Source organism: Tinamus guttatus, unplaced genomic scaffold (assembly GCF_059628265.1).
Source record: "Tinamus guttatus ecotype Peru unplaced genomic scaffold, ASM5962826v1 Tinamus_guttatus_pri_ptg000433l, whole genome shotgun sequence".
Classification (NCBI taxonomy): domain Eukaryota; kingdom Metazoa; phylum Chordata; class Aves; order Tinamiformes; family Tinamidae; genus Tinamus; species Tinamus guttatus.
Window position 1 is genome coordinate 29,123 of NW_028288967.1, and position 140,603 is coordinate 169,725.

The following is a 140,603-nucleotide window of genomic DNA, read 5'->3' on the forward strand; positions in this document are numbered from 1 at the left end:
ATAACAGGTTGACAACAAACTTTACAAACTGAAGAGATGGGCCCATTTTATGATTTTGCTCGTGCAAAAAGGGCAGATGTACTGCATTTTAGAAGTGAGAATTTGGCCTTAAAGACCCAGGAAAGAGTGTTTCAGGCCATGAGAGCATTTGGATGGAAGAATATAGTGAGTTTTGGGTGCTACATTTAAACGACTAGATGTATTAATTGAAGGGACGATAGAAACCATGAGCTCCATGGAGAGGTTGAAGGATCCACAAGTTCTCAGCCTAGGAGAAGCCATAGGGAGGCATCCGGAGCAATCCCAAAACCTGCTGCAGAAGAAGCTGTTCTCCAGGATCCTAGCGGAGGAGATAAGAAGGGATACAGACATAAGATCAGAAGAACCTTCTGATGATAAGAACAGGGGAGATTAGATTAAAATGCATGGCCGGGGAAGTGTCCACGCGCCAGCAAAGCAGCTCTTTAAGCTGAGGAAACGTGTCAAGAGCGATGCAACTGCTCCTGGATAATTCTATCTCACCAATGGACATTTAGGTAGATGCTTTTGAGGGCAATGTAGTTCTAATTACCACAAAATTCCAAATTGCTTGGGTTTTTTTCCCCCCTCTCCCTGCACTGAAACTTTGCACAAACAGTCGAGGTTTTTCCATGAAACACAACAGTCCAAAGTGTCTTTCCACTTCGAGACTGTAGAGACAAGCAGGAACTAAACTACAGCTTGAAACGTGAAGCTGACAGCAACTTTAACTAGGTAAGAATAGTAAAAATATAGAGCAAAGCATAGTTTTCAATCCAAACAAAAAATAATGGAGATGGGGGATAAAAATATACGGCCTCCTCTAGAAATGGAAAACAAGATGTATCACTCCCTCACTCCTGACTTCTTCTCCATTAGCTTTCAAGAAAGCAAGCAACAAAAGTGAATTGTGCTATATATATATTATAAAACAATTTGTTTATATACGTATGTGCATAAACTGCAATTCCCAGAGTTTCCTGTTTGCTACTTTATTAAGTGGAGCCGAAGGGGATCGTTTCTTGCCCAAGCACCTAACCCTACAGCTCTGTAGTCCCACGTTAGCTGCCCAGGACCAGGCAAACCAGCAAATCAGATGCAAAAACACAGAAAAAACCTTTCCTAAACTTTTATCTTGCCTTTATCTATCCTGCTCTGGATTCCAAGAGATATCTGCATTCCTCTGGTCCTAGTGAACATTCATTTATTTGTCAGAAAGGAAAACATCTGCATCCCACAGCCAAGGCCTTCCCGTACCCCATCTCAGATCCGCTTGCTCTTTCCTCATTTCTTTGCTTTCTCAGCTTCAGATACTCAATAAATCCCAGGGAAATGGGGGCAAAAGGGGACATGACTAAGCTGAGGAGCTTGGTTCCTTGAGGAGATCCCATCTCATGGCTGTAGGATGAAGTCCTGCTATGCCATGTTTCCAAACCAGCAGCTGGAATTTCAAGAGATAGGATGGCTGTATAAACACATAACCGTGTTGCTGGGATAAAAGTGGGAGAGGATGAGACCATGGATGTCCAATCAGTGTCCTCTAGGATATTATGGAATGGTGTTAACCTCTGCAAGGGAAGCAAGTGTCTGTCACAGGTCTGTGATGGGATAGTCCATCACAGAGGAGAAACCTAGGACATCCCAGTCCATATTTTGAGCTGAGGGTGCACGTGCACTTCATCCTTCACCTGCCCACCAACAGCACCTCTAGGACACCTTGCTTTTGCTTTATATACATATTTTACACAACTTATATATCCAGGACATAACTCAGCCAAGAAAGTCACATATTGAAAACTGTCATGCAGCCAGTGGCAAAAAACCCAAGGCTGTTTATGACATATGAGTGTCATTTGAGCAAGTACCATCTCAAGAGTTGTCTTAGCAGGCTCCAAATACAGGTTGTATTAGACAAAAGAGAAACTTGTGGTAGGTCATGTTGGCTGTAGGACCTTGCAGACTAGAAGAGACTAGAGAACTCCATAAAAGCAGCGTAGACCCCGGCTCTATTCCTGTTGCCTGTCCTTGGCCGAAGGTTTCTTCAGGCTAATGTGTCACCATCCAGTAAAGTTGGGATCATTCTTTCCTTGGGGACATTGTTTTTGGTTCAAAATACCCAAAGCACCGAGAAACTGCTCTCCAGAGCGGTTCTTTTACCCTGAGCATGCCATAAGGTGATGCAAAAACACTTGAAAATACAGGACTCTCCTCTTCAAAAGAAGTAGGTTCTTGAGCATGCACATGGACCTAACTCAGTCTTTGTGACCATATTTCATCCAACAGGGTTTTATCTGACAACTCATTTTCAGAATCCTGGTCCCTGGGTTACCTGCTGTGCTCAAGTCCCTCCAAACCCTCTCCTTAAACAGTTAATTCCTTAAATCTTTTGCCCTAGAGCTTTTGAGTGATTCTTGTGGCACTCGGATGATCTTTGGCCTTGCAATCGCTGACTGCATGGAATGAGCCCCGCTGATTACTTTGACAGACCGCGTTGCCGAGGAGCCGTCTCACAACACCCGAACCTGCCGATTGTGAAACCCTCCGCCTGTGCAGACAGGAGGCGTTTCAGGCGGAACCGGGACGCATCAACCGAGCGGAGTTTCCTTTGAGCAACCGATAAGCAGATTCTAACGATAGGGAGGCCCCGTTCGAGCAGACTTTGTGCTTCCAGCTCTCAGAACAGGCTCCAGGGCCGGAGAGGAAGGAAGTATTTAATATTGTGAACAGAGGACATATAGAGAAAAACAACACTTAAAAACGCATCGCCCTTAAAGTCCTCTGCTCTGCAATGTTAACCCACTGCTGTCAGCGTGAGGACTCCCAAAATGCGACCAAATTAACACCCGACATAGACACGAGGCTAAAGTTTGCTCAGCCTGTGTATTTTTGCTAGGAATTCCTCAGAAATGAGCAACGAGTTGACTCATTGGGCAGGAAAAGTTTAACAGCCGTGGAGAAAGCCGTGTGCTTTGAAAAAACAAGTTTTTTTTCTCGGTGAACACAAGTTGCTTTCAAAAAAATCAATTTCAGAAAATCAATTCAGAAAATTTGGATTTTGGAATATAAATTCCTGCAGAAAATAACACCAATCACTTCACTAAATGCCAAAAAGCGGATCTTCCTTGGATCATGAAGCCTGGCAAGACACATGCAAGACCTCAGTTCACTTCAAAATCGTCACTCTTTTCAGCATCAGGAGATTTGAAAAATATGGTACTCTCCACTTTCAGAGAGGGAGCAGAAACCACCAAAAAGACCATGCGGAATAATAAAAACGTGCTCAAAAACAACCGAAGATATAGCTAGATTCTTAAGCAGACTTAAGAACATCCTAGAGAACATGATAAATCAAGTGTGATATTAAGCTAAATATTTCTATGGAAGAATCAGAAGAATTTTCTGGACTTGGATAGACCCAGCTAGACTGTGTTGGCAAGCAAATAATGAAGAGCAGAAATATATGGAGGAAGTTGGTTACATATGGTATAAATATATAGGTAAGAATCAGCAAGAAAAGGGTGTTCAAGAGACTCTTCTGTGGTTTCAAGGTAGACTGAGTATGGAAGAAACTCATCTCATGGCCACCTGCCAGATCAGTTTATGATATGGCAAAATATCCATTAAGAGGGACTTTGTCCAAGGGTAAGCAGCTCTGGAGAGGAAAATAGGGATAATGAACCAGCATTCAGAGAGCTTGCATTGACAGGCCATGCTGTATCCTGGTGTTTATTGGTGGGATATGGGATATTTGGCCAAGCTGGATGCAGCTGTGGGCTGGAAGCTGCACAATTCCTTCTATATCACCCCAAGCAGAGCTCGTTGAGGGGCACTGACCTCTTCTATAGAGGTAAGTGATGCCCATAGGATGGAGAAGCTGCCTCAAGGTGGTGCTCCAGCCAGGTTTGTGCTCTTTGCATGCTTGCAGATGGCTTCTCTGGGCAGGTTTTTGCTTAAAAGTCATAATTAGCCAGCTCAATCCTTGCAAAGGACCGTCCGTTTCCTCTGCCAAGCCGTTCCTCTCCTTCCAGACTGGAAACCCTGGAAAAGCTGCCGGGAATGAGTCACAAACATGCTCCCATAGGAAGGGGGAACTATAGATTCTTAACCTTGACCATTCTGTGTAGGAAAAGTTTATTTGTCCATCTTGATTTATAAATAAAGCAGAAAGCAGCAACCTTGTTGTCACTATCTCATATTGGAAGCACTGGGACATTGCATGGCTGGCCAAGGAGTTTCAGCAGGCCACGTCCAAAGCAACCCCAGGCCGACAGAGCGATCCATGGGCAAATTGGATTTAATGACTCACAAAATCAGCTCAGATACAGGCTGAACACAACCACAAGGTCTTGGGTAGAGATTTGGATGATTTGTGACCAGCCCTGTGCATTCCCAGACCTTAGATGCATGGTTCCTGCCTCCTTGCTTAGAAGGAGATGACATGAGCATGTTTGCAAGATTTCCTATAGCTCTTATGGAGCTGTGTACTCCAAAGGAAGGGACGAGTTAACTTTAGGAGGCCCCAGGAGCTTGGAGAGACCCAGCTTAAGTATGATGTAGACAGCCAGAGCATATTCTCTATCCATGTGCATTTTGTAGTACTATATAGAGAAATAAAAACAACCTCTGCATGAGATACTTGGCATTGCCATGTCAGCTGCTGAATGAGAAAGACTTAAAAGATACTGAAACAATTTTATGGAGAAATGAAAGATTTGGAGTCCAAAAGCAAAAGGAACATATGGAGTCAGGGTGTGACCTCACAGGTAACCCCATAGAGAATTTAAAGCCTTGAGAGAAAAATTAACCCTATGCAGGAAAGATACCAGTTGTCTGACCACTGGGACAGCATCATTTTCTGATGCAGGAGGAAGTAGTGACATCGAATTGCAAAGGTGCCCTGTGTTATTTGCTTATTTATGGATTAAAGAGGTGTCTGACTTCCCTAAGGAACCAATGGACAGAGCTGGGCAGCAATGCCAAGGCAAAGGAGCAGCCAGGCTCCTGATAACCTTCCATGGGGACTATTCCCTGTTGGCCCCATTCCCAGCTCTGGGAGCATGAGGATCCCTTGATCCTGCTCCTCTCCGACTCCTGAAGTCTCCAGGCAGCTCCCTCCCAAACACACAGTGAGATCCTGGCAAAGAGCAGCACTAATGAAGCCTTTCCTTAATTATCTTTCCCATCTATCCCACTGTCAGCAAGCCACCAGCCCTCCTGTAATGTCACCAGGCCACCAAAAGGTGCCATCTAACAGCAGCCTCAGCCAGGCTCAGCTAACTTTGAGGTTTACTTCATTGGTAACAGTGAATATTCTCCTTTCCTGCCTCCAAAATTGGCTCTTTTAGGGAGAACTCACCACCCACAGCTGGATTAGGCAATGGGTGAAAACAGCCAGTCTAGCACTGAAGCTTAAATCTAATTCAAGAGTAATAGAGACATTCCAAAATTACATTTCAGCTTTCACAAGAAAATGTATTTCTGAAAGCAATACAGCTTCATCCTATTAGAGACAAATGTTCTTGCAAGGTCCAGGTGAAAATACACAAATTATACATACCAGAAACACCCTCTGTTCAGCAATGTTTAAATGCTTCCCCCATTGAGGGCACTTCTTTGCTGGGCAGCTTCGCCTCCCTTAAGCTTTATTTGCAGAATACGAGGGAATTAAGCAAATCTTTAAAACTAGATACTTCCCTTACCCAACCCACTCTTCCTTCAGCCCTTATCTGCCCTTACCTGTCTCCACTAGGTCGCTTTAAAAGTTCCAGACATTTCCTTCCTTTGTTTGTCTTGGCCAGAAAGGGAAATGTCTTGTGTGTCAAGAGTTTAGTTCAGATTCCTGTCCAAGTTCTTTAGCACCTCTGGCCTCAGTAAATCTGACTTCTCCCTCCGACCAGGGCTTTGTGCAATCGGTCGGATGTTCTCCTTGTTCTCCTTCACGTGGGATCTAAATTGAAGCCACAAAAATACGAGTTGTTCCTACGGTCTCACAGAAACGAGGCGAAAGAGGGTTTGGGTTTCATCCTCTTTCCACATTTACACAGAGCCAGAGTCTATCGGAGTCTGTGCTGCTCTCCCTGGTCTCAAAGGGCCTGGGTGAGATGGCCAAAGAACTGGCAAAAATACGTGCCTTGAAAAAGAGGTTGTTGATGGGGAAAATTGAGCTATTTATGGTCAGATTTTGATTTGACAGTGTGCAAAATCAGGCTTGTTGGAGCCCAAGATGTCCTGATCGTCCAGGAGAATTGCAGTGGCCATAAGCTATATTATATGGGCAAATATAAATAAAATTAGCTATAGCTATAGATACAGCTATACATATGGGCAAATATATAATAAATAAAATTAGCTATAGCTATAGATACAGCTATACATATGGGCAAATATATAATAAATATAATTGCACTGGCACCACCTGTGCTTATAGGGGAGGTGGGAAGAGTTTGTTTGCTTGAATTTTGCTCGATGGGGCCCTCAGCGCTGGAGCGAAGCAGCTGCAGAAGCAGGAGGGCGAGCGGGGCACGGAGCCCTCCGAGCTCGCTAGCCACAGGGCTACCGCACAGGCAGCGCTTCGGTTGGGAGCTCCTTCCTTTGCAGATGAAGGCCTTGATGTCGGCATCCTCCTCCTCATCGAGCAGCCCTGTGCGGTCTCCTAAGAGCCGCGCACCTGAGCGAGGGGGCCCGGGGCCACCAGCTGCGGCAACCGCAGCGCGAGGAGGGCGGCCGGCCCCGGCGTCACCCGTGAGAGCTGCAGGGGATGAAAGCAAAAGCCAGGGGTGAGACTGGTGAACAGGAAGCTTGTGAGCATCGGGGAAGAGCAACCAGCTCGATAACACTGGGGGGATACCCAGGAGCAGCTCAAATGAGCTGCATTGGGCAGCATTACCCACGGGGAAGCGAAGGAAACGTTTTTTCCAGAAAAAACACACGTGTCTGGCCTTACCCAGCCAACTGACACGCTAACTTCACCCAAAACAGGGTCACATTTAGCATTTGCATTCACCTCTGTGAGCTTGGGTTCAGATGAAGCATTTCAGGGCCCTGGAACATCTGCCCTGTGAGGAGAGGCTGAGGGAGCTGGGCCTGTTCAGCTGGAGAAGAGAAGGCTGAGAGGGGACCTGAGCAGTGTCTAGAAGTACCTCAAGGGAGGCCGTGAGGAGGATGGGGCGGCCTCTTTGCACTGGTGGCACTGACAGAACTAGAGGAAACAGCCAGAAACTGAAGCACCAAAAGTTCCACAGGAACTTAAGGAAGCATTTCTTAACAGTGAGGGTGCCAGAGCACTGGAACAGGCTGCCCAGAGAGGTTGTGGAGTCTCCTTCTCTGGAGATCTTCAAACCCGCTTGGACGCAGCCCTGTGCCACGTGCTCTAGGTGACCCTGCATGTGCAGGGGTTGGACTAGGTGACCTCGAGAGGTCCCTTCCAACCTTCACCATTCCGTGATTCCATGTTCCTATGATTCTATGATGCCCCATGTGCCAGAGCAGGGGCACATCAGGTGTGAGCAGCAGTTGTCAGCACTGCTGTTGCAGCACTAGGAGGAAAACAAATGATGAAGAGTCAAGAGATTAGTGTTGAGCAAAGAGCTTCCTCCATGTCAGGAGTAAATTAACTGGTACCAGCTCCCTGGGGTAGGAATCAGTCATCCCCTGCAGAGAGAAGACCCTTCCTCATAATTTCATTGAACTTCTCCAGGAGGGTAGAGTTAAAACATGAAGAGGTTGGAGGCAGGAACAAATCCAGACCATAGTCTTCCTCCTGGGTCCATCCTGGCAGAGGTTCTGCTGCAGAACCCCAGGGCTATTACGAGACAGGGGTGGGATGAGGTGCTAGAAAAGGGACTGAAATTACCTGCAAGTTTGGAAGTCAGTCCTCTCCATTGGATATCTCATCCCTCCTCTTCACAGCTGCTTCTCATTTCTCAGTCATAGCCTTCCTGTTATTCTGAATATTAATATATATAATTTTTTTATATATATATAGAAGAGAATATGGGAGCTGCACATAACAGCTGCACACAATTCACTCTCCCCAGTCAGGTCTGGCCCATCACTATATATAGCCCCAGACAGACAAAACAAATGGAGAACGTTTGGGGTTAATAATCACAAAATGGAGTTCAGCTGTCCCCAAACTGTGATTGACTGGGATCAAGGCCAGGCAGGATCCTCCTCACACCCTTGCAGCAGAGTCATCCGCAAGGGACCGGCCTTTTCAGAAGGAGGAAAATTATTTGAAATTCCTTTTCACTAAAGCTCTATAATCCATGAAACGATTCCAGTGGGTTTGCCCTTGGCCAGGCTGTCCAGGGAGATGCTGAGGGACATCCCCTGTGCGAACTTGTCACTTCCCTGCTCCTAAAAGCCTGGAATTAGGTAAACAGAGAAGTCGCCTCTTCCCCAGGGTGATTCCCCTGTGGACACTCACGTCTTTACTCTCCACGTAAGAGCAATATTGACATGAGGAGCCTTCAGAGCTCTTCAGGGTGGTCCAATCGCTCTGTGTCCTGATTATTCATGAAAAGGCCAAGCCAGGCTGCTAAAACAAGGTCCCAAATGTGTGGTCAGGGTTCAGAAAGCACCCAGGGTTTGCACAGCTCTTGGACACCTCCGTCCTGCCCCTTGGGTGTGAAGAAAAGGGGCTTTTCTACCTCCCATGTCCCTTCCAGACCTGCTCTCCAGGGCATCTGTGTAGACCAGAGTGTCACGTATCTGGCATTGCCCCCTTCCCTGGGGCTCTTAGGACCTCCAGGACCCTGTGATCCTTCCATTCCTTGTGTATCCCAAGCAAACTCCCTCTCACAGCCCGGTCCTCGGCAGCAAGGGGTATTTTTAGCCATGGTGACTTGAAGACATAACTCTTCCCTCCCCGAAGAAACAAACCTGCTCCTTCCCTGCCTTCTATGGCCAGGCGCTGCTCCAGGCTCTGCTCCCGCTGCCTTGCACTGCTGCTGCTCCAGCTTTGGAGCTGCTCAGGGTCTGCTTAGTGTCCAAGGGCCATCCTGGCAGTGCCCTCCTTAACCCTCCAGACAAGGAGGTAGATCTCAGATGTTGCAAGAGCAGGCTGGAAGCAAGCCAAGCTCTGTGTACCTTCTTCCCATTAATCGCACTAGGAATTTGCTACCCACCGGCTTTTGGAAACCTACCTGCACCTTTATATCCCTAAACATTGTCCCAGACTCAGTTACAGCAATAACAGTACAGTTTTCCAGCAAAGGAAGGGAATGTTGTTCTTCCTTCGAGTAGCTGCAGCCAACAAGGCCATTGGAACACGCGGCCGTGTCCATGCGGGTTGAAGAACCCCTCTCCCCTCCTCTTCCTCAGCTCTCTCAACCCCAAGTGAATGGATTATCCACACGGATGTGACTCTGCAACCCTCTAGGGTTGTCAGCAGACCCCGTGGTTGTGATATCTGCTCTGTGTCCCCTCTCGTTGACAAACCTGTCCCTGGAGCTGCTCCTGCATGCAACAGAACAAGGCAACGTGTCAGGGCTTCCTGACATGCCTTCGAATCCCCCATTTATGGGTCTTCTCTACTGGGTTGTTGAACCCACATCAGGGCATCTGGAGGCTAAAGCAGATCTCACTTGGTGAACAACTTCACAGGTTATTCCGTGCTCAAACACCGTGTCTGGTTGTGCTGGGCCACACAAGCCTGGGGAAGAGAAATTTTAGGTCATAGGATGACTGTGACCGTCATCTTTCCATCACCAGCAGAAAAGCGGTGCTTGATTTGGGAGTGATTTATAGGGAAACTTGTAGCCTTCTATGTGCTTTGGAGGAGAGACCATAACCTACCCGAGTGCTTTAAGTGAGAGATGGGAGATTTAGCGCTCTGATACGATGGGAGCAGCTTGCAAATGTTTAGGGATGATGCCTCCTGAGAGCACAGAGCCTTATGGAATATTCCACCCAAAAGAGAACCCGAATCTGCCTGCCTTCCTCTGCCTCAAAGTCAAATCTGCTTGGATGAGACAGCAACACTGCTGTCCGGACGGCCAGTGCACCTGGGCATATTAGGGAGCAAATATATTCATCAAATATATTCCATCACAAATATATTCATCACAGCAAGTTCTCCCTATACGTCTTTACATTCCCCTTTACTATTTGGAAATTCACCTTAAATTTCCTGAAATGTTGAAATTCCTCTGCTCCATGCACATCCTTACGTCCAACGGGGTCTGACCACGGGGAATCTGTAGGAACAGATGGCAAATAAGTGTTTACAGCCTATGTGAAGATAACCCTTTCGGAGCGCTTGTGCTTAGCCGGGGATTTCAGGAGCCTATTGGAATGTGTAGAGGATTGCTGTTTTAATGATAAAGCCTCAAAGAAGGGCTCTTGGAAAACGCCAACGCGGATTAGAGCAGTAGGGTTTAGCATTTGCACAACGGAGAAGTTCAAAGCAGCTCGACACATGCTTTCCTTCACAGGAGGAGTCACAACAGGCGTCCTGGAGGGCTGTTCGCCGCTTGTTTGCTCTCTGGATCTCTCCGTTCCCATCTCCAAACTCCACCGGGTGCCGCTTTCTAAATACTTTTTGTTGCACGAGCCCCCGCATTGTGTGCCTGTATGTGCCCATGCTCTCCCTCTTCCTCATGTGCATGTGGTTGCTCTATCCCAAAGGCTCTCCGTGACCGTCTGGAGTTCCCGTTTGCTTCTTGCAGGTCACAACTGGCCTTTCCAGGGGACAACAAGCGCTCTGTGCCCTGCACCTCAATCCTCCATCCTTGTGTGCACAGGGGTTCGTGCGACCCATGCAACCCATGCAACCCGTGCAACCCATGCAACCTGTGCAACCCGTGCAACCCATGCAACCTGTGCAACTCGTGCAACCCATGCAACCCATGCAACCTGTGCAATCCGTGCAACCCATGCAACCCATGCAACTCGTGCAACTCGTGCAACCCATGCAACCCATGCAACCTGTGCAATCCGTGCAACCCATGCAACTCGTGCAACTCGTGCAACCCATGCAACTCGTGCAACCCATGCAACCTGTGCAACCCGTGCAACACATGCAACTCATGCAACCCGTGCAACTCATGCAACCCATGCAACCTGTGCAACTCATGTAACCTGTGCAACCCGTGCAACCCATGCAATCCATGCAACCCGTGCAACCTATGCAACCCATGCAATCCATGCAACCCGTGCAACCCATGCAACCCATGCAATCCATGCAACCCGTGCAACCCATGCAATCCATGCAACCCATGCAATCCATGCAACCCGTGCAACCCCTAGAGCTGCTCCCTGTGACTGCAGGAGGGCAGAAATGCCCCAAATCCTCCACCACAAGCCCAAGAGCCTTCCTCATCCCTCCCTGTCACCGATAGCCACCCAGTGTCCCTGTCACCGCCGCTAAAGCACTTGCTGCTGAGACTGGATCCCGTTGTGACACCTCTCCTGCACAATGAGGCACTACTGAGAAATACCCTCACCCAAAATCATTCTCTTTCTTCTTCCTAGGAGACTTTTTGGTCAGTCTTAATTAGTCAGGTTTGCCTCACTTCCTCAGCTATGTAAATGTCTATTTATTAAACAAAGCAGCATCCCTTATCCCTGCCTGCTCTTTAAACTGCTTTTGGCAATTTTGTTCCTCTCACTCCTTACACCCAACAATACAAACCATGATGATCCAAGTAGGTAAAAGTTTGCAATTCACTGTTAGCCCTTGGCTGAGAACAAGTGCAGGAATGACCCTGTTTGGGGGCACTGATTTCTGTGGGGCTCTTTGCCAAACTGTCTTCTAAGCATATTTCTGCCACAGACATTTCCTTTCCCCTCAAATCTTTCCCCATGATCATTATTTTTATTTTTCCTTTTTCCTCTTGCAGGATATCAGGTTCTATTTGAACTGAGAATTGAGTCGGGCAGAATAATAGAAGAAGGAACAGGTTTTTAACCTGGAAAAAAAGAGGAAAACCTGGAAGTTTTACGCTTGTTGCATGGTGAAACTCTCCATGGGAATAGGCATCCCAAAGGGGATCCGCCTGGATGCTGCTTGCTCAGCTGTATTCCAGCAAGGACAGGGTCCTTGCACAGTTCTCCGGGTGGAATAATTGGAGCTAGGAATTCTCTGGCTTCTTTGGGACAGTGACAACCCCTGTTTGGGACAGTGACAAGCCCTGTTTGGGACAGTGACAAGCCCTGTTTGGGACAGTGACAACCCCTGTTTCCAGGGCATGCAGCTCTGGGGCAGCCTCCCTGCAGGTTGATCCGATGTTTCCAACCCCTTGATTTTAACGGGGCTGCAGCTGAGCTGTGTAGGAACAGAAAGCCCAAACTCGTGCATATTTGCAGCTGCGAATCAGGGGGCTCAAGGGCCTGCTCAGGATCTGGGGGCTCACACAGAGGCTGAGGAAATCGTTTCCCTTTTATTTGGAGCTGGAATGAGCCTGATTTTCTGCTTGTTGGATCCAGTTGAGCCCAGGAACACCGCGGTTTGGACCCAGGTGTGCAGCCTCCACACTGGGAACACCTGAGGCCACATCAGCACCTCCTCCTGCCCCATCACAGGGGGGATTTGCCACAGCAGAGAGATGCTGCCGGGTTTCGGTTATTGCCATATGGTGTTTCTTGATAAAGGTGGCTTAAACCGATGCTTCATTAGCTAAAACTTGTTTTTTTCTGAGTCCCCACCACAGTTGTTTGCATGTGCAGCTGAAGCCTTGACCAGGAATATGTGAATTGCAATTTGTGAATTGCAATTAATTGCAATTACTTGCAATAAATATGGGGTCTCACATTTTTGGGCCATCAGAACTGTTGTCTTTTTGCCTGCCAACACCAACCTTTTCTTGGGCTATGGCTTGTCCTTGCAGTCCTCAGTGCCCACAGCATGAGCCGGGGATGCTAAAGCTCCTTTCCTGCAAACAGAAGGGGTGAAATGCAGACTTCAAACTGCTGCAATGGAAGAATTTCCATCCAACCCAGTTTTCCAGGCTCCTACAAAGTCCTTAGAGATGTAGGCAGCATATTCACCATCCTATATGTGACCCTTCTCATGTATATGTTTACCTTGAAGAGAAATGATTTATCCCCCTCTAATGCAGCAGGAACCTATGGAGCTGGCCCAAGCCACGCTGACATAAATCTAATCCCAGATGCTAATAGGAATAAAAGCAGGTGAAACAATTTCCATCAAGGTGATGTTGAGGAGGGAACACCATTTTTCATGAAGAATCCCTGGACACAAACAGGTACAGCGGGGACAGCTGTGGTTTATAGCCCAGGAAGCCACCAGATGAACTAAATGGCTGTTAAATTTAATTAAATGAGGGTAGAAGAGTATATAAATAATCTCTTTGATAGAAAGTGGACATGGCCTTGCCTGTGGGTTCATAGGACCTGCTCTGTATTAAATACTCTTGCTGTCTGAGGGGTTTTTCCCAAATATTTCAGGATCTAGGGAAAGCCACATCAGTTTTAAAACTTGGGGCTCCAGCGTGGCTGTTTTGGGCAAAAAAAACCCTTTATACATTAAGAGAGCCCATTAGATTGCAGGGAGAAAAGGGCTCAGCCTTCAGTATTCCAGGATATCCGCACACCTCTCCGGTCCTCAGTTTCCCACCTGCTCTCTCAGATTTGCTGTTTCTCCTCCTTTCTGCCCTAATTCTGTGATTTCCAGCCTCGATGCACCCAGGAGCACGGGGTAAATGTCACCGTCCTCTAATGCCACCTCTGCAATGAGGCTCCAGATGGGGACAGAAAACAGAAGGAAGAGGAACCGACCTCGCCGCGCGGTGACAACTTTCTCCCAGGCTCCAAACAGCAGTTTTATTAGTCCAAGCCTCTCGGATGCTGCATTCCAGATTGGTAACATTTCGGGAACACATTGCAAACGTTTGACTCATAGGAACTTGGAAGGCTGGAGCCGGGGGAGGGGGAAAGAGCGTCACATTCCCATTCCCGGGCAGGGTTGAGTTGTTGGGGATTTTTTTTCTTTTTTTTTTTTAAAAGAACTGAAACTTCTCTCAGTTTAAGAAAATATATATATATGTATATATATATAAAATCAAGCCTTTGAGCGGGGCGCATTGTGTTTTCCACTAAAGGGGCTGGGGGAGGAGGGTTTGTGCAGCCAAGGGAGGAACCCGGGGCAGCTGAACTCGCTTTTCTTCGGCAAGGTTTGGGGTTTTGCTTCTTGTTTTCCCCCTCGGCGTTCCCAGGACAGGGTTGGCTTTCTAGGTTTGATAAAGCATTTCCTTCCATTGTCATTCTATACGGCCTCTGGGCCCTTCGCTCAGTCCCTCCCCTTTCGCCTTCCCCTCTCTTTCTCTCCCTTCTCTTCCTGGACTTTAGTGAATCTTGAGATATAAAGAAAGCAGCGGCCTCCCTTAAGCGACACCTTGGACAATGAGAGCTCCTCTCCAAGGGTTTTAATTCCTCTGGATGCAAGGACAAAGCCAGGGTGAGTAGGCTGCTAGTGCCGGGCACCGGGGCTGCAAGCGCGCCGGTTTTCCGCGTGGGATCCGAGCGCTCCGGTGGGTGTTTGCTCCGGTTCCTGGGGTCCTCCCTCGCCGCAGAGGTGTCGGATAGCAGGAAAGAGGCTGGAAAGAGCAGATGCTGCAAGTGTTAAAGCCCCAGAGCCCAAGCAGGGCTGCCCGGGGACACGTTAGTGCTGTCCCCGTTGGCCACCACGCGCTGGGCTCCGTTTGTCACCCGCCTGCGTCCCCTGGGCTCGTCCACCCACCCGTGAACACGGAGAAAGGGGTTTCCACCCAGGCGGGAGCAATCCGGGTCCCAAAAGCAAAAGAAAGGGAAGCAAAAATGATGCAATCGAGTGTGACCGAGCTGGGCTCCAAGGGAAAACCTTCCCCCTGGCTTGGACACACGGTGCTCCAGGGAAAACTCTTGGAATGAGCAGCTTGGAAAGGCGCACGGCGGGACGGTGCTGACGTGCTTATCTCCCTAGTCCGGTGGCCCTTGATTTTGGAGGTGAGGACTGTGCAGATGCTGCAGACTTTCCTGGCAGTGCCAGTGTCACTTCTGCTCCCTGATTTTTGCAGTTTTCCAGGCTGTTTTCAATGGTTTGAGCGCAGGGAACTTCTGCTTCCTGCAGCAGATGAGCAGCTCGCAGCCTCTGTGTCCTGGCCAGGGAATATTCCTCGCTGCGCTCCGGATTGTGGAAGTTGTCGGGAGCAGGGAGCGCTGCAGAGTGTCCTGCAGCTGCAAACACTGCTATTCGGAGTCGGATTTTGCCTGGTTTTCCTGAGTAATCGGCTTAGATAGTGTTGTGGGTAAGAGAAGAAGACATAAATTACCTGAGAAAGAGGCTGTCATGACCCGTGGGCCCATTGCCTAGCACAGAACATTTCAGAAGTAACGTAATTTACATTAATTAAGGGAATTCAGGACAAGTGATGAAGCTATGGTCTGACTTAGAATCATGTGGAAAAGCCACATGAGGAGACTTGGCATAATGCAGAAAAATATTGGAGTCCTTTACACCAAAAAAGCCTAGGGGGGAAATCAGAGCGATGCAACAGTGGTGGTTTGAGCTGGTGGGCTCAAGTGGCCTCGATGGGAAGTTCTTAGGGCCCTGCTGTCAACGACACGATAAAGTGGAAGGACTTGCAGGTTTAGAAGTCCACAGAGTGCAACTAAATCCATTCCAGACGCTGTTATCTTATGACCTCCATGTCTTTATATCCCTTCCTTCAGTTTCTCCTTTTCATCCTCATCTGGTATCATCCCATGGTCTCCAATACCTACTGTCTTTGCTGGAATCTGATCCATAGGGAATAGTATCTTAGGCTAGGAAATAGCATAGGGAATCCAAGCAACTTGGGACAGGTGATGGGAAAGATCTAGACCTTAAAGTGCATATTAAATGCCCATAATATTATAAGTGAGCTTCAGATCAGAGAAATCTCTTAAAAGCTTTTTAACAGGTGGGTTACCCCAAATTCCTGTCTTCTGCCTTGGGATAGGGAAGAAAGTCTGGGATCAATATGATCCAACAGCTTTACTGGCCTCTTTTGAAACACATATAGACTTCATCCAAAGAAACATGGATAAGTTCTGGATGTTTCCCAGAAAACCTGCAGTCGTGTTTGGACCAGTTTCTATGTTGCAGAATGCAGGACCACCTTCAGGTTGCCCATGGCATAAAATGACCCAGTGTTTCAATAGACACCTGACCTGGTTGCAAAATCCTGCCTAGTTTTAGTAACGCTCTGCTGAGTAATAACAGTTTTATACTTTGTTTGATAGTTCACTGTTTATAAGGGCAAAGATCAGGCTTATTCTTTCAACCGCCGTGTTATACGGGAAATGGTGCCAGTACGTTTCTTCTTTCAAGGATACTGCACTGCAAGTCATTAATATGTGTATTCTTCAACAAGTTCAGCTACAATGAGTTTCAAATACACCAAAGGAGAGACCTTAGGGAATTCTGTGTCATTGAACAGGCTTTTGGCCATCACTTTGCTCCAATCCCTGAAGAACAGAACGACAGAATTACTGAAGAGGGACTAGGGGTTGTAGGGTTGGCATTGAGAATGGACACTAGGTTGGATGGACATAAGCTTATTCCAGGGAGGATTCAAGTCAACATAAAGGAAACTGTCCCATTTCCTTTAAATCCCATTGACTAACGTGAAGGATTTAGATACAATTGAAATTTGGAGCAGCAGAATGAGGGAGATAAAACCAGCATCAATAGCCTTGATATTGAAGAGGCCTCAGGACTGCAGCAGGAGGAACCCTCCACAACTGTCGTGCTGCAGCCTGGGACAGAGTTAATATAAATGCAGATGAAACCTTCAGATTTAATGAAGCTCTTCAGAGGCTTAATTACATTCCCTGCATTTTCACGAGGAGATGAGAACTTTACTGCCATTTCTGCCATTAAAAGTCATCGCCAGCTTTATGCCCATAGCCTTCTCCATAGCAGCCTTCAGGAGTTCATCTGTGTTCTTGGCACTTCCACAATGAGGAAATCGGCCAGCTTTTCCATATTAGCAAGCCACTTTCCAGGGATGTTGCATGGATTTTCCAGTAATGGATGGAACAGCATCAGCAGCCCGTTGATGACTGCAGGTCTGTGTTAGGAGGGACCAGGTGCTCTTAGTAGACTCAATTGAGGCATCAGAACATGAACGTTCAGAGCGGCCTCTCCTGCAGCTCTGAATCCAGATCATGTCCTGGCACTTGGCCCCCTTGGATGTGGGACAGTGGGACAGCAGTTCCTCTTCATGCAGCATCTTCATGGCCAACCTTGTCCATGGCCAGCTCCACTCAGCGCTCCGGAGTGCATCCTGCCTGGTCCATGGACACACACGTGATGTGTGGCCTCTAAAATGATCTTCCTTCCTAATGCTTCCCCACACCAGCTTCGTATTGCTCTTCCAAAAACATAGATGCCAGGAGGTGTCTGCAACATGGCTTCTTTTTACATTAAATATATGCTTGTGACTCATAGCGTGCCGTATTATCCATCATGGTCACTAATCCCAACCTCTCTGCACTACCTGTAGAGCAGGTCACATTGGGACCTTTCTTGTTCCACATTTCCAGTCAGCCCAGATATGACCCATACTTATGTCCTAATAGTTATTGTTTTGTTGGGATTTTTTAGTTCAAAATTCAGGTCAAAGCGACCTAATAATGAACTCATGGCACCATCTGACAGAGTAGGGTTAAATACTGTGATGCCAAGGGAAGTGATATATGTTTGAGTGTGACATGGGTGTTGCGGGTGGGTGGAAGGAGCCAAGTCTTCTCGGATGGGGTTGGAAATCTGTCTTGGCTGGCAGGAATCAGGTTCTGCACGTTCATGTCCACATGGAGCTTCTGGAGCGGGGCCAGAAATGAACCCTCCTCCTGATACATCTCCCTCCTGGGGACCAACTTGCACCGAAAATGAATGTGGGGCATTAACACAAATGCAGCGAGGATGATCAGGGAGGCTTGAAACAAGCCCAAAACATCCTGTAGATGCCTGAGTACTTCTTAGAGATTTATGTAAAGGCAATCGCTGACTTGAGCAGTCCCTGGAGGAGATGGAGCCCCTGTGTAAGGTCGTGAGGTCCATCAGACCCTGCTGCAAGCCCGGGTTTCCAGTCCATTTCTGCTGCTCGGGGTCGCTCCACGAGATAGGTAACACATTGCAGCGCATCCTGCTTGCTCTTTTATTCCTGCTGTCCTGCTCCTCCCTGCCGTCCTTTGTTCTTGCCCTGTATTTATTATCGTGTCGGCAACCGCCCTCGGAGAGACGCAGGAAAGTGTTTCCTTTTAAATCCAAAGTCCCTGGCCAGGCCTGGGACAACCCTGGCCTTTTCATTTCTTTTTCTGTGCTCGGTTTCGTGCTGGGGTTGTTAGCAAAGGCCCAGGGAATGGCACAGGATGAGGAATGCCAGCGCTCCGGGCTCCAAACGGGATGATCTGGATGGACTGGGTGGATGGATGATCCCCAGGATGGAGAACCTGAGAGCAGCCAGATGTTCCCATAACGGCGAGGAGGAAGGGGCTGGTTTTAGGAATTGGGGGAGAGCACAAAATGGAGCATGGTTTAAACAGGATACAGACTTTCCAGAGATGGATTTCTGAGATCGAGTCATCCTCCAGCTTTGTGTTTGAAGCGATTTCTTCCATCTCTTTCTGCCCATGCTTTAAACCCCATAAACAGCATGCGTGTCTAGTGCTGGTCATGGACCCAGACCCTACAACTCCTCAATAAATACTCCAGCAAACGCTGTACAGTTACAATTGCTGCCTTTAGTACACTGCACACAGCGATGGGGAGGACCTGGCCATGGAATCCTGCTGACTTTTCAGCTCCATCTCCTCTTGGTTAATTTGTTGAGACAAAAGGTCTTCAACGAGGTGGAAAAACACTGTGAGATTTGGGGTATTTCACAGCCTTTGGCACATTCTGGGTCCTTTATTGGAGGCTGAACTCCCTTATTCAGGTACAGCTGCACTGTCCAGCCACTTCCCAAATGGAGAGTAGAAACTTCAAAGACTTCTGCTGTCTTGCACGTTATTGACATTGCTCCAGTTCCTACGCTGTGCTGTTAGCAGGAGTCTGACCCCGAGACATCTTTTAAAAACACTTCATGTCTTCACCACAGTGATAGGGCACTCTTTACAGACTGCGGTGATGGTATTTGTCCAGGGCAGCCAAGATCTCAAGTTTGATCTGGTTGTCCAGGCTCCCTTTTCAGTAAACAGAGATGAATCCTCCCTTCAGAAGGGCAGGCAGGTTCTCTAGAAGGAGGTACCCAAGTGTCACCTCTGGTTGTCTGTCTCCTTTGATTGCAAAAGGAGGCTAAAGCCAAATTCCAAGATGACTTTGATCTGAGAGTCTGTTCCAAGCAGCGTCAGGGCCTTTAGCATTCCCAAACAGGAGATTCCTGTTAAAAGGATCAGTGCAGTTCCCTCCAGCGCAGTTAACCCAACATGTTGAGCAATCGGTGTGAACACCACGTGCAGAGTTCAGAGGCGTTTGGACACTGAGCATCAGTGTAGCACCAGGGGAGCAAGATGGTACCCCCAGCTGATGCTGAGTATGGGCCTCAGGTTGTATTCCACACCAAAACACTCCATGATCCATGAACTAAGTCCATACTCCAATGAACTAAGCTCTGGTCATACCAAGAGAGGAAGGTGAGATAGATACTTGCAACAGAGACCCTAGGAGATGTGTATCTACTGCACAGCTGGGTTGGGAATACGAGTTGTCACTGTATATCTCTTGTGGCTATGCGATCCATCTGAGGGATTTCTGCTGTGTGATGGCATCTGGAGGTGGTCAAGTTCCCTTTAAATAGTGGATGCTCTGTGTTGTCCTAGCCCAAGCCTTTGGTTGCCTGCTGGCAACAGAAAGGTTGCCTGGAGCTGGATATGGGAGTGTATCTGCCTCAGGCTTTCATGTTCATAGTATTAGGAGAGTAAACATGGGCTGAAGAGCAATGAGCTGAAGATCCTTCTCTTATCCAGTATCCATCCCGCAGACACTGCCCCATCAAACGGCCTGGAGCTGCAGATGTTGCTTCAGGCCGCCCTTGTACAAGAGCCTTAAGGCCAGAGCAGAATTTTTTGGTTAATGAGGCTGTTTCCTCTGCAGCACTAAGTGCTGTGGATGCACAAGCCTGGGATCAGTCTTGTGGTTGTGAGCAGTGTTTGATCCCCAAGCCCAAGTGAAGATCCCCAAGTTTGATCCCCAAGTGAAGAAGGCCACTGGAGCCAGTTCTTCTGCTCCTGGGGAGCAGCTTGGTGGGTTTTCCCGGCTGCATCCGAACACCCACCTAGGAAGACGCCAAGGAAAGTCCCTCCTGCTTTCTGCACACGCAGCACAAGCAACATCAATGCGAGGGGAAAAGGATGAGGGCCTTTTTCAAGGTTGCAAGCCTCTTATTTTTGGCCTCATTTCCCTAACCCTGGAGCTGACCCAGGCTGTGAGCTGTTGAAGTTTTAGGCCCTTTGTTTGTTTAATTGAAGTGATGTTTGTTTTTGATCACAGGCATTAGATAGGCACTTCCTTTGCAGGCAGGAAGCACTGATTTCCTGTTAATTTGCTGGCCAACTCTCACTGCGCAGGAAACCTCGCTCTGCTGAGTGATCACTTTTCATGCAGCATTTTTTGGAAGATCTTTCGTGTTGTTGTTTTGTTTTCTCTTTTTTTTTTTCCCCTTGCAAGTGGTACCGGTGTTGTTGGGTCTCCGTAGGAAGGAGACGGCGCTGAGTCAACACGCACGGGACTCAGCAGACTCCATGGGGTGAAATACTGCTGTTCGCTGGAGAAGTTTCCATTTCATGTAAACACTTTTCGTGAGGTTTTATATTGCCAAAAGGCAAGAAAGACAGAGGCATTTTGCTGCCTTCATACTATAGCCAAACACTTTGCTAAACATATTTGATTTTGACATTAATTGAGGATAACTATGCGTTATTACAGTGTAAGTCTCACTCATGCTTGTGTGAATCCCACTCAGTGCAAATCCACGTCTATAAGCACCAGGTATCTGCAAAGTCTTGACAGTCTCTAATTGCTATTTTGTTCGCACGTGCCTTATAATTAAACTGCCTCTCTAGAACAGTATTTCATTCACTGTCAAAGCAGGTGTATTTGCAACCGGTTATTTGATTGACTTGCCCATGATCACAGAAGGGCTCCACATATGAGCGATGAGTTTAAACACGCGCCTGGATCAAATCAAGCAGCCTCGGTTGGATTTGGGGTCCTAGATAGACTGTAGGCACTCGGTTTTCATCCCTACAACACCTTGCTGGCCTTGTTCCCTTCTTGGCTACATCTGGATGTTCAAGTCAGCCCAATAGGGATTCAGGATGGTGTCAGATCTGATACTTCACACGTGAATACACCTTGTTTCTGAGGTGGAAAACAAATGCTTGCGCATCTCCATCCATCCTGGTGGAGCAGGAGCTCCTTGGCAGCTCCATGCACACAAGGTGTAGCTGTTTTTCCTCGGTGTGTTTATCCCGGTAGCATCCAAGCGGTGCAATGTGGTGCAATGCTCGGGCCGGAAGCAGCGGAACATCCCGCATCTCCAGCCTCGGGAAGCCCTGACGCCACCACAACTGCCCCCCAGTGACATTCAGCGCTCCCCCGTTCCTTCACGCTGGAGTTTTTAATCATTTTACCTTAGTAAAGGGGCTCCCCTGCAAGAGAGGGTATTTGTGACAGAAAGAGCACCTGGAGAAACAAAATTGGCATGGGAAATGGCAGGGGGGAGCTCAGACTCCTGGAGGGGAAAGGAGGGAGAGAGATTAGTCCTACAAATGCACGAGAGATGGATGTTTTAGCCGATGTTGTACAAAATGGGAGCCCCTGGATCAAGGCCGCGGAGCGGGTGAAGCGGGGAGAGGCCGCACGCGGAGACCCAGCCCATGGCGCGGGCTCCCTCCTCCTCCTCCTCCCGGCTCCGGCTCCAAGGAAAACATTCCCGGCCGCTCTCGCAGCCCGGCCGTGGCCGTCCCGCCTCGTTCCTGAAGAGCTTTCCATTCCCCAGGCCCCTTCCGATCATGGCGCAGCGGTGACATCAGCGCCGGTCGCCATGGAGAAGCCAGGTTGTCCAAAACACGACCCCTTGGCCTCATCCCATGTGTGTCAGGAAATGAAGGTTTTACAGCACAGCTTCGCGATGGAGCAGAAACAGCCAGAGCAGCAACCGGCGCCCGGGGACGCACAAACAACTCGGCCGCCATCGCAGGCCTCGCCGAAGCCTCCCGGCCTGCGATCCCTCCGTGGCCTCCCTCATGGGGACTTATTTATTGGGGTAGCAGGACAGATTTACATTTCTGGAGTTATTTCTGGGCTGTCCATCTGTACTTTGCTCGGAAAAGCCCAGGCAGCGAGGCCTGGAGGAGCGGGTTGTTAGGGAGCAGGCAGAAAGCCTGCGAGGGGATATAAATCAATATAAAACTAGACGCTTTCCACCACCGTGGACCCGGGAGCAAGTTCACAGCGATGGAAAGAGAGGAGAACTCCCTGGTGTTGGACGTGCATAAAATGCACCCTCGAAGCAGCGTGGAGTTCAAAGCGAGTGACAAGGTGACACTGTGACGGTGTCAGTGACAGTGGGGTCCCGCTGGCCCTGCGGGCCTGCGATGGCTCCCATCATGAAGGGAGATGAGCCGAGAGGATGAGGACCTCCAAAAGCCGCTCCGCGATTGTCTAAAGGCAGGGAAAGCTCTGGAAAAGGAAACTGTTCCCGAATGAGTGTTTACCCAAGACCTTGTAGGCAGTGTGGGGGCTTTCGGGAGGAAATGTCGGGTGTCCTTGTGCAGCGGGGAGGGGACAGTGCTGCTCAAGGCAGCCTTTGTGTAGGCCGAGCGTTGCAAACAGACTCTCCCTTCTCTCCGGCAATGTTTGGTAGTGGAGGTGTTTCCCCGAGGGAAGGCTGGAAGCTTCACCCTTGGATCATCCCAACCCGGGCCAGAGAAAGCACGAGGTGGCCTCGGAGGAGCTGGCCTGCCCCGACCGCAGCGTCAGGCTGGGTCTGCTCCGTCCTTTCGGCGTTGTGTAGCTCCCAGCACACGGAGCTCCGTCCACCCGGAGCGCTCACTGCCGGCTACGGCTCGAGCTTCTCCGGATTCACAGGGCCAAATTTTGAACCGTCACCCCCACTTTCATGGAATGCTGAAGGTTGGAAGGGACCTCTAGGGATCATCTAGTCCAACCCCTGCACACGCAGGGTCACCTAGAGCACGTGGCACAGGGCTGCGTCCAAGCGGGTTTGAAGATCTCCAGAGAAGGAGACACCACAACCTCTCTGGGCAGCCTGTTCCAGGGCTCTGGCACCCTCACTGGGAAGAAATTCTTCCTTAAGATCCTGTGGAACTTTTGGTGCTTCAGTTTGTGGCCGTTTCCTCTAGTTCTGTCGGTGCCACCAGTGCAAAGAGGCCGCCCCATCCTCCTCACTGCCTCCCTTGAGGTACTTCTAGACACTGCTCAGGTCCCCTCTCAGCCTTCTCTTCTCCAGCTGAACAGGCCCAGCTCCCTCAGCCTCTCCTTACAGGGCAGATGTTCCAGGCCCCTCATCATCCTCGTAGCCCTGCGCTGGCCTCTCTCCAGCAGCTCCACATCCCTCTTGTCCTGTGGAGCCCAGAACTGGACACAATACTCCAGATGTGGCCTCAGCAGGGCTGAGCAGAGGGGCAGGATCCCCTCGACCTGCTGGAGACTCTTCCTAACGCCCCCAGGATCCCATTGGCCTTCTTGGCCAGGAGGGCACCTGCTGCCTCATGGTCACCTTGTCACCCACCATGACACCCAGGTCCCTCTCTGCAGAGCTGCCCTCCAGAAGGTCAGTCCCCAGCCTGTCCTGGTGTCTGGGGTTATTCCTTCTCTTTGAAGTACATCATCTCCAACGTGACATCTCTGAAGCAGCTCAGGGTCCAGCACCTTTTGTCCTGTCCCTGCCCTTGATGCTCTCAGTTCGGCTGGGAAATGGAAACGCTGTTTCCAGACCCGCTGTCTGAGCATCTCCTGACAGATGAGCTGAAACATGAGAGTTCGAGACCCGCAGGGCCTCCAGGTCTCATGTTGCTGCATCTCCCAGCTGTGCTGGGCAGGGAGCCATAAGGTGCACACGGGCATGCGTGTGTCTGCACATCTGTGCACATCTGCGCACACTTGCACTGCAACACGCTTGGTGTGCAACTGCATGGGCATGTGTATGATCAGCAACACGTGTGTCCGGATAGCGGGGCGGCAGATAACCAAACACAGGAACCACGAGCTCCATGGAAAGTGAACAAGAAGGGGAAATGACCCTCAGACACTGCCATGTCTTAGATCCAGTTTCCATTCTGTAGTGCAAGCTTCTCTCTAACTTGGTGCCCCTTTCCAGCTCCTTTGCCCCTGTCCCATATTGTCACTTCGAGCGAGTCCATCAGAAAACGGAAGCAATGAGCAGGTCAAAAAGCATAATCAGTTTCGGGATGTACTGGAAAATAAAAAGTGGGAGCCTTTTTGTTTTGCATACCCCATCCGGGGGCATGGTGCAGGCCCTGAGATGGAAAGTGCCCGCGTGAGATATCAACAGCCTTGTTTTGGTCTCACTTTGCTTGATATCTTGCCAACGCCACCGTCAAATTACCCCGATAAACAGCAGCACGAGCCAGCTCAGACTCAGAAACTAGGACTCGCAGTGACACATTCCCAAGATAGCAGTGCTGAGGCCGGCCCGCCGCGCTCCCCACCTCGCAGTGGGTGTTTGAGGGTTAAAAATAGACTCCAGATTTCGGTTAGTGAATGCGGAGGCAGGGAGGAGAGAGCTGTTTATCAATGCCAGGGTTTCCCCTGAGACATTGAAATGAGTCAGATAAGGGACCAGCAACAACTGTGCACATGCTCCACTTCATTTGTGCTTGCGGTGCTGTTCCAAGCACGAGTCATTCTGGGTAACTTTTTCTATTTGCCAAGGTGTCTTAGAGGCCAGAGTCCCCATGGATTTTCGGTATGACTCAGATTCCTACCAGATTTAGTTGCTTTAGAGCATCCTACCCTCAGACCCTTTTGAAAACATTGCCCCCTGTTATTAATATGTGGCCTGGGGAGGTAATTTCTGCAGAGACAAAAATGAGGAGGTAATTGAGGAGGTTTGACTGCCTGCATCCCACCAGGGACCCTATGAAGGGATGAAGACGAGGGATGCCCGAGTGCAATTGGACCTCCTATATCAGGGCAGGCAGCACCTGCGTTTTTGTGCCACATACAAAGATTCCTGAGACGTAAATCCAGTAACTTAAGCTCCCTCATTCAAAGATGTGAGAAAAGGATGGATGAGACGAGCACTGTCCCCTGTTACTAAAGGGAGAAGCGGGCTGGGAGCACGCAGGAGCCTGTAGGTACCATGCAGACAAGCTCCATGGTCTAGAAACGGAAAAAGTCCCGTTTTTTATTAGGTGAATGAGCACCGGTAGGATGCAGTTATATGAAGCAAAGAATTACTACTGCAGGATTCGCTTGGATTCCCAGATCGGTGGTGGACAACGGGGTTTGACTGCTAATGGGATACACAGAGCTCCTGCAACTGCTCCTGAGACCTTCATAGGAGCCGTGAAGTGAGGAGAGCGGCTCCATCCCGCGGGAGCAGCACAGGAACGTGGAGCTGCTGGAGAGAGGCCAGCGCAGGGCTACGAGGATGATCAGGGGCCTGGAACATCTGCCCTGTGAGGAGAGGCTGAGGGAGCTGGGCCTGTTCAGCTGGAGAAGAGAAGGCTGAGAGGGGACCTGAGCAGTGTCTAGAAGTACCTCAAGGGAGGCCGTGAGGAGGATGGGGCGGCCTCTTTGCACTGGTGGCACCGACAGAACTAGAGGAAACGGCCACAAACTGAAGCACCAAAAGTTCCACAGGAACTTAAGGAAGAATTCCTTAGCAGTGAGGGTGCCAGAGCCCTGGAACAGGCTGCCCAGAGAGGTTGTGGAGTCTCCTTCTCTGGAGATCTTCAAACCCGCTTGGACGCAGCCCTGTGCCACGTGCTCTAGGTGACCCTGCGTGTGCAGGGGTTGGACTAGGTGACCTCTAGAGGTCCCTTCCAACCTTCAGCATTCCATGATTCTATGATTCTATGACAGCTATCGCTGTTTGCAGAGAGGACAACCAAGGTTAAGGTTCTTAGATCCAAATCTGGGCGCCCAGGGGCCACCGAGACAGGATGGGTTGACCAGTGGGAACGGAAATGGCAGCTTCTGAGTCCAACCCCAAATCAGGGCATGCATCTAGGTGCCTTCCTGTCTTGCACATGGTGGTAACCGTGGTGGTGGTGGCAAGTCCCTTCCTGTCAAAGTGGACGTGGTCCAGACAACGTCTGGTAGGAGCTGGTCACATAGGAGCTGCAGGGGCAACGTGACCTGCAATGGTTTGAGCAGGGAAACAGGTTCTAGGCAGCATCCAGGGATGCGTTTGGAAAAGGAGGAAGAGCAGGAAGAACCCAGAGGAGGATGGAGGGGAGTTGGGCCTTCCTCGAGCAGAGCTGGCCGTGGCTCTGCGTTTTTGTATATTGTATATATATTGTACAACAATACAACGGGCATGAGGAGGTTCCTGCTTTCCAGCACGTCCAGGTTCAGACACGGAGCCTTATTTGAGTTTGTCCAGAGCTTGGTGAACACGGGTGCCTGCGAGATCGTTGCATGGATCTGATCACTGCGTTCCCACTGGATTCGGGTGTCCGGGTGATGCCCTGGCACTGCCCTGCCATTCCCATTCCCGGGAATGATGGCCCAGGCTGCTTTGGTGCCCTGCAAGCAGGTCACTCCACGATTTCCACAAGCTTTCCTGCTTCCTTCAGACCTAGCAGTGCTTCAGGAATGATCGGAACGGATCACTCCAGCCTACCAAATGCACACATGAAGTGCAGCAGAAATAAACGTGCCCAGAGGCCCTCCCAGGCCTTGTGCTTGGGAAGCGGAAGGCTCCTGAGCTTTTCCAGATGGTGCCGATCCTCACACAGACCCTCCAGGCAGAGGCAGCTCCATGTGCACGATCCAAGGATGCCTTAATGTAAAGACCAGGCAGTGCTGGCAGCAGCGACCAGGACACTGGGTGTTACTGTGGGGTCACAGGGCCCCGCTGTCACACGGACCCTGTGTCACCATGTGCCTCCTAAGAGCATCAAAGCGGGGACGCAGACCTAGCTGAAGTCCTGCCTCTGTCCTGGGGATGACACCCATGACACGTGTTTGAGCCACCCGTGACACTCGTTTGAGCCACCCGTGACACTTGAGACACCCGTGACACTCGTTTGAGCCACCCGTGACACTCGTTTGAGTCACCTGTGACACTCGTTTGAGTCACCCCTGCTGAGCACGGACAAAAGGAGCCGCGTGGAGCTTCTTTTAGCCCAAGACCAGGTCAACCCTTTGCAGGGCTTCAAGGGTCACCTTGACAGAGCTCCTGTCCCAGCCCCTCGGGAAAGGAGACGGGACTGAAGTTGTCCCCCCATTCCCAGTGTTTCCCCTGCTCCCTGGATGTCCCCACACCCCGTGGGTCCCTCTCCGGGTACCCCGGGAGCGTCCAGGTCTGGGTGCCAGCCCCGGGCTGGGAATATTCACATGGCAAAACCGCCCCTGGCAGCACCTCGAGGCTTTTGTGCCCCTGAGCACGGGCACGCCGGAGCTTTCTGATACTCAGCAGCTCTTTTCCCACAGCGGCAGCCTATTCAAAACTCTCATTTGAGGCCCCAAAGTGACTCAACCCTCCTCTTTCACAGGGGGTGGCTTTCAGGGCCTTGCAGACACAATCGAGACTCCGAATCAACCTAAATGCGGAGAAAGAGCCGGCACGGAGCCAAATCCCGCTGCAAGCAGCACCCAGGGTGCCCATATCTCACCCCAGGCCGTGGTATCCGTGCAGTGAAGCAGTTTGCTCGGGGTGGGAATCGAGGGCACGTTTTTGTCACCAACACGGCTTCCTGTTTGACTCACACCTGAATAAGTCGGGGCCCCTCGCGCTGCGAGCGACTGAATGGGGCTGTTTACAATTAGAGAACACGGGATTCCCAGAAAGAGGCTCCGACCGGACATCCTGAAGCGAAATACCCCGAGCGTCACCGGCTAAAAATAACTGTAGCAGAACAGGCGGCAAACAACAGCGCGCCGCACCACCGCATCCCACGGCGTGGGGGACAGGCGGGCGCGGGGCACTGGAAAGACCAACCTCTCCCTCCTCATTCCCGAGGGATTTTTCCTTGGCATTGCAAACCCCGCTGGTTGTGGCACGCTGTGATTTTGCTTTGTCTCCGTTCCTGGGGGAGAAAAGAGGGGTAAAATATAAATAAAACGGGTTTTAGGCAGAAACGGTTGGTGGAAATCAGTTCAGTCTGTTGAACTGGAGGAAGCCGTCAAGGATGGGAAGGGGGATGAGCAAGAACAGTCTCTTAAGGATAGTTTTCCTGCCAATCTCCGAAGCTCAAGGGCTTTCAGTGACTGGGTGGGCATGTGTCGCTGCAGACAGCTCCAAGAGCTACTGGGAACAGCGGGAGCCGCTGCTTTTCGGAAGTCTGTCCTGGAAATGCAGCTCTTCCCAATGGGATCTGCCAGTTGGGATCCCGCAGGATTTTGGAGGAAACGCTCGCGATGGACACGCGCATGGAACATCCCCATGGAAGCAGGGAGCTCTCCCTGGCCTCGGGATGGCCTCCCGTCCGTTCACGGCTTTCCAGGCAGGCTGTGGTTTCGTGCTTGGATATTCGGGATAACCAGGGGCCCAACCTGGGACTCTTGCCCGGGTTTTCGCCCTTTCCCAAGAGCTGGATTGGACCTTGGGAAGGGGAAAGTGCTGATGTGCCTGGGAAAAGGGAGCACAACTAAGGGAAAAGGGAGCAAAACTAAGGGAAAAGGGAGCACAACTAAGGGAAAAGGGAGCACAACTAAGGAAAAGGGAGCACAACTAAGGGAAAAGGGAGCGCAACCAAGGGAAAAGGGAGCACAACCAAGGGAAAAGGGAGCACAACTAAGGAAAAGGGAGCAAAACTAAGGGAAAAGGGAGCACAACTAAGGGAAAAGGGAGCACAACTAAGGAAAAAGGGAGCACAACTAAGGAAAAAGGGAGCACAACTAAGGAAAAGGGAGCAAAACTAAGGGAAAGGGAGCAAAACTAAGGGAAAAGGGAGCACAACTAAGGAAAAAGGGAGCACAACTAAGGAAAAAGGGAGCACAACCAAGGGAAAAGGGAGCAAAACCAAGGGAAAAGGGAGCGCAACCAAGGGAAAAGGGAGCACAACTAAGGGAAAAGGGAGCAAAACTAAGGAAAAAGGGAGCACAACCAATGGAAAAGGGAGCACAACTAAGGAAAAAGGGAGCACAACTAAGGAAAAGGGAGCACAACTAAGGGAAAAGGGAGCAAAACTGAGGGAAAAGGGAGCGCAACTAAGGGAAAAGGGAGCACAACTAAGGGAAAAGGGAGCACAACCAATGGAAAAGGGAGCAAAACTAAGGGAAAAGGGAGCACAACTAAGGAAAAGGGAGCAAAACTAAGGGAAAAGGGAGCAAAACTAAGGGAAAAGGGAGCACAACTAAGGGAAAAGGGAGCACAACTAAGGAAAAGGGAGCAAAACTAAGGGAAAAGGGAGCACAACTAAGGAAAAAGGGAGCAAAACCAAGGGAAAAGGGAGCAAAACTAAGGGAAAAGGGAGCACAACTAAGGGAAAAGGGAGCACAACTAAGGGAAAAGGGACATCCTAGGAGCATCCTCATCATAAGACACGCAGACGGGCCCATGAAGCCTCAGAATAACAGCTGTCTCTGCACTTACCCTCTCCCTACCAGTAATTTCAGAAGCCTCCGTTAAAAGGCACTTATGCAATAGTTTGCTCTTAGAGGAAGTTTCTCTTTAACACCAGGCAGTTAGCGGTTGATTTATGTCCTACAGCTTTAGATTGTATAAGATGCAGGGGAGTTGCATAAGAAGATAATTTGACCCTGTATTTCTTATAAACCTTTTCTGTGGGCTAACATCTTCTCTCTTATCCACCTCTTTCAAATCAGTAATAATTTTAAGAGGCAAAGAGAAGGAAAAATGGGCCATTATACGGTTCAGATTATCTTACTGTCCAAACAGAAATATGGAGTAATTTTACTTTTGCCTCCATAATATCTTGTTGGAAGGAATTCCATAGGTTAATGGTGTTCTGTGAAATTGCTCTAAGCCAAAGGCAGCAAAGGGTTTGGGAAGTCAGGATGCAGCATTCCCAGTAGTACCAGCTGTTCAAGGCTCATAAACATAGCAGAAGGATGAAAGGAGAGGGTCTTCGTGCAAATCAAGGACTAGGAATTACTTAATAAAATGTCTATATGGCTCCTGTAGCCAGCAGAACCTTTCCAAGGTGCAATTGCTCCAAGTAGAGTGATGGATCCCAAACCTCGTAGCTTTAAGGGGAATGAAACCCCAGTGGGAGGCAGTTGGGAAGGTGCAGACTGGGGTAAAACATAAATAAAGTGACATGAAGACGCTTTTCCTGGTGTTGGTATCACGGATCAACAGCGATCTCGTTCTACATATGCAAAAATAGGCAGGCAGATGTGGTGTGTGATACCCCGAGATGCAGGTGCCATTAGTTTAATTAGGAAAGGAGTTATCTGAGCATCACTGATTGAGTGGTGTAATATAGGGTATGATAGGCATGAGTCTGTGCAAGAGCTGGGCACGTGGGGAGCCCCAAGAAAGAGGCATAATCAGAAAAAAAGGCCTAATCTTAGGTCCGTGTTTAAATGGCCACGCATGCATTAATGGAGCCGTGTTCCTGGATCTGGAATGTGGATGCGGTCTTATCAACGGGAGCAGATAGGAACGCGGAGCTTGTTCTCCCTGGGGAATGACGCCCTCCTCACTGATGCTTTTTACTTCTTTGATCTCGGATGAGAGTGAATCCCAGAGCTGGAGATTCCTGCTTTTCGGGGGGATGATGGATCTGGCTCTTCAGAGCGTTATCTCGAGGGCTGCTCCACAGCTCACACGTACCAGGTTGGACAGCAGAGCTAGATTATCAGAGCTGCTTCTTTTTACTGTCTCCAATAGCCAGAAAGGAAGTCTTCCCTTTCATCTATAACCTGTTTTTGAGTTATTCTTGCCTTTCTTTCAGGCATCTCAATTAGTCACGAGCAGAGAGATGTGGCAGGGTGCAATGTTAGAGCATCTCCCCACCTCTGCGAGATGTCTCTTATTCATCAGAGGTAAATCAGATGCTACCTATGGTGTCTGCAGGGAATTTCCCTCCCTGGGGCTGCTGGTGGCTCTTGGGGTTTTTCTTCCTTGCTTTACAGGATGCAGAATGGTCCATCCTTGGCCAACGGGCATTTCCCTGCTTGCAGCGGGCACAAGGGGTGCTGGGTTTGCCCTCAATTTCTCCTATTCTTTTCATGTACGAAGTTAGAGGCAGTGTCTTTTGTTCCTAAGGAGTTAATACAAAAATGGGGCTGTCGGGAGGGGATTTTTTAGACATTTTGGGGCTACTTAGTTCATGTAGACCTGGATTCTGGACTTAATACCCTTAATGCTCCCAGTCCTGTGGTCCCTTCTATGTCACAGCAGCCACTTAGTGGGAGTTAATATTTTTCATGTCAGAGCAGCCAGACAGAAGACTTTTGTCTTATGGAAACTTCCCTTGGCTCTCTCTTCATTTGCCTTTTTTCCTTTCGCCTAAAATCCGAGTTGCTTAGACTGAAAGCACACATTAGCTCTTTGCAAACAGAAGGACAATTACGGGGAGAAAACTCATTTCCAGCAGCAGAGTGGGAGGAAGACACTGCCACATTGTCCTCCCAGCAGAATAACCCGTCCAGGTTCTCTGCCTTGAGCTATTTCCAATGAGGACGGTTTGTGAAGCCTCTTTCTTGTCCTTGGCCTCCTTTTTGGAGTCCCAGCGCTGGCTCCTGGTGATCCCTTGGAAAAAGCCTCATTTGCTGGGTGAAGATTTGGGGCAATTCCTGCTTTTTTAGCAGCCTCCCTGAGTCTCCTCGAGGATGTTGCTTGGGCATCCGCTCGCCCTGCTTGCAAAATAGCAGGGGGGACCGTGTTTCCTCTGCCTCTCTAATGGGGCTCGGGCCTTCATTTGTGTCTGCTGCCGTTTGGAAATCTCAGCTCTAGGTTATAAATCCTCCAAGGGAGGGATTTTTCCTGAGTGGATTCGGGTGGCTCCAGGGGCTGCTCCAATTTTAGTCCCTCCGTCCCACCCGGCGGATACAAAACGGGGCATTTGCTGCGTCTGCTCCCGGGATGTTCATTGTCCGGGAATTCCCTGGCTCCAGCAGGAGCCCTCAGGGAAACCGCTTGCTGTGAGGAGCCAGAACATGCGCAAAAACTTTGGCAGAGCCCCCAGAGCCGCTTTATTTTATTTTGCACCGCGTTGGTCCCCAGCTGGGCGCGAGGGTTAATGAAAGGATGCGAGATAAACCCACTCGTGCGAGAGCGGGAGCCGGCGCGTCGGAAGGTGTCATTCTGAAACCGATCATGGAAACTGCACCCAGAACAGAGCTCGAGAGCAGGGCCGACCACACGAGAGCTGCTCTGCCCGGGGACTGTCACATGCACTAGGGCAAGACGGGGACCTGGCCGCGCGGATGAGCACTGACAACCAAGGTACACTCGTTGCATCCGCGTTATCGCTCTTGCTCTGTGCTTACACCTGGGCTTTGTGTTGTGCTCTTTCCTGAAGCTCCTCTGTTCTCCTCTGCGGTGTGTTCGTGTAGGCACCGTCACTGCGTTGCCGTATCTTGATATGATCTGTTAGGAAGGAGAATCTGGAGGCAGAGGAGAATAAATGGAGATGCGTGAAGACGAGTGCCCACTCGTTGTTTGCATCGTCTTTGCCATCGAGTAAGGTGGCAACGTGTTGAAGAACCTGCTTAACATTTATCAGGAGATGCAGCTGTGTGTGTCTGTGCCCCAGGCCTCCTCTTGGAGCCCTCTTAGGAACACACAGAGCTGTAGAGATTTTTACTTGATCCATTTTTGCACGGTGTTTGTGGTGTCATTCCGGACTGCTCTTGCTCAGGAAGACATTAGACATCTCCATGTCAGCCCCTTGGTTCCTCACCTGCTGCAGCATCTCCTGTTTTCAGCAGCTAACAAGAGATGCAGGAGGGAACAGCATCCGTGTAAGGCAACAAGGGCAGATATTGCTTTAGTTTTGCCTTCTCCCCTTGCCCTGCATGCCCTGGAGCGCAGGGTAACCCCGGATCCTGCAGGACCTCAGAGCTCTCCAGTTTCCAGGACAGATGCTCGTTGCTCCCCGTTTTCACCCTGGATGTTCTGGTTGCCGTTTCTCAAGACCCTTTCGCGTGGGTTGCGGTGTGACCCATGGTACAGTTGGCTTTGCTGGATGTATATAACACAGGTACAGATTAACCTTAATTCCGCGGTGCTAAGCAACTAGGACACATAATAGATGCAGTATTTCCCTATATTACACCAGCACCTTTTTCTCAGTGCAGCAGTATTCACCTTGCAGCCTTGGCCTGTGCCAAGACTAGAACCAAGACCTGGAGAACACTTCTCTGCTTTCTTTATCCCAATCCAGGTATTCCAGCTTTTCTCTCTCTTCTCTCTCCCCATCCCTTGGTAGTTCTTTGCTCTCTTCATGTGAAGGGCAGGAAACGGGTGCTGGAAGGACTGCTTGATTCTTGTCTTACCTCCAAAGTGCTGAATCAGAACTAAGGCTCCCACTGCCCAGTTTGGGAATTTCCAACTTTAGGTCAAAAGCAGCTTTTCGATCTGGCTTTGCAGAGAAGCCTGAGCACGTGCTCAGAGTGCCCTGGATGTTTCAGAAACCAGAATGAAAAAGGAAGAGTTGTCCCTTGTAAAGCACAGGGACCCTTCAGGCTAAATCCCATGGATCTGACATGACTTTGGGACCACTGACCTTGCTGGCACAGGAACAGGGTTTCACTTAACCCGGTTCAGCCCGTTCTTGGAGCAGGGAGGCAGAACAGGCTCCCCCCATCTGGTACAACATGACTTCCAATCACTTAGCTGCTTCTCCATGGAGCATTCCTGTCCTCTGGAGCTCCAATTCCAGAGAAATAATGACTACCTGGCAGCCCGGGCACGTGAGGAGGATGGAGCTGCTGGAGGGAATAGAGAGGCTTCAGAGTTGAAAGAGAAAGGACTTCAGGATGTCTATGAAAAGACCGAGCTCATCTGAATTTGGTGGCAGGGGTATGGGGATGCCTTGGAGGTCCATCACGTCTCTGTTTTGGGAAAATTTGGCAGATTTGCTTAGCAGAGAGATGCACCCAAACCATTACATGGCCCCGAGTGCTGCTCTGCCTCTGTGCACAGCAGGACCCTCCGTTAGCCCTGGCCCTTCTAGAGACCACGTGTCCTCCAAGGTTCATGAGATGTCTGTGGTGGAACCCGCCGATGGAGTTGATATGTGTCCCACACAGCTCCAATGGTATCAGTGACGGCTTCTGGGATTTGCTGTCTTTTCCCTTCTGGGGCATGGAAGATGGGCAGGGAACCCACCCGCTTTGTGAGGGACAGGGTAGAAGGGAGAGAAAAGGGACAATAAGGAAAACTGAAGGCAATGGGAGATGATGAGGAAAGGGAGAAGAAAGTGGAGGAACTTAATGGATATCATTGAGGAGTGGTCTCAAGTCTGGGGTTCCAACATCTGCTTTCAGGCCAAGAAACCAGCCCCAGGCCCATGCTCTACAGCCTGGAGACGGCACCTCCGGCTGCAAACGACAGTTTGTGCAAATTAAAACCAGCTGGCAAGAATCCAGCAAGAGAAAAGCACCAAACCCTCTCCCCTCTTACACACTCTTTCCTCTGCTGCTTTGCTCTGGTTATATTAAAGCTTCGTGAGCGATGAGCTCCATTTTAGGGTTGTCTCCGCACGCCGCCCACGACAGCGGTGAGGTCCAGGTGCTTCTTCAGGAACCCGGTGAGAAAATGGAAGCACAGCTAGAGATGCCCAAAAGCAGATGCTCACCAGAAGCACATGAAGCTGCCAAGGAAGAGCAAAAATATTGCAGAACTTAAGGAAAGCTGTAGGGGAAAAACAGGCAGAAGATATCTGCTTAAAAAGACTTTAGTGTCGGAGATTGTAGGTTTATTTAACAGCCTGTGCGTGAGTTAGCAGCTGCTACTGAAAACACTTGAAGAACATTGCAGTCCTAGAAGGACTGAAACTTTTGAAGCATATTGGTTTCAAGCAAGAGCTCTAAAAAAGAGACTCTTCTGTGGCATTTATAACAGTTTTGATTGTGCTGAGTCAGATGTGTAAATCCGGAGGGCTTGTGGAATCCGTAGTTCGTGATAGGGCTGTTATGGGGATCAGAGACAACAGCTTGTGTGAACAAACCTTGCAGGAGGTCTTGATTTGCAATTAGGAAAGGAGTAAGAATTTAAATGGGGACAGGTGAGAAGCAGCTGGAGCTCAAGTGTTGGTGGGAAAAGGAGGCAGTGGGGAGCAGGTAGCAAATGAGAGCCCCAGAGCAGAGGAAAAGCAAAAACTCCAGGAAGAGAAGTGTGGAAATGCAAATAGGGGATGGAGAAGAAGGGGCTGGAAGGCTGCAGGCCATGGAGCGAGCACAGATGGACACGGTGTTGGTTGCTGGGTAGAGCTGCCATAAGCGCAGAGAACGACAAACGCTTTCCATAATAGCTGAAAATAACCCAAAGAAGCAGCTTCTGCACCCTGAAGAGGATTAATTGACACAAGCCACAACTATGCACAGTGGTGAGGCTATTACCCTTAATGTTATCAAAGCCATCTCCCTTGCAAAAAGTAAAGGGAGGAAGCACAGAGATAAAGCTTGCACCGCGCAGATGGGGTTGGGGAGCCTTAATGAGCTCTATAAAGGTCATTCAAAAAATTGAACAAATCTCACTGTTAGGCTAAAAAGGATTAGCAAAGCGTCCTTTTCTGTCCTGAATGGCCAATATCCCCATGTACTAGGGGAAATGTGTGGTAGGGCTGTGCAAAGGCCTAGAAACATTAGGCAAATAAGATGAAGAAAGCGTGAAAAGATCCCAGCTTAACAAATACAAGCTCTCTGATGGCAATCTAAGAACTTCCTATACATAGCTCATGTTTGCCTTGTCTTTGTGTTTCATGGGAAAGGGTGATGTGAGGATTTGGGATGAATTGTTCCCACTGTTTGGAAAAGCCATCGCTGTCAGCAGCCTTCGAGGTGCAATCGAAGTACCAAACCAGTGTAGCAATGGCAGAGGATGAGCAACACCTCATTATTAGGAGCTTAGGTTGCTTTTTTTCTACCAGAGCAGTAAGTTTTTCACCAGATTGCTGAATCTGAAGCATGAGTAATCGGTTATGGGAATGCTGATGTTACAATAATTAAAAGGGTGCCTCAAAAAACCCAAGGGTCATATTCAAAGCTCTCTAGGCAGCACCCATGTAACAGGGACCACAACACGCTGAAGAGTTACTCAATGAAACCTCAAGTCTGCTTTATTATATAAGCCTTGGTTTTAAAAATAGCCCAGTTATAAATGTTTATACCCATCGTGGACAATTGCTGTAGAAAAGGGGCTCGGATGAAGATCTTGAGAGATGAAGCACAGTGTGGTTACAAGCTTGGGCATGTTTTGGAAATGAGCATTGTGTAAGGGCAAGATTTTGGGGTGAATTCGCTCCTTGCTTTTGGGGTAGAAATGTAGGAGAGGTAAAAGGCACCTTCGGGCCTTGGGTAGGTAGGAAATGAGTCCAAAGCGAAGAGGCCCCCAAGGTATCAGGCTCAGAAATAAAGCGCTGGGAAGGGGGAGCAGGCCGTAAACCCAGGAGCTGCCCCAAAGGTGAAGGGCTGAGGCCTCCTGGTGTGTGTCATCCCCCTGGTTGTGTCCCCTGAGAGAAAATGGCCCTCCAAGAGGCCTGTGTGAACGGGGAGAACCTTCCAGCTGATGTTTGTCCCAAGGGAAAACTGGAGGAGTCTCCGCAATGGCTCTCCCTTGCGTCGCGGCCTTCCTTCCTACCTCCATGCGTGTCTTAGCGTAATAAGGAATGAACTGGTTATCAGCTGTGTCTCAAAGAGGATGGGAACTGCCATCCAAGCCGCAGTTTAGGCAGCAAAGCGTTAAAATCCATCCTGGAAACCCTCTGCGAGGGGAAGGGAGCCGGCCTTGGGCCCGCGCCAGCAGCGGAGCGGCCTCCAGCATCTCCTGCCAGGCCATGGTAGCCAGGGGACACGCGCGTCTCGCCGGGCCCACTCGCTCTCCCGGCATTTCCATGACCCGCATGGTGAGCAAGGCCGGGTTTCCCTTGTGGATTTCATAGAATCATAGAATCACAGAATGCTGGAGGTTGGAAGGGACCTCTCGAGGTCACCTAGTCCAACCCCTGCACACGCAGGGTCACCTAGAGCACGTGGCACAGGGCTGCGTCCAAGCGGGTTTGAAGATCTCCAGAGAAGGAGACTCCACAACCTCTCTGGGCAGCCTGTTCCAGGGCTCTGGCACCCTCACTATGAAGGAATTTTTCCTTAAGTTCCTGTGGAATTTTTGGTGCTTCAGTTTGTGGCCATTTCCTCTAGTCCTATCTGTGGCCACCACTGAAAAGAGGCCGGCCCCATCCTCCTCACTCCCTCCCCTGAGGTACTTATATACACTTATATACTTATATCCTGGCATCGCCCTCCGGCTTTGCTGCGGCCTCCGCCGTCACGGATGGGTGACAACACCGGGCCGGTGTTGAGGCCTGTAGGTAGTCGGAGGGGACTTGCCATAGCCCATGTCAGCACCTGGAAGGTTGTAATATGGCAAGGAGATTTTCAGGAGCGATTCGTGTATGACACCAGGAGGGCTGGGGATGGAAGAGGAGGGGGCAATGCCGTGGATTCCCATGCCGCGCTTGGCGTGGAGCTGGCGATGCCGTTTCCTAGGACATGGCAGGGAGCTTTTCCCTCTCCTCCTCAAAACTCGGAGGCCGCCCTGCTCCAGAGCTCCAAAGGCTGCTCCATCCCGGTGGACCCGGCCCGCGGTTGGCACGCGTGGGTTGTTGGCACATCCAGCAGCAAACCCAGGCCCCGAGGGCTGCCTTAACGCTAAAAGCTTTTGCCTTGGCGTCCGCTTTGGGAACCGCTTTGAGCAATGTGACAGCGCAGAGCTGCATCTGAATGTCCCCTGCGGGCTGGCAGTGACGTGGACCTGTCCCTGGAGAGCAGCAGAATGAGCCATGCCCTGATTTCCATGCTCCAACCCTGGAGCTAAGGAGCAGAGAGGAGCAAAGAGACTGTCCCGGCTTGGCGAGTGCCGCAGACACCGGCCCTGCGGCTGCCGTGTAATGGAGCGGGATGAGAAACGAGGCTGGGAAGTCCCTTCCAGGCCTCCCTCGTCCTCCCTGGCATCCACAGCCCCTGCGCAGGGACTTCCAGCAGCGCTTCCAAGCACGAAATGGAAAAATGACCTCAGGCAGGGAGCAAAACTCCCCTCCCACTGCGGGCCGGCTACTCGTGCAGCGAGACGGCCACGGGGCTGCACAACCCGGTCCCGGTGCCCTGGCCGTATCCCTGGGCCGGGAGCTGCACGCAGGGGCGCTCCCGATGCCAGAACTTGCTGGAAGTGCCACGTTAGCCTGGCTACGGCCGCAGGAATGTCCCACGAGCTGGATTCGGATGCTGGGAAGGCCTCCCCGGCATGAGGAAGGCAGCCTGCGCTCCGCACATCCGTAATGCCGTCCCAGGCACGCGGCTTCCCGGGAGCCAGGTGACAATTGCCCTGGCATTGCCCATGGGAGAAGCAGCGCAGGGAGTCCCCGGCTCCTGCGGATCAGAGGAACACACAGGATCCAAGCTTGGGACATCCAGGTGTGTGACGGGTCCCCAGGGCTGCTCCGGGATGGGGTGGAGGCAGGTCACTTCTATCTCCCATCTCCTATCTTCTTCCATGGGGAATCTCCTATCTTCTTCCATGGGGAATCTCCTATCTTCTTCCATGGGGAATCTCCTATCTGTCTTCTTCCATGGGGAATCTCCTGTTTTCTTCCACGGGGAATCTCCTGTTTTCTTCCATGGGGAATCTCCTATCTTCTTCCATGGGGAAAGCTCCTGGGAGAAGCACCACCATCCCGAGCTGTTCTTCTCTGCCCATCTCACGGGGACATTGGAGTGAGTTAAAAGCAGAAGCTGCCAGGACTGGCCTCTTCCTGAAGACGTTCTGGTTGTGGTGGGACGTGGCTGCTCCGCAGCCTTTGGGCTCATCCTTGCTCAGATGTTTTAGACAACTTTCCTCCCCTCATACTTTTTATTTGCCTCTTTGGTCCTTCTCTTTAGTTCTCTGACTATTTTCAGGCCTGCCGTTGTGTGAGGCCGGTTTGGGCCCCTCTGTGGCTCTCAGAGATGCTCCTATTCTGGGAGCAGGGTGTTCCTGGACTGTGTGAAAACACAAGACATCAATCCCCACGTTTGGAAAAGCTGGCAAATTTGACAGCTTGTTGATTGCTCTCAAAGGGTTGCCTTCGGGAAGGGCTAAATTACAGGAGCAGAGTGGAAATAATTCATAGACAAAAACAGAGCAAGCGAGAGGCAGAGAGAGCTGCAAACCTTCCTCAGCGGCTCCGAAGAGGGGCCGTTGTTACCACCGCAGCGATGGAGCTTCGGAGCAGGTTGTGTCTGTACGTGCATCCGTGTCCACCTGGTGGCACTGTGTCTGTCCAGGTGACCCGCTTCCCGGCAGCAGATCCCTGGATGAGGCGGCGTTCCGGGGCCGCCAACGCGGACGGGCCTTGAACAGCTCCCTGCGGAGCCGCTCCGGATACCCGGCTCGCACGGCCGCTCCGTAGCCTCGGCCTGGGGATCTGCACTGGGGCCAGGTTCTTCACAGGGTCATAGAGCAGCAGCGGCACAAAATGAAAAGAGAGAGAGATTCTTACTGGAAACAAGGGGGGATTTCTTCTTTGAAGCACCAAAAGTTCCACAGGAACTTAAGGAAAAATTTCTTAACATGAGGGTGACGGAGCACTGGAACAGGCTGCCCAGAGAGGTTGTGGAGTCTCCTTCTCTGGAGATCTTCAAACCCGCTTGGACGCAGTCCTGTGCCACGTGCTCTAGGTGACCCTGCGTGTGCAGGGGTTGGACTAGGTGACCTCAAGAGGTCCCTTCCAACCTTCAGCATTCCGTGATTCCATGATTCTGTGATTCATAAGGATGGTCAAGTGTTGGAATGAGGCCTAGAGAGGCTGCCCAACCTGCACACTTGGCGATTTTCAAGACCAGATTTGCTAAAGCTCTGAGGAACCTGCTCTGGGTGCAGAGCTGACCATGTTTTGAGCAGAAAGTTGAAGTAGAGACCTCCAGAGGCCCCTTCCAAACTGAATTGTCCTACTGTCCATAGTAGGAGCTTTGCTCCTTATATTCTCACATCTTGAAGCATTTGCTAGCAGCAGCTCCCACATCCTCTTCCCATCCAGGTCCCTGACCATCATAAATAATTCCTCCTCATGGAATGTCATCCCAGAAGGATGCAGAAGTGGGCTTTGGCCATGACCTGTAGGAAACCATTATGCTCATCAGAGCACAATTCAGCACAAAATGAGCAGATGTCTCCCGAGGGTCCTGTGTGGGAGACCTCCTCTCCATCCTCTTCCTCATGCATCCTCCCCATAGCATATCAGAGCCAAGCCACATTCTCCTTCTCCCTGACCCGGGAAACCGTTTGGGAATGCACTGGGATGTCCAGCTCCTTGCTTTCTTGGTGTATCCCTCTCGGCAAGCTCTGGGAATGACCTAATCCGTTCCACATCACCCATCTGTGCTGCTGACGTGTTCGCGAGTCCATGTGCACCAAGGAGCCGTTGCACAAAGGCCTCCAGCTCCTGCAGATGGGCTGGGAAGTGAGATCATAGCTCACTGGGTGGAAAGATTTACTAGCACGTTCATTCCTGATGTGTTTTCTGAGCCTTTCCGAAAGGAAAAGAAAATCCATCTTTCCTTACAGGCCGCCTGGTCTGGTGCAGCAGCCGCTTTGCCGATCGCAGCCCCAGCGCTCCGTGGCTCCAGGTGGATATTCCCAAGGGAGAAGGACAGTGCAGGAAGCTCAGAGACAGCTCGGTCTGCGCTTTGCAGAGAAAACCTGAATATATGTGTACAAAACACATAGAATAGGTGCAATCTGTTGTATTAGGTCATGCCCGAATATCTCCGAACAGCACGGCTGCATTTTCCTGTCTTTGATGGCTTTCACATGGACCTGTTAAATTCAGGTGTCCGAGGAACCTCATAGTATTCCCCAAATGAAGTTTTGGACACTTTGGTGAGCTTAAGCACTATTATTCATCAAAAACCAGGTATTGCTTCGAGCTGTTGATATAATGGAGAAAACATCGTGTCCCCAGACAAATTATAGAACCCCTTAAATGCTCCTTCTTTCTCACTGGGATTTGTTTACCTTAGTTTGGATCTTGTTCTGCTTTTGGGCAATAGAGGTCCTCCTGAAGCGAGAAATTCCATCCCTGTGGACATATCCCAGGCCACAACTCATTCATTTCTGACTTTCTCCTGCTCTTCCGCCTCTTTCCAGGAGATTTGCAGACATTGGATCTTTATTTAACCCCTCTGCTGTCTGTTTTCCAAGGGCAGGTGCCGCAGCCGCGTTGCAGAGCCAGAGCAGGTTCAATATCCACTAAGGATCACAGAAATGTTCCAGGCTGAAATAAGATCCGTGACCTACTCTTCTTATCTGCCCACGGATTGCATTCGCTCTCCTAAGCACATTGCCAAGCTAGGAGATCATGTTCATCCCATCGTTCCTTATTTAACTTGATCCGCACTCCCGGAGCCCTGAATTCTTGTGGATATCCATTTTAGTGCAGTCTCAACAGGATTTGAACACAGATCCCCATTAACAGCTACAACCGCTTATGTCAGAAAGTTAAAACCTGTGGGTAGATGGTTACGTTCTTGGTCCACCATCCACAAGAGCAGCTTGGGACCCTGCTTTGCTTATAGCAGTCTAAGATTCCTAAGGTCTGTACTCGTGCCCTCCGGGTTTGGAGCTCATGGATTTGGCACTAGGACTTTCTGGAGGCCCAAGTTCATCTCACTTCACATTCCTTCACCTGGGCATCCTTTAAAGTCAACAAAAACAGCTTTTCTAGGGCATAAACCACCTGGATTATTTAGAGATGGACCATATGCATCTGCCCAGGATTTCATGTGTGCTTTTGGATTTCTGTAACTGATACAGTACCCCCATGAACTTGCATTCCTTGATTATTTCATGTTTTCCTAGCGGCTAAGCAATGGCAATACACTACTTCAAATCAATACATTGCTATATTTCAGGATCAATATATTGCAAATCTATTGCTGTATTTGATGAGCAAACGTTGAGCAAATTGTAAGTGTGTGGGTCAATGTGAATTAAGGGACCAAGTGACCCAGAAGGGAGGGTTTCACCAGACCTGGCAGCAGAGCCGGTGCCCAAAATGTGCCAGGCGCTTTTGTCCCTTCTGCTGGTGTGCAGGAAAACACCGTTTTGCCGACTATTATTTCTTTATCTGGATACAGGGTGTTTTAAGGGGAAATAAACAGTTTCCAGGCACTCAGGTGGTGCCATTTGCAAACTCTGCTGTAATAATGCACATGAAACCGCTTGTTCGGAGCTTCTGGGGGACACGCTCTCCTCTTAGAGCTGCTTTTAGGCCCACTTGGAAAACAAGAAAGCCAGCGCTCCATAGAAAATCCCATTGGAACGGATGCAGTGTGTTTCCAGGGAATCTGCAGGAACGCACGGGGTTGGATCCGTTTATCCCATCAGTCCTGCAGGCTGTGAGGAGGAGGAAGCTCCAGCACGGATAGCAAGAGTTAGCACCTAGCTGCAAGGGATCCAGCAAAGACATCATCATCATTATTATTTATTATTATTGCATTTATTATTTATTATTGCATTTATTTTATTATTATTATTGCATTTATTCGTGGCGTCGGGAGAGGGCGTGCGGCGCTGGCCCCCGTTTGCCACAGCAACATTTCCCCAACTCGAAGGCTGTTTCGAAAGCCAAACTCAGCCCCGCTCCGGGTCCTTCCCCGGCCCATTGTTGTGGTTTTACCATCACATTTTCCTGTTTTTCAAGCAAATGTTTTTCTCCCCCCCCGCAGGGCGCCGCACGAAAGCCCCACAAAAGCGCGAGGGGAAGCGGAGCAGGGGCCGCCCCGGGGCTGCAAACCTGGAGTAAACAGCAGCCCTCTCCTCCCATCGCGCTCGCTTTGCGCAACGCGGCGCCAGCAACAACAGGAGGCCGAAGCGGGCGGGCAGAAGTGTGAGTTTTTTGAAGCAGAAGGTTCCTCTTTGCTCTCGCTGCGGTTTCACGCTCGGCAGCAGGACGGCCGGAGGTATTTTTGTAGCTCTTATTCAAGGAGTGGCTATTTAAAACAAACTGCTGCGCTGCCAAATGCCATTGTTCGGATAGGAGAACACGCGGAAGAAAGGGAAACGGGAACGATCCCAGCCCTCTCCTGCTTCGGTTCCTTAACAAGTGCTTTAAGGAGGGTCCTCAAAGTGCCCCTGTCCCCATAGGAGGGTTGTCCCCCTGCTCTGTGCTGAGAGACGGGGTAAAAAACGCTCTTATATGAGTATCTAGTTCCTGTATGCAGAGCGTGTGCACGCTGCCAGCACTTTACATTTCAATATGAATGGTTTGACATTTACTGAATGAAAGCAGTTTAAATACGGAACGGCATCCTTAAGCTGAGCTTTAGTTAGAGCTTTATAGCTTTTAGTTATAGCTTTTTTTATAGAAAACCGTGCGTTTTCGGACGGCTCCGTCTGTGCCGGTGCCTCCTGCTGACTCCGGCGCTGACACATGGCCATGTCCTGGCTTGCTCTGCTGGCACCGCTCGCTTCGCTCTTGTCACCTCCCAGACGAGGGAGAATTAACTAAGCAGGATCTAATGCTGCGTGGCACGGAGCTCTCCGGGGAAAGCCTTCCCCTTCCATGCAGGATCCGTGTGTGGATCCGTTGGATCCATGCAGCTTCGAGCTGCACGGGTGCCATTCCCGGTGCTCTGCCGCATTCCCGCAGCTTTGCAACCAGGAATGCAACCAGGAGGGACCGCTTCGGATGCAGCCTCCCTCTGCCCAGCCTCTCCCCTGGCCCTGCTTCCTTCGCTCCTCCATCCGTGGCCCTCCAGCTTGCGCATCCCGGGGGGAATATCAAGCGGGAAGACCCGAGCAGATCCCTGGAACCCAGGACCCGGCCCGAGGACCCGATAAACCACCTTGGCAGCCTGTTTATTCCCCAAGCTGCTCTAAAAACCCTCTGCGAGCCTCTTTCCCAGCCCAGACGGGTGTTATTACCCAACGCAGGGCGTGAGTTGCTGCTCTCGTCCCCGACATCAGCAAATAAAAAGGCATCAAGCGCTCTTGTGCCCGCGTCAGCAACTCGGCAGGTTCAATGGGTTGGCCTCAAACAGCCCTGAGCATCCCAAATCCCATCCCAGGCTAAAGAGCAGTGCAGGAAAAAAAAAAGGGGAATGTCTATGATTGCAAGGTAGGGGCTACAGTGAGTTGCAAGCCCTATTTGTGCACGGAGAGGCAGGTTCCTCGTGTGCCTGCAGCTGCTTTGGGAAAGCCAGGAATGCCCGGGAATGCCTCTCCAAAGACACAAGGCTGGAGTTGAGGCCACGGGGAGGCAGAAACGCAGGTAGGATTGAGGAAACACAGCAGCTTTTCCTTTTAATCACCCCTCCAAATGTAGCAGCGTGGAGCCCGCTTCGGCCCCGCTCTTTTGCAACGGGTCCCGGATGGATGCAAGGAGCAGAGGCACCTTTTATCTTCCCCCCACACCCTCTTTGAGCACATCATGTCCCTGCCTTGGGCTGTGCGTGGAAGCCGTGAAACAGCTCGGTGCAAAAACGACAGTGGCGTTAGCAGGGAGCCTGTCGTTGTGCTGAGCAGGACAAACAGTGATTTTCAACACCTTATAATGTACCTGAGCTCTGCTTTTGCCAGACTACGAGTTCCTCCTGCACCCCAGGGAGGTCCAAGGATATTCCAAGCTAGGGCAGCACCATTCCGCACTGCAGAGCAGGAGAAACCTTCGTTTTGTGTTTGCTGAGGCCCAGAGGTGACTGTGGGGTTCTGGACCATGCCCAGACATGGGGCCTAATGACCGTGTAGATTCGTGGTTCCGGGACAGAGGGGTGAAAGGAGCCGGGTTTTGGGGGCTCTGAGCCGGGTTTTGGGGCTCTGAGCTGGGTTTTGGGGCTCCAAGCTGGGTTTTGGGGGCTCTGAGCTGGGTTTTGGGGCTCTGAGCCGGGTTTTGGGGCTCCAAGCTGGGTTTTGGGGGCTCTGAGCTGGGTTTTGGGGCTCTGAGCTGGATTTTGGGGGCTCTGAGCCGGGTTTTGGGGCTCTGAGCTGGGTTTTGGGGGCTCTGAGCTGGGTTTTGGGGCTCCAAGCCGGGTTTTGGGGCTCTGAGCCGGGTTTTGGGGGCTCTGAGCTGGGTTTTGGGGCTCTGAGCTGGGTTTTGGGGGCTCTGAGCCGGGTTTTGGGGCTCTGAGCTGGGTTTTGGGGCTCTGAGCCGGGTTTTGGGGGCTCTGAGCTGGGTTTTGGGGGCTCTGAGCCGGGTTTTGGGGCTCTGAGCCGGGTTTTGGGGGCTCTGAGCCGGGTTTTGGGGGCTCTGAGCTGGGTTTTGGGGCTCTGAGCCGGGTTTTGGGGGCTCTGAGCTGGGTTTTGGGGGCTCTGAGCCGGGTTTTGGGGCTCTGAGCTGGGTTTTGGGGCTCTGAGCCGGGTTTTGGGGCTCTGAGCTGGGACAGGGGAGGCCACAGTGTCCCCAAGGCCGGAGGGTCTGGCTGCAGCCGCTCCATGTGCTCCCCTTCACATTCCCTCATCTTTCTCCGGGGATTAGGAGTTCCAGGGATTAGGTTCTTCCCCGGGCTCCGCAGGAACTCCGTGCTCACCCGGTTACCCGTCCGCACCGCCGCGGAGCTCCCGGGGAGCTTCCCGTTCCCAGGGCTCCGATGAAGCCGGACCGGTGCCAGCGGAAAGCTGGCAGAGGCCCAGATTCCCAGACACTTCCATGCATCCCAAGCCAAGCGCGGCGCTATAAAACGGGGTGGGCCTGGGAGCCGGGCACGTCGCAAGCGGCTCTGCTCCCAGCGCATGGAAATTGCCCTCCTGCTTCCCAATGGGAAAAGAGGGATCCGGGCTCTCGGTGGCTGCGGGATCTGGTGGCTCTCGCAGGTCCTCCCTGTGCATTGCCTGGCTCTTTGGTGGCACGAGCCACCTCTTTGGGCCACCTGCGTGTCCCCAGGCTCCTCCAGTGCCTGCAGAGCGGGAAAGGCCACGCGTGTCCTTGCAGGACATCCCAGCTTTCCCGCTGGGAATGGCTGCAGGGTGCTGGGAATGGCTGCAGGGTGCTGGGAATGAGTGCAGGGTGCTGCTGTCCCACCCCGGGGCTCACATCCTGCCAGCCCCTGCGCCGAGTGACACCGGTGACACCGCAGAACCAGGCCTAGGAGCATCCGCAGCCTTTTCCTTATATTTTCCGAGCATCTCCGGCTCAGTGTGCAACTCGAGCAGGGTGCGATGGTGGGATCTGGAAGAGCATCCGCTTAGTGAAAGCTTTGGTGGAAAACCCCAAGCCTGTCCTGATTCCCCCTGTCCCATGTAAACCGAGACCTCGTTGTCCCCCAGGTCCCCCAAGCACATGGAATCATAGGAACATGGAATGCTGAAGGTTGGAAGGGACCTCTCGAGGTCACCTAGTCCAACCCCTGCACACGCAGGGTCACCTAGAGCACGTGGCACAGGGCTGTGTCCAAGCGGGTTTGAAGATCTCCAGAGAAGGAGACTCCACAACCTCTCTGGGCAGCCTGTTCCAGGGCTCTGGCACCCTCACTGTTAAGAAATTCTTCCTTAAGTTCCTGTGGAACTTTTGGTGCTTCAGTTTGTGGCCGTTTCCTCTAGTTGTGTCAGTTGCCACCAGTGCAAAGAGGCCGCCCCATCCTCCTCGCTGCCTCCCTTGAGGTACTTCTAGACACTGCTCAGGTCCCCTCTCAGCCTTCTCTTCTCCAGCTGAACAGGCCCAGCTCCCTCAGCCTCTCCTCACAGGGCAGATGTTCCAGGCCCCTGATCATCCTCGTAGCCCTGCGCTGGCCTCTCTCCAGCAGCTCCACATCCCTCTTGTCCTGTGGAGCCCAGAACTGGACACAATCCTGCAGATGTGGCCTCACCAGGGCTGAGCAGAGGGGCAGGATCCCCTCGACCTGCTGGAGCCTCTTCCAGGATCCCATCAGCCTTCCCTTCTCCAGGCCGAGCTTCCAGGGAAGCTGCGGGAAGGTCCCTGCTTGCTCCGGAGCGGGGCAGCGAAGGCAGGTGGAGGTTCCGGACGGGCCCGGGCAGCTTCCTCGGCTCCGCTTCCCGTGTCCCGGGTTGCACAACGCGCGGGGGTGAAGCCCGTTCATCTGCTCCCATCAAAATAGCACATTTTCTTTCACAACCGCCAACGGGTTCTGCCTACGGCCCCCTGCTCGGCCTCAGCAAAGCAGATGCCGGGCCCTTCTGCCAATGGTCTCTAAGGGAGGAGGGAATCAAGACAGAAAGGGAAGTGGCGCCTCTCCGATTTCCAGGCTAAAATTACCGCCTGAACTTCCAAAATAATCTTGTTTGAACAATCTTGATTGACTCCATCCTCCGGGCCTGCCAGTGGGTTTGATCCTCCAGGAACTTCAATCTCATCTTGGGTTTTATCCTCTATCTGGGTGGAGGAAGTTCTCTGAGTTTAGTTAGGGAGAGGATTTGCCTATTTATGCACAGGTCATTTCTGAGCATTGCATGGAGCAAAGGAAAATTCCCGCTGCTCCTCGCTGCCATCCTGCAGCTTTGGAATCAGGAGAGCAGGAGACGGGAGAACAAACTCCCCGAGTGCTCATTTTGCTGAGAAATCCCAACTTGAGGCCATTATTAGCTATATTCAAAAATGTGAATGCGAAAAAAACCAACAAAACTCAGAAATTTCAGAGCCACATTGAAAGCCTTTGAAAGCTGTCAAAGATTTTCCAACCAGCCCCAAATTTGACCTTTCCCTCTGAAGCATTAGTTTGTGTGAGGAAAACACACCGGCTTCCTCCGAGATGCCCTTGGGTGGCTTTGTGGAACTGGGACAGCCTCTGCTGGCTTGGGGACATCCTCAACGGGCCAAGAAGGACGGTGACAAGAAGGACAGTCCCTGGGACACGCTCTGCTCCCCAAGGTCTCCATGGCTTGGAATAGGGGATCCCAAATGCCGGGATCCCAGCGGGAATGGGTGATGCTCCTTGTGTCACCGCTGAGCGTGGGGACGATGCAGGGGTCTCCATGTACCCACCACGTCCCTGTCGTGGACCCCTCCTGCAGCGCCCAAGCGCCGCCTGTACCTACAACCGCACGGGGTGTTGAAACCTCCAGGAACCTCCACCCAGGCACCGACTTCGTCGTGTTCGGCCACAGCTTTTGCAGATGAAGAAATCCAGGACACAACCGTAGCTTCCCCTGACACTTCCCTTGAGCTTTTCCTATTCCAGCATCTCCCAGGGCTTTCGTTCAGCTTTACCTTCAACCAAAATGAATAGCACTTCTGGTCTGGTGTTATTGCCCAAATTAGAGAAGCATTAAGCATAACCGTGGTAATCATGGGTGAGTAGGGACTATCTTTGCCCCCTCCCTCCGTCTTTGCTCCTGACTGTTGCTCTCGGCTGCTGCATCAGGTGCTCTGAGGTTCCTACATCTTGTCCGAGGAGCTTCCGCCAGGGATTTCCGGGAAGAAACTGGATAAATTAGATCTTGAGAGCTGTAGGGAGGGAAAGGCTGATCCAAATGGGCATCAATGAAAGGGAAAGAGAAAGCCCCAAATGTTAGATTGAGTGTGAGTGGTTGCAGCTTGGGCCTCCCAGCTTGCTGAAAATAGCTGCAGGGTGGCTGGGGTTTGCAGTGAGTGCCAGCCCGTGTGCATGCATGCATGGCTTGTGGTGACTTCCTATATTGTGCTCAAAAACAGCCAGGACGAGCAAAACAGCTCGGCCAAAACACGGCCCAACAGGGCCAGGGCCGGCCGTGCCGTGGGATTCATCCCCCGGGATCTGCATCCGGGTTGGGATGCAGGAGCGAGGGCAGCGCAATGGGGATGAGGGCTCATCCGGGTCTCCGTGCTCGGCGCCGAGGCCGCCTCTTTGCTCCGCATCCTCCGTGATTTCTTCTTTGGAAAGGAGAAGTGCAATTCGGTGGTCAGAGGATCTCCCCTCTTTGGATTTCCTGGAAATGCAGCTGTCCTGCGGCGGAGCGGAGCCTCTGCGGATAGCGGATAAGCTGCACCCTTGGGTGCTGCTGCAGCACCTTGAATCGGGTCTGATGCTCCCATGCAGCAGCCCCGTACGTCGGCTCAATTAGCTCCTTTCAATTAGCTCCTTTCTAATTAGCTCCTTTCTAATTAGCTCATTCCTAATTAGCTCATTTCTAATCAGCTCATTTCTTCATCGGGGATGTCAGAGCCCCCCTCGCGCCGAGTGCGGATGCTCCCCCATCTCCTCCCCGCTCCGTTCCCTTCTCACCCCGTTGCGCCCGGAGCTCGGAGCCCCAGGACCTTCCCATCCCGCTTCCCCGCGCAGGAATCCCGCGAGCCGAGCCCCAACCTGGCCGCAATTCCAGGAGGATCCGCGGGATGAGCTCCCGCGGCCCCAAACCACTGGGAAACGCCGAGGAGAAAGGTGTGTCTTAAGCCTGCAATTTTCTGCAATTTAGGAGTTTTACTCGGGGCTATGCGGAAGCGCCGATGTCCAATTAGCCGTATGGAGCGCTGCTCGGGTCAGGGCCTCCTGCCAGCTCCTTTGCTCTCCATTTTCCCAGCTCGGTGGCTTGGACATCCATCCGGGATGGAGGCACCTCCGGGTGAACCTCAGCTTTTCCGGATTTAAACCTGCATTCCCACCCTGGGGTCATTCCAAGCAGCAGGGATTGCTGGGACAAGCGTGGTCCCTCCTGTTAAAGCAGCTCAACTCTATGTAAAATAATAATAATAGATTTGATTTACTGCAGGGACCATGTATGTTCCCACTCTTGGGAATGATGGTGCACCCGGATGGGTCAAAAATCTGAATTTTGGGGCTAGCTGGAGAGGTTGCTGCAATTTTATAATATATTTACCAAAATGGTCAGGGTGAAAAGCCCACAAGAAGGGAGCTGCTACGGTGGTTATTCAACCACTGCAGCTGATACAAAATCTGATAGCCCAGGTTAGAACCATCAGCTGGAACTGATGGAATTCCTAAGAAAAGGAATTCCTAAGAAAAATCAAATAGATGGAGAGAAGTTCCGACAGGTCCCCTTTCTCCAGCCCATAATTGCAGCCTCCCTTGACTAATGACTTGAGCAATGCCCCGCGGTCCAACCCGGAGCCACACGCCAGCACCGCGCGCGTGTTTGGAAAACAACCTCAATATTCCTGTGGATTCGGGAGCACCTGAAAACACCGCTCCGCAAAGAAGAGCTTGGCTCCACTTCAAATAAAAAGCTGCTAAACTTCTTAAGGTTACGGCAGGCTGTGATCCCGATAATATCCTGAATTAACATGATTTCATTTTCAAAAATAATACACTTAAGACGGTAACATAACCAGTAATAGAAAAGGCTGGCAAGCTTCGCAGCTCTTTCCTGCTTGCATATCCCGTATCTTTCTGGAGCCGCCCGTATTTTTACAAGCCGGATGCCTCAAATCTAAGTGATACGACCACTTGAAAGGAAGTGTCACCAGTGACCAAATCCCGGGGGAAACACGGGGGAAACGGGGCCAATCTGCGTGTTTGGAGCCTCTCTCCAGCTTTGCGTGCGCTGGCACCACCGCACAGCCCTAATTGCAGCGTTTGCTGGATTTCAGATTGTGAAAGTCAATCCGTGGTGCAAGAGTTTTCTCCAAAACCTAATTAAGTGAGTAAGTGTGGGCTCAGGATCCAGCTGCAAGAGATTTGAGATGTGCACTTCTTGTATTTTTTGTTTTTTCTTTTTTAAATACATCTGTGAGTTGTACGGGCATCTCTAGCGGATGGAGCCCGTTCTGCTCAAGCAGGGAGGATTGGGAAGCAGGATAAAAAGCAGCAGGAACAGCAGCACTGAGAGCTCCTGAGCTCCATAAGCTCCTGCACGGAACCACCCTGACCCTTCCGTTTTATTTTGGGATTTACAAGCTGGAATAACTGACGCTGCGAGGTGTTAACACCTGGATGAGGTTGTAGGGGTGGCATTGGGGGCTGAGCACCCACAGAGCCCCGATCCTCCTTGCACAAGGAGGTTTGGGCCACCGGTTTGGGCCAGGCTGCAGCAGCCCGGTTCCGTGCATGGTTGCACGGGTTCCAGGCCCGTTCCAGGCTGCAGCAGTCCCGGTTTGGGCCAGGCTGCAGCAGCCCGGTTCCGTGCATGGTTTCACGGGTTCCAGGTCCGTTCCAGGCTGCAGCAGTCCCGGTTTGGGCCAGGCTGCAGCAGCCCGGTTCGGTGCCAGGCTGTGTGAGCCCTGGTTTGGTCCCAGTTTATGCAGACCCCAGCCCAGGCCCAGGCTGCAGCAGCCCCGCTCCGGTCCCGGTTCGGACCTCGGTTCGGACCCAGGCTGCAGCAGCCCCGCTCCGGTCCTGGTTCGGACCCTGGTTCGGTCACAGGCTGTAGCAGACCCGCTCCGGTCCTGGTTCAGACCCAGGCTGCAGCAGCCCCAGTCCAGTCCCGGTTCGGACCCAGGCTGCAGCAGCCCCGCTCCGGTCCCGGTTCGGACCTTGGTTTAGACCCAGGCTGTAGCAGACCCGCTCCGGTCCCGGTCCAGACCTCAGTTTAGACCCAGGCTGCAGCAGACCCGCTCTGGTCCCGGTCCAGACCTCGGTTTAGACCCAGGCTGTAGCAGCCCCGCTCCGGTCCCGGTTCGGACCCAGGCTGTAGCAGCCCCAGTCCGGTTCCGGTTCGGACCTCGGTTCGGGCTGCCCGAACCCCCAGCTCAGCCCCAGGCCGCAGCGCGAGGCCAGTGCCCGGCGCCGCACGCGGGCGCACCCGGGCCGAGCCGAGCCGGGCCGAGCCGAGCCGGGCCGGGCGGAGCCGAGCCGAGCCGGGCCGAGCCAGGCCGGGCGGAGCCGAGCCGGGCCGGGTCGTGCCGTGCCGTGCCGAGCCGAGCCGAGCCGAGCCGAGCCGAGCCGGGCGGAGCGGGGCGGGCGCGGCCCGGTCCGGCGGCGGCGGCGCCATTGGCTGCGGCGCGGGCAGGGGGGCGGCGCCGCCCCAGACAATGCGGCGTTGGCCGGGCCGTGCCGGGCCGTGCCGTGCCGCCCTCCGCTCCCCTCCCCTCCCCTCCCTTCCCGGCCCGTTCCGTCCCTTCCCGTCCCGTCCCGGCCGGGCCGCGCGCGGTTCCGGGCCCGCGGCGCAGGTGGAGCGGCCGCTCAGCCCCATGGAGCCCATGGAGGCCGCGGTCGCCGCCGCCGCCTGAGCCCGATGCCCGCGTTGCCCCGGGGGCTGCGGCCCGCGGACGCTTCGGCCTCGGATGGCGCCGGCCCGAGCCCGGGCCCGGCGGGGAGCGGCGCCCCCGGCCCAGGTAGGAGGAGGAGGAAGGAGCCGCGGTGACAGCGAAGGCTCCCGGGGGTGGCCCGCGCTGTCACCTCAGTGAGGGGGGGGGTCTGCTGGGGTCCCCCGGGTCCTCGGTGGGTGGTGGCGGCCCCAAAAGCAGCCCCATGATGCGGAGTTGTCCAGCGGGGCGGCTCGGGATGCGCCTTCCGGAGCCGGGAATGCCCGCGGAAACGGGAATGCCCGCGGGGAGCCCAGGAGGGACATGGGGGGGACCGGAGCCGCGTCGGGGCGGTAGCAGCGTCCCCAAATTGGGGACCCGGGGAAGCGCTCGGGGCTCGCGGGCACCTGCCTTGGGGTCCAGCGAGGCCCGCGGCCCTCCCGTGCGTGCAGCAAGCTCGGAGCTGATATTTCCTTGAATATTTCCACGGGGATCCCATCTCCTTCCGTGCTGGAGGTCTCCAGGAGTTGGGAAGGAGGGCATGGAGCGCCCTGCGGCGCTTCCCTGGATCCGTCGGGAATGCCCGGTCCCCGCGTCATGTGGGATTTGCCCTGTGCTGGCATTCCTCGTGCTCCGAAAAATCCGCGCTTCCCACGGCGTTTTCCATGGGGAAGGTGTTATCCAGTCCGGGGCTGGCCTATGGACAGAGCATTGGGAGTGCTCCCGCGTGCGCCTTTTCCTGCAGGTTGGTGCGTCTTGCTTGGACTCATGGAAAACTTTCCAGGGCAGGGATAACCTCGTTTTGTGTGCGTGTCTTTGGATGCCGCGCGCTCCAAGCGGAGCGTTTCGCCGCTCCCCGGCGTCCTATCCGCCTAGCAAAGCAGGAAACCTTCTGTCCTCGCAAGATGATGGGTCTGGATTTGCGTTTTGCCTCCGGCGGAGATGGGGAATTCAGATCCGCTGCGGTTGGGGCTCTGCGTTTGCGCTTCGTTGGCACGGCGGGTTGGATTAAAGAGCGAGGTTATATGTGGTGTTAGGAACTCGGTATTAAACAAGGAGCTGGAAGCCTGAAGCACTTTGGGGCAGCTTTCCCTAGGGATGCGAGTGGCAGTGCCAATAACTCTGCAATAAGAGCCACAAATCCCCTTATCCCATCACAGGGCAGAGAGGCACGAGCAGCGCTGGGAAACCCGGAGCGCTTCCAAGTCATTAAGGTGAGGGTTTAAAATGCCCTTATCGAGGAAGGTTTGTGGAGCTTTCCAGGGCTTTTTTCCTGCTCTGCTGGCCGGCGTGCGTGTGTTTTTCTACCAGGGGAGATGCCGTAATCATGGATTTAACAGCTGGGACCGCAGGGAGGGAATCAAAACAAGTGAGCGCGTTGGCACCGCGCTGAAAACGGCCGCTCCTCCCGCGTCGGTGCCCGGCGCTCGCGGGGGGACCCGGCCGCTCCGCTGGGAATCTCCCCGTTCCTCTCCGGGACTCGATTCCGAGCCGGACTTTGGGAATTGGAGCGTCGGGACCGTCGTTTTCCTGATCTGGTTTCTTACCCTGCGTCTTTTCCTGCAGCCGCTTCCCACCCCCGGTTTTGTCCCACGTGCGCTGCCGTTCCGGGTTCTTCCCGCCGTGTTTCCCTGTTTTCCTCTGCTCCTCGCAGGCCCAAGGCAGGAACGCAGCTTTTCCCGGACCCACACGTTGCTGCCTTCCCATTCCCGGTTTCCCTGCAGATTCCTTGCACAGGGAATGAGTGTGGATGGGTTTGAAGGCCAAGGAAGCGGGTCCTGGTCTCAGTTGCAGATGGGTGTCAGGCTTGGGCAGCCCCCTGTGACCGACGCTTTGAGAGCCCCTCTCCATCTCTCTCCTGCTCTGCTACCCCAAAAACGCTGCAGAGAAGCCTCAAATTCCAATCGGACGCTCCGGTGGATCCACCGTGTTGTTTTTCCTCCTTTTTTAGCACTTTTAGTGTGTGCAGTTTGGTCCTGAACCTCCCCTGTGCAAGGCTCGGCTTGCGGCACCACACGGGTAAATTTGTCACCAAAGAAAGGCCCGAATTGGGACATTTGCATAAATGTGACGGTGTCGCAAGGGCCTTGGAGACCTGCTGGGCGCGTCGGTCGTGGTTGACTCCTCATTTTTGCTGCTAAAAGCTAAGTCATCTCCTTATATTGCACTGCAGAGGTTTAGCCAAGGGTGTATTTAGCGCTATCAGCTCCTTAAATACCTTTCCAGCCTGAACAGCCCCAAAAAACAAGGGAAAAGCGTAAGCGTAAACCCTCCTGTTTTAGCTCTAGTCCATCTGTGCTTCCCTATGGATAACTGTGTTATAACCTCATCCCACGGGGGTATCCGTGTCCAGCAAGAGGATGAGCTCCGGATTGCGCAGCTGGATCAAAACATCGGTGCAAAACGGACCCCGGGCTGGGACACGGCCACGCGCAACCTGCGGCTCCTGGGCGACCAGCTGGCCATGGAATTTGGGGTCAGAAAAGCTCGATTGGGTTATTATAGCTCTCCTAAAGTCAAAAACAAGGTTCAACCATCTGCTGCTTTGAGAAATGATTCGGAACTGGTGTTTTAAGGGTGGAATTAGCAGGTAGGGCTGCATCCCAGTGCGTTGGGGCTTCCCGACAAGGCTGTTTTCTCCTGGATCGATTAATCCTGGTGATTCTCCCTGTTAGGATTGTTGTGCTTTTTATTTTTTTATTATTTCTGGCCTCCCGCTTTCCTATCTCTTCACTGTCTAATGTTAATGATGCTAAAGGCTCCAAGTGCATTTACTCGATTCCCCTATTTCAATCCGTTCAGCTTCGGAGATGCAGCGCTCATTCCAAGTGTGCGGAATTAGGTCAATCCTCCGAGAATCGCGGCAGCGCTCCCGTTAAATTCCCATCAAGCTAAATGTGTTTTCCTCACCACGGGAAGGGCTGTGGGATGGTTGGGATTTTGCTCCTGATGGAATGGATGCGGTGACCAAAGGATGTGACAAGCAGGGGACTCGGTGCGTTGGGTCCTGCGCTCCAGATGTGTCCACATCCAAAGAGGATACAGCAATAGGCTCCCACCTTTAAAATATCCACAGTCTCCTTTGCTTCTGGAATGATTCCGGTCCTTTCCCAGCTTTCTGCTCCGTATGGATGGATTTGGGAAGCCCAGGAGCTCCCTGTTAGTCTCTGCCTGGTCACCCCTCTGCAAAAGGACACAAGGACATGGAATGAGGCGGGAAGGGGCTCCGGATAACGCGGGACGGGTGCTGTGAGGAGCCGCTCCGAGGATATTCCGGAGCCTTCCCTTGCAGAAGGGAGATTCTCCTTCCGTGAAGGGAAAAATAGCCCCGGTGCCGAGGAGGCTGCTTTGGCAAGAGCTCCCGTTGCGTAAGAGCGGAGCCTCGGGCAGCGCGGAAAACGGGGAAGCGTCACTTCCTGCGGATCATCCGCCACAAAACAGGGGCTTCTTTCTGAATTTCTTTCTGAATTTCTTCCTCTGTGCTTATTCTCAGCTCCAAGGCTCATGCAAATTCTCCTGGTTCACTCCTGGTTTAATGCACTTATGTTGCAGAGGGTTTTCCTGCACAGCCTGGGGGTGCAATTCCTTAGTGAAAATAGTCTCTTTTGTTCCTACCGGAGACTCCTCCTTTAGCTCCCTCTGCCTTAAGCGATGCTCCGGAGGCTGATGGAAACGCCGGTTTTCCCGTGTTTCCTTGCAGTGGCCATGGGAGGCTGGCTAAGGGACAGATCCGAGGCGATGCAGGTGACAAGATCTTGGTGTTTTTAGTGCCACCTGGCCTCGGTGTCCGTGTCCCACGGCGGTGCCTGCTGCACGGATGCTCCTTGGCCATCCGGGGATATCCAGGGTGGAGAACTCGCTGCATTTCCATGGACACTGCAAGGGATTCTCAGGAGCTTCTGCTTCTTGTGGGGTTCCGCTCATACCTGTCCCTTCCTCTTCCCTGAATTAAAAAAGCTTGGGAATTGCTTCCGTAGAGCCCAAGCCCGAGGGCTGGCACAGTTAATCCTGGTGGATTTGGAGCGCGTCGAAGCCTGATGAAACCACCGGGCCGGCGCCTGCGGCAATGGGGAGCGCATCCCGTTCCTGGGGATCCGCATCCCGACAAGCCCCTCTGCTTCCATGCAGGCCATGGACAGGGGCTGGAAGGAGCACATGGTGGGACCCAAGGCACGGCGTTCCCTCCATCGAGTGACCCCAGGGCTTGAAGGGATGAGGTTCTTTGGCGCTGTGGGCTCTGGATCCCTGCTTATGACTTATTCCTGTTCCAATGGGATCCTGGGGGCGTTAGGAAGAGTCTCCAGCAGGTCGAGGGGATCCTGCCCCTCTGCTCAGCCCTGGTGAGGCCACATCTGGAGTATTGTGTCCAGTTCTGGGCTCCACAGGACAAGAGGGATGTGGAGCTGCTGGAGAGAGGCCAGCGCAGGGCTACGAGGATGATCAGGGGCCTGGAACATCTGCCCTGTGAGGAGAGGCTGAGGGAGCTGGGCCTGTTCAGCTGGAGAAGAGAAGGCTGAGAGGGGACCTGAGCAGTGTCTAGAAGTACCTCAAGGGAGGCAGTGAGGAGGATGGGGCGGCCTCTTTGCACTGGTGGCACCGACAGAACTAGAGGAAACGGCCACAAACTGAAGCACCAAAAGTTCCACAGGAACTTAAGGAAGAATTCCTTAGCAGTGAGGGTGCCAGAGCCCTGGAACAGGCTGCCCAGAGAGGTTGTGGAGTCTCCTTCTCTGGAGATCTTCAAACCCGCTTGGACGCAGTCCTGTGCCACGTGCTCTAGGTGACCCTGCGTGTGCAGGGGTTGGACTGGATGATCCCTAGAGGTCCCTTCCAACCTCCGGCATTCCGTGATTCCATGATCCTATGAAGAGTAGGAGCACGGTTGTGTCTCGAGCGGAATGCTGCAGTTGGGAGCCTGCACGTGCTGAGGGTTGGACGCACCGAGAGCCGCCGCGGACGCTGGTTCCAGGTGGTGACTTTGACTTCCAGAAACCACAGCTTGTTTTCCCGGTGTTAAATATGCATCAAGTGTTGCCATTTACATTTTCCTGTGTTGACATTAATGCCAGGTGCAAACGGAGACCGTGTTTTTCCTAAATGCATCTGGCAGCTGGGCGAGACCAAGACCCTCTTTTCTTAGTGTCCTCTGCACTGCAGAGTTGCAAGGGCCAATTTGAGGTGAGAAAGTGAGGTTTTGGGTGCCCTGTTGGGTAGTTTTGGCTGTATTGCTTCACTTTGAGATGCAGCTTCAGTGACCATGAGTGGTTTGGTCCTGCCCCATGGATGTGCCCGGGTGGATTGAACGTGTGTCCATGTGTGCAGATCGCTCCATGGGATGCTCCGGGTTCCCAGGGGGAATACGACTCGCTGGGATTTGCTTCCCACATGATGGACACATGGAATTGCTGCCCGCTGGAGTCCCCCCGTGGTGGCCCCGCTGTCGTGGTGCCACCGCGGCGCTCGGGGACAGCACTTGGTGTCACCCGGCCACAAAGCCAAGCGGGGACCCCGTTTGGGAACAAGGAGCTGGCCCTGGGGACCCGTCGCAGCGTTTGGAGCCCGCGCGGCGGCTCTGCCCCCCGTCCCCAAGCTCTTTCTTGGGGAGGTGAGAGTTGTTGTGCGCAGTTTCCTCTTTCTATCCTCTTATGTCACGCCGCCCCGGCGGCCCCGCGCGCCCGAAATAGCTGCCAATCCCGGGAGGTTTCACTTCAAGGTCTCTATTCTTGGCTCGCCGCTTCGCCGAGCGCGCCGCGTTACTCAGTAGTCATGAGTTCAAGGACCGGAGGGTAAAGAATAGCCAACTTAAGCCATGCAAAAGCTTTGTTTGCATTTCGTGGTGGCTCGGAAGGAAGGGCTTGGGCACAGCCCTGCCCAGCAGCTCCGGGCTCGCACGCGTTCGCCTTGCTGTGCCCGGGAGCCGCAATTCCGCAGGGACGAGGCCGGAGCCGCCGCGGGCTCCGGAGGAGGCCGAAGGCTCGGGAGGACTCGGTGCAACGTGCAAACCTGTTAAATATCCCATTCCGTGTGTCCCATGGACACGGAGGCTTCTCGGATGCCCCTCGCTGCACCCATGACCAGATACAGGCAGGGCAGCCGCGAAGCAGAAGTGGATGTGGGATGCGGAGCGCGTTCCCGGGAGCGGAACTAGCTGGATGTTCTCACCATAGCTCGGGTTTGCATCCGGCGCGCCGGGAATGTTCAGCCTGTCCAGTAAGTATCCTTCTCACCGGGCAATCCGGGGAATGTTTCCTGGATGGGGTGGGCGCGAATCCGCACTGTTCCCGGGAAGCCTCCTTCCATGCATCCCAATGGAGATGGAGAAAGGCTTGGGAATGGGCCAGGATTGAAACCTGAATCCCCCTGGGGATCTGTGTAGGCCTGTGCTGTTCCAGAGCCGCTGCTGGAGCGAGTCCGGTGCTTTTGGTTCGGATGAGCATCCCAGCTCGGAAGTGCCGGGAATTTCGCCGCAGGAGAGGAGCGCGCGACGGGCTCTGCTGGGATCTGCTCCAGCTCTGCAAATTCCCGCTCTGCGGAGGTGTCTCCTACAAGCTGTGCAGGTTTAGGAGGATTTGCACACCAGCGCTCCGGGAAATGCTCCGAGTTTTCCCCGTGCTGAGGGATGGAGGCCCTGGCCATGGTTGGTGCGAGCAGGGATTTAGCGCACGGGGAACCCCGGCCTTGTCCAGCCTCTCGTGCCGTCTAAACCTTGCGAAAGACCCAAAATGCCCCCGCGGGGTGGAGGATCCCTTTGTGTTTTGGGGCTTTTCGCTGCCGTTGGCCTCCGCGGAGGCCCAGGTGCAGGCGCCGCGGAGCACGAGCTGCTCTCGGGATCTTTGCCCCAGTGACTCCCTCCTTGCGCCTCCTTCCCCGCTCGCGGGGAGCCGGTGGCCGCCGTTTGTGGCAGCGGGACTAGGGAATGGGTGGGAGCCTGGGAGACTCCTGAGGCTGAGGAGGCCCTGGGAGAGACCCCCGAGGCCGAGGAGACCTCAGGAGATCCCCAAGGCCAAGGAAGCCCCGGGAGAGACCCCCAAGGACAAGGAGGCCCTGGGAGAGACCCCCGAGGCTGAGGAGACCTCAGGAGACCCCCAAGGCCGAGGAAGCCCCGGGAGAGACCCCCAAGGACAAGGAGGCCCCGGGAGAGACCCCCGAGGCTGAGGAGACCTCAGGAGACCCCCAAGGCTGAGGAAGCCCCGGGAGAGACCCCCAAGGACAAGGAGACCTCAGGAGACTCCAGAGGCCTGGGAGGCTCCAGGAGAGACCCCAGAGGCCGAGGAAACCTCAGGAGATCCCCAAGACCGAGGAAGCCCCGGGAGAGACCCCCAAGGACAAGGAAACCTCAGGAGACTTCAGAGGCCTGGGAGGTCCTGGGAGAGACCCCAGGCCTTGGAGGCCCCAGGAGAGATCCCAAGGCCGAGGAGACCTCGGGAGACCCCTGAGGCCTGGGAGACCTTGAGAGACCCCCAAGGCCAAGGAGGCCCCAGGAGAGACTCCTGAGGCCGAGGAGACCTCAGGAGACTCCCGAGGCCTGGGAGGCCCTGGGAGAGACCCTCAAGGCGGAGGAGACCTCAGGATACTCTCGAGACCAAGGAGGCCCTGGGAGAGATTCCCGAGGCCTCGGAGGCTCTGGGAGAGATTCCAAGGCCAAGGAGACCTCAGGAGACCCCTGAGGCCTAGGAGGCCTTGGGAGAGATTCCTGAGGCCAAGGAGGCTCCGGGAGAGACCCCCAAGGCCAAGGAGGTCCCAGGAGAGACCCCCAAGGCTGAGGAGACCTCAGGAGACTCCAGAGGCCTGGGGGGCTCCAGGAGAGACCCCCAAGAACGAGGAAGCACCAGGAGAGACCCCCAAGGCTGAGGAGGCCTGGGAGAGACCCCCAAGGCCAAGGAGACCTCAGGAGACTTTCGAGGCCAAGGAGGCCCCGGGAAAGACCCCAGGCCTCGGAGGCTCCGGGAGAGACCCCCAAGGACAAGGAGGCCCCAGGAGAGACCCCAAGGCCGAGGAGACCTCAGGAGACCCTTGAGGCTTGGGAAGCCCCGGGAGAGACCCCCAAGGCCGAGGAGACCTCGGGATACTCCCGAGACCAAGGAGGCCCCGGGAGAGACCTCAAGGCCGAGGAGACTTCAGGAGACTCCTGAGGCCTGGGAGGCCCTAGGAGAAACCTCAAGGCCAAGGAGGCCCCAGGAGAGACCCCCGAGGCTGAGGAGGCCCTAGGAGAGATCCCAAGGCCTCAGAGGCCCCAGGAGAGACCCACAAGGCCAAGGCGACCTCAGGAGACCCCTGAGGCCTCGGAGGCTCCGGGAGCGATTCCCGAGGCCTCGGAAGCTCCGGGAGAGCCCCCAGGCCTGGCAGGAGCGAACCCGTCGCCGCCGGCTCCGGGCACTCCGGGCTCTCCGGGCACTCCGGGCCCTCCGCGTCCCGCTCCGCTGCCGTCACGTGCGCCCGGGCCCTCGTCCTGCGCCCGGCTGCTTTTTTTAACGTTTATTTTTAGGTGCTCTCTGGCTTCCTCTTCCTCCCGCGCTGCGCTCCTTCTTCAACGCCCTCTTCCAGGGTTGGTTTTGGAGCATTCGGTTCCTCCCGGAGCCTGCGCGGTATTTTTTTTGTTTTTGCAGGGCTTTGTCTGCACTTGGGAGCTGTCCCAATTTAGCATTAGCAGCTGCTGGCTCCTCCTGGGTAAGCAAGAACAAATAAAGGTTTGCCCCGAGTGAATCATTGGAGCCTTATCTGCCGCTCCAATTTGGAACAGCTGCGGAACTGCCACTTGGAGCCTGCCCGGAGGGCACGGAGCCTCCTCCGTGGAAGGATTTTCCTGCCAAAAGCCGGTGCTCCGTGCACGTGCGCTGCCTTGCAAACCCCCCCGCGTGGCTTCCGAGCTCCCTTTGGAGCCGCGCTCTCCAAAACTCCCTTTCCTTGGAGTTTTGCTCCGCTGGGGGCTCCTCTGGAAAACGGGAAGCTTTTGGGACGCTTGGAGCAATCCGAATGACGCCGCGTTGGAGCCGGTCGCGATCCGTGACGGCAGCGACGCGGGGCAGGGGCGCCGCGGGCCGGCCGGGTGTAGCCGGCATCGCCCGCTCCGCTGGGAAGCGCCGGGAATTCCTGCGGACTCCGCGCGTCAGCTCGGAGAGGCGGGATCCGGAGATCGGCAGCGTCGGCTGTTTACGGATGGAAACGTGGGAGCAGGCAGGGAAGGAGGCTCTTCCTCTCCTCCTTCTCCTCGCAGAACCAGGGAATCTTTCCCGGTGTGGAATTGGGAGTAGCTGGACCCAGCGGGTCGGTTCGGTTCCGGAGGCGTTGGAAAAGGATGGGGCTCCGCGGAGGGGATTGCAACACGGTTCCTGTTTAAAACTGAATTTCTCGCCCTTTCTGAAACCCTCCGATGCCGCCGGGCTAATTCCGGAGCTCGTGCTGCAAGCCCGGGGCGGCTGGACCAAACTCTCCGGGTTTGCCCCCAAATCGGAGCCTCCGGAGCGGCAGCAGTGCCCTGTGCAAACCGGGCTCCTCCAGCCCTTAAAAACTGGGCCTGGAATCTGCTTTTCCCATTGGATAGAGCCACATGGATGCTCTGCCCCCTTGCAGCAAAGGGACTTGCTGTGGGTTTGGCTTTTTGGCCCAAAACTGGTATTTTAGTATTTTAGCCCTCGGGTAGGCTCCCCATTCCCTCGCCAAGGGGATGCTCCGTAGAGCTGCAGCAATTTCCCTGGATCAAGCTGTTTTTCCGGCCTGGGAAGGTAACGTGGTGCCGCCAAGGTCCGGCGTCCTCCAGTGCCTAAATCCCATTGGGAAAAGTCCAAATGTTTGTTGGAAATGTCAGGTTTTGGTTTTGGCTTCGCCTCGGGGCTTGCTGGGGCTTTGCCGGTTGAATCTGCCCTCACTTCCTAGGGAATAGATGGATACGGAGAAGGAATCCAATGTCCGATGTGTTTAGGGTGCTTGTTTGGGAAGGGGGAGCTTGGAGCATCCTGGTGCTCGCGGCTCTCGGTGCATCCTGCTGTGTCGTGTCCGGCACATCCCTGGGACATCCCTGGTCATCCCTGCTCATCCTTGGGAATGCGGTGGGACGGTGGGAAGCATCGGATGCGTCCCGGGCGTGGGGAGCATGGAATGGGAAATCCGTGCCGCATTCCGAATGCGTCGCTGCGGTGCAACGAGCGGTGCAAAAGCGGACGCGCATCCGTGTTCTCCCGTGCTCCCGGTGGGAGATGCACCGCGGGATGGACCGTGTGCTCTGGAGGCCTCTGCGCTGTGGATGGAGATAAGACTTGGATTTAAGGCAAAAAACGAGCGGATTTGGTGCTGCGAGGGGTGGAATCCGCACGAGCTTCAACAGCGTCGCCGGGCCCGGCTTGGCCATGGAGACTGACCCAATTCCCGGCCAGCCGGTTCTGCCGCCCCGGCCGTGCGGATTCCCGCTTCCCGGCTCCATCCCGCCGTGGGATGAGGCCGGGCGCGGGAGGCCCCGCGGTGAGACGCTGGAATGCGCCGTGTAAACTCAATCCCAAAGTTTAGATTACAGCCCTGCGGAAAGCAGCAGCTCCCCTAAATGGAGCCCAGATGGCGGCGGAAGCCGCGCGGAGTATCCGAGCGGAGAGGGAAGGAGCGGCGGGAATCCGGTGAGCCCGGGGCCGCGGGGGAGGATCCGGATGGGATCGCAGCTCCGGAGGCCGCGGGCCCGTTCGGCTAATCCGCCTCTTCCCCTTCGGAACAGCTTGGAATGGGCAACGTCTCCCGAATTGCAGCGCTCGGAAAGCTGCGTTCCCAACGGCGGGCACGGGAGGCCGGGACTCCGGACACGCTCCATCCATCCGGGATGTCCCGGGAGGGCCGGGCCGCATCCCTGGCTCTGGATGAGCCTTTGGAGAGCGGAAGGTTCCGTTGGGAGCTAGGGAACAGGGTGAAATGGCCTCACGTGCGCAGAAATCGGAGCTGTTCCTGGGATTATCCAGCAAATCTGGGGAGGGAAGATGCCAAATGCTTCTATGTAGGATCATCCATTTCCTACTAGGGGGTGTTGAGCCACGGAGAGGGCAGCGGAAGGGCTCGGGAAGCGCAGATTCCCGCGGGCACAACCTATGGACACGGCGCGCGGCATTCCGCACGGAAAAGGGCCCGAGATAACCGTATCTCCAAGGAAAACACAGCCCTCCCATCGGAGATAAGACACAGCCCGAAGGTAAACGCGCAGGAAGGCCAACGTCCAAGCGGGATGCGGGCACGGAGCCCGTGGAGCCGCTCTCCGCTCCCTTCCCTGCGTGGCATTCCCGCCTTCGGAGCGGGCAGGATGGGCACGGTTTGGCCTGGCATCATTGGAATTCCCCCTAGGCTTGTGCTTGCGTCCCAAAATCGGGAAATTTGTTGTCCTCTGAAAGTGGCAACCAACGATCTCCATCCACGGAGGTGCCCAGGGCACCTTAGGTCCCAAAGGGCTCTGTCCCCAGCGTGGGACACCTGGTGGCACCTGATTCCTGCTGCTGCGTTTTGGGATTGGGGCCTGTTGCAAACCGAAGGCCTCTGGAATTCCGGACCTTGGGAATGTGCTTTGGGCTCGTGCGCTAAAGCACATGGATAGGGAGATGCCGCCGTGTTCGGCACGCGCCCCGCGGGGTTGTCCCGGGTTCTGGCACGTCTGGATGATCCCTGGGTCGTGGATTCGGTTTTCCAATAACCGGTCACGTCGTTTCTGCAGCGCCTAGAAGCCTGGAATGCTGTTAAATTCCCGGTTTCTCGGCGGAGCAGGGAAACGGGCCCGTTTGCAACGTGTTTTATGGGCTCCCTTATCTCATCCGCGTGGGTTGGGACAGGGAGCTGGATGTTCCGGGCATAGATTGCAGCAAAGTGGATCCGCGGAGCCGATGGAGCTGGAGCTCCAGCTCCCGAAATTCCAGGTGTTTGCAGGGATGGCATTCCCGTGTGGGCCCGGAGCGCCTGGCGCCGTGTCCCGGTGTTCCAGGATATCCACGGATTTCCTACGGGTGTCTCAGGAGCCGCCTCCGACATCTGCACTGAAATGTCGGCTTTGGCGGATGAATCACAGCTGTAACTGGGGAACTTGGAATCTTATCCTGAAATCGGCCCGGAGTTTTGTTTTTCACGGCTGGGAAGCAGTCAGGATGCTGTCACGTATATCCCAAATCGAGGGGCACTAGGGAATTCTGGTGACGGTCCCTGTGCCATAAGCACCGCGTGCGGGTTCTACAGACACCCCTGGCTCAACTTTCATCAAGAAACACTTGGAAAAACTCTGGGAAAAGGGAGAGGGACCGGGGTGTCGCGGTGGGTGACAAGGTGACCATGAGGCAGCAGGTGCCCTCGTGGCCAAGGAGGCCAATGGGATCCTGGGGGGTGTTAGGAAGAGTCTCCAGCAGGTCGAGGGGATCCTGCCCCTCTGCTCAGCCCTGGTGAGGCCACATCTGGAGCGTTGTGTCCAGTTCTGGGCTCCACGGGACAAGAGGGATGTGGAGCTGCTGGAGAGAGGCCAGCGCAGGGCTACGAGGATGATCAGGGGCCTGGAACATCTGCCCTGTGAGGAGAGGCTGAGGGAGCTGGGCCTGTTCAGCTGGAGAAGAGAAGGCTGAGAGGGGACCTGAGCAGTGTCTAGAAGTACCTCAAGGGAGGCAGTGAGGAGGATGGGGCGGCCTCTTTGCACTGGTGGCACCGACAGAACTAGAGGAAACGGCCACAAACTGGAGCACCAAAAGTTCCACAGGAACTTAAGGAAAAATTCCTTCACAGTGAGGGTGCCAGAGCCCTGGAACAGGCTGCCCAGAGAGGTTGTGGAGTCTCCTTCTCTGGAGATCTTCAAACCCGCTTGGACGCAGCCCTGTGCCACGTGCTCTAGGTGACCCTGCGTGTGCAGGGGTTGGACTAGGTGACCTCGAGAGGTCCCTTCCAACCTTGCACATTCCGTGATTCCATGATTCTATGATTTGTAAGAATGGTCAAGTGTTGGGATGAGGCCTAGAGAGGCTGCCCAACCTGCACACTTGGGGATTTTCAAGACCAGATTTGCTAAAGCTCTGAGGAACCTGCTCTGAGTGCAGAGCTGACCATGTTTTGAGCAGAAGGTTGAAGCAGAGACCTCCAGAGGCCCCTTCCCTTGGTAAAAACATCCACGTGTTGATGCTTCTTGGCCAGGTACGTGACATAGAGCATGGAGGGGACGCGGATGTGTCTCTGATGGGGATTCCTGCTCCATCCTTCGGCTGATGCTCCGAAGCCATCGCGGAGCTGGATGTTGGGATTTGTGTGTTTGCTCCGTCCATCCCAAGGGAAGATCCCGGCGATGCCGCATCCCTTCTCCTCTCCCATCAAATCATTCCCCGTGAAACCGGCGTCTTGTTCCGTCTCCATGCGGAATTCCACCATTCCCATTGCCGATCTCGCCTGTTCTTTGGCTGCCTGTCTTTTGGTTGTGTTTTGAGGTGTGGATTTGTGAGGACAAACCCTTGGAAAACCTCTGAGGATCAGGGAACTGGAAGCGTTGGGATTTTTCCTCCGTTTCCTTCCTTCCTTGCGGGATCTCGCTGTCGGCGCCGGTTTGGAAGTGCTTCCCAGTTCTTTTGCTCCTGGATGCCTTTCCTACGCGCTGAGCATTGCCATAGGGATGGATCCTGCACTCAGAAACACAGGATTGCCCCAAAGACGGATCTCGGGACGAGCAAAGCTCTCAGCTGGGTCTCATTACAACAGCCGGTGGTTTTATTTTGCCAAAATATCCAAAATAATAGTGGGAAGGCTGCAACTCACCTGGATTTGCAGCAAGGTTTGGTCATGGGGGAAGAGTTTCCTGCAAAACTGAGGGTTGGGAAGGCGTTTGGCATGTAAAACTGCCTGGGATGGAAGCAGGACACGGAATGGGAATTCTGAGCGGTGCAGCCGGGTGTGCACTCTGGAGCAGAGTGACGTCGGGGTGGGAAGCGGCATTTGCAGCTGCGCTGCCTCTAGTCCTAATTAAGAAAGAATCCCAGGGAATTTACGGCAGGGAATAAAATCCAGACCCGGCGTTGCCTTTAAAAGAAGGAAAAAGCTCCGCAAGACCAAAGGGAAGCAGGATGGAGAGAGAAGGAAGGGAGATGGGTTCCGAACAGGGCACGGTGGGAAATGCCCCTGGAACGGGGTGTTTTGCCATGGATTTGGGGCCAGGCTCCGCAGCGTTTCCCTCCTCCACGGGGAACTGGGAAAACGCCGCCTTCCTGACGCATCCCGGGATCTGGCAGGAGCAGGATCTCCAGCTGGATCGCAGCGGATGGAAGCGGCGATGGGCCCATTCCCAGAGCAGGAATCGACCCGGGAATTGCTCCGTGTCCCTGCACGGATCAGCGGGAGCAGCCCCGTCCCCCCCGTTCGGGCGCTTGCTAAAGGCATGAGCGGGATCCCAGCAATCCCGCTGCTCCCGGCGCCTGTTCCCAGCCTCTCCGGATTATTCCCTCTAGCAGCATCCACAGGCCCTTTCCAGAGGCCTTTCCCGGATTGAGCAAAGAAAGGGCAAAACGGTGTTGAAAATCCCAAATCCGGGGACCGTGTCCTCGCCCCGGGGTGGCAGAGCCTCCGCGTTGGCCTCGGCATTCCCGGGCGGCATTCCCGAGGCGGGAAGAGCGCGCGGATGCTGGAGGGAACGGGAGCTCGTGCAGTGGGAATGCGCTGGGAAGGGGCCGCCCTGCACGGAGGGAGCATCCCCTTTGATGCCATGGAGCGGGATTTGGGCAGTGGCTTTTTGGGAAGGATATGGAGAACCTCGGGATTTGCTCGGAGCTGCAGGAAAGGCTCGGGAAGAGCTGGACACTGGGTCCATTCACCCCGTGGCACGAGGCCTCCCTCGCTCCCATCCCATCCTCTCCTGTTTTCCAGCCCCTCCAAGGGCCGCGGGGAGGGATTTTCCCAGCAATTTCCGCTCTTGGAAGCGCCCTTCTCCGCAGAACCCGCTCCCGATATCCCCAGCAAGGGACAGCGGTGGCCGCTGGCTCCGTAATCCTGGAATTCCCGGATGGCACCGCGATGCCGCAGACCCGCTCCAAGGCATTCCGAGAGCCCAAAGCGCCATCCCGGCTTTCCAAACCCAGCTCCGTAGCCTGCGGATCGCTGCCGGGAAGGGCCGAGAAGCGGCACGAGGGATCCCGGCGCTCCGGAGGGGCTGAGCTAGCGCGCCAGGAATGCGCCGTTCCGCGCGGGGAGCTGCTCCCATTTGGAGATGAAAACATTTGTTCCTGCAGTTTGGAGCCGTTCCTGGGATTGCAACACCCGGGCTGTGTTTCCAATTAATCCGCTGCCGTCGTCATGCGTTTTCCGAGCGCCTTGGCCCGGAGAGCGCCTGGAAATGCCAGCCGGGATGCGCACGGGATGAGGCCGGGGGAAAACGGCCCCCCGGCACCGCGGGGACCAAGGGGGCACCGAGCGGCCCCGGCGGATCCGGGATCGCATCCGGAGCGGGGAAGAGGAGCCTCCCGCGACCATAAAGGCTTGAAATGGTGGTAGAATGACAGAATTGCAGCTTTTTGTTGTTTTTCCCTGCAGTTTTCCCTCTGTTTCTGGGTGTGTTTTTGTTTTGGGGAGAAGGGGGGCCCGGCGTGACGTGGGTCGTGCTCCGTCTATTCGCCGCATCCGCGGGAGGGGATTGACGGGGATTGGGATCGGGAAGAGCTTTCCCGCTGCGGCCTCCTCGCTGCGGGTGTCCTCGGCCTCCTCCCTGGCCTCCTTGCCGGGATGTTCCCGCTCCTGGAGAGGTAGGAGAAGGGGGAAGCTGGAGGGGGATTCCCTTGGGGGCCTTTTCCATGCCAAGGGGTGGATTTGCCAGGTCTTTCCCTCTAAAAGTGGGTTTTGGGGGGATACTGCATCCCGGCGCCGTTGCGGAGGGAATATCTTGGAGCGGGTGCCACCCTTGGAAGCGGGATGAGCGCGGTGGGACGGATGGATCCAGCTGGTCCATCCCCATCCCGGCCACCTCCCCGGGGAGCTCCTGGAAGCAGATCCGGCCCCGTGCCGACGGCTCTGCCTCTCCCGGCTTCCAGCGCGGAGCATTCCCGGCGCATTCCTGTCGTCTCCCGTGTGATTTTTGGGGAAATGAAATGGGATCTGACGCCCGGTCCCGGCTGGGTGGGAGCAGCAACGCTCCTGGAAGGGCCGGGCGCGCGTGGAAACCTTCCCTTTCCATGGAGACCTTCCCTTTCCGTGGAATCCTTCCCTTTCCATGGAGACCTTCCCTTTCCCTGGAATCCTTCCCTTTCCAAGAACCGGCTTCAGCCCGAGGCGCCCCCCTCCCTGCTGACTCCGCAGGGATCACGGAGGGACCGGGAAGGGGACACGGAGGGACCGGGAAGGGGATGGGGAGACCCGGACTCGCTCCGGGTCCCGCTGCTGCGGTCGCCGGGGGCTCCTGCTTTTCCCTTTGGGAAACGGGAAGCGGGAACGCGGTCCCGGCGCCTCCCGCTCCCTTTGCCGGTGCCACCGGGCGCGCGATTCCCGCTTCCCTCCGGCTCCCTGCGGGAGCTGCGGGGAGGATGCAGGAGGATCCCGCTCCCGAGCTGGATCCCGCCGGCTTTTCCCGCAGCGCGTTCCGGTGCGGGAGCGTCGTGCGATCCCAGATGTGCAAAGAGCCCGAAACCACCCGGAGGCAAATTCCATGGCGTTGGATGCCCCACGCGCCAGGATAACGGGTATCCTTAAGGCTGTTGCACTCATTCCTGGAGTTATTCCCCTAGAAATCCCTCCGTGTGTTTATTCCCACGTGGGAACCGTTGGGAAGCCGCACGAGCGGCTCCGTGCGCGGCCCGTGTTTTAAATGTGGCTTTTTTTGCTTTTTTTGAGGTGAATTGAGGTTAATGTGGCCTGGCCCTGTCCGCGGAGCCCCTTTCGCTCCTCCCGCTCCGCAGGATCCTGCGGAGCTCCGGGAGGAATTTGGGATCGTCGCTGTCCCTGCTCCTTCCCGATGGGATCGTCCTTGGGAGCCGCAGGGTTTGCGGTCGGATCCGTGTCGGATCCGTCGGGAGGCCTCTCCCGAAATCCCTGCTCAGGAGTTTGGCTTCCAAAAGAATTGAAGCCTTTTCCTTATAAAACGCAATTAAAAAGTGCATTTTTAGCACTGTCTTAGTTGTAAAAGAAGGGCTGGAAGTCCTAACCTCTGGAATCCGCAGGAGTAGAAGGTGGATAAGAAAACTGGCTTAAGAGACTCATAGTTTGGGACCTGATTCATAACCCTTGTCCTGGCCTGGGCACGTCCTTTTGCCACTTCCATCCCCTGGAATTCCCTGGGTTTCCAGCCGGATCAGCCGCCGCTGGGACAGGGATTTCGGGATGGCCTTGGTGTTCCGTGGGCCCAGCCGTGGAAGTGGCCGTGACCGTGAGGATCCCGGATGCAGGGACAGGCGGGTTTGCTCCGACGAGAATATCCCAAAGCGCCCACGGATGCTCCGGAAGGGACAAGCGCCCATGGAGGGGATTTGCTCCGACGGGAATATCCCAAAGTGCCCACGGATGCTCCAGAAGGGACAAGCGCCCATGGAGGGGATTTGCTCCGATGGGAATATCCCAAAGCGCCCACGGATGCTCCGGAAGGGACAAGCGCCCGTGGAGGGGATTTGCTCCGACGGGAATATCCCAAAGCACCCACGGATGCTCCGGAAGGGACAAGCGCCCGTGGAGGGGATTTGCTCCGATGGGAATATCCCAAAGCGCCCACGGATGCTCCGGAAGGGACAAGCGCCCATGGAGGGGATTTGCTCCGATGGGAATATCCCAAAGCGCCCACGGATGCTCCGGAAGGGACAAGCGCCCATGGAGGGGATTTGCTCCGACGGGAATATCCCAAAGCGCCCACGGATGCTCCGGAAGGGACAAGCGCCCGTGGAGGGGCCGCCACAATGGCAGGAAGCGGCCGGGAGCTCCGAGCGGCTCCCGCATTCCCGCCTGTTTCCATGGCATTGTCCGGAGCGGAGGAAGGATGTTTCCAGCCTGCTTCCCCTCGGCCTCCGAGGGCCGCGGGGAGGGATTTTCCCAGCAATTGGCGCTCTTGGAAGCGCCCTGCTCCGCAGGACCCGCTCCCGACGTCCCCAGCGAGGGACGCTGATCCGTAGTCCCGGCATTCCCGGATGGCGCCGCTGCCGTCGCGATGGGACCGTCGCGATGCTGCCAGACCCATTCCAAGGCATTCCGAGAGGCCAAAGCACGATCCTGGCTTTCCAAACCCACGGAGCATCGTGGCACGGTAGGAAGTGCCCGTGGAGGTGCCACGGGGGTCCATGGTCCCCACCGAAACCCTTCCAGGAAGGATGCACCGAGGACACGGGCACGGCGTCCTCCTTCGGATGGAGAAACCCGGCCTCAAAATGGGGCTGTTTCAGGTTTGTTAGGGTTTGTTTCACAAAACGGGCTCTGCCGCTTCATCCCGCGCGCGCAAAACGCTCGTGGTTGCAGGAAAACCCTCCGAATCCCAAGTCCAATCCGAATCCAAGCCAAGGCTCCCGCTGCGCCGGGAGCGGCTCCGTTCCCACACGCTGGGAAGTGAAAGCAGCCTTAATTACGATGGGAAACGATCCCTGTTTGCTCTGGCTAAGTCCCTTTAACACCAGCAAACCCCAAACACTGGAAGGGAAGATCTTTGTCAACGCGTCCCGCACCTCTCCCTTCGCTCGGAGGTTGGGAAATCTCCCGTGACGCATTTCCAAGGGCCGGAATCATGGGAGAGCTCGACCAGTTCTGCCGGAGCAGCCGCCGCTTCCCGGGCCTGGAAGGCGGCCAGATCCCGCCGGAGCAGCCGGGATCACCTGGGATCGCGCGGGACGGCGGCGGGATCCGCATTCCGACCTGCCAAAGCCCATCCCGGGCCAGGGGAAGAAGGGCTGAACGCGGCTCTGACCCTTTCCCTGCGGGAGCGGGAAGCCCTGACGATCCCCTTTTTATTTTAGTTTATTTTATTTATTTATTTTATTTTATTTTATTTATTTATTTTAGTTTATTTTATTTCATTTCTGGTCTTTGGGGAGGACCCGGCGCTGCCGCCGTGAGCGCTGCCCATTCCGTGCCCCTTTGCGAGCGTCTCCGACGAAACCCCTGCAACCTAACAGAGGAATTTCCAGCTTTTTTCCAGGAGTTTCCAGCTTTTCCTGCTGACAGGAGGTGCGCGGCGGTGCCAGGGCAATGGAGCAATCCCTTGGCACCCGTCAGGGCCAGCAAAAACATCGGAGCGATCTCCAACCTTCTGCAAAGGCTGCCAGGTGGTCTGGGTACGACCCTCCCATGTGTCCTTAATAATTTAAGCCTTATTTACTGTTTTTTGGCCACACAATCCCCTCGTGCTGGGCATTCCTGCAGCGGGATGGCCAAGGAAAGGTTGCATGGAAGGAGCGGGAGATGCAGGTTGTCTCCTTCCTTGTGCAGAGGCTCCGGCCATGGAGCCTGCACCAGCGTGGCAATTTTGAAGCTGCTTCCAAGGAAAACGATGCTGGAAAAGCTCATGCACCAAAACGGCGCTTTAAGCTACAGCAGCAACTTTTAACCCTTTGCAGAATGCGAGCAGGACGGAGCCGAAGGGTCATTGCACGGAGCGCGATTCCCTTTTCCAGGTGCGGATGTTGCCGGCTCCGGCTTCTCCTGCTTGGAGCCGGCGTCTCCATGAGGAGGGATTTGGTTTTTCCACCTGCCGCGGATGGGGCTCCGGTGCCAGCACCTGCCTGCGCCCACGCGCCGCTGCCCTGTTTGTTTTGTCTCCCAGCAGGATCCCTAAAAGCGGAGCCGGGGAATTCCCGCCGTGCGGAATTGCGTCTCCCGAGCCCCACGGCTGCCAGCGGATCCGAGGGGCTTTTTGCCAAGCTCGGGAATCGCCCGTGGGAATTGCAAGGGCGGGGAGCGCTCGGCGGCGGCGCAATCGCTGCGGGATCCCAGCAGGATCCGCACGCGCTCCCGCCGGGAGCGGCTCTTCCCGCTCGGAGCCGCCGGCGCCTCCGGGGAGCCTGGGACGCGGATCCCGGTTTGGGATCCCCAGGGGGATCCGAAAGGGATTTCGGGAAGGTCAGCCCGGAGAAGAGAAGGATAGAGGGATCTATCAACGTGTCCAAGGACCGGAGGGGAGGATGTAAAGGAGATGGGACCAGGATCTTCTTGGAGGTGGCAGTGACAGGACAAGGGGTATAAATTGAACCCCAGCTCCATGTCCACGTGAGGAAGAACTTCTTAATGTGACGGTGCCGGAGCCTTGGAATGGGCTGCCCGGAGAGGCTGTGGAGGCTCCGGAGATCTCCCAATCCCACCTGGATGATCCCTGTGCCCCTGCTCCGGGTGTCCCTGCTGGAGCAGGGCTTGGACTAGGTGACCATGGAGCTTCCACAGTGACATCCCCAGGGCGAAGCACAAGGGCCTGTTGCATCCAGGCACCTTCCAACCTCCTTCGGAATTCCCTGCCTGCACCTTGCTCAGCTCCACGGATACAAAGAACCCGATGTCCCGGCTCCGTGTTTAGGGCCCGGATCGAGGAGCCGCTGCTAGACAGCCCCGCGGCAGAGGATGCCAGAAATGTGTTCGTACAGGAAACCGAAAATGTTGCGGCTTCCTTCCTGCGCCGTAAATAGCTCTAGCCCTAAAACCCGAGTCTCTGCTCGTGGCCTTGGTAATCGGCGCTACGGGTTGGGAGGACGTTGCGAGGGGGTTTGCAAGGCTCCTGCCTTTGGGATGAGGAGGAACGGGTCTGGAAAGGGGGAGAGGACGAGGATTTCCTTCCCTGCGGAAAGGCTCGCTGCTCCGAGCGGGTGTTGTGAGATCCCAGGGCTTCGGTCCCGGGAATTCCAGGTCTGAGCCGCCGCTTCCGAGCCCCGGGCAATTCCCCGGGGGCCGTGACTCAAGCTGGGCGCTCTGTATTGCACAGAACAGCTCAAAAAAGGCCAAGAAAAGAGGCCGAGCTGCCGCGTCCCATCGTGAAGGTCCCAGCTTGGAGGTCTAAGTGCCCAGATCCAGGGGCAAAGCCTCCGTGGGACAACGTGGGACGATGTGGGGAGATCCCACATCGGATCCCACTGCGGAGGCTCCGGCCCGGGCTGCTCCATCCTGCCGGAGCCCAAAGGAGCCGGGAAAGAGGCAGCTGGAGGACCCCGGGCTGCCCGGGTTCAGGTGACACGGGGACTTGTTTGCATGGAGCATCCACCTTGCCCCTGGAATTGGGCGATATTTAGGGTGTTGGGAAGGCCCGGGAGGAGCGATTGCTCCAGCAGAATTGCTGGAATTGCTCCAGGAGGAGGCACTTGTGCACATCCTGGTTGTGGGTTCACGGATGGTTGGATTTGGCAGGGGATCCGATGCCCGGGATGCCGGTGGCAGGAGGTGCTGGCGACGGAGAATCCATTGCGCTCAGGCTGGTGCCGTGCCCGAATTCCACAACCGGGATACAGGGAACCAGGAAGGAATCCAACCGGGAGCTCGAGGATGGAGGTTCTGCGTTCTGTGAGGCCAAGGGCTTTTCCTTGGAGGTTTCCATTAGGGAATCCGGGGAATGCCGGATGCCACATCCTCAACAAAGCGCTTTGCTCCCGAATTTCCCGGGGCTGCGCTTGCAGGACACGGGCTCCTCCATCGCCGGCTGGCACGATTCATTCCAGCCCTCTCCGCATCCCCATAACCAAGGTTATCCTTACAGGATATCCTGGTGAGGGTATCCCCAGGTTCATCCTCCCGGCTTTTCCATGCAGTTTTCCCATGCAGTTTTGTTTGGAGCCGCTCTGCCTCTGCAGATACTTGGGATGCGCTGAGAACTTGCAGCGCTCATTGCTGGGATGGGGCAGCATCCAGGGAGCTGCGCGCTGGCACCTCCGGATCCCCTGGGAAGCCCTTCCTTAATGTCAGGGAAGTTGCTTGGCAGTTTAAGCGGCAGTTTAAGTGGTAAATCCTCCTCCGATCCGAAGGTTTTGGCTGCTGTTACCTTGGGATCCGCTCGACCCGCTTTGGCCCCCGGGCAAAACACTGATGTGGATTTGGGAGCGCTTGGAAAAGCCGGCACCAAAACACACCTGGAGCGTCGGCAGCCTCCAGCATCCGTGTTCCCCGGCACATGCAGCTCTCCCATGGATGAGCGTGTTGGTCCTGGGAATGCACGGGCTTTTGCTGGGGAATCTCTGGATGCTCCCGTTACGCTTAGAGCGATCCCGTTAAGCGAGTTGAGCCTAAGATGCAGGTTAAGTCGGTCGGGTCTTGTGCGTTGGCGGTGCGGAAAGGGCGTCTTGGATCCAGGAATTTGTGGCGTGGATTTCTGCAGATGCCCCATCCCTGTGTCCATAGGGAATGAGATCCAATGTCCCTGCTCGGGCCCTGATGGAGTTAGCGAAAGCTCTTGGCAAGGTCTCTAAATCCCATCTTTTCCTCAAGAGGGAGGTTTTATATCCGCCTCCTTGTACACACGGACGTCTGCATCCCTCCAGCGTCTCCACATCGCTCCGGGAATCTGCTGGGATCCCCGCCGTGGAATTCGCGTTTGGCGAAGGAGCCCACGGGAATGTCATGGAATGGCCCATCCAGGTGCTGCACCGAGAGCCTTTGGGTCCCGGAGTGTTTCCGAATGGGAAATACGTGCATTTGTGGGGAGAAAATTCCAGGGAGGGCTATTAAATATCCGACTCCAAGGTCATGAGCGGCAAATATCCCACAGGAATAATGAGGGGAAGTGTCTCTGTGGATTACCCTGCTCTGCTCTGTTTCCTAGGCCTCATGTGCCGCTTATTTACCAACTTTTGCAGAGTTTCTGCTGGTCTGAGATGCCCCAAAAACCTAAATCATCGTCCACGGGTGAACACATCCAGGGCCTGCTTCATCCCTCGGTTTGAAGAAAGAATTTTACTATCCACACTTTGGGAATCTTTAATCATTTGGCGCCTTAAATTGAATTTTCTGGAAGCTGCCTGAAAAAAATATATGTTTTTTCAGGAACTAAGTTAAAAAGAAGGTTTTAGCCATGCGGAAAAACCTCTTTGGGGCATTTCCTTCTCGTTTTGTAGCAGGAATTGGATGTCTGTTGGGGAGGAGTGAGATCTCCCCCCATCTGGCCAATTCCCAAAGCCAAATCCCAAGGAGTTCCCAGCTCCTGGCCACCACCCGCTTCCAAACATGACATCTTCCCTGCGCATCATCCGTTCCCGTACGGCTCCCGCGGGATGCGGCGGCCGGCGCTCCTGCCGGGCTTTCCCTCCGGCTGCTTTTTTCCCGGGAATGGGAAGGCGGAGGCTCCTCCGCGCTCCCCCTCCGCCAGTTGCAAGGAGAAAATTCCCGGGATGCTGCGTTTTCCAGGGCTCCTCGAGGACGCGGGACGCGCGGAGGTAGGTGCAGCGCATCCGGGCATGCCGACGCGGGGATTCAAATCCCTATGGAAGCGCCCGGGCATCCCGGCTCCTGCGGCAGCCGCTTGCAGATAACGGAGCATCGTCTGCCGGTTTCCCCATATTCCAAGCAGGAATTCCGAGCAGGGCACTCGCTGCCGGAATTAAATCAAGCCTTTCCATGCATGTGCCCGAGGGGCCAAAATGAGGTTACATGAGGGCTCCCGACTCCGGGATTTCCTATTTCCCCAATCCCAACTTTGTGATCTTTGTGTTGTTTCAACACAGCCCTTTTCGTGTGGTTTCTCTTAAGTGTTTTTCCTCCGGCTAAATGTTGTTCCTTGTGCTCGGCTCCGAGGACGACCTTTTTCCCTGCAGTGCAGGGAATGGTTTGAACCACCCGACCCAACTCTGAGCCTTTTCGGCCGAAGATGGGAAATAATTTTCCCGGATAGTTTTCCCAATAGTTTCCTGGGATCTTCTTTGTCGTGTTTTCATGCCGCCAAGCCCTGAGCATTTGGGCCGACACCGGGTTTTTCCCATGCGGTTTCCATACTTTTGGCATTGCAAGGATTTGCCGGGAGCGCACGGACGGTGTCTCCGCTGTTTTCCCTGCGCCGAGGAGCCTCCCGGAGCCTGAGCAATTCCAGGGAATGTTTGCGTCCCTTCCCGCTGCCCATCCAGGGCAATCGGCTCCGCGGCGCTTGGGAAACCTCCTTCCTGCGGGAACAGAGGATTCCCGCAGCGTTTTCCCCACGCCGGGCACGGGGCGATCCGGAAAAACCCCCTCTGCAGCTCCGTGCGCTGCATCCCGTTTGCTCCCGGCTCGCTGCCGGAGCACGCGGCGGGAACAGGGAATGAGGCACCTGGGAAGCTGCTCCGCTCATCCAGGCCCAGCTCTGCAGATCCCGGTTTATTCCGCTTGGGAAGCAAGTGGAAACCTTTGAGCATCCTGCGTTTCGCAGGGCCCTCCTCTGCGCCCTCCCGTTCCAGCTCATCCCACGCGGCTCCGGCTTCTCCCTGTTGTCCCGGGGGCTGCTGCCGCCCTCTGAACTACAAATAATCCGCAGGAATGCTGGCAGCCTACAGGGAAGCGGATCCTGCCCCGGAAACCCGCACAACCCTTCCCGGGATGGATATTCCCAGTCCCGCGCCCCGCTCCGGCTCTCCTTCCCGCCTCGTGCCGGGATGCGGGGCCGGAGCGGCTTGCGGGGATCCGGCTGGGAAGCGCCCGGATCTCGCCGGGATTGGGGAGAGGCACCCGGAGCCGTCGCGAGGCTCCGGTTTTGGCACGGGGGGAAGAGGAGGAGCGCGAGCACCGGGGCCGGCGGGGAGCCGTTTGCTGCAGCTCCCGGCGCCGATTCCAGCGTGAAACCCCAATGGATCCAAGCGGGATGGATCCGCGGGAGGACCCGGAGCCGCAGCGGGAGGGACGGGATGTGTGGCACCCCGGGCACCGCAGATGCATTCCCAGCGGATGCATTCCCAGCGGATGCGTTCCCTGTGGATGCATTCCCAGGGGATGCGTTCCCAGTGGATGCATTCCCAGCGGATGCGTTCCCAGCGGATGCATTCCAGTGGATGCGTTCCCAGCGGATGCGTTCCCAGCGGATGCGTTCCCGGCGGATGCATTCCCGGTGGATGCATTCCCAGGGGATGCGTTCCCGGCGGATGCATTCCCAGCGGATGTGTTCCCAGCGGATGCGTTCCCTGCGGATGCGTTCCCTGCGGATGCATTCCCAGGGGATGCGTTCCCAGCGGATGCGTTCCCAGCGGATGCGTTCCCAGCGGATGCGTTCCCAGGGGATGCGTTCCCAGCGGATGCATTCCCAGCGGATGCGTTCCCTGCGGATGCGTTCCCTGCGGATGCATTCCCAGGGGATGCGTTCCCAGCGGATGCGTTCCCAGCGGATGCGTTCCCAGCGGATGCATTCCCGGTGGATGCATTCCCGGTGGATGCATTCCCAGCGGATGTATTCCCTGCGGATGCATTCCTGGCGGATGCGTTCCCAGCGGATGCGTTCCCTGTGGATGCATTCCCGGTGGATGCGTTCCCGGCGGATGTATTCCCGGCGGATGCGTTCCCAGCGGATGCGTTCCCAGCGGATGCATTCCCAGCGGATGCATTCCCAGCGGATGCGTTCCCTGCGGATGCGTTCCCAGGGGATGCGTTCCCAGGGGATGCGTTCCCAGCGGATGCGTTCCCAGCGGATGCATTCCCGGTGGATGCATTCCCGGTGGATGCATTCCCAGCGGATGCGTTCCCGGCGGATGCATTCCCGGTGGATGCGTTCCCAGCGGATGCGTTCCCAGCGGATGCGTTCCCTGTGGATGCATTCCCGGTGGATGCGTTCCCAGCGGATGTATTCCCGGCGGATGCATTCCCAGCGGATGCGTTCCCAGCGGATGCATTCCCAGCGGATGCGTTCCCTGTGGATGTATTCCCAGCGGATGCATTCCCAGCGGATGCGTTCCCAGCGGATGCGTTCCCAGCGGATGCATTCCCAGCGGATGCATTCCCTGCGGATGCATTCCCAGCGGATGCATTCCCTGCGGATGCGTTCCCTGCGGATGCATTCCCGGCGGATGCCTTCCCATTCTCCTCGGAGCAGCGTCCGTGCGGTCCCTCCCTGCGCGCGGCGCCTCTTGGCCGCGGAGCCGCTCCATGGCGTTTTTCCTGGCGCGGGGCGCGCGGCGGGAGTCGTTTTCCAGGCCGCCCCCCTTCCCTCCCGCTTCCCTTCCGTCGCCTCCGGGTTTGTTTCCAAGGGCCTCCCGTGAACGCGGTGCAGGCGCTGGCAGCGCTCGTGTCACTGTCCCCTCTGGTCCCCGCGACACCCCGGCCTTGTTGAGCTCCTCCTGGATGCGCTTGGCTCCCTCGGGACCCCCTTGGTCCTTCTGTGCCCCGGGCTGGTCCCTTCCTCCATGGGCCTCCTCTGAGTAACTCTTCTCCTTACAAACAGCTCTTCCCACCTCCTCAATGTTGCGATATTCCCAACAGGAAGCGATGGAAAGGCCTAAAGTTTGATCCTGACGCTCCTAGTCCTCTCTATTCCCCAGCTCCCGTCCCTTCCCGGTGCACGGCAGGACAGTGATTCCTGCCTGCTGGAGCCTGGGAAAGTTCCTTTAGATGTTTAGATGCTTCAGGATGTCCCCGTAGATGGTGACGGAGCAGAGATTGGGCTCATGGGGGACCTGGCACGTGGAGCTCCGCGTTGGTGGCACCGCGCGAGCCCGGAGCGCGGTGCCCTCCCAGGGATGCATCCCGCATCCCAGGCGCATCCGAGGCCCCTTCCAGGAGCCAAAGCGCCCGTGGCCGGAGCTGGAGCGCGGGAAAAGGCCGAGGGCTCCTCGCTCTGCTCCCGGCGCCGCTCCGGGCTTCCCATGGGACAGGCCGGTGCCCCTGGCCGCGATGCTCCGATCTGGCCTCTTGCATCCGTGCTTGGAGCTCCCAAACACCCTCCGGCCGCTTCCAGGCTCCGGAGTCATCTCCCTGCACCTCAACATCGCCCTGGCTGCGTGGAGTAATTAGAGCCAATTAGCTGAGAAACCAATGAAATCCCGGGCGTTATGGGGGAGATAGAAGTGAACGGGGTGAACGGGGCTCCCTGGGAACCTCGGGTCCTTCTTCCACGTGGGCTGAAGCTGGGGATGTTTTTTGCAGCCTTTCTCTCGCTTTGGGTTGCTTTTGCAGAGCTTTGGGGCTTTTTTGTACAGCGAATTGCCTTGAACCCGCTCCCGAGAGCTGCAGGGGGTGGAAGGGGCACGTTAAATGCCACGGCACAGGGGATTTCCCTTGTTACGTGGCTTGGGGACATGGCGGGACCGTCCTCGATGTCCTCGTCGGTGGCAGGTATTGCAGCTTGCAGGCTGCGCTCGCTGCAGGCTCTGCCAGATGCCGGTCTCCTCTCCAGGTTTTCCCTATCTAATCTGCAATTAGCGGTTTATAACGAGGACGAGGGCAGCTCCTCGGCTCCCCGGGACCGTTCCTGTGGTGCTGTGAAGAAGCACCGGGCTGCAAAGGTGGCTCCGGGCATCCTCATGGCACCGTTTGGATTCCCCAGCGGGTGTTTTCGGGCCTTTTCTCTGCAATTGCACCAATTACAGCCTTTCTTAGCAAACCAAGAGCCCGGGCACCGGTGTGGCCATTGGGGACGGCTTCGCCCTGCTCCATGCACAGAAGTTAAGCGGGGATTTAGGAGCTAAGACGGTGGAAGCCTCCGGCTGAAGGTGCTTTGGGCACCCCCATGATAAGGGGGTGCAGGCTGCACATTTGGGCTGGGGGTAGCCAAGGGGAGCAGCCGGGTGCCGCTTCCCGGGTCGTGGCCGCGCTCTTCCCAGCAGCAAGAGGGGACACGGGGGACGTTCTTGGTGCGGGAGGCCCCTCCGCACGCTGATCTCTCCCTGCCTTGTGTCTTGCAGCTGCAGTGAAGCCCTGCGCGGCCCCGCAGGTGCCGCAGGCCGCCCCCATGGACCTGCGCATCGGGCAGCGCCTCGTCAAGCCCGGCTCTGACACGGCCTTCCTGGCGCTCAAGCACACGCAGCAGCTGCAGCACCAGCTCTTCCTGGCCAGCCTGCACCAGCAGCAAGTGGAGCAGCTGGCCCAGCAGCACGCGCGGGTAGGGACGCGCCGGCCGGGGTCACGTCCTGCGTTTGAGGCCCTCGTGCCGGGTGTCAGAATCGTAGAATCACGGAATGCTGAAGGTTGGAAGGGACCTCTAGGGATCCTCTAGTCCAACCCCTGCACATGCAGGGTCACCTAGAGCACGTGGCACAGGGCTGCGTCCAGGCGGGTTTGAAGATCTCCAGAGAAGGAGACTCCACAACCTCTCTGGGCAGCCTGTTCCAGTACTCCGTCACCTTCACTGTCAAAAATTTTTTCCTTAAGTTCCTATGGAACTTTTGGTGCTTCAGTTTGTGGCCGTTTCCTCTAGTTCTGTCGGTGCCACCAGTGCAAAGAGGCCGCCCCATCCTCCTCACTGCCTCCCTTGAGGTACTTCTAGACACTGCTCAGGTCCCCTCTCAGCCTTCTCTTCTCCAGCTGAACAGGCCCAGCTCCCTCAGCCTCTCCTCACAGGGCAGATGTTCCAGGCCCCTGATCATCCTCGTAGCCCTGCGCTGGCCTCTCTCCAGCAGCTCCACATCTCTCTTGTCCTGTGGAGCCCAGAACTGGACACAAAACTCCAGATGTGGCCTCACCAGGGCTGAGCAGAGGGGCAGGATCCCCTCGACCTGCTGGAGACTCTTCCTGATGCCCCCCAGGATCCCATTGGCCTCCTTGGCCATGAGGACACACTGCTGCCTCATGGTCAATGGGACGTGGTCTGCTGTGTTGGGTGTCTCCACGTGCTGCAGCCACCACCGTGTCCCTGTCCCCCCATTCCCAGCGTGGCAGCCTGTAGTCATCCTCATCCATCCTGGAGAGCCCTCTGGCACGAGCAGCCTGGTGAGGTGGCCAAGTCGTGACTTTTCCATGTGTTATTTTCAACCCTGGCTCCTGCTCTGCCAAGGGCAGCAGGAAAGCAGGGGCCTCCAGGGATGTGCGAAGCAGAGAAGTGTTTTCGGCCACGCTCCCCACATCGGATTAGGAGCCAGAGCGACTGCACAGGATGCCTGGTAGCCTTGAGCCGCCCCTCCTCTCCTCCTCTACCACTTCTCTGCCCTAAAGACATTTTAGTTACTCACTTCACAGGCCAGGTTGCTTTCTGGGAAGCCCTAGCTGCAATTTTCTAGTGTTGCCCAGAATAGCACCCAGATGGTCTGCAGCCAAGCATCACAAAATCACAGCATGCCTGGGCTTGGATGCCTCATTCCAGCCCTGCTCGGAGCATCGCCCGCTTCCAAGGCGGACCAGGCTGCTGGGACGGGTGTGCAGGAGGGTTGTGACCATCTCCAAGCATAGAGATCCGCCCCTGCCACCCATTCCCTGTCACAATGCTCGTGGGGAGGAATTCATTCCCTGTATCCGTTTGGAATTTCTCCTACGCGTGTTTGAAAGTTGCCCCTTTGCTGCGCTCCTCGGAGGAGCCCGGCTGCATCCTCTGCGTAGCCCTTTTTGGGCAATGGGAGATGCCCCTTTTCCTGCATTGTGCGTTGGACCCAGTCCTGGGAAAAGGATTTATCCCATTGGATTGAGCTCGCTGGCCCTGTGGGAGAGCCCCTAGGGCTAGCAGAGAGTCTTTGCTGTGGCCCAGGCCTGGATTTGGTGCTGTCATCACGTTTGCTAAGGAACTGGGTCCGCAGTGCCCATCTCCCTCTAACCCCAGAATCCCAACCCAGCGTATCCCACCTTTGGGAGGAGAAATCCAGCTTGGGATCTCCCAGCCCGGTGTTTCCAGCAATCCTGGCTGGAAGGGGAAGCCCTGGAGATGCTCCGAGGCTGCCTGTGAGAGGCTGAGCAGCAGCTTGGTCTGCACAAGGAGAGCTGGAGAAGCCCAAGGGACGATGCCATGAACACTGGGTGCTTGCACACACGTGTGCACATGTGAATCCTTTTGACCTTCCCGTGAGATAGGAGTGTTTCCAAAAAGTGTCAGCACCGAAAAACACCGAATTTTTAATAGTACGTTTATCTTTTCTTTCCCCTTTATTAGTCAGCCATGATTTTTTTTCTTTATATTACAATGTTTTGTATATGTCAAAATACCATGAAAAGCAGCGAGCTGAAATAGACTGTTTTAAAATGTCCCTGGGGAGAGTGTCTGTGTAGGCAGAGACACGTCTGCTTTGCTGGGATGAAGCAGCTCAACGCGTTTCCGTCAGGGCTGCCCATGGGGTTTCCAAAACCAGCATAACGGACCGGTTCCGTTCCGGTGCATCCGATCCTGGGTGTCAAAATGGGCCTTAAGGGTGCTGATATTGGCCTTTTCCTCCCGCAGGTGACCATGGAGTCCCCGCACCGCGACGCAGAGCCTGGGCAGCAGGAGCAGGAGCTGCGGCAGATCCTCAACAAGGACAAGAGCAAACGAAGTAAGAGCTGCTGCGGGTCCCCCTGGATCCGGGGACCGTGAGATCGGAGCGGCTTTGGGGAGGGATCCTGCGCTCCAAACAGCTCTGCCCTCGTGCAGGACTGGCCGTGCCCTCTCTTGGGCTGGCAGCGTGATGGGGACTGAGCACCCCTGGGTGCTGGGTGTGAAACTGAGCCTCGTGCTGAGCTCGTCTGCGCCCAAGGGAGCCGCTTAGCGTGACTGGGGCAGGGAGGTCCCTCGTGTGTGCAGCAAAGAGCTGCAGCCAGAGGATGACAGTGGCTTTTGGGCAATCGTAGAATCACAGAATGCTGAAGGTTGGAAGGGACCTCTAGGGATCATCTAGTCCAACCCCTGCACACGCAGGGTCACCTAGAGCACGTGGCACAGGGCTGCGTCCAAGTGGGTTTGAAGATCTCCAGAGAAGGAGACTCCACAACCTCTCTGGGCAGCCTGTTCCAGGGCTCTGGCACCCTCACTGGGAAGGAATTTTTCCTTAAGTTCCTGTGGAACTTTTGGTGCTTCAGTTTGTGGCCATTTCCTCTAGTTCTGTTGGTGCCACCAGTGCAAAGAGGCCGCCCCATCCTCCTCACTGCCTCCCTTGAGGTACTTCTAGACACTGCTCAGGTCCCCTCTCAGCCTTCTCTTCTCCAGCTGAACAGGCCCAGCTCCCTCAGCCTCTCCTCACAGGGCAGATGTTCCAGGCCCCTGATCATCCTCGTAGCCCTGCGCTGGCCTCTCTCCAGCAGCTCCACATCCCTCTTGTCCTGTGGAGCCCAGAACTGGACACAATACTCCAGATGTGGCCTCACCAGGGCCTTCAGGTCTGTCTTGGTGGTATCAGCCAGGTAGTTGTGGTAGATATTCGTGCTAGTGCTGGACCGTGCCCTTCGGCCAACCCGCAAGCCTTGAGCTGATGGCACTTGGCACTGCCCTGTGCGCTGGGGTGGCCCTGAATTTGTCCCTTGGCCTCGCAAGCCCCAAACCGTTGTGCCTGTGCAGGGAGGGGAGGTTAGTGGGTCCCTCCTGTGCTGGGCATCAGCTCTGCCGCGCGGAGGAGCCTTCCAACCCCACGAGATGCATCCGACCACGGTCGTCCTGCGCCATCTAGTGCCCCTGTTTGCTCCCGGGAGCTGCTCCGAAATTCCCAACGTGAGGAGCCCTCCGGAAGACCCGGGGATACGGGTGCAGCCTGCAGCGTTTGCTCTGCACGGTTGCCCCACTGCCCATGGACTCCGCTTTTGCTGCACCGTTAACTCAGTGCCCCCAGCGTGGTCCAGGTCTCCAACCCCAGCTCTTGGCGTGGTTCCTTCACCACAACCTAATGCCCAATCTGGATGTTCTCCCGCTCAGCAGTGAGGGTGCCAGCTGCACCATGCGGATGCTGATGCTTTTTCCATGCCATCCCTATGTGTCTGCTGTTTTTCCAAACTTTTGAGGCTTGGCGAGGCTGTTTGCAGCCCCAAAAACGCAGTTCCTGCCCTTTCCATGCTATAGCTGAGCACGTGCAGCCCCTTCAGATGTGGGCAGCTAAGCAGAGCTGAGCAGGACTGCCCACACATGACCTCCTTATGCAAACTAGGTGTTAATCTTGCCAATTAACTGCAATAATTGCTTCTGAATGGGAGGAAGGAAAAGGGTGGAACATCTCCAGAGCTTTCCACTCTCACTGGAGCAGGCAGCGTAGGATATGGATCTGTCTTGAGGAGGAGCTTGGGAATGGGCCTTGGTCCAGGATGGAGCTGTAGGATATGGATCTGTCTTGAGAGGGAGCTTGGGAATGGGCCTTGGTCCAGGATGGAGCAGTAGGATACGGATCTGTCTTGAGGGGAAGCTTGGGAATGGGCCTTGGTCCAGGATGGAGCAGTAGGATATGGATCTGTCTTGAGAGGGAGCTTGGGAATGGGCCTTGCTCCAGGATGGAGCAGTAGGATACGGATCTGTCTTGAGAGGGAGCTTGGGAATGGGCCTTGCTCCAGGATGGAGCAGGGAGGCTCCCGGCAGCCGGGGGTGGCGATTGCAGCATTCGGAGCCACCCAGGTGCTCAACGTGGGTCGCTGCTTTTGTCCCCTTGCCAGCGGGTTGTGGCAGGAGGTGGCACGTGCAGGTGCTATTCTGGAAGGGGGCAGCTCCCTCGAGAAATCCAGGGGCCTCAGGGCTGTTCACTGAAGGGTTTGGGCTGCTTTTTTCCTTCTCGCCGCCTCTCATCCAAGCTGTCCCCATCTGGCCACGTCCCAACATCCCTTGTCCGTCCAAGGGAAGCCACAGGACACGTCTCCAAGGTCCCTTTTGTGGTGTCCACGTGCAGTCCCGTGTGGTCACCGCTGCTTTTCCTGCAGGTGCCGTGGCCAGCACGGTGGTGAAGCAGAAACTGGCCGAGGTCATCCTGAAGAAGCAGCAGGCAGCTCTGGAGAGGACCAGCAACCCCAACCCTTCGGCCCTGCCTTACAGGTGAAACAAGGGGACCCTCTTGGGGTTGTTGTCCACCCAGTCTTATGCTCAGGACCCTGGGAAGACATTTCTTGATGACAGTTTATCTCCGTTGGAGGCTGGATTCAGTGCTAAGTGGTAGATGTGTCTCCTGTGTTTTCTTCCCTGGCCTCGCTGGAGTTGCTGGGTTCGTTGAGGACAAGCAAGGGCTCCACATTCACTGGGGATACAAAGGGGGAAACCGTATTCCCAGCCCTTGGCAGCCCAATCCCTTGTGTAGGAGCTTGCAGGAGTGCATGGAGCAAGGCTCTGAATGCTGGCAGACACCCAGGAGAGGCAATGCCCCACGTGCCACCCATGCAAGGGCAGAGCGCCGTTGGGATCGGGGTGTCTGGAGGCAGCATCCCGGGAGCTCAGACCTGTGCAGATCCCCGGGAGAAACATCCAGGAGGCAGATCCTGGAGCTTCGGCGTTCCAAAGACTCGTGGAGATGGCCGCGTTGGCCAAGTCTAGAGGGTTGGCTAAGTCCAGGCAGTGCCAGCTCTTGGTCCCAGCAGTGAAAGGTCTCTAACCAGGTGTCTTCTCCTCCACAGGCCTCTGGAGCCTCTGGATGCTGAGGGCCCTTCCCCTCCTGTGCTCAGCACCTTCCTTCCCCCGGTCCCCAGCACTTCTCTTGACCCCCCGGAGCATTTTCCACTGCGGAAAACGGGTAAGGCCGAGGGCTGACACCATCTCCCTCCCCTTCTGGTGCCATCTGAGCCTGCACACGGGGACCGCAGGGGACAGATGGAGCAGGAGACGGGAGCGGGCCAATCCAGCTGCGCTCCCATCCCTGTGGGCAAGGACTAACTTCCCTGTGTGTTTGCAGCATCCGAGCCCAACCTGAAGGTGCGTTGCAAGCCCAGGAAGTGCCTCGACCGGCGCAAGAACCCCCTGACCCGCAAGGAGAGCGCTCCTCCTTCGCTGAAGAGACGGCCACCGGAGGCCATCGGTGAGGCTTGGCCCGGGCTGCTCTAACTTGGCACTTGGCAGAGTCCGAGGCCAAGTTGGGGCCGCCGTGGTCCATCCAGGATCATAGAATCACAGAATGCTCAAGGTTGGAAGGGACCTCTCGGGGTCACCTAGTCCAACCCCCCGCACGCAGGGTCACCTAGAGCACGTGGCACAGGGCTGCGTCCAAGCGGGTTTGAAGATCTCCAGGATCTTGCAATCTGGGGGATTGGAGGGGGCAAGTCGTGTCTTGGAGGCTCCGTGCGGTATCGGCGCCCTCCTTGGGGCGCTGCCCATGGAGCAGCTTCGTGCCCTGGTGATGCAGGGACCGCTAAACGAGGAGAGGATGCTCCTGCAGCTACACCAAGCTGCTCTGGGGGCCCGTGGTGGGCATAGAAGGCAGGATGGGTCCCTGCACAAACGCAACTGTCCGAGTTTTCTCACTGTGGTGCCATGCAAGTTGGCAGAGACAACCAGCCAAGCCTGGGCTGAAGTTTTGCCCTAGAAAGGCCGTGCCAAACTCTTGGAGGCAGGGCCGGATTTCAGGCCCTGAGGTGCTGCCCTTCTGCGGGTGCCGATGCCCGTGTCCCTCGCGTGTCTCCCGCGCAGACTCGTCCCCGAGCAGCAGCAGCACCCCCGTCTCCGGCTGCAGCTCTCCCAACGACAGCCTCCCCGCGGAGCACGGAGCCCTCCCGGCCGCGCCGGGCATCGCCCACGAGGTGAGCGCCCTCGGGACCGGCTTGGAGTCCTCATGTCCTGCCCGACCCGCATCCTAGGCTCAGGATAAGCTAGCGTCCCCTTGGGAACCCCTATGAACCCTGCTGCCTGGGATGGCCTCCATCCCAAATCCCGCTCTCCCTGCATGGGGAATCCTTTGCCAAGCTCCCCTATGCGCTGCCCTGCTTAGCAGCGGAGCATGTGCTACCCCCCAAAGCCCCGGCTGTTCCCCCAGGTGTTTCCACAGACTAATGGAATGTGTTTGGTGCAGACGCCCCTGGCCCAGCGCCTGATGCTGCAGGAGAGCTCCCTGGCCCAGTTTGCGCTGCAGAGCGCAGCCTCCCTTCCCGCCATCACGCTGGGATTGCCGGCTACCACTAGCGCCAGGGTAGGTAGCCAGGTTGTAGGTACCCCTAGAACTGCACAGGGGGTTCCCAGCCTCTCTCTTGAGCGTTCCCGGGCTAGTGCCATTGTTTGTTGCCTCCCAGTATTCCAAGATCCTGCCCGCAGGCATGGCGTGCGCCGTCCCCTCTCCGTCCTTGTCCCAGGCTCTGCTGTCCTGGCACGTTGCTAATGCAGTTCTCCTTTGCAGGGAGAGGGAGATCGCAGGCCCCTCTCCGGCCTGGCACACCGGGTCCCTGTGCTCAACGGGCCCGTCCTCGCAGGGACGCATTCGCCCATGTTCTTACCCGCTGGCCTGGAGCAGCACGAGGCCGGGAGCCCTTTATCCCCTCGGCTGCAGCCTGTCATCATCCTTGAGCCCTCTGTCACCCACGCTCCTCTCGTGGCAGGTAAGTGCCAAGCTTTCTAACAGCCCAACACTGCTGTTCTGCAGGAGATGTGCCCAGGAGCAGCGCTTGGTGTAGCCCGCAGCATAAACCCTTGCAGCCTGCAAACCAGCATGGTGGTTTCAGCCTGGGAACCAGCCTTTGGTCTGTTGTGCATCCGAAATCACACCTGGGAATTGTTCTGGGCTCCTTCCCAATCTCTACAGGCTAGGAAAGCTTTGCCCCTGCCCAAAGAAACCAGTACGGCTTCTTGCACATCCTTCTCCCAAAGTCTTGCAGGGCAGTGAGTTAAGGCAGACCCGGGTGCTGGATTGGGATGCCCAGAGCTGCTGCTTGCGTGGGCAAGTGTGGGATGCCCTGTCCCCCCGGCACACAAAGCCCTCACCTCTGCTTTCTCTTCCCTGCAGTGCCAGGTCTGGGGACGGTCCCCTTGTCCTTTGCCCCGTCGCTCATCTCGGCAGAGCGCCTGTCACTCCCAGGCCACCACAAGCCTCTGGGGAGGACCCGCTCGGAGCCCCTGCCGCAGAACCCCAAGGCCATCCAGCAGCAGCTGGTCTACCAGCAGCAGCACAGCCAGTTCCTGGAGAGAATCAAGCAACAGACACAGCTGGGCAAGGTGAGTCCTGGGGCTTCAGGACAGGGGTGCTGGAGAAGGACACCACAAGGTTGCGACGTGTCCATCCTTGCTGATGGACCACGAGTAGCAGATGTCCAGGGCTGTCCAGCTTCACTGGCTCCCACATTCGGAGTGCTCTGAGCCCTCAGAGGCCCTGCTGTCTTGCAGCACCTCCGCAGCCTGGCTGGGCATCCCTCCTGGCCCCGTGTCACCTCTCTGTACTCCTTTGTGTCCCCTCTATCTGCAGCGCATGGCCAAGTCCAGCGAGAAGCCCCGTCTGCGGCAGATTCCCTCCTCGGAGGACATGGAGGCCGAGGGGACCCTCCTGGAGGCCGGGGGTGAGAGCGGTGACCAGGCCAGGACACGCACAGAGCCCCCACGGTCAGGGGGCAGCGCGAAGGAGCCCGAGAGGACGCAGAAGATGCTGCAGTCGCCGGAGGAGCTGGTTCTCCAGCAGGTATCCCAGGGTTGGCAGGGTTTGGAGAGCCTGGGCCATGCAGGCTGCCCATTCCAAGCAGTCTGGGCACGAGGAACCCGGGAGGAAAGGAGATGATGCCTTTTCTTGGGTGGCACAGAGCTGTGTGGAGTCCTCCCGAGTAGTTTGAAGCCTGTGGGAGCTGTCGAGGGATCAGCTGGGGGTTCCCAGCTTGGTTCTCAGCTTCAGTCCTGGCTTAGCTGCTTTTAACAGTAGCCTCAGGTGGCATCCCCAGGCAGTGGGACCTCTGCCCATGCTGTCATGCAGAACGTCCGCCCTGGTCCTCTGCCTCTTTCCAGAGCAGGTCTGCAGTTTGTCACGACGTTGGCGTTGATGTTGCAGCATGGGCAGAGCAGGGGCACGTGGGCAGCGTGCCAGAGAGGTTTTGGAGAGACCTCTTTCTCCATCCCTCGGTGTTTCCCTTTGCACAAACCCAGCAAAGTCAGCAGCATCCTGACTCAGGGGAGGTTCAGGTCAGACCTTGTCCAAGGAGAAGACCCCTCCACACTCCAAAGGACATTTTTGTCCTGAGACCAATGTGGCCAGTGTCTACCCAGGCGACTGCCTGATGCGGTTTGTTAGACCTACCTTGCCTGGCACCCTCTAGATAAACCGGGCAGTGTTTCAAAGTGCAGATGAGCATCTAAGGACAAAAAGGCTCCTCAGTAACGCGTGGGCTCTGAATGCTGCATGTGACTGCATTCCCAGTGAACCCTTGAAGCTGCTCCGCTTCTGATGCGTGCAGTTTGTGTGGTTTTGTGCCTCTCTTATCCGTGGAGGAGGCTGTATCCTCAGGGATATTTTTCTGTGCTGGCACAGTGGTGTCTCTGCCCATAGAAAACACCCCTCTAGGGTATCAGCGTGTGTTCAGTTAAGCTGTTCTGGATGTTGGTGAATTGGCACCCTCTGTGGGTGCCAGCAAGGCTGGGTGTCACCTGCAGTCACCGCGTGCCAGCAGTGCGGGACTGAGCCAGCAGAGAGCAGCAGACACTGTGTGACACGTCCCAGCTCCGGCACAAAGCCGCGGAGGGGACTAGTTGCATCCAAACCTCCCTGGGATCCGGGCTCCTCCCTGGGATCTGGGCTCCTCTCTGGGGGCTCCTCGCCGGGATCTGGGCTCCTTCCTGGGATCTGGGCTCCTCGCTGGGATCCGGGCTCCTCCCTGGGGGCTCCTCCCTGGGATCCGGGCTCCTCGCTGGGATCCGGGCTCCTTGCCGGGATCCGGGCTCCTCCCTGGGGGCTCCTTGCCGGGATCCGGGCTCCTCCCTGGGATCCCGGCTCCTCCCTGGGATCCGGGCTCCTCCCTGGGATCCGGGCTCCTCCCTGGGATCCGGGCTCCTCGCTGGGATCTGGGCTCCTCGCTGGGATCCGGGCTCCTCCCTGGGGGCTCCTCGCCGGGATCCGGGCTCCTCCCTGGGATCTGGGCTCCTCGCTGGGATCCGGGCTCCTCCCTGGGGGCTCCTCGCCGGGATCCGGGCTCCTCCCTGGGATCTGGGCTCGTCGCTGGGATCCGGGCTCCTTTCTGGGATCCCGGCTCCTCCCTGGGATCCGGGCTCCTTCCTGGGGGCTCCTCGCTGGGATCCCGGCTCCTCTCTGGGATCCGGGCTCCTCCCTGGGATCCCAGCTCCTCCCTGGGGGCTCCTCGCCGGGATCCGGGCTCCTCGCCGGGATCCAGGTTCCTCCCTGGGATCCCGGCTCCTCCCTGGGATCTGGGCTCCTCCCTGGGATCCCAGCTCCTCCCTGGGGGCTCCTCGCCGGGATCCGGGCTCCTCTCTGGGATCCAGGTTCCTCCCTGGGATCCCGGCTCCTCGCTGGGATCCCGGCTCCTCCCTGGGCTGGGGGAGCGCACTGCCCCGGGTTCCTTTTCGGTGCTGGGTCCGGTCGCCCTGCAGAGCATCGTTGCAGCCCCTCGTTGCACAGACCCCGCGCTCACGGCTGCCTCTCTCCAGCAGGGCTATCTCTGGGATCCCTACCAGCGCGTGCAGCACCAGCTCCTCAAGCGGCAGCCCCTGGCTGACTCCCCCATGGTCCCCGCTGTCCACACGGGGCACAGGCCCCTTTCCAGGGCCCAGTCGTCTCCTGCCACGGCGAGTGTCTCCCTTCCTGCCCAGGATCCGGCCTCCAAGACGCTCTCTCTGCCTGTGCAGGAACAGCCAAGCAAGCCCCAGTTCACGACAGGTATGGCCTGTCCCCTCACCATGCTCCGACGTTACTGCTGGAGCAGCAGCAGGGCCTGGGGAGCCCAGGGAAGCTAAGTTACAATCCCATCCATCCTGGATACCGGTAGGTTCCTGGGAATGCTCTAGCCGCCTGCACAAAGAGCGGAGCAAGGCCTGAGGATCCCACCCTCCTCCTGTTAACCAAAGTCAGTTCTTGCAGGATGAGCTGATATGTCCCTTCCAAGTCACCCTCATCCAGCTCTGCTGGTGAGTGACCATTTAGACTCTCTTGCACAGCTAAGGCAGGATTAGCCTCAAGCCTCTTGGGGCAGAGGCTTCCATGGACCAAGGAAGATGTTTTAGTCAAAAAAAAAAAAATTAAAAACCCAAAGTTTAAGGTCCCAGCCAGCAGCCCAGCCCCTGAAAAGGAGCTGAATTTAGGGGAAGCCAAATCAAAGCCTGAGTTTCCAGTCTCCTGCTGGGACGACCGTGTCCTGATCCCCTTGTGCCCTGCAGGGCTGGTTTATGACTCGGTGATGCTCAAGCACCAGTGCTCCTGCGGCGACAACAGCAACCACCCCGAGCACGCGGGCAGGATTCAGAGCATCTGGTCCCGTCTGCAGGAGCGAGGGCTGCGCAGCCAGTGCGAGGTGAGCGCGGGGAGCCGGGTGTTTGTGAGGACACACAAGGGAAACGCTGCTTGTGCAAACGGCTCTCATGTTCACAGCATGAGAGGGCTTCTATCCTGCTCCCACCTCCATCCTTTTCATCCCCGCATCTTCTCAGCCAAAGGTCCCAGCTTTTTGCTGTCTCAGGGGACATCAGTAACAGTTCTGGTCTGCTAGAAACCTTGCCCTGGTCTAACTAGGCTGACCCTGGACCATGCAAACTTTTAAACTAGGAAAATGATACTGGTATTTCCTGCCTGATCTAGAGATGAAGGGGTTTGAATTAGCTCAAACCTGATGCAAAGAAGCACCACGGTCAGCCCCGCAGCGCCTCCCCTACTGCAGAGATATAGGGTTTAGCTGCAGCTAGGGTGCAGAACATGCCATGATCACAACCAGCCTACCCCGTTGCAGAGGTTTGTCCCCTTCCTGCTCCAAATAGCAGCTTGAATCAGTGATTCAAGGCTCAGGAAGGGAGGCAGCGCCTGCGCTTGTGCCCGTGGGCATCCCCGGCTCGAGCAGCCCGTTCACAGCCCCCGTGTGCTGCAGTGTCTGCGGGGACGCAAGGCCACGCTGGAGGAGCTGCAGTGCGTGCACAGCGAGCGCCACGTGTTCCTCTACGGCACCAATCCCCTCAACCGCCTCAAACTGGACAACGGGAAGCTGGCAGGTGAGTCGGTGAAAAACCTCATGGAATTGGCGTGAAAATTGGTATGCATTGGGCAGTGAAAAACCTCATGCAGTTCAACAAGGCCAAGTGCACCTGCACCTGGGGAGGAATAACCCCAGACACCAGGACAGGCTGGGGACCGACCTTCTGGAGGGCAGCTCTGCAGAGAGGGACCTGGGCATCGCGGTGGGTGACAAGGTGACCATGAGGCAGCAGGTGCCCTCGTGGCCAAGGAGGCCAATGGGATCCTGGGGGCGTTAGGAAGAGTCTCCAGCAGGTCGAGGGGATCCTGCCCCTCTGCTCAGCCCTGGTGAGGCCACATCTGCAGTATTGTGTCCAGTTCTGGGCTCCACAGGACAAGAGGGATGTGGAGCTGCTGGAGAGAGGCCAGCGCAGGGCTACGAGGATGATCAGGGGCCTGGAACATCTGCCCTGTGAGGAGAGGCTGAGGGAGCTGGGCCTGTTCAGCTGGAGAAGAGAAGGCTGAGAGGGGACCTGAGCAGGGTCTAGAAGTACCTCAAGGGAGGGAGTGAGGAGGATGGGGCGGCCTCTTTTCACTGGTGGCACCGACAGAACTAGAGGTCATGGCCACAAACTGAAGCACCAAAAGTTCCATAGGAACTTAAGGAAAAAATTCTTAGCAGTGAAGGTGCCAGAGCACTGGAACAGGCTGCCCAGAGAGGTTGTGGAGTCTCCTTCTCTGGAGATCTGTGCAGGGGGTTGGACTAGATGATCCCTAGAGGTCCCGTTGTGATTCTATGAGTCCAGCCAGACCAGGGGATCCTGGGGATCCAGGGGATCCAGCTCTGTCCCCACTGCCCAGCGTCGGGGAAGGGAATTGCACTCCCTGCAAACGTCACATTGCGGCGCTGCCACCACCTTCCCGGGCTCTGGAAGTGGTGCTGGTCCCTGTGCGCTCCCCTTACACCTTCCTTGCCTGCCCCACACGTTCCCAGCAGCTTTTGGAGCATCCTCAACCGTAGGGATCACAGTCAGGCAGCTGCCCACACCTCCCATGGATGCTCTTCCTAACTGTGCCCAAGAAACCAGCCTCCTTGGTACCTACGTGCCCTGTCCCTGAGCATCCTCCCTGCCTCCTGTCCAAAGCCCTCTCCTCTGTCTCCACAGGGATCCTGTCGCAGCGGATGTTTGTCATGCTGCCCTGCGGAGGGGTTGGGGTAAGTTCTTTGTCCTGGCCAGTTCGGGGCAGCTTTTTGTCCTTGTCCTGCCCACACTAAGGACCTCTGAATGGATCAGGGTGTAGAGGGAGCTCCCGAGCCCTTGGGCTGCTCTCAGCTCTCATCGGCTCTTGATGTTCTGCCTGAGGGAGCTCCGAGGTCTGGAAATGCCCTGCGGCTCAGGGATAACTGGTTCCACGAGGCCCAAGCAGTGCCAGCTGCATGCAAGGAGGGATATGGGAAGGTGTCCCCTCCTTGTCACTAGCCTACCAGGGTCGGGTGGCCCCAGGCAGGAGCCCTCCATCCTTGTGCAAGACGTTGTTTGATCAAAGCTTGCTCTGGTCCTCAGGATGGTTCTCTTGGCACGGTGCCACGTCCGGAGAGAGATCCCCATCCCCTTGCAGGGAGGGGAGCAGTGCCGTGGGCTGCCCCTTCTTTCCGGACGCTCCTGTTGCCTCTCCTCTCGCAGCTTGCTGCCCTGGTTTCTCTCCATTCATTGCATTCTCCTCTCTTCCTCTCTCTGCCCCTGTCTCTGTGGATCTCTCTCTCTCTCTTTCAGGAAGGGTCTCACTCCATGCCTTCTTGCTGCCTCTTCTGGTTCTTCTCCTCCCCTTGCCCCTGCTGCTGGGCACCAGCTCTTCTCAGCCCCGTTCGCATCCATTTTTTCCTGCTCTTCCTCCCCCTTCCTGCCCTCCTCTCGCCCGTGCCCTGAAGGCAGAGGGGTGGGCAGAGGGGAGCCTTGCACTTGCACACATGGACTTGATCAGAAGAGACTTGAGTTTTCCGGCTCTGGCTCGGCCCTTGGCGTGATCCTGATCAAACCAAGATGTTTGGTTAAACAATAAAATAAGATAAAGAAGGTAACTAGTGTTTTCTCCGTCGCTCCTTCCAGCCCCTGGGTGCAGGGTGAGATGCTCCGGGCAGAGCCCAGAGAGAGCTCCCGGCTGGACTGGGGGTTCGGGCTGGCCAAGCAGCACTTAGAGCTGGCAGAGGGGCTGCTGCCTGGTTGCATGCAAGGGAATTTGGCTCCAGGGTGCCTGGCACGCTGGCCGTGCAGGACAACAGTGCCTGGCACCAAGTGGAGAGCAGGGCGGCTGGCAGAGGGTCCCCAGGCCGAGGTTTCCATTGGCGCCCTGTCTCCATCTCCATCCAACTAATCCTCTTGCTTCCAGGTGGACAGCGATACCATCTGGAACGAGCTGCATTCCTCCAACGCTGCGCGCTGGGCCGCGGGCAGCGTCACCGAGCTGGCCTTCAAGGTGGCCACCAGGGAACTTAAGGTAGGGTGACAACACACGGCAGCCCGGAGCCATGCGTAAACCATGGCAGGGGGAGAGGGGAGCAGCCACTGTGGGGTTTGGGAGATTTGGGGAGATTTGCAGCAGTTGGATGGTTCATCTCAAAGTCTCTCGGTCTCCTGGGGACAAGTTTGGCAGCACTGGGGACAGCTGGCAGCATCACCCTTGTGTCCCTACACAGCTGGTGGTTCCTGGGATGACTCTTTGGAGCTTAGGTGCCCCAGCATCCCAGGGGACGGGTTTTTCCTGTCCCCAGCTGCTCCTGGGTGCTCCCATCCCTCTGCTGCTCCGGTCTCCGTAGCCGGCCGTGCCGGTGGCTCCGTGCGGAAGGGCTGGACGGCGCCGGGAGCGGTGGCTCTGACCCCTTTCCTTCTGTTTCGTCCCCAGAACGGCTTCGCGGTGGTGCGGCCCCCCGGACATCACGCAGATCCTTCCACTGCCATGTAAGACTCGGCTGCCCCTCGGGTCCCCTGCCCAACCACGGTGCTTTGGGCCGGTGCGTGGCCCGCATCGAGCCCCAGCGCCCTGCGGACACCCTGTCCGAGCTGGTTGCACAGCACAAGGGGGTAAAAATACCCCTTGCTCCAGCCTAAATCCTGCCAGCACCCATCCCTCTGCAGACCTGGGAGAAGGGGAGGCTGAGCCCATCCTTTGGGAAGCAGAGTGGAAAGATGCTCTGTAAGGACCCCCAACTGCCTCTTTGCAGGGGATTCTGCTTCTTCAACTCGGTGGCCATCGCAGCCAGGCAGCTGCAGCAGAAGGGGAAGCTCAGCAAGATTCTCATTGTAGACTGGGTAAGTCATCCTTTTCCCCCAGCAAATCCTGGCTCTTCCTCTGCCCTGGCTGTCCCCAGCTGGTACCTGCAGTTCCCCTCCGTGGTGGTTCTGGAGCTACACTGGAGAACAGGGAAATCTTGTCTTTCAGGGCCCCTTGGCATGAAACAAGGAGGGATCCAGGGTTTTTTTTCTCCGTTTGACTCTTTGGCCGACGTAGAGGCTAAACAAGGATCGCTCTCCCAAACGTCTCTCTCCTTCTAGGACGTTCACCATGGCAATGGGACACAGCAGATCTTCTACCGAGACCCTGATGTTCTCTACATCTCTTTGCATCGTCATGATGACGGGAACTTTTTCCCTGGGAGTGGAGCTGCGGACGAGGTAAAAAGCAAAGTTGGGCAGGTCACAATGTCCCTGGAGCACCCAGGGAAACGAGGGGGTCTCCATCGCTGGAGGTGGTCAGGTTCAGCTCGATAATCTTTGCATTAGCTTTGGGGACAATCTTGTGAATGGAAGGTTGGACTGGCAACCTGCAGGTGTCCCTTGTCACCAGTATCAAGACCAGTCTGTGATGTCCCCAGAGGCCGAGGGATCCCCATTGCTTTGACTCATTGCAGGGAAAAGGCTGCTGATCCAAAGGGATGGGACACAGCGAAGCACGGAGCAACCTGTCCCTCCCTGACCTTTAGGAGAATGGAGAGGGTGTCTGGATCCCTTTAAGGGCTATTGGAATGGATCCCATTCTAGTCCGCTTCCCGCAGGCTCCTTTCCACAGTCCCAGTATCCTCTTGCACTGCATCCCTGCCTGTAGCCAACAGCCCGGTGCCCGATGGCTGGGATGCTCTGTGGAATGTCAGGAAAACGTCACGGCCTCTGGCATTCCGAAAGCCCCTAAAATCCAGACTGTTCTTGTGGCATCCAGGATTTGGCGTCCAGGCAGGCACTGATGGTGGCCCATTGCTCCGATACCATCCTGCGGGTCTGGAACACCTGGTTCTGCCTCCGTGGAGCCTGGCAGCGATGGAGCCCGGTCAGGGAAGAGCCACATTGTCCCTGCAGGCCACATCCAGGCCTTCATTCTGTCCTTGCTCTCTTACAGGTTGGTGTTGGCCCCGGTGAGGGATTTAATGTCAATGTAGCCTGGACTGGAGGTCTCGACCCCCCCATGGGTGACCCCGAGTATTTGGCAGCTTTCAGGTACCATTTCTTGCATTTCTGCTCTTTCCTTGGGCCTCAGACCGAGCCAGGGGCTCGGGTAGCTGCTCTGAACTCTCAGAAGGGGAAGAGCAGTTCAGGACTGGGGGGCTACGAGCCCAAAATGCCACCCCCAAGCTGCCCCAGCAGGGGACAACACACGTCAGGGGGGCCCTAAGCACAGCCTGATGCACACCCCTCCTTTGCACCCCTCCTGTGATATGGAAAACAAGGCAGAAATGCAAAGCAAGGGTGTTTTGTAGAACCATGCAGAGCCATGGGCTCCCCAGCCCTCAGGGACACCCACCACTTCTGAGGTCCTTGAGGAGAGCTGAGGCTTTGGTGTCCTTGGGGTCCCCAGCCTGGGGGACACATAGAAAAGCCTCAGGTCCTCACTGGGACCCAGCATTGAGCACCTCTTCCTTCTTTTCCCCGCACAGGACCGTGGTGATGCCAATTGCACATGAATTTTCCCCTGACGTGGTGCTGGTGTCAGCTGGCTTCGACGCAGCCGATGGCCACCCACCACCGTTGGGTGGCTACAAAGTCTCTGCCAAATGTAAGGAGCTGCAAGCGGTGTTGGTGGGATGCTGGAGCAGAGCAGGCTGCTCCTGCTGTTGCTCCAGGCTGGGGCTGGGATGTGGCTCTTGGGAAGGGGCTGTCCCTTAAGTGGCAGCTCTTCATAGAGCCAGCAAAGCTCTTTGGGGTGTTACTGGCTCCAACATCTTGGATGGGAAGGCTAAGGGTCCCTTCATCTTCCTCCTCAGGCTTCGGCTACATGACGAAACAGCTGATGAGCCTGGCTGGAGGAGCCCTCGTCCTCGCGTTGGAAGGTGGCCATGACCTCACGGCCATCTGCGATGCCTCCGAGGCCTGTGTGTCAGCCTTGCTGGGCAACGAGGTGAGAGATGGGGCTTGGTGAGCCCCAGGGGAGCCACATCCTTGTGCTGGAGCCGGGAGGCAGCCCGCGCTCCCATCCCCAGGTCGGGAACTGACGGATTGCCCGCCGGGAAAGGGGAGGATGCGTTTCCCTCTCCAGCCAAAAGGAGCTGGGTGGTCCAGGGAAAGGTCCCGATCGTAGAATCATAGAATCATGGAATGCTGAAGGTTGGAAGGGACCTCTCGAGGTCACCTAGTCCAACCCCCTGCACACGCAGGGTCACCTAGAGCACGTGGCACAGGGCTGCGTCCAAGCGGGTTTGAAGATCTCCAGAGAAGGAGACTCCACAACCTCTCTGGGCAGCCTGTTCCAGGGCTCTGGCACCCTCAGATGTCCAATTTGGGCACAGGCTGAGCAGCAGGTGAAGCAGCAGGTCCAGATGGCTGCTGTGGCGGGCAGGGTTTGGTGCTTTGAGCTTCAGTTCTGCTATGATTGACTTTAGTTCATGGTTATTTGAGGTGACTTTAGGCTGCTGAGCACAGGCTGTGGCTTTTGCGACTCATCCTGGAGCTGAGCTCCCTCCCTCTGATTCCCGTGTCCTTTCCTTTGGCAGCTGGACCCGCTCCCAGAAGAAAGCATGAGGCAGAAACCAAATCCCAATGCTGTGCGCTCCTTGGAAACCGTGATCCAGGTCCAGAGTGAGTGTCTCGGGGTCTCGGGCAGGAAGATTAGCCTGTGTACAAGATCATTGCTGCCACTCGTGTCCCAACAACTCCTGGTCTTTGCTTCTTCTTCAAGGTAAATACTGGGTGGCTGTGCAGCGCTTTGCCTCCAAGCTGGGATGCTCCTTCCTGGAGGCGCAGCACCACGAAGCAGAAGAGGTGGAGACGGTCACGGCCTTGGCCTCCCTCTCGGTGGCCGTGATGGCAGAGAAGAGGTGAGGCCCCTTCGTGAGCTGTGGGGCGTGCGGGTGCCCCTGGCTCTCCATGTGCCTGGCCCTGAGCCTTGCTTAGGGTGACAGTAAAGACAAGCCACAGCCAGATGAGATGCTCAGGATGGTCCTGGCTTTAGGCAGGTCTTGGGGTACAGAGAACAGAACTTAAAACTGTTATCCCCACCCAGAGCTCTGACCGTGTAACCCTGATGTCCCGGGACATATTTGGCCCCCCAGCACCAGTGAGGGGTTGGGGCAAGGTCCTACAACCACCCAGCCAGGACCTGGGTTTGCTTCTAGGGGATCCAGCACTGGCCTCTTCACTGTCCACTGTGAGTTGCCCAGTGCCATGGGACCAGCTGTGGCAAGTGGAGCAATTTCTGAAAACAGTCTCAAACCCAACCAAACACGATGAAAACCAGACCAAATCCTCTTTTCCTCCCATCACCTGCATACAGCAGGATCCCCATCTGTCCCCCACTGTGTCTCATTCGTGTCAGGACTCAGCCTGGATAGACATGGGAAGCACTGGGAAGAAGGGAGGCTGTTGTGTAGCCCCAGCTCCAGAAGTCGGATATGGCAGAAGGTGTCTCCGTTGTTCCCCACCTCCTCTCATGGGCTTTGTTCTCCGTTTCAGGACACAGGATGAGCCCATGGAGGAAGAGGAACCCATGAACCAGTGATGAGCGGTGACGTTCTCTGCTCCCCTGCTTCCAGGAAGCGTCCGGACTCTTCCCGAGCCCGGCACTCGCTCGTCACTCCTGGTTCCCGTTTGCCACATCATCCTCGCTCCTCGAGTCGCAGGCCTGGACCTTGGCTCCACCAGAAGGGATGCTCCTATTCCCACCTGGAGGACATCCTCCCGCTCGGGACCAGTGGAGATCCACAAACTCCCTCGGCAGGGCACAGCCTTGCAGCCCTGGCCCGTGCCTGCCCTCAGCCCCCAACTTTGGGACCCTAGACCCCTCTGGGGACACATGTGAGAGGCCTCTGGCTCTGGTGGCAGCAGGATGCAGACCTGCCCTTCTCCTGGGATCTTCCTCACCCTCGGGAAGGGAGTGGGAGCGGGGATGGATGCCATGGCTGGACTACGGATGGTCCTGCACCCAGAGCTCCTCTCCGAGCAGCCAAAGAGCCCTCTGAGGACAGCCCTGTGTTTGCTCCGGGAGGAAAGGCTCCCTGTGTCTCCTCCGGAAGACTCCAAGGTGCCTTCTCCAAGGTGCTCCCCTTCCTCTCCCATAGGGTTTGAGGTGGGAGTGTGACAGTGACGTGGGCCAAGAGGCTCGTTCTGCACAGGAAGGGCTTGGAAAGCGATGGATGATGAGCAAACCGCCTTGCAGTGAGGAAAACCAAGGGCTGGAGTGTCCGCAGTGCCCAGGATTGCACCTATGGGACATCCTAACCACTAACCAGAGCATGAACCCTCTGGTGCTGGGGCTCTGATTTGCACTATATACATATGACACGTGCTAATGTGAACCTTAACGTACTCTTCTTTCCATGGGAATTTCGGGAACAAATGCCTCTTCGCGTGGATACTAACGAGGTGCCTTGAGCCCTTACGGCAACCCAACCATCCGCCGCCCCGAGGATCGGTATCAACGCCAGCCCCTGGGATTGGGAAAGGGGGGCAGCCCGGCTGTTTTCCAAGGATCCCCCGGAGCCGGTGGCGCCCGCTGCCACCTCTCACCACGGCTGCGTGCCCCAATGCAGCCCCTGTCCCCAGGTGGGCTCTTCAGCCCTATCCAAGCTGAGAAGATCAAGTCCCATCATCTTCTGCTTAGCGCTTATTTTCCCCAGGGCTGCCTAAAGCCCCAGCAATACTTGTCTCGATGGCCTTAGGGTGACAGTGACCCACATGGACATGTTGGTTTGGCCCTTTCCCCATCTCCTGCTGCACTTGGGCACCAGCCACCCCCTGGCACCTGCCCCTGTGTCTTCCCTGATCCCTGTGGGTTCGATTGGACCCTGGCTCTGCTGCAAGGACAAGGACAGACCCGGGATGTCGGCGTCACAGCAGGGGGGACAGCAGGAGCGAGCGAGCGGCCCGGGGACAGCGCGGGGCCACCAGGAGCTCAGCGGAGGGCACGGACAGGGCAGCCAGGTCTGCAGGCCCGGAGAGGGGAGAGAGTTTGTAAAAAAAATAGCAAAGGAAAAAAAATATTGGAAGAATAAACATTTCTTTGTCTGAAACTGCCCAGAGCTGGGTCCAGCAGTGCCAGCCGGTGGCACAGAGGTGCACGCGGTCCCTTGCAGCCAAGGGCACGTTAGGAAGGTCATCGTGCTGCCTGTGGCACCCTGTCTCAGTGCTGGCACCATCTCTTCGTCCTGGTCTTGGGGACATGCACATGGGTCCCTGCTTGCTTTGCTTCATGGTGGGTCTTCTCCAAACCAGGTGTAATAAGTGCATGCTTTCTACCAACCTGGGTTGTTTCTCCCCCTTGAAGCCCGCAGCCGGGCAGGAATGCCAGGGAGACAGTGTGTGCCCAAGTGTCACCCATAGCCCTGTCCCAAGCGGATGCCTGGAATGCTCCAGGATGTGACAGGAGGCTGCTCTGATCCCGGGATGGGCATCGTCCCCAGCAGCCTCCTGTGCACCAGGAGGACAGGAGAGAGGGCAGCACCTTGACACAGGGCACCCTGGAATGACCCTCTCCATCTTCCCCGGATCCTGCTGTCTCCATGGCTGGGGTCTCCTGGTGTCTTGGCTCTGTCCTGCTGTTCCACCCATTGCTCCTCGGCTGCTGCTCCAGCCTTGAGGACACCAGGACGGTGCCAACACCCCTGTCCTTAGCAGCCATGTCCCCACATATCCAGTCCCACCAGTTGACCTGACCACAGCTCCACCACCTCTTCTCCTTGTGCTCTTTGCCTTTGGGTTCCCTTTCCTGCTCGGTGGCAACCTCATCCCTGTCCCTTCCAGCGGTTCCCAGGAACCCACGACACATCCTGGAACCCACGACACGTCCTAGGACCCACGACACGTCCTAGAGCAAAACAGGCTGCAAACATTGGTGACCTACACACACGGGTGGTTACAGCCACAGCAAGGGGACACAGCTGATTCCACCCGGAATTTCTGCCGGATTTTTTTCCCCAGGTAACCCATGAATCCCTGAGCCAGCCACAAGCCCAAAGGGCAGCGTTTAGGGAGTGTTTGTACCCCAGTTTCATCAGGAAAATGCTGTGCAATTGTGTCAGTTCAGCTGCGAAACTAGCACTACCTTAAAGGAGAGGGAAGTGCCACCAAAAATGGTCTCTTTGCTCATTTTAAGGTATTTAGCCTTTCATTGAACATCTTCCTGGCTCTTCAGCATGTACCAGAGCCAGGAACCAAAGCAAAAAAGCTGTGATTGATTGACTGAGTAATGCCATGAATTCAGGAGCTGGACCTTCACAGGCCCCATCCAGGAGAGTTCAGTTGGTTGTGGTTTCCAACCCCTGCAAAAGCAGGGCCAAACACCATGGAAAATGCAACCTCTTGGCACGTGTCCAGCCTCCCTGGGAAAGCGAAGCCTGAGGAAGACTCCGGTGGAGCCTTCTCCTTCAGGTCTGGGTGACAGGTAGGTGACAGGCTCCCTGCTTCTCTTCCACTGTCTCATCCAAGGGGTTAGTCAACACATGCCCTCGTTTGAGACTTTTAAGGCCCAGTGTGGTGGCCAAAAGTGAGTTACAGCCTGGCCAGGTGGTTTCCCTAAAGCCAAACCTGCGTCTTGGGGGTCATCAGGCACATTCCTCTTTAGCAGATGTCCCATTCCTTGTTGGACAAGATTCCCCCTTCCTCTCATTTCTCGTCACCCTCCTCTCCTCCCCGAATTCCCCTTTCCGAGGAGAAGCCCCATGCGGAGGCCGGAGGGATCCATGGGCTGGGATCCATGGCTGGAGGTTGTGCCATGGCCGGGAAGCTCTTTGGGTGCTGGAGCCCTCATCCTGCCTCTCCCTCTTTCCGGGCTGGGATGGAGGGATCCTGCCAAATGACCTTGGACCTGCCTAGTTTTAGTGTCTGGATCCAAGGCACAATTGTACCTAAAACTGGAGCGGCCACTCGAGCTCTTTGGCTGGAGGGGATTATTGACCCCGTTCAGACACATCATGCAGCCGTTCCAGTTGCCTCGTCTATGAATCCAAGACAACTCCACTCTTGCTGGTTATATGTGGACCAAAAGCCACCACTGAGACCTCCAGAATGAGCCCCAAGGACACAGACTTCACCCTCGCCTTCCCCTGGGATGAGTGTGTTTGCTGGGATGGGAAAAAAAGGCCATGGAAAGATGCGGCAGTGAGTTAAGCCGCTGTGGTCATGAAGGAAACAGTCCCGAGCCTAATGCCGTGCCAGGGCGACCATCCCAAGGGAATGGGGTTTAAAGGGAGCCTCTTTCCCTGCTGGGCTTCCCCTATGATCCCCATTGGATTCATCCTCCCACAAAGTGCCCTGTCCACCTGCACTTGGTTGCCCAGCCACCAAAGCGCTGATCCATCCCCCCCGGAGCTCAGGAAGCAGGATGCCTTTTTTTAAATTATTATTTTTCTGCAGATCTTTTCTCCTCTTTCCTCTGCTGTTACCATTTGGACCCTGGTTTGGTTTGCAGAGCAGTAATTGCAGCCCTAGCACCCATTCTCCTCTCCTTTCTCTTCCCGTTTCCATATTCTTTCCCAATTTCTAAAACTGTGGCGTTTGCATGATGTCCATCACATCCTCGCCAGTGGTGGGTGGGCAGCAAGACCGTTCCTCTTGTGGCAGGGCCATTCATCCCGTCCAGCCCAGCTGCCCGGTGGGAAGATGCTCCCCATGGATCTAATCATGGCCCCAGTAATTCTCCAGGAGGTCTCATTGCACTGAGGTTCCCCCATCCCAAGGACGAGGCAGATGATGGAGACAACCTGAGCGCGACCTCGGAGCTGCCTTCGGCACCGTGAAGATCCCATGGACCAGCCCAGACCATCTCCAGGTTCATCCCTCTGCGCCCCCCTCTCCTCCCATCTTCAGTGTTTTTAGCAGCAACAACCATAAATTGATTGTGTGCATTAAAAAAAAGACAAGATCTTGGTTCAAATTATCACTCTTTCTTTAGGGATGACATTTCTCCCATTTTAAGATAATTTAATATAGTCATGTAAAAACAGAATCTCAAAAAAGTGTTGCTTTTGAAATAGTTCTTAAAAGATATTCTATCTATCTTGTTTATCTAAGGGTTGGAAGCCTGAACCTCCACTTATCAAAGAGGTATTCTCCTTTATTTTTCAAACGTATTTTATTTTTGAAAGAAAATTTATATTTCTAAAAGCGGATTTCAGTTTCCATTTGTAAAATAGTTTCTCAAGTGTGGTTAATAATGCCATCCACAGGCATATTTTTAAGGGAAGTTTTATTTTTTTAAGAGCGTTTAGATCTTTTTAAAGATTGCTGTCAGCTCCCTTGAGCAGGATATCCACTCATGTTGTACATAAGAATTAAGGATTTTATAGAAGGAAAATGTAGTTTGATTCTTACTGTAGCTTGTCATTGGATTCTCTGGTGTGTAATAAAGCGTGAACACTAATTGAAACTCCTCTTGCTATTGAGTCACTCGTGGCATCTACCTCCTCCATGGGTTATTCTGGGTTGAGCTCAACTGCAGCCTTCATTTGTTGGTTATTTTTTTCCCCTTTTGCTATAATGAGTCAATATGTTGAATTTTCTTTCACCAAATTGGAAGAAAACTGGCCAAGTGTCAGCATCCACGGGAGGGTGCCGGGGTGGGCACGTATCCATGCCCACTCTGCGCCCACAACAGCAGCTTTTCCTCAGGAAACGAGGATATTTAATCCGGGCAAATCCACCCAGGACTTCAAGACAGCTGTCAGGGAAGTCCATGACAATTCTCTATTGCACCCAGGCAGCTGCATTTGCTCATGGATGATGGGGAAGAGCCCATGAGAGCAGCAATGTGTGCACAGATTCCCTCTGCCCTCTTGGTATCCACCGTGCATCCACGTGCGATGGGACCACGAGGTCCATTGGAAGGTAATTCCCCATGGTCCTGTCCCGGTTAGAGATGAAGAAGTGCAAACTTCCCATGAAAATGGGTGGCAATCAAACTGAAAGAGAGGTTCCTGCAGTTTGCCCACCTTTCCCTGCATCTCCCTGCATTGAGTGCCACAGGCTTTTTGAAGGTCTGTTAATGCAGCCTTCATCATTAGCACTCCTGGTTCTGCTGCACAGCTGGTTTCTATGGACCTGGAGTGCCCTTACAGGCCCATTTTAAAATTAACCATGTAAACACAAGCCCAGAGCTGACACTCTGTATCCCCTCCATCTATTTTTGCCTCCAAAAGAGCTGGAATACCACCTGGATGCAAAAGGAATATGAAGGGGAATGTCCTCGAATCCAGTGGAGGACCTGCTGCAAAAGATGCCTTTCACTTCCTCTCCACAGCATCTGGATAAATTTCCAGCAAACTCTCCCATTTTCATGTGGAGAATTGAATGATTATGTGTAATCTCTCCAGCCCCGATTTTCAAATAGCGAATGAGCAATAGCACCCAATAAAACTACTATATACAGACCTGTGCATTTCATGTAAGGGTATAAATCATGGCTTTATTGCAATGCAGACAGCAGAGCCTTTATAGCAAAGATAAAAGCAGACATAAAACACTAGATGTGATGGGATCTGTGGTCAGTTATTGATCCAGCTCTTCCGTACTGTGTTTTCACATGGCTAGGAAGACCCAAAGCAAAAAGGACCGTCTGAGAGGGATCTCTCCTTTCAGTCATCATCTGCGATTTTGTTTTTATCCACTGCATAAACTCTCTCCAAGCAGTAGCAAAGCAGCAAGGGTTCAGTCTGCAGATGCTGCTGGGTTGCTCAGCCCCCCGGGACTCGGAGCAGCTGGGCAGGGGGATCTGCCTAAAAAGCAGAGGTGTCCCGTTCATCTGCAGGGCCGGATCAAAGTTTCTCCGTTTCGGAGGTGGACACCCCACTTTGGATGCTGGGAAGCACCTTTCCTATTGTCAGAGCCCTCTGCTTGGGCCCTGCTTCCCAGAGGAAACACCTGGCAGGGGTAAAAACGTCCTTTTCAGTAGCACTTCCAGGTGCAAGCTCTGATCCAGCAGCTGCATTGAGCTTTCCTCTCCAAACGAAGCACAAGGGGAGAACCGGGAGCATTCCAGCCCTTCTGCAATCCCCAAAGGAGTTGTCCTACCTGGTCCTGGTGCCAAGGAGCTGCCCTAGGGGCTCCCCTATGGCAGTGGCATCTTCTGGAGCGGCTGCTCTGGCTCTGCCCAGACCCATTGGAGGCAGCTGGGGATGTGCAGGGAAGACCAAGTCCAGAGGCTTCTCCTGCAGGCTGGTGCTTGGGAAGCAGAAGGGTAGTATCAAAATAGACATTCGACCTGGCTATATCTTACCTGCTAGTCAAAAAGAAATAAATTACTGTCAAAAGAGTTCTATACACAGTCCAGACAAGCAAAAAAAAAAAACCCATCCATGTCTGGTTTGGATGCCCCAGCCACAGGGTTTGGAAGGTGTCCACAAAGGCCTGAGGAATTGAGGAATTGCTTCTGTGCGGAGGCGACGGTGTTGACGTGGGGCAGGGAGGAAGATCCCGCTCTCCTGCTCCCCGGGGACCCCTGGTCGAGGGTGTTGGAGGAAGCAGAAGGGCTGGGTGCCGGGGCCCTGGCAAACTCGGTTCAGTTGAGGTGACCCGCTCATCGGCGAGAACCTAAGGAGAGACACAGGGTCAGCACTTGGCGAGGAGGACCACGGCCACCAACCCGCCTTCATCCTCATCTGGGCATGGTGGGGGGCTGGACCCACTCTCGGAGCCTCCTGTGGGAGCAGCATTTGCTCCTCATCTGCTGCATCCACAGAGCTACCGGTCCAGCAGTATCGGCATCCCCTTGGGATCCAGCTGTATCAGCATCCCCAGGGATCCGGCCGTACCCGCATCCCCACATGGCCATGCCACACAGAGCAGGTCCCCATGCCATCCTCCTCTTTCCCTTCAGGTGTCTACTGCAAAGCTTCCAAAAATAAGGCCCCAAATGCCCAACTCGTCTCCTTTCACCATCCTCCAGGCTGAGAACTGATCCCACAGCTCTGACTGGGGACTAAGGACAGAGCCTGGTGCCATTCCAGGATGCTGGTAGCCAGGAAAGCCCGACAATCCCTTCCATCCCAAGGGATGCTGCTCTGGAGAAGTCTGGAGAACAAGGCTCAGGGAGCAGCAGCAATTTCCTGGGAAAACACATAGTTCTATCTCAGCTGTTTAGTCACTGAGGTTTTGGCAGGCTGCGCTGAATAGGTCACACAAAATTGGGATACTGGCTTGGAAAAAGGCAATGGGGAGAGCTGCATTTGCCTGCTGGCTTCTGAGACTTCATATTTCACATTCTCAGACTTTCCCATAGCCGCAAGGGTTTGCCTGGGGCACAGTGGAAAACGCACGGCCACCTGATCCCAGGAGCTGGAGCATTAGGAGAAGCAGCAAATACCATGAGCATTGCAAGAAATCGCGAGTTTTATCCCAAGTATGCACTCCTGCGAGTACAGCAAGGATGCCAGAGCATGGGAAAGCAGTAAAACCCCTCATTTTTCCTTCTTTTCCCTCAATAGAGAGGCCCGGCAATATCCCACGACAAACTTACAACCCTTGCATGTTCCCTGTGCATGGAACCTGCAGAATAACGACCTGTCCTGAGAGCAGTGACACAGTAAGGGACAACACGGAGCCGTGAGGAGTGTCGGGACGATGCCGAATGCCACCCTGGAGCCAAAGGAGCACAGCAGGGCCGTCTTGTGAGAGAACCAGTGTTTAAGATGAGGCTGATGGGATGATTCAGGCCTTGGTAAGGGGGAAATATCCCCTGTGAATGCTGAAAGAAATCAGAAATGCTCCCAGCAGGTCCTAATGGCAGGGGCAGAGGATGGCGAAGGACTAAGTTTGCGGCAATAGTTCAGTTCTGTGGGCACAGGATGTCTCTGTGTGTTTTTTCTCCCCATCACCCCTAGATCCGTCTCTCTCTCTCTTATTCCTCCCCAGCTTTTCTTCCCGTTTCTCTCATCCCTTCTTGCACAATCTGAGACCTTCAACTCTCCAGAGAGGAGCTTGGAGAGGAATAAACGGAGCTCTCCGTGCACTCCCCCCTGGATGCAGGCTGCGGTAATGCCCTGCCTGTCTGGCCGCCTCTCCAGAGGCCAAATCCGATGTCAGGAAGGAGCAGGAAGGGGAGCAGCAGAGCCCTCAGCCCTGCTTTCTGCAGCCAGGCTGCACATGGGGACAGAGCCTTCCAGAGAGCAATAAACCCCCCTGAGCGCTCAGTTTTGTCCCCTGGCCACGTACAAGCCCTTGCCACATGGCCGGGATTTGCAGCCACTGAAATATCTGCTGCAGAGCTGGTCATGCAGCCAGATCTCTGCTGGGCATCCTGCAAAGAGCAGCTCCAGAAGGTCTTGCCAGGAAACCTGCTCGCCAAAGGCTGAGGAACCTCAACTGTTGCATTTCACAGCCCATGGAGTCGGCTCAGGCCCTTGGGAGGCGGCCAGGACTCAGGCAGTGGAATATCCCTCGGGATATCTGGAGAGCTGCAATATGGACACTGGTCAACTCCTTGCCCACCACATCTGCCCACCTTGGGCATCCACCCTACAGGCAGCTGGGGTCCTAATTCCAGGATTACAACTTCTTCCTTGGGGACCACAGTCCAAATCTATGACACGTCCTGTGCACGTCCGCAGGACACACAGGGACACCAGGAGATGCCATTCTCCTCAGGATGGATCATCTGCCCTGCACCCTGGCTTTACGGCAGCACAGTGGAGTGGGACATAGTGATGTCTGGATGGGGTTGCACCTTCTACATGCTCAACCCTGTGAGATATTGCAAAATCTACCCCCTGCCCCTCTCCTCACCTCGGCTGGTGCCTAAGGGCAATGCTGCTAAGCAGAAAGGACAACCAGATTGGCTAGCATCCAACTTGCATGGCACAGGAACATCCCGGGTGTTAGAAATGTGGGCAAAACCAACACACGCCACCCCGGCCCACCTAAAACTGGTAATTTCCCCTTACCTTCAGAAGGGCTCCCCGCCAGCAAAGCTTAATACAAACTGACTCCATCACAAGGTAATTTTGAAGGCCCTGATTGGAAATCGCCACAATCTGGGAACACACCTGGCACCTCCCTAAGAAATCTCTGGGTACAGCTGGAAGGTCCTTGGAAGAAACCTGCCCCTCATCCACTGGCATTTTGGGGTCCCATCTTTAACGAAAAGGAACAACTGCCCCATGCCCAGCAGAGCCCGTGCTAAGGACGTATATGAATGCAAAATGACATATATGAATGCGTATAATGAAAGATGGAAAAAGCACAGCTTGGAGATGGGTATTCATAGAGCTAGGACGAGCCTGCTTGTAGAGATAGAGATGCTCTGCTTTGGGAGCCTCTTTTCAACATTGTCTGAAACTGCCCTTCACTCCCTCGCTTACATTAGCGCCCTCGTTTCTATTCAGGTATCTACGTACAAAAGGAAATTAAAAGCAACCCTCTTCTTGTTAACGCATCTCATTCATTCCTCCCCTGCTCCCAGGTGCATTTCCATGACATTCAGCTATGAAATACAGGCTCGTTTCAAAGGCATTCCTCTGGGCTAAGTGAACACAGCTGAGATGCAGAAAGCCGGTCTCCTCGTGGGGATCATAAACCAGCAGACATTTTAATGCTCGTGAGGGCAGGCTCTGTAATTTTATCTCTATTTTAATTTTAACTAATCCTGACTAGTGCTGAGAGCTACGGAGAGGAGCCCTGTTCCCCTGGGCAGGTTGAAGTCTCCAGTCTTCAAGAGGAAGGTGGAAGCTCTTTGCTGAAGCACATAGGGTGGAAAAGGCCTTTTCTAACAGCAATATTAATGCCAGCCCCAGCCCTCACCTTCAATATGTCTTGTTCCAGGTGCTCCCATGGCAAGGAGCATGGAGATGCTCCAGGGATGCGGCTCTCCTGGTGGCAGCTCTTGCAGGTGACGGTGATGCCACCTCTTACTGCACACGGCCACTGAGATGTCCCCTGATCTCTGCTGCCCTCACTGTGGGATCACAAAGGAGCAGAGAACAACCTAGAGGCCCCACAGCCTCTTCTCAGGCCAGGGTTTCCCCCAGGTGATCCTTATTTCTCTTTACCTTCACCAGGTGATCCTTGTTAACATCTAACGGTTGGCCTCAGAAAACCCTTTATCCATCAAATAATCAACATTCTTATTTTCATCCCTGGCCAACCTTTCTTCCTATTCCTACACCTCAGGATGTGTGGTCTGGCATCCCTAGCTGCATCCAGCGCTGGTTCCGCTCGGTGGAGCAGCAATTCTGCAACCGCAGCCCATGGACCTCAGGTCTTCACTTGGCTCTTGCATGCACGAGCACCCGCAGCGTTGCCTGCCCATGCAAGCTCTAAACAGAGCGAGCACCAACTCACAGCACCCAAAACACCCTCTTGGGTCACCCACCCTGCCGTGACATCCAGAAGGGGCCGAGGACTTTGCTGATGTCAGGACAGGGTGCTCAGGAGCTCCCGCACCTGCTCTGTCCCATGGTGGGACCCGGGAAATGAAGCTCCTGGTGTATCCCCTGGTCTGCGCCTTGTCCGGAGCTTGCTGGGCTGCTCGTAGGTGGCCACGTTGCTGCTGTGAGATCTGTTGGTTTGGGGTTTTTTTTTGTTTTTGCCAATCTCTCCCACACTCCTCACCCGGTTGCAAAGAGCAATGCTGCAACTCACGGCTCAGCTCGTTGCTCCCTCTCTTGAGACTTTGCTCTCTTTGGACTGGGTCACTTGGATCACTGCTCTGGGTTTATTTATGACCCTTTGAAGGATCAAGCAAGCCCAAACTAGGGGCTGCAGGGCCCCCACTGGGCACTGAAGTGAGGGGAAGGATTTGCTCAAGATATTGCAATTTTATGTGAGATCAGCCCAGCGATTTCAGGGGGATGTGACACATCACACACCCAGGGCAGCTTCTTTTCCCCCAGGCCACCAAAGCCACCACAAGCACCAACTTTTCTATCCATCCAATGCAACATTCAGCATCCTTTTCTATCCATCCAATGCAACATTCAGCATCCTGCACATGCAATGGCACCTCGGTACTTGTGGGGACAAATGTCAGTCTTGGGAAGACACTTCTCATTTCCAACCACCTTATGGAATTCCAGCTCTGGAGTCTGATTTCCCTGCACAGCTAGAGGATGAGGCTGGGGTTAAGAAGGCTGTTATTAACATAGCACTTGGTCTGAATAGGAAAAATGGATTTTCCAAGACTGGAGGAATTTGTCTTCCTTTCTGGGACCTCCAAATCCGAAGTGAAAGCGAGGTCCTTCCCTCTGGCACTATTGCTCCTGAACCTGGCTAACGATCAGCACAGCATCAAAACCAATCCTGGCTGGTACCTGGGCCATATAGACCCATATCAGGTGCATTTACCTGCATTCTCTCTCCACTCAGGACTGATCTCGAGTGCCAGCAAGACACTCAAGTGAACAGGACTGTGTTTTCCGGCTGGCACACAGCGGGATCTCACGGACTTTTTTGAAACAGATGTTGTTTTAAATGCATTTCCGAAATGTTGGCGCTCCTTTTATGCTGCGCACCGCGACGCTGCGCAATGAGGCATAGTTATAAATAAAAGAAAATGAAACATCCACCTAACAAAGCAGACTCCAACCAAGAGCAACAGTCCCCAAAGGGAAGATTTACCCAAGGTCTTTCAGGATAATCACACAGGGGCACCACAAGAAAGACAATAAATCCAGGGAGACAAATGAAGGGCAAAGAATATCACCCCTTACAACACCAGCGATCTTCCCCCCAGCAGTTTCAGCCTCATTTTCTCCTCCAGCAGGAAAAGAAACCATTTTAATGTGCTCAAGACTGCTGAAAACCGTGAGCTTGGTGGACTTCAAACATTATTTTTCTTGCCCGAGGGCTCAATCCCTCTTTCCCTGGACGATGTCTCCTGGTTAACAAGGGCATATCCACATCCAGCTATTCCAGCAGCCTTTGATATTTAATAGGGCAGGTTCCAGTGGCGACCAGGACGCCTGCACTCTCGGCAGTCATTAGCTGCTTTACATTATAAAATTACAGTCCCATTGCAAGCGCTGGGTTAATTCACTTACGGGAGAGAGACGTGGCCTTTCTAGCTGCAGCTCTGCTTCCCATGGGCAGTTCCCCCTTTTTGTTCTCTGCTTAGCAAATTCTTCTCCCGTTATTTCCCTGCCCTGGGAATTGCTAATTGGTACCTGAATACTGCTGCAGGTTGGCACAAAGATTATTATCTATTCAGCCGAAGGATGCGTTGCCTAAAGGCAAGCTAAAGAACCACGAGGGATGAATATTAACTGGTGATAATAACCACATTGAAAGCGCTGCACTTATAGGACATGCAGAATTTCACAAGGAGGCTTTTCACTGTGCAGAGAGAGGTCTTGAAGATCGCTAAATGTCTCTAATATCTCTATTTATCATGGGAACAAATTTCCTGCCAAGCACAGACAGTCCTACAAGTAAATAGGCAGATTCAGGACTGTAAGATGCTGAAAATCCATCATCCGGCAGTGGAAAACAGCCACGGATTTGGGGGAGATGGAGAGGGAAGGTGTTTGATCCAAAAATCCCAGCTAAGGTGAAAATGCCTCTAGTTGTGCACTATCACTGGCATATAACCCTTCAGCATCAACGTCCTAAGACAAAAAGGGAAAATCCAGGAGGCAGTGGGGTTTTAAGCAAGCACATTTTAGCAGCCAAATAATTGATATTGAGATGGCATTTCTGAAAAGCGGCAGGCTATTTGGGGGGCCTGAGTTTTTGCACCAAATAGAAAACATCTTAGCAATGTTTGCAGAAAAACAGGCATTTAAAAGTGTCATATCCTTAAATTAAATACCATTAAGCATATTCAACATCTTTACTTGCCTGTCTGCCCCTACATCTGCAATTCTGGCCTGCAATTTAAAGCTATTAAGCGACAACGCACGAAAGGCTCATGCAATGGCAGCAAACGCATCCACCGCTACATCCGTGCCAGCTTTCAGCAATTCAAGGCAATTTATTTGTTTCAGAAAGTGCCATTTTCTCCCTTTCCCTTCCCTCTGTCCTTCTGAAATGTGAAACCAGGGTGGAAAGCAGAATTTTTTGGAATAGGATTTCCTTCGGAGATATCCTAAAGGTGAGGGGAGCCTTTCTCCTTCCTTACAGACTGTGCATTGCAATGACTTAAAAAAGGGCCATAATTCATTGCAATGACTTAAAAAAGGGCCATAATATCACTTCAATCACCTCACCTGGGCTAACCCTACTGTTGTGGCCATAGCTCTGAGTTAAATCACAACTTTGCGGCCCATCTCTGCTGATTTCTCTGCCCTGAACCACGATTTTGATAAGAACAGCCAAGAGGAGAAATGGGCACATAAGGAGAGTGGGCAAGACTGGCCCCAAATGATGGCAGAAAATAAGAAGAAAAGTCTCTTCTGTGTTTCCATGATATTCAAGTGTGGCCAATGGTGGAGGATGCAAGAAAAATAACGTAGCCCTTTTTGTAGTTGGCAATCTCTAATGCCCAGCCAGTTGCAGCATCTAAATGACACCAGACAAGGATTAACTATGCTGTTCCCAAGGAAAGGCCTGATCTTGTCTCATGGGCAATGGGATGCTGGACTGTCTCATGGGATCCAACGGGATGCCGTGGGAATTAACCCGAGGGAGCCTTGGATGAGCTGGACCTGCCACAAGGCTGGGAAGAAACAGCCAGGACAGCAGAGGACGAGGGCATCCAGTGTCTCAACAGCTCCATGAAACCTCTATTAAAAAAGCGCTAAGAGCAGGACTAAGTTTACCCATATGGTGACAGACCACCCGTACCCACCGTTGGGAAGGGGAAGGGTTGGGGTTACCCACATGGTGCCACAATTTGGGTGTCTGCAGGCCTCATCGGAGCTTCCCATGGACCATACCCTGGGATGTCCTTGGAAGTTTGCTGCTTCTCACCAGGACCTCCAGCAAATTTTAGCTCGTAGCTGAAGAGGGAATGAGCTTTGCTCTTGCCATCTTCTATTTTCTCCTGTTTTTTCTTCCCAGCCCCCAGGCTCCAATAGCTAAAATACCAAAAATAGTGATGTTCTTCTCTCCTTTCAGTGTGTGAAAGGCTGCTTGGATAATTGTTGGATGGGGCTGAGCACATTAAACAACTGGGCACAGTGGAATACACTGGCAAAACTCACTGTCCCAGCAACCTCGCTGGATGTTTTATTCCCTGCATTTATGGCAGCAGAGGATATTGATGGGTCGGGAGGGATTACAGCTCCTGTCTTATCCATAGGAGAGGACGAGGAGAAAGCTCGATGGGCTGGAGACCCCAGGGGAAGGCAAAGACCTAAGGGAATTTCTGCAGAGCTTCACCCGGGTGAGACGAGGCTCTTGGCACATCAGGAGCCACCGCAGCAGCCGGGCGATCGCTGCAGGACCGGGTCCGGCTTTGACACCTCCGCAAGCCCGGCACATTCGGGAAGGTGTATCCTGATTTATGCCCCTCCGGAGCTACCTCGGGGGGATAAATCATACCTTTAAACCCTGGTTTTAAACCTTTCACTATCCTGCCCCGCAGCAGACCCCGCTAAATGAGATCAGTGGCTTTGGGGCTCTGCAGCATCCCGCTAAGCGCAGCGGCGGTTTGGGAAGGAAGGCAGCGGGGCCGGCCGGGGAAGCGGCCACCTCGTCCGAACGCTGCCCTTGACAGCGTCTGGGCTTCGTTAAATCAAATCATTTGCATGTGGAGCATAAGGAGGGGCTGCCGTGTGTTTCCCCCGGAGAAACTCCGGGAGCAGCCGGGGAGGTTTGCGGAGATGCAGGAGGGCCGTGCGCCTTGGTGGCGATACATACCCTGGCTCAGTGAGATGCTGACATGGACCAAGCCCCTTCCATCCTCCAGACGGAGAAGGCATAGCTGAGCCTCTCGTGCGCCAGGTAGTTGCAGCTGGTGATCTTGTGGTCCAGCTCGTCGCTCTGCAGCACCTGGTACAAGAAGTCTATGTAGCGAGCAGCCAACTTGAGCGTTTGGATCTTGCTCAGCTTGTCGGAGGGCAGCGTCGGGATGATCTTGCGCAGTTCTGCGAAGGCGTCGTTGAGTGACTGCGTCCGCTGCCTCTCCCGCACGTTGGCGATCACCCGCTGCGTGTGCACGTCCTCGAAGGACTGCGGGACGGGGCTCCGCTTGCTCCGCTTGCCCTGAGGGGATGGGGCGCTGGAGTCCTCCATGGATTTGCCCACCTGGCCGCGCTTGCGGAGGCATTTCTTGTGCAGCCGCTCGCCCTCCTCCTCGCTGGTGACCAGGCTGCCTTCGGGGGAATCCGGGCACATGTTTTCTTCTTTCATCTTCTCAGCAGCAACCACCTGCACCCCAGGAGGCTCTTCCACCTTGCAGAAGAAGAGTTCTTGGGTCTCAGGAGATACAAGGGCTGCGGCACATCCGCAAGGTGGGATGAAGAGCGGACGGCGCCCACTGGGGAAATGCAGCCCGGATCGTCCACCGTTCAGCCTTTCCAAACTTCTCCAGCCCCGCGGAGTCCTCCCAAGCTCCAAGGAGCTCAGTTGGATTTTCCTTTGGGCTTCGGAGAGGAGGGCGTTTGAATAACTTTGGGGAACGGCTCTTGCTGATAGGGTGAGGAGGGCTGGGGGCGGACCAGGCGCAGACCAATGCAGCAGTGCAAGGTAACGCAAACATCAGTGGAGCTTATGGGTTCCAGATTTCCTCCCTCCCTCCTCCACCAACTTCCCCAAGCCCTCCGGCACAGATGCTCCTGCCTGCTGCCCGGACGTCAGGGGACATTGCCTATGCTAATGCGAGCACCAGCCATGGCCTTCATGGCCACTTTTTTTTTAATTATTTTTTTTAAGCCCAGTTGACCCTGCCCAGAAATATTTGTTTGTCCAGTTTGGAGGAGAAGCCCTTTATACGTGACAGATTCAAGAAATATGGAGGAATGGATGTTTCAGGGAGCAACAGAGGGCATTCTCTGAATCCAAAGGAAGAGATAAAGCAGTGATACGCACTGATGCACAAAGGGATGAGTTGGTCATCACCTTAGAAAATCAGGGACTAACTGACTGAGGAACCAAAGCAAAATTCAGACTGGGGTTTGAGCAGAATTTAGATCCTGACTTTTAGGGAGTGATTCACAATGGCCACAAAAGAGGTCTACCAAATAGCAAAGACCTGGAGCCGGTCAGTGTTTGGGATCTCAGCTCCTTAGACACTTGGTCTGAGCGTCCCCAGGAGCACTGGGACCTGCCAACAGCCACTGATATCCTAATGTGGATGTTCCAGGGGCACCTTATACCTCTTGCTGCAATGCCAAGGTCTTGCCTGCTCCTACCAGCACCAGGCATAGTAGTGGTGACTGCTTCTGTTGGCATTCACGGAGGAAGGAGGAGAGGACAATGTGAAAAATGTTAAGTCTAATGGTTAAAGCACACAGCCAGGAAGAGAATTTGAATTCTGCAGTCCCTGGGGGATCACAGAGACACTGGTGAGGTCACGGATTGAGTTGAGGCCACCATGGAGAAAGAAAAGCAACATCTATAGGACCCATGAGGCAAGGCAAAACTTGTGGGAATTTGTAACTTGCTGAGTTCACCCCCATGTTTTTTCAGGGCCTGTTTCATAAATCCCTTCCAGAAGGCACTAGGCTCCCTCTTAGAAGTGGTTTGGCTTCTTTGCCCGTTGCTGTTCTCCAGCTATTGCATATACAGGTTGAGACCCTGCTCCTGGTGAGATCTCACACAGTTCAGCCCTCTCCATTTTGAGATTACTGCCTTCAAATGAAACCTCTTTATCTTCCCTGCTACATCACATAAGAGTAGACGTCGTTCTCACAGCTGGGGGTTCTCTCAACTAAATAAACCAAGTTCATGAATTTTCCCTTGCACATGGTCCCAACTGAATCCATGTAGTGCAGCATCGACTAGCATCACTCCCAGATTTCCACAGGAAATCCAGCGCTCCGAGCAGTCCCTCCTGAGATAGACCCAACTCAATCTACTTTCTCCCTCCAGAAAGCCCAGGAGGAGGAGAACCACATTCCCCTTAGCCAAGGTGGGAGGATCGACTTCAAATTACAAGGACATAAGGCATTCTGCACAGGGCCTTGCTTATATGACATGGAGGAGAGATTGGGTTAGTCCGTGCTCGTGAACATCTAACTATTCCCACGACTGGCAACACTTTGCCTCTCTCAATGACCATTATCTCTGCCCATTAAGATAGGACCTGCTTGGAGAAACTGTCACAAAAGGCCTTTTTCAGCCCTATATTGTCACATTAGAATCAGACCGTGAGTCCAGAGTCTGAACTAAGGAGATTTTCACAGACTTTCAATCAGCAGTGGACTGGATGCTTTGGTTACCCAGAGAAACCAAAGCATCCTCTCCCTGGCTCCATCACTGATCCATCTTCAGACTTCCCACCATACACACATGCTGCTCCGATGACATCCATCCTTCTGAGATGGGAACTTTGGAATGCCAACAGATATCTCACTTGGCACCATCCCAGCCATCCCACAACATACAACCTTCTTCCTTGCTACAGCTTGGCCACCATCCTCCTTCCACATCCAGCCACCTACAGCTACCAAATTCCTATGGGAACATCCCATAACCTTCCCGTGTTCTACCTGCCCCTGCAAAGTGTCTCTTCTCCAGCATCTCCTGACCAAGTCCAAGTTGTCTGTGCTCTTCACACTTACCTGGCATCACTTGCTGCTCTTGGTCCTTGGCAACTCCCATCTTTGGTCTATTTGGAGAGACATCACAGTCCAGACACAACTCTCCTTGGGGATATCAAGGGCCTTTTGCAGCAGAACTTCCAAATCCCTGCTAAAATCTTTCTTCACCTGCTCTGGGGCAGAAAAACACAGAAGGGTGTTAAGGAAACAAGAGCATGCAGAACCATGTCAGTAATTCATGTCAAAATAATATTAAAAAAAGAAGGAATTGGTGAGATAACATATGCCCATCTTTGATAGATATTTTTACTTATTTTTTTTTATAATGCATAACAAGTTTCCATACATAGTCTATTTTACCAGCATAAACATAGAGGGTATTACAGAATTCCCATGCATTCCCAGAGAGCATGCACGCTCCCTGGAGCTTACCCCCATGAAAATCTCCAAATCTCCCTGTCTTCTTCCATCTCATACGAGCAGAACCAGCTCGGAAGGAGCTTGGAAGGAGCCCAATCCCAATCCAACCAGTCTGTCGCAAATCCAGCTCGGAGCCCGGATGGACGGGTGCATTGTGTGAGATACTCCAGGTTTCAAAGACCCTGCAGCAAGGTGACATGATCCTATTTTAATTTAGACACTTTTCTTTAAAAGCCACAGCCTGGGAGGTGCCTTTGCTTTCAGCTGGCATTGAGGATAGGAGAACACCCTTTTTTTTTTTTTTTTCCAGGTAGGTGGAAAAGTTGCATAAGGGATTTGTTCCCATTTTCTAAAGAAAACTACAGCCATTTCTGAAAGAAAACCTCGATTGTCTCAGCTACTAGGTATTTTTCCAAAACGTACTCCATATACTAGCCAAAAATCCGTGCCTTCAGTGACCATATACACATTCCCTTGTCTGCTGGTGCTTGCAGAGCAGCCCTTTTAAGCATGCTGCTCCTGGAACTACACTGACCTGGCTCTCTTCATACAGTTTTTCCCTCTGCACATAGGCACCATACACATATCCCTCTCTATTTTAAGGAAATACGAGTGTGTTTGCACATTTTTCCATAGGCTTCTCTTAAACAACCCCTGCACTGGAAGCCCAAGCAGAACTGCCACTTCAAAGAGTCATCTCAGCCCCTGTCCCAGGGAGACCTGAGCTGTGGATAGAGGGACACATTTGGATTTGAGATAACTTGGCTCAGTCCTGTCTTTCCTGCACTTATGCCAAGTTTTTAGTGATGGCAGTAGCTATGGATGGCAGTTAGCAGAGAGCCAAAGCTTGAAATAATGCCTGATTTTCACTTAAAGACAAGAGAGGATGATGAGAAATGAATTGATATCGATGCTTGATAGGATGAAGTCTGGTGACTTTGCTCCTTTCTCCCTATCGAAGCAAATGCTGCCAGCAGGGCACAGCTCAAAACATTACTCACATTGGCAAGACGGTGACTAATATCAGATGTTTATAATGCAGAAATACAATAGATCACAGGGGCCTGGGAAAGCAAGAGAAAACAAAGGGCGAGAAAAAAATACCCCAGGGATGGCAGAATTTAGGCAGAATCCAGGGTCCTCAGATCCAGCGCTTGGAAAAACTGGCTTGCTCTGCTGCATTTTGGAGAGCTGCCAATTAACACCAGCTGAGGCACTGGCTTGTGCCTGGGTTTTATTTTTTTATTAATGCTTTTATTGTTTTCCTTTTTAAAAATAAGTTTAATCTAATTTCGCCGCTAAATTATCATGTACGAAGGAAGTGAAGTTCAGTGTTGTTGCCAATATCCTTGAGCAAAAGGATAAATACAATGAGCTTTGATCTGCGGGAAGGACCATCTAAGCACACCAAACTTGAACTTGAAAACTTGAAAAAAAAAAAGAAAAAAAGTCTTTTTCACCCAGATTTGTATATTTTGTGGCAAGATGATTTTTCCTTTAAGCATTTCAGTTTGTTCTTGCAGCGAGTGTTTTTGGAAGAATATCAATATAAACATTTCATGAAAAGGTCACGAGTCACTGAACTGGTTTTAATAACTTTGCTTTTCCATCTAACTGGGAGTTTCATAGCTCACACTCGAATGGATCAGTGAAAAATTCAGCCCTTCAAAACGTGGAGAAAGAAACCTAAATTGCTGCATTCAGTGAAAAGCCACCACATGGAAGAAGATTATGAATCCACAAGTGTTCCCTCTGTCCCCCTGGTCTCTCCTCCAATTCTTTTTATTGCACATAGCTCTTTTTGAGCAGTTTTGCTGTTTTGGGGGGAAATGTCCATGATTCTGGGGTGAACACAACTGATGTGAGCTTGGAAGCCAGTTTGCAGCATTCCCGCAGGGAAGGCGAGTGTTGCAGGAAGCCAGAGTGCGTGGGGTCAATTGCTCAGTACTTGGGAGATAAAAAGAAACATTAAAAAATAAGAAAGCAAAGAAACTACAAAGTTAGGCACACGTGCAGAGACCAAGGGGGACCCTATCACCTAGAAAAACAGCGCTGGGGCATATAAATAACTCCAGCGCGGCGGTAGGAATTGAAGAGGGAAACTCTTTGTGGTCTCCAAAGAGGGATGGACAAGGACTGATGCCCGAAGCAAAGAAAGGAGAGGTTTATTCTGGGAAGCAGGAGCTTGTTCCAGCGAGAGAAACGTCTTGGAGAGAGCAGCATCTGGGAAAGGTCCCAGACAGGACACAGCACCTTGCTGATCCCTCACACATGGGCCAAGGGAGGGCTTGGACTGAAGATTGGAGCATCGCTGAGAGGAACTGCTTGGTAAAGCCCATCTTTCCCCTGGTCTCCAGGGAAATTGTGCTCCGGGAAGGAGGAGAACAGGGTCAAATGAGGTTTCTTTGGAAAGGGACTGAAGTGTTCCTCGGAAGCTCATCCCTTGATGGGCAGGAAGCCTGAGGCTCTTTCTATACTTGAGTCTAACATTTACTTTAACTGCTTGTTTTTACCAATATTCAATCCTCGATGGTCCCCTTTCTGCTTGGTTGCAATACACACCCTTTCAGTGTCTTCTGTAAGCACCAAACCTCAAGTGATGTCAAATGTGATCCCACTCCAGTCTGTGGTCGCTGTTCCTACCAAAGGGGACCAGGCTTCCCTTGTTGTCCCAGCAGAGTTGAGCATTGGAACAACACTGGAACATTGGAACAACCGTCCATCTGTTTTGGATATACCTCATCAGCTACAGGGCCTCCTCACCATCTAGTAGGGTACAAGGACCTGCTCCTGCCTTGTCAGACACAACGAGAGTCTTGAGCTGCTCTGGGATGGAAGAACCTTAGAGCATTCACACGGTCCAAAAAAATACAAAGGGAAGAGGCTGAGATCTGTGTTGTTCAACCTGAAGAGATGGATATGGAGATGGATAACCACAGATCGAAGGGCCATCTTTAACTGCCTAAGGTGGAGAGAAGATGGAGTTCAGACGTGTACAGGGAAAGGTTGAGGAGCAGCAGGCACAAATGACATTCCAGCTAGGAATAACGAATGAATTCTCCACAACAAAGGATGGAGAACACAGGAACACTCAGGAGGTGGTGAATCTTCATCCTTGGACACAGCCAAAACTGGACTGAAGAAGGCTCCAAGGAAACCCTTCAAATTACAGTGAGGGATTGGAGCAGGGCCTTACCTTTGGTTTGCACCCTGGTGAACGGGGTGGCAGGACTACTTGTCACCACGAAGAGCTGAGGATCTGCAAGTATAACACACTCCATGTGCGAGCCCAGTGCTGCTGATAGCGTTGCTTTGATGGCAGAGGTCCTGATTACGCCTGCAAATAATTCTGGGCACAAAATCAGAGGCTGAGCCTTTATGCTGCATTTTTTTTTTTGCAAGCTCCTTTTCTTTGTTAGAGAGGACAAAAATAATCTCTATTTTATCCTGTGTGAAAAAAAGGAGGATAACGCTAATAAATTGGGAACATTAAAGGCAGCCAGGAATAGCCGCTGCCCCTGGAGGCTGGGGAAGCAGCTTTGGTTTCACAGGTTTTTCTAGTTATTTCAGTGTTAGAGTGGAAACATGTGTGGTGCGAATAAAAATGTGAAGCATCCACTGTAGCGTGCTGTTGCTCCGGCAACCGCAGGGAATATGGAAGAGGGGGGATCATGCAGGGCTCTGGCTGTAAAAGGGAACTCGAGCGCTCCGGGCTCCTTTGATCTGCGAGCCTGCAGTTTTGATCGATGGCCTCGCGATTCATTTCCTTGTCAAAGTGACATAATGTTCTTGGAACTCAACGGGCTTTTTAAGAACTAAAAGATGTTCCCGCAAATGCCCCCTCCTCCACCCGCCCGCGGGGAAGGGGACAGAAGCGGAGGAGGGTGGCGGGGACGGGGTCTGGCCGTGCCGGGGCTGCACATCCCAGTGATGCTCCGAATCCGGCGCTTTTCTGGAGGCGGAGGCTGCTCCGGCCGATCCCCATTCCCAGGAGCAGGGCTGGGATGGCAGAGCCCGGCCCAATGCAGCAATGGGGACACGCGGGTGCCAACCGCCACCCTGTGTGCGGGCGCTGGCGGCCGCCTTCTTCCAGCTAATTTTCCCTCCATGGGATTTTACATGCGAAAGAATTTTACATGTGAAAGTTTATTTTTCTTCCTTTATTTTTTTTTTCCATCTGGCCATCAAAGGAGCAAAACGCCATGTTCCGAGCCCCGCTGCCAAGAGCCTCCCCGGTCTCCGCACAAGCCGAATAATTCCCACTGCTGCCGTGTGCGACACAGCATAGAGGAGGGTCTGAGCCCTTCTCCGGTCCCCAGCACTAGTGGAGACGGTTGCACAGCCTCATCTGGGAGGAAAAGTGCTGCTTTTTGTTGTGCCCCTGGCATTTGCACCAGCCCCGGTGTCGTTCTGCACTGCTGGAGCGAGCTAGAGTGGATCGGCGCCCTAGGATCTGCCCAGGATAAAGTGCAGAAAGGCCTCCTTGCTAGTGAGAAAAGCTCATCACAAGCCCTTGCTCTTCCTATTTACTCCTGCAAAGGATCCAGCTGCTTTGCAAACCACACACAATGCTTTACAGACACGAAGTCGTTCTGAAAGGGCATCAGAAATGATCAGGATGGTGGGGCACAGACGTGCTGTGGCCAGTAGATAACTAAACACGCATCCCCACTGTGCTATGATGCAAAGAGGACACAGTCTTTGCAGGTAACTAAATATTTTGGGAGAAGGGAGAGAGAGCCCTTTGCCAAAGGGACTCTTCTGAGCAGTGAGTTGTCCCTCCTTGGTGAGCAAGACCTTCAGCAAACGCTTCTGGGACCTGCTCATCTGCTCAGACATGGGGTGTTTTGTTTGTCCCTTGCTGTATCATCTGACACTACCCAAAAGGGTCTGTATCCATCATCTCGGTGGCATTCAGGTAGTTGTGGTTGCAGCAGTTGTTCTGCACTTGAGGAGTAAACCAGATTCTTATGGATACGGGGCCATCAGAACTGCCTACTCAAGGCAGCTGCATCCCAGAGGAAGCAGCCTCTCCAGGTATATCTGATCAGGAGGACTGTTTTTTTCTCCAGTGATGATACACTGGGACACGGATGGAAAAAGATTCAAGGATAATGTCTGCTGAAGCAAGAACCCCCCCTTGCTTTCCATGCCCAAGCACTGGTTGCTACCATACGTGGTATAGAAAGTATAGAAAGTCTTAGGTGGCCAAACTTGCAGGGTGACACAGGCTGATCACAAGACCTCCCTCCTCGTGTCTAGATGGAATGAAGCAGTTACCACTTTCCAGCTCTGTGTGAAAGCTTCTTTTATCACTTCTTTCACTCCTGCCTTTAATTTCTTGCCTGGAATTTGAGAGTCAGGTAGGGAAGCACCATATGAGATCCCATCACCCTGCTTATTGCAGCTCCTCTGCTCTGTAGGCCCAGCTGCTGGGCCCAGATGTGCAACCCTCTTGCCCCAGCGCAAGCACCTCTGTCCTCTTCCAATGCATGCGTGGAGGATGGATGCATGCACAGCAGGAGCCAACTGCTCGCATTTCTGCAGCAACAGGGACCGCATGGTCCTCATGTCAACCTTCTCCTGGCTTCCTCCAGCTGAAGACACAGAGACTTGTGCCTTGCAGGTCTGGATGATCAATGGGGAGCTGTGACACCACATATTTCCTGATACTATGTCCCATGTAACGGGAAGGGAACAAGACATGCGGGTGCATTGCAAGTGAGGGCTTGAACAGAAGATCTCCAGCGCTCTCCAGTACCCAGTCGGACCTGGGCTTGAACCCGGAACCGCTGGATGAGAGTTCAGTGACTCACCATCAAGAGCAGCAAGGATCTCGACTCGCTGTGGCTGGATGAGTGGGCAACCTGCTTCCATCACCGCGTGCGTCAGCTCAGCTACTCCTGCAGTGAGTCACCCGGACACGAGACGCTGCCAGCCTGGTCTGCTGCAGGGAGAAGACGCAGGGGCTTCTTTTGCTTTTAGGGAGTTTCAAGGCTTAGTCTTGCCTGAAAGCACAAATGCTGCCCAACCCGCCCTGCTCCAGGCCTGTTTTCCTCCTAGGAGAGGGGTTCAAACCTCCTCTTGCAGGTATGGACCCCACAGATGTGGCGTTCCCAAAGCGTGGAAATGCACAAGAGGCAACAACAAACCTTATTTTTGTAGACTACCTTTTATCATACAAGATGGGCATCCCTGGGCTCCCTACCAGACCATTTCTGTCTTTTCCTGACTCTTAGGATCATTCCTTTCATGGATTCTTTGAGCAGTTCTTCTGCTTTGGGCTCAGATCTTCCAGAATCCAACTTTTGGACAACTCTTGCAGCTGTAACTTCATCTCTATACCCAGCTTTCTATTCTATCCTTCTCCTTAAGCATTTTTCATCTAGTTAGCACATTATTGGCCGTCCATTCCGTCATCTAGCTAGCAAGGTGTCCATCCCCTCTGTTAATTTAAACATTATCCTGAAATCCAAACAAAGAGTGAAAAAACATCTAAGGTGCCTCTCTCTTCTCCCTTAGTGCTGGATTTGGTCTCCAGCTTTAAAAGGAATTTGGCTGAGGCAAAAACATGCTTTGTGTGTGCACAGCACTTGAGAGGATACAGTAAGAGCGGTCTCGACCTCGCTGTGCCCCTGTGCAGAAAGCCGTGTGATCCTTTAACCTCCCTTCAAGTATTTGTGGGAAAGAGAATTTCAAAAGTGCTCATAGCAACAGGGGAAACATTTATGGTAGGTTTTGTTTCAACCGTGAGAGGAAGCGTTTCTGGAAGAATTTGTGCAATAAAGCGCTAGAAGGACAGGAGCTGGAGCTGTCTGTGAGCCCATCCACCACATAGGAGATACGTCACGTCTTATTACTGCTAAGCAGAGGCCAAAACACTTTGCTTTCGTGTTCTCCTGTTTGCAGCAAATCTGTCAGAAAGCTGCTCCCAAGTGCGTGGGAGATTCATATTCGGGAAGGGTGTGAAAACAATGGAGAAATCTGTGTTTCTTCTGGAGAACAATCCAAACTGGGCCAAACCCACCCAAGCAAGCCAAAAAGGAAGACACCAGCAATCCCACACGTTTTAGAGCAGCTTTCCTCGGGATATTATCTGAATGGCACTAAGCCTCCTCGCACGAGAAGGCCGCAAAAGCACAGAGCAGACAGACAGACAGATGATACGGATGATGCACGGTCCCAAGAACGCCAAGTTATTTTTATATGAGCAACTCTGGAAGCGTTCGAAGCTGACTCAGTTTTCTGCATCTCCTCCCTTGGAGCCATGGGCCAAACTGGAGACATGCCCAGCCAAGGGGGAGAGGAAAAAGGGGTCTCAGAAGAGCCAGCGCGTCCTCAGCCTCCTTCCTCCCCCTCGCAAAATGTTCTGAAACGCCAAGATATGGTGCTGTGATGATGCTGCATGACCGGTTGGGTTTAACCAGCCATGCCCCTACAGAATGCCCAAGTATTTTCAATTCACAGTATTTTCAGACATTGCAACGGTATCAACGCTGGTTGCATTGGAGCTATCAGTGTTAGGAGCATTCGTGGACCTCAGCCAAGCCCACACAGCTCCTGCCCACGCACGGCTGGGTCCTCTCCTCACAGCTCTGCGTGGGAGCCGTCGCTTTGCTCCACGTTGGAGCAAATCAGGCGCTCACATTTATAGTCTGGGGGCTTTCTATGGCTCCCAGATGGCTCCTGCTTGGTAGCCCGTTTAGAGTGAAGTTGTGCACACGTTGGAAGGGATGGGATGGGATGGGATGGGATGGGATGGGACGGGACGGGACAGGACAGGATAGGATGGGACGGGACGGGATGGGATAGGACGGGATGGGATGGGATGGGATGGGATGGGATAGGATGGGACGGGACGGGATGCGATGGGACGGGATGGGATGGGATGGGATAGGATGGGACGGGACGGGACGGGATGCGATGGGACGGGATGGGATGGGACAGGACAGGATGGGACAGGATAGGACGGGACAGGATGGGATGGGATAGGATGGGATGGGACGGGACGGGACAGGATGGGATGGGTCGGGACAGGATGAGACTGGACAGGATGGGATGGGATGGGACAGGATGAGACGGGACAGGATAGGATGGGACAGGATGGGATGGGACGGGACGGGACAGGATAGGATGGGATGGGATGGGACAAGGCAGGCTGTCTCTTACCCCCAGACTCAAGCCACACTAACATCACTCTCCATCACCATCATCCCATTCCTTGACCTGCCACAGAGGACTAGAAAGATGCTAGGAGGGATCTTGTCTGGAGGAGAGGACGGATGCACTGGGGAAGGAGATCAGAGCTTGCTGAGTGCTAGCACCAGTCCTGGCCTCACTGATGCTTTGCCGCCAACAAGAACCCAGCTCCAACACTGCAGTCTATATAAAACATATTTGCTTTCCTCACAGCAGAGTTCTAGGCAAAAATCAGGCCCTCCAAGCTTGAAGATCCTCCCCAAAACAGTTAAAGCGAAGAGCAACATCTCTTTGTCTCCATCGTGGAGAACTCTAGAAAGAAACTCCTTTAACCTGCCTGAAGAGGCTTTCCGAAGCTCAAAAGCAGCAGTCACAAAGGCTCCCTGAGCACTGTGGTTTTGTGCTGCGCTTCTAGACATTCCCAAGGATTCACCAAAGCCGTGTTGCAACCTTGGGCTCTGTGGTGCTTCCCGAGGCAGCCCAGCAACAGGCAGACCCACAGGGGATGGTCCCTGTGCCTTGGCCTGGCTTTGCACAGGGTCATCTTCAGGCCCTTCCTTGGAGGTACAGGTTCTATGGGACTGTATGTCCCATAGCGATCCCGTCTCCGCTTGTCCTCACGGGGCAACATCTCACCACCTTCCTGCGCCTTCTTTTTGGGTACAGACCCCAACCCTCTGCTCTCTATGAGCGCAGGACGAAGACGATTTGCAACAGCCCCTCCAAGCATCGCTCCTAGGTCTTGCACCACCCCTTCGGGCACCTCTGCTCGTCTCCCGGAGGAAGGAACTCTTTGCTCCCATGCTGCTTCCCATCCTCTCCTCCCTCCTGGACCCGCTGCAGACACCGCTCCCAGCCCCAGCAGCACATGTGGGAGGGCCCTGCAAGGCTTCAAAGCCCTGTCTGGGGAGAGACGAAAGGCCGGTTAAAACTCCTGGCGGGAGATGAAAGGAAACGATCCCCTCCGCGGCTGGAATGAGTTGCTGGAGCTTTGGAGTCGGGTTTGAGGCCCATTTCCTGAGCGCCATGGCAGGAGCTTTCATTTGCAGAGGGACTTTGCTAACTAGCCATGGGGTACCGGGCTATAGCGATAGCAGATGTCTGCGTTGTCCGTGGCCCTTCGGCTCGTCACCGTGTCCCGGAACACGTGGAGCACCCCGAGATGATGCCAGGCTCTTGCTTGCACCCTCTGTATCTCTTCTAGGACAGCTCAGGGGACATCTGGCTGCTTTTTTGGGGTGACCATCGCTATGAGGAAGGATGCGTTAGCACCGGGGTGGAGGCACGGGGCAGAGCCTTGCACAAAGGGGAGATTTTGGGTCCCGCGCCAAGCGCACATATACAGCCCAGGGCTGAGGAGCGGCTGCCTGGGCGGATGCGAGCGACAGATTTTACTCATTTTGTCAAAGGAAATTCTATTCCGATTAAAACCCGTTTGATCTCGATGGAGAAGGGGGGCAGGGTGGGGGTAGGATTGGGTTTCTCTCCAATTGTTGGGCTTTATTGGGCTAATGCATCAGCTAAAAGCTTCCAAACAAGATTTAAAGGAGGGAAAGGCAAGGGCACGAGCTGCAAAATCTGGAGATGACTTCAAGGAGTTTATTAAAAAAACGGATGCGTTTCACAGCACGGATCAGGAAGGGATCAAGCCCCCTTCCACATGCAGGCTGCAGGGGCAGGGACTCGCTGATACCCCCGTGCATGTGCCAGGGCTGTTCCCTCTTCCCCAAAAAACTCCTGTCCCAAATCTCCTCCAGGCCTTGCACTCATATCTGACCACAGCTCAACCAACAAGCTGAAAAGCTGTTACCTGGCATCATACCCAAGCTAGGCTAGAAGGCATCGTATCCAAGCGGAGATAGGGCTAAGGATATATAGGCAATTCGTATCCCAAGCGCGTATTAAGCTGTGTGGTCACACAGTATACATGGCAACTCGCTGGAGAAAAAATGACAGAGTTAGCAAATATTTGGAACCTGTGGATCAATGACAGAGTTAAGCACACAGTCCTGGGCAGAGAAGCTTGCCCAAGGCAGTGGAATAAGGAGGGATGATACAGAAAAAGTCCTACCATTAAGAGGCACATCCTGAGGCCTGCAAGGGAAGGCTGCTGGCCTGAGAGCAGAAGTTGGCCACAAAGAGGATTTAAACCACGTGCCTCTGCCAAGCAGATCATACGCTGATAAATCCAATTACATTTAATCCCAAAACACTTAACACTCAAATGGAGCGATTCTGGCTGCAATAAAAGTCAAGTCATGGAAAACGTATCTGAGAGGACTTTGAGAGGTCAAGCCACGCATTGTTCTGTCCCCAGGCCAAGTTAGCTGCACCTCTACGTCTGCAAATGTCTTTGGTTCAGGTTGTCCTGTCTGCTCCATCCGGACAGTCCAGGCCAACAGCTCATTGCCCTCACCAGCCCTTCCGAAGACCTAGCTTGTATCTTCACCATAATTTGAACCTTTGAGTTCTTATCCCACCTGGACTGCACGAGAAGAGCAGATTGTTCCTTTCCTTTTTAAATCAGCCTTTTATGCCCCCTACAAAGACCATGGCCATCTCTGAAGTCTTCTTCTCCAGACCAAGCAACAAGAACATTTTTGGGCTCAGTGTCACGTTTCTGCCCACTGGTGGCAGCTGACCACTGTAACCCAGTGGATGCAGCTGCCTTGAGTCAAACACTGCAGGATTTAAAACGAATATGCCAAGGAGAAGAGCACGTGGGTGGAAAAATCCTAAAGGAAGAGATACTCCATCAGTGCCTTGCTATGCCTGGGTTTGCATAGGCTGGGCTCCTTACCTCGTAGCTGAGCATCCAAATGTCCAGGGTGGTTTTTGGAAGGGTTGATTCCTCCTCATCAACAGATGGAAGTTCTCCAGGTCTTCAGCTTCTCCTCAAACACTTGAAATGGAAGGTTTCCTCCAAGCTATAATAGAAAAGGGAATGTGACACAAAGTATTGCAGAGTGGTTTTGTTTTGTTTTCTAGTGGAACTAGGAAGTTCTTTTTTATGTTCTGATTTTTCCTCATTTAACAGCCAAAAGTGAAGCTAATCTCACAGCTGCATTCCAAGAAATTGGGGAAAAAATCATATGATAGAAATAAATAACTCAGCATTCATTGCAGAGTTAAACTGCTGGGCACAGTGTGACATAAAGTCCACGAGTTCCAGATTCAGCAGAACTGGATGTTACAAGTGCAATCAAAACAGCCAGATTTCGCTGAGCAAACAGAGAACACCAGGAATTTTGCTAGGGCTAGAAACACACCTACTTTGGGGCACTAATCAAACGTCTCATCAGAATTTGGGAAGTAGAAAGTCCCCAATCCCCCCTGCAGATCCGTGTCCTAATTTATAGCACAGCCTGAGATAGATTGGCCTCCACTGCAGAGAGATTTTTGTCCAGCTCTAGTGCAGTGCTCTGCTATGCACCTTGTCTGCACACATATATACGTGCTGCTTCTTCCTTTTTGCACACACAAATGCTGTCTTTCCCCACTCAGTTCCTCACATTTAATTAATATCAGAGATACATGAAGCCCCATCTCCTCCATTCTTGGTGTGTGGGCTCATTATGGGCTGCTGGAGAGATGAAGGGAGTTTCCATCCTCCCTTGGGATGAAACGAGAAAGCTTTGCACAAAGCAAGCGTGTGCCCATATACATAATGACACATATATGTCAAATATGAGCCAGGACACCTTTTATAAGAATAGAACTCCTCTACTGTCACATAAATCATGTGTGAACCTATATCTTCTTAGCAGAAGCTGATCCTGTCCCATCTCCTTCCTCCTGCCGGCAGCCCCTAGGTCAGGTTGAATTAGACCTAGAAATTCCATTTCAAAGCTCTTTAGACACAAAAAGAGGACCAAAAAAAATTGCAGAGCGGATGGGGTAGAGTTTAAAGATAGTTTAGACATAGTCCCAAAATACTCCACAATTCAGCAAGGACACAGGAAAGGTGGATAATGAAAAGGAGTTTATGGAGTGAGCACCTTGGAGCTGCATAAGTTTGCTGTGCTCAAGCAGCCACGGTCTGTAATAAATAACATGAGTTGGTGGAACATAAAACCAATCGAATAGAGACAGCAAATGCGGAGCTTTTGTTGTCAGAAGGGCAAGAAAGGCAAGTAAATGTGACCTCAGCAGCACGCAGCGCTTGGAAGAAATCTGGAAGGCAAAAATTATCAAAGATATGGAGATAATTGGATAAAAATGGCACAGAATAAACTCACCTTGGACTAACTTGATAATTGTCTTTGATCAAAAATTATTTTCGGAACAAAGGCCATGCAGTAGATCTCCTCTGTCTGGACTTTATTAACACACTTGATAAATTGCTCCATAGGAACTTATTAGCTAAACTGGAGAAAAGGGGGGGTTGAAATAGAGAAGGAATTGGCTAAATAGAAGACAATGGGCTCTACTCGGAGAGGGATGCCAGCTCCAAGTTCCTCAAGGATTTGTTGGGAACAGGCATATTAAGTGCTTTCATTCCCCTAAAAAGCAGGAGGGAGGCAACAGAAATTTGCTAATAATACAAAGAGAAGTGGCACTGGCAGCAGAGAATAGGATCTTAATATCTCATGGGAAGACCTAGATGGATTAGAGGATTAAAATAATAAAAAATGCAACCAAACCAAGCAACACAGCATCCAAATTTGTCACTAGGAGATACAAACCTCCTTTTTGCACGGTCTTAGTGCCACCCTTGGAGCTTGCAATCTGGCCGTCTGATTTTTTCCAAAGCTCTTTTCTGAGTAAAGCCATCTCCCAAAGAGGATTTGCTTCCTTACAAGAAAAGATATTCTGTTCACATCTCACTGTCCAGCGATGTGTTAGTGTTGGAGGGAATGCACTCAAATCCCGTCTGCTGGGATAAGCAGGACTTCAGTAAACACACAGAGATGCCCAAAACCAATGTGGCCAGACAGTGCCCAAGGCAGATCTTGAGGGATCCCAAATGCTGCCCTGGGAAATGGAGCTATCTTTGAACTTCTCTCTTTGAACATAGCCCTGCTCTGAGACGGAGTTTGGAGTAGAGGCTCGCAGAGATTCCTTCCAACCTAAATTTTCCTATGGCTTGAATCCAAGCAGTTACTGATTGTATTATTTTCTTCGTGAGAATGAATCTACAAAATCACAACGAACAGTTCTTGACGGTCCGCATGGGGGAAAGATGGTCTCCTATATCCAGCTGGGATCTCTTCCTTTCTGTTTATGCCTGTCTTTTCTCATCCTCTCACCTGCATTGCTGTCATGAGCTTGATTCCACCTTCTCATAGATGCTGGAAGATTTCTTTTTGTTTTCTGAATCTTTCCCTTATCCAGGCTGAAGAAGCCCCATTCCTTGGCCTCTCCCCATAGGGCAGGTGCTCCAGGCCTCAACCATCTTGCCAGGCCTCCAATGAACTTGCTCCAGATTGTCATCACAGTGTTCCAGATAGATTCTTGGAGATATTTGCTTTATCCAGGCATCTGGAAGGATCCAGCTCCGAGGCCTAACACCGCATCCTCTCTTACCGGGCCATCAAAGCCATTTCTTGAAATCCTACCATGTTCTGACACAGGAACCAGTTCATTCTGCCAGGCCATGAGCACCCAGGATCTATTGGGCCGCCTGTGTGAGCCCAACCAGGGCTATAATTGCCCTGGACTCCACTGGAGAGCCACAGCATAAACAGCTTTTCCTTGGTCCTGAGCCATGAGATTCCCATCACTCTCAGGCTCCTCTCTCATTTATTTTGGCATTTATTTGTATTTATTCAGCAAATAGCTGTTTGCAGTATCAGAACAGACTGGCCCCAGTGTGTGCTGATCCACAAGAAAACATTTTCCTAAGGAAACACCAGGCTCTGTAGTCGCTGCTTTTGTCTTTTCAACTTCTCATCAGGTGAACATGAGAAATCATCATTGGCCACCAGTCATGGTCTGGGCTGCCGTGGCCCAGGACACCCTGATCCAAGGCTTGTTCATACAGCTGAGGACTGGCAGCAGGGACGTTTTTCAAAGCAAATGGGTGCCTCCTGTCAGGGACATGGACACTCCTGCTGAGTGAGTCTTCTGCAAGGCTGGAAGATGAGATGTGGTTAGGAAAGGAGGAAGGACATGTATGGCCCTGTTGGCTTTGGGATGCAGACGGATACGCTGGTTGGCTGCAGTATTCCCAGGGGATGGGAACAAGGAAGAAGCTGCATCCTCTGAGTGGCTGCTCCAGCACCCATCCACTTGCTACTCTGCAAAATGGACATAAAATCAGATTTAGCAGGGTTTCTGCAAGGGTTTTGACTTAACTCCCTACTACAAACCAGCAGTGTAAAGAATCTTCTTAGAGTATATTAGATTATAATTTTCAGAAAGATGTTTCAGAAAACAACTATAAAGAAAAGTCAACAGCGCCCGAAGAGCAATTGAAAGAGGGGCACTTGGGGTTGGTTTTTGACCCTCTTTGGGTTGAAACCAAAACTCTTGTATGCTCCAGATAACAAAGTTTGCAAAAAGATAAATATAGCTGGTAAACAGGGTAATAGACACGACACAATGAGGAATAGGATAACACTGCAGAAATGAGATAAGATCCAGAAATTCCAAGTAGCTTTGCCTTAGCTCAGCAGGGAGCTGGCAGGGTCCCTCCAGGGAACCTTGAGGGCAATAAAGGAGAAGGATCTTTCTGAAAACATCTAATTTCAGTCAAAGAAGATGCTGATGCCCATCTCCAGCATTATGCCATAGAGTTGACCTGGGAGGGACAGATCCCATTCGAAGATCTCTTTATCAAAGCTTGGCACAAGAATTTGAACCCAGCAGCCTCCAAGCGGCCTCCCTTGTGTCTTCTATTAGCTGACCTTGGCAGAGTCACACGAAAATTTTGTTTTGTTTTGCAGGAGACTTCCGATGTTTTTGTCTTTGAAATGCTGCCCCTCTTCAGGCACAAGATGGATGTGATCTGGGAAGGTGCCAGCCTTGCAGGGAAAGAACATAAACTTCTCTGGATGAAAGAGCTGGACAGTCTCCACGAACCAAGGCAAGACTGGAGGACCAGGAGGTTTGCAAGGTTCTGGCCTTGCCGTGTCTCCTTGATCACTTCGGTTGCAGAGATGCTCCAAAAGCTGCTTCAACCCAGACTTCTGCAGCTGCTGCAGAGCAGAACGAGCCTTGGTCTCCTTGCAGCGGTGCAGGGTTCTCTTGGCTGTGCAAACACCAAAGGGAGGGTTGAAGGAAAGGGGATATATCCATGCGATGCTGCATGAGCTGCACATGCAGGTCTTGGCATCCCAAAGTGACTCTACCTTCCAGGCACTGGGGAGGTTGGGGGAAAATCCTTGTTGAATGGGATGGTTCTACCTTTGGAGCCCTCCACTCTTCAAACTAGGTACCCATGTGAAAGATTTTTAAGGTAACTATTCCCAGAACAAGCTCTTTTCCCAAAGCCTTTAAACCGCTAAACTGTGTCCAAGAACAGGCCCAGGACCGCGCTGGCTCAGCGCAAAGCAAAATATTTCCAGCTACATCAGGCATAGAGTAAACAGGATCTGGTGGAAGATCTCACAGTCCAAAACACTTACAGGAGGAGGGGAAGGGCATCCGTTTCATTGTTCACCTCTTGTGTTTTATTCTGTAATGATTATTCCAGTTCGTTCTTGACTTTTTAGCCATTTTTTCCCCATTTTTTCACTTTTTTTGTTTCTGATTCAGGAGGAGGACAAGCACCGGCAGCCCTGCCCCACCTCTACCTGTCCCCAGCCCAGCTCCAGGTCTGCGAATGGAAGGGACGAGAGGTCCCCAACGAGGTGCAGCCTTGATAATAAAGCCAACAAGTGCCTCCTTCCTCCGCAGAGGTGCTGGGGCTGCCCAATAACCCCCTTGCAAAGCTGCCTCTCCTGCACTTGGGCTCCTTTTGGCTGCCCTCCATAAATATCATCTCAGATGCTCTTCCTAGATATTCCACTTAAACCCAGCAATTTTCCGCCTGTTTTTTTTTTTTAATATTGGAATCATATTGAACCGTTTTACTTACTTGGTTCTGCTCCAAACTAAAAGATGTCCTAAAAATAACTATTCCCAGTTCTGTGTGCGATGCTCAGGCTCCCCCTCCGATCGTGGCTGTCTCCCAGCTCCGTCTGGGTTAGCCCGACATAAAATCAGCTCCGCTGGGGACTTTTAATCCCGCTGCTAATTTTTACCCAAATCCACCTCTGCCTGCTGGATTGTGAGGAAAAAAAAGGCAGGATCACAGATTTCCTTGGATCTGTGCATGGGTCTGGCAGGGTTTAGTGCTCCCTGAAGCTACCAGCTTTCTGGTCGTGCTGCAGGAGCTCAAGCTCAGCAAAATGTCCCGTCAAATGGGGGCAAGAGTCTCCTGCAGGGTGGATTGTCCCATATTCTCCACGCATCAGCGCTGTGCTGACCCACCATCTCCAGCTCCATCCCTGTGTAATGTGTCCAAGATGGGACAGCCCATGGTGCCACAGCCAACGTTGCCCTGCGACCATCACATCCAGCACCATCCAACTGCCATGTAGACACAACATCTCCCATACCTTCCATCTCCATCGCCCTGCTGTGCTGCTCTCACCCACCTCGTCTGCAAACTGGCACCTATCCAGTCCCGTTCTGCACCAGCTGGCCCGTGATGGCATCCAGCTCTCTGGTCGGGATGTTGCGTGCAAGGACCCTGCTATTAAAACGGTATTTGGGGGATTTTTACAAGCAACAGCCAGGAAACGAGGAGCAAATATGTGCTGAGTCGACACTCTCCCCGCAGAGCAGAGCAGCCCTGCCACGGCTGCAGGGTTTTGGTGACGGTAACGTAGCCAAAAGGAGTCCTTTTGTGGTAGGACATGGTGTGAGGTGGTCACTTGCCTTCACGCTGCCCTGTGCTGCAGGGAGATCCCCCTTCTCGGGCACCCTGCAATTCACCCTGCACTTCTGACAAGGGTAGGTTCAACCAAATGGCGGGAGATGATCCAATGGGCACCAGCAGGTCATGGTACCACAGTTAGCAGGGGATGAGGGGACATCTCTAAGGAACTTTGTCCCTCCTGACCCAATGCACATGACTGGGCTCTCCCAGCACCAGGCTTGACTGCTCAGCCTGTTTGGGTGCTCCCTCAAGGTCCATCCACCTTGAGGATGGACTTTCCCCAGCTCTATGGAGTTCCAGGCTCTGCCCCATGCCTTAGAGCTCTTGGACACCCCCGGAACCCACTAGAGTGAACACAGCCAAGGTTTGGGTCCAACACACCAAAGTGAGCATCACCCTGCAGGCACCGGGCACCCTTCTCCACCTCTCCCACCTTCCAGACCTACCTCCAGCAGCTCCCATGGGGCTCAACCGCGGCAGCCTCCACGTCTGGCGGGGCCGTAACACTCAAAGCCTTTGAACCGCCGCTTCCGGCCTCGCCACATCTTGAAAGCAGATTGCTAAAACGCAAAAAATCTGTTGTTTTGGTTAATGGCGCTTTGAATGTTTTCAAGAGCTGCTCGGGCAGGAAGATGGGATCAGGGCAGCTGACGTGGACAATCAAGGGACCATCTACAAGCTGGCTGCGAGGGTGCCAAGCTGTTGGGGACATGCAGTCACAGCGTGACAAAGACCTGCAGCAGAGCCGGGTTCATGGCATGTTCCTTCCAATACCAAAAGCCCTCTGCAAGCCACAGTTTGCATGCCGAACTCATCAGATGTTGCCCAACTTTTGAAGACTTCCTTCTGCAGCCACATGCCAAATGATATGCACGCTGCTGCAGCCCCAGTTATGTGGAAACTGGGCAATTCCATGAAAATCACCCTGTTATGTGGTGAAGTGGTCGACCGGACACATAGCTGGACTCAGCTTGGGGCTTTCATGGAGTTAGGGCTGGGCTAGAGCAAGGCCTGGGAACCACAGTGTTCCCATGAGCTCTCCAAACTACAACAGGACTGCGAAGAAAGCAGGACTTTGCAGTCAAAAGGAAACAGAATGAGGGCAATATCCATCTCCAGAACTATCACTGGACACCTCACTTGAGCTTCTGGTCCCATCAGTTGGTTCACACTGATGTGGGCCAAGAAGCAACCAGGATCCTGCTTAGTGCACCTGGAAACAGGTCAAAGCGGGACGGCTGCTCCTTGCTGGCTTCTTCCTGCTGGAAGGAGGCAGATCTTCCTCCAGATCCTTTCCCATCTCCGTCCTTCAGCGAACACGAAGACTCAAATCCACCCTGGGAAAGGAGCGGGGACCCTCCGAGACTTTGGGGAGCATTCAGGTATAAAAGGACTCTCCTATGAAGAGGGCAGACTTCGTGTTCTGGACTCGGTCTACCTGGATTGGGGTTGCTCTGGCCCTATAGAGCCAAATGGGCCCATGAGGGTATCTACACCCTGAGCGTCCCCTGAGGGCTCCTCTGTCCCCTTGCTGGATTAGGTGACTAATTTGGGTTCAAATCCCTGGTTTGGAGCAGGAGACACTTTGCTCTGGCCAAGGAGGAGGCTTTTCCCCTATAGACCCGGACACTTGAGGGCTGCTCAACCCTTCCTCAAAGCTCAACCCGACCAGGGGACAAAGCTCCAGGGAAAAATCCCGGCCGGATTTGCTTTGGGGCAGGGCGAGAGGCTCACGTGCTGCCGCAGGGTGAGCGCCACAGCGCTGTCAGCCCCGTCACATCCCCGGCGACAGCAGAGACTTGGTGGCTCCTTAGGAGAGTGAAACCAGCTGGGATTTCAGCAGGAATGAGCCGGGAGCGCTGCCAAGAGCGACCTCCCAGCGCAGGAGCCAGCGCGTTTGCAAGACCCTGCGGTCCCCGGGGTAGGAAAGGAGACCCCGGGGTGGCTGAGGCTGCAAATCACCCCCCAGCACAGCCTGGTGCTGGGGTGCAGCACCCACCGCAGCACCCCGAGCCCGTAACCGTGGGTCTCACAGAGGCTGTTTCTGCTTTGGGGCCGCTAGAGCCCCACGGTTCTCCGGAGTACCAGGACTTCGGCAAGGGGGATGCTCAGGGCGTGCAGGGGGCCTGGGGGACATCCCTGGCCAAAGCGGGAGCGCCCCGGCCGCGCTGGCACCGCCGCCACGCGGGTTCCCGTGGGGGGACCGCGCTGGGGACACGGGGCCGGGGACACGCGGCCGGGCCGCTGCTGCCCTCGGCCGGCCGCCGTGCAGCCTGCAGCCGGGCCCCGCGCTCGTCCCGCATCCTTCCATCCCCGCCCCACGCTCATCCCACTCTCCTGCATCCCTCCATCCCCGCATCCCTCCATCCCCGCCCCACGCTCGTCCCGCTCTCCTGCATCCCTCCATCCCCGCATCCCTCCATCCCGGCCCCGCGCTCGTCCCGCATCCCTCCATCCCCGCCCCACGCTCATCCCCCTCTCCCGCATCCCTCCATCCCCACCCCACGCTCATCCTGCTCTCCCGCATCCCTCCATCCCTGCTCCACGCTCATCCCACATCCCTCCATCCCCGCCCTGCGCTCATCCCGCTCATCCCACATCCCTCCAGCCCGGCCCCGCACTCATCCCGCTCTCCCGCATCCCTCCATCCCAGCCCCGCGCTCGTCCCGCTCTCCCGCATCTCTGCCCTGGTCCTGCTTTCCCGCATCCCTCCATCCCGGCCCCACGCTCGTCCCGCTCTCCCGCATCCCTCCATCCTGGCCCCGTGCTCATCCCGCATCCCTCCATCCCCACCTCGTGCTCGTCCCGCTCTCCCGCGTCCCTCCATCCCCGCCCCGCCCCGCGCTCATCCCGCTCTCCCGCATCCCTCCATCCCGGCCCCGCACTCATCCCGCTCTCCCGCATCCCTCCATCCCTGCCCCGCACTCATCCTGCTCTCCCGCATCCCTCCATCCCTGCCCCGCACTCATCCTGCTCTCCCGCATCCCTCCATCCATCCTGCATCCCTCCATCCCTTCCCAAAGCCGCCTGCACTGGCGCAGAGGTGCCGGATGCTCCTCGCCCTCCCGCGGGGGAATTGTCCCCCCAACGGGTCCCTTTGGAGAAGGCCGCCCCGTTGGGACGCGCTGGGGTCCAGCTGAGCCCGGCAAACTCGCTGCAGTTGTAACGAGAGGCAGAGCAGAGCGGCTGCTGCTGCTAACCGCAGCGCTGCAGATCCTTGGACCCCTTCCTCCTCTAGGAAAAGCATCAAAGGGGAGACGTCGCCCCAGCGCTTCCCAGATTAATTCCAAATGTTCTAATTAGCGCGGGCTCCCTCCAGCCTCCGCGCTCGCTGCTTGGGCTGCGGGAAACAGAGGAGCAGGAATGAGCACCCAGGCCCTGCTGCCACCCTCACCTTGCTGATCCAGAAGGTCCAGAGGGGCACACGGGGCTGCTCGGAGCACCAAAAAAAGGTAAATTTGAAGGAATTGGGAGGAGGGAGCTGCTCCGGAGCTTGCGGCACGTGCGGCCTCCACGGACACGAGTGGCCTCCAGGCTGCACCTACCTTTAGTGGAACCTCCGCGGGCTGTGGACTCGTGGCCACTTCTGCTTGGGGGGCTTTAGGTGCAAGGGCGAACGGTGGCTCCCCCGGGTAATTCCTTGGCTTCCAAAGGAAGCTTCCCGAAGCGGCTGCGGATCCTCCCCATCCCAGCCCACCTGCCCCACGCGCTCGCTCTGCTCCCGGATCCAGGGGCAGACCTGGAAAACCCAGCGGCGGATGCAGGAGTTGGCACCTCCCCTGCGAACCCGGGGCAGGTTCCTCAAACGCTGGCAGCACATGGGGACAGTGGAGATGTCCCACTCCATGCTCCGAACATGGTTAGATACCACCAAAGCACTAACCCCTGCCCATGGCATGGAAAGGGTTGTCCGGAGGAAGCTGCAGGCTGCCATCCTTCTTCCCAACAATCTGGGAACATCCATGCGCCCGACCCATCATCAGGACATGCTTGGAGAGGAACATCCTTCCCGCTCCTCTTGGCCCGTTCCCTATGGGATCAGGTGTCCGCGGCCCCAAGAGGGACCGTGCAGGCAACAGCAAGAGGAATGTGGAAGTCCAGAGGCAAAGGGAGAAATGAAGCTGCCTGGAATCACCACCAGGTCATCAGCAAACACCAACAGCAGGTCCTGGCCAAGCTGCTGAGAGCACAAAAAGGCCCATGAGGAGGCAAAAGAACGGATGAAACTGAGAATGCCTCATCTGAAACAAAAACAAAGCAAAACAACTACAATAAGACCCAGGCAGGGGCGCAGGAGATGGGGCTTAATGTTTTGTCTTCTGCCAACAGCATGTTGGAGACAAGGAGGAAAACAGGAGCACTTCCATGAGGGATCATCCATAAGCACCTCTTCCACAGGCAGGAAGGGGCTGGAAAGAGCATCGTTTCCTAAAAGAGAGATGGAAGCGACCGGTTTTACAGCAACAGGCACCGCAGACACGGGTTTGGTGAGAAGGAAGCTGTATTTCTGCTCTGACTGTGGTGTCACGTACAAGTTAGTGCAATTTAGTACAACGGGACACTGGGATACACACGGAGGAACCCCACTGTGAACGGCACCATCCCACTACAGGACCAGACTTTACACCAAGCGTGCAAACAAAGCATAAACAATGTAAAAATATATTATATATTTACATACACAATCTTTTAAAAAGCCGAGATGCGAGTATAAATTCCAGAGCTAAAACACGTTGAAGAGGAAACGGGGTAGATCGAGGGGGTTGTCTGTAGGCAAATTTAGAGGCACAAAAATAAATTTAAAAAGAAACCCTCCAGGGTGAGCCAATACGACAGTTTAGATACATGGCTGAGAGAGGAGCCCCTTAATGTGCTGCCAGCGGATGCCTGTGGATTTCAGGGATTGTATTTTGCTGGCATTTGTGCATCACGAGTGGGCAGCAAATGCAGGGAGCACCACCCTGCAGAAACACAAGAGATGCCTTCGTGGAACCACCTATGCTAAGAACACCTGCAACCTCCGCAGTGGGTACCACAGCTTTGGGGCGTGAAGATTTCATCCAGAAAGGACTAAAATGCTCAGAATGATGGGTTTGGAGGGAGGGAAGGAGAGCTGGGCAGCGTTACTCACACCTCTGCTGGTCACAGTGTCCTGAGCAGCTCTGGTGTCAACTGCCCCGTGCCATGGATGGCCAAAAAGGCCCTTCAGGGAAGGCTCCAGCAGCACATGGGGATGCAGCAGGATAACTGTGCTAAACACTTGCCTCAGCTGTGTCATGGGTATCCTGGTCTGGAAGCACAAGGAGGCAGCAGGGAAAGACGGAAATGCCAGAAGGTTTGGAGCCCTCCAGGGTAGTTCCTGGCAGGGAGCAAGACACAAGGGTGAATCCACTCGGATTGAGTTTACAGAGCAGCCCTGTGCGCTCCTAGAACTGAAGGGGGAACTTCACAGGGATCAGGAGAGACAAGCTGATAAATCCCAGCTGCTTCCAGCACAGCAGCCCCAAACACAGGACCCACCACCTCCTATTTAACGTGTGAGAGCCCAGCATTTAGGTCAGGCTGCATTAAGCAGGTGACACTTGCCCAAAGACTCGTTGGAAGCAGCTTTGAAGACTTGAGGAACCACCTCTCCTCTCCCAAAGTCACTGTCACAGGGAAGGTGAGCGAAGAAAAGGAAACACAGCACTGTTATAAAGAGATTCCTTTGGAAAACTCAGTCATGCTTCTGAGGTTCAAACAAGCAAGCCCTTAGCCCAGCACATCTTTCAGCCTCCTTGCCACAAATTTCAGCATTAAATACTGCAATTCATCACAGACTCACTGGAAATCATATTAGATACTGTATTTTTTAAATGAGCGTGGATTAGCAGCTAGTGCAATGCAACCCCAAGGGGCTCAGCTAACATTTCTCTCCAGCACCAGGTCTGTCCATTGGAGTTTTCCACCTCCGACGGAGCGCTGG

At 54.3% G+C, this 140,603-nt stretch overlaps 2 protein-coding genes across 2 annotated transcripts; one reads left to right on the plus strand and one right to left on the minus strand.

The window, feature by feature from the left end:
* Positions 1–14,135: 14,135 nt before the first annotated feature.
* On the plus strand, positions 14,136–99,133 carry HDAC7 (histone deacetylase 7). Its single transcript, XM_088531777.1, has 25 exons — positions 14,136–14,437; positions 80,091–80,287; positions 82,547–82,637; positions 84,973–85,084; positions 85,657–85,772; positions 85,932–86,054; positions 86,663–86,772; positions 87,042–87,158; positions 87,363–87,561; positions 87,966–88,174; positions 88,422–88,631; positions 90,602–90,827; positions 91,325–91,458; positions 92,026–92,146; positions 93,275–93,324; positions 94,497–94,604; positions 95,010–95,065; positions 95,329–95,416; positions 95,660–95,779; positions 96,498–96,595; positions 97,033–97,151; positions 97,360–97,493; positions 98,086–98,170; positions 98,271–98,409; positions 99,044–99,133. Exons 1-25 carry the CDS (start codon positions 14,419–14,421, stop codon positions 99,087–99,089), a joined length of 3,027 nt encoding a protein of 1,008 aa, XP_088387903.1. The 5' UTR covers positions 14,136–14,418; the 3' UTR covers positions 99,090–99,133.
* Positions 99,134–114,316: 15,183 nt separating this feature from the next.
* LOC104574248 (twist-related protein 2) lies at positions 114,317–114,805 on the minus strand. Its single transcript, XM_010221499.2, has one exon. It carries the CDS (start codon positions 114,800–114,802, stop codon positions 114,317–114,319), a length of 486 nt encoding a protein of 161 aa, XP_010219801.1. The 5' UTR covers positions 114,803–114,805.
* Between the last annotated feature and the right edge of the window lie 25,798 nt (positions 114,806–140,603).

What these genes read in the sequence shown, in the direction of transcription:
- HDAC7 (XM_088531777.1), top strand. An exon ending in CCACGCTCCTCTCGTGGCAG is followed by an intron (nt 87,562 to 87,965) that starts GTAAGTGCCAAG and finishes TCTTCCCTGCAG; the next exon opens with TGCCAGGTCTGGGGACGGTC. An exon ending in CAGCCTTGCTGGGCAACGAG is followed by an intron (nt 97,494 to 98,085) that starts GTGAGAGATGGG and finishes TTCCTTTGGCAG; the next exon opens with CTGGACCCGCTCCCAGAAGA.
- LOC104574248 (XM_010221499.2), bottom strand. Translation starts at nt 114,802, where the DNA reads ATGAAAGAAGAAAACATGTGCCCGGATTCCCCCGAAGGCAGCCTGGTC.